Source organism: Vigna unguiculata, chromosome 3 (assembly GCF_004118075.2).
Source record: "Vigna unguiculata cultivar IT97K-499-35 chromosome 3, ASM411807v1, whole genome shotgun sequence".
In the NCBI taxonomy this organism is placed as follows: domain Eukaryota; kingdom Viridiplantae; phylum Streptophyta; class Magnoliopsida; order Fabales; family Fabaceae; genus Vigna; species Vigna unguiculata.
The window spans coordinates 7,589,622-7,725,933 of NC_040281.1; the positions used below are offsets into that span (position 1 = coordinate 7,589,622).

The 136,312-nt window shown below is 33.1% G+C and overlaps 14 protein-coding genes across 21 annotated transcripts; 9 read left to right on the forward strand and 5 right to left on the reverse strand.

Annotated features, from left to right (window-relative positions):
* Positions 1 to 214: 214 nt before the first annotated feature.
* On the forward strand, positions 215 to 7,326 carry LOC114177494 (putative leucine-rich repeat-containing protein DDB_G0290503). Its single transcript, XM_028062867.1, has 11 exons — positions 215 to 330; positions 1,527 to 1,692; positions 1,815 to 1,970; positions 2,484 to 2,630; positions 3,113 to 3,193; positions 3,285 to 3,538; positions 4,823 to 5,029; positions 5,114 to 5,206; positions 5,300 to 5,404; positions 5,492 to 5,914; positions 7,063 to 7,326. Exons 2-11 carry the CDS (start codon positions 1,545 to 1,547, stop codon positions 7,225 to 7,227), a joined length of 1,779 nt encoding a protein of 592 aa, XP_027918668.1. The 5' UTR covers positions 215 to 330; positions 1,527 to 1,544; the 3' UTR covers positions 7,228 to 7,326.
* A 5,506-nt stretch (positions 7,327 to 12,832) lies between these two features.
* LOC114178005 (disease resistance protein RFL1-like) lies at positions 12,833 to 16,644 on the forward strand. The gene is made up of 2 exons (XM_028063666.1): positions 12,833 to 13,005; positions 13,425 to 16,644. The coding sequence occupies exon 2, from the start codon at positions 13,437 to 13,439 to the stop codon at positions 16,413 to 16,415; it is 2,979 nt and encodes a 992-aa protein (XP_027919467.1). The 5' UTR covers positions 12,833 to 13,005; positions 13,425 to 13,436; the 3' UTR covers positions 16,416 to 16,644.
* Positions 16,645 to 23,853: 7,209 nt separating this feature from the next.
* On the forward strand, positions 23,854 to 37,132 carry LOC114178794. Its single transcript, XM_028064884.1, has 7 exons — positions 23,854 to 24,374; positions 24,571 to 27,640; positions 28,380 to 28,556; positions 31,016 to 31,143; positions 33,297 to 33,642; positions 34,459 to 34,995; positions 35,283 to 37,132. The coding sequence occupies exons 1-7, from the start codon at positions 23,866 to 23,868 to the stop codon at positions 36,096 to 36,098; spliced, it is 5,583 nt and encodes a 1,860-aa protein (XP_027920685.1). The 5' UTR covers positions 23,854 to 23,865; the 3' UTR covers positions 36,099 to 37,132.
* Positions 37,133 to 48,525: 11,393 nt separating this feature from the next.
* Positions 48,526 to 52,310, forward strand: LOC114177987 (disease resistance protein At4g27190-like). Of its 2 annotated transcripts, none has more exons than XM_028063625.1 (2): positions 48,526 to 48,723; positions 49,102 to 52,310. In XM_028063625.1, exon 2 carries the CDS (start codon positions 49,114 to 49,116, stop codon positions 52,081 to 52,083), a length of 2,970 nt encoding a protein of 989 aa, XP_027919426.1. In that variant the 5' UTR covers positions 48,526 to 48,723; positions 49,102 to 49,113; the 3' UTR covers positions 52,084 to 52,310. The 2 variants fall into 2 exon arrangements, with proteins under 2 accessions (XP_027919426.1, XP_027919427.1); XM_028063626.1 differs by having other exon boundaries at positions 48,555 to 48,723; positions 49,001 to 52,310.
* Positions 52,311 to 52,666: 356 nt separating this feature from the next.
* LOC114179529 (pterin-4-alpha-carbinolamine dehydratase 2, mitochondrial-like) lies at positions 52,667 to 55,541 on the reverse strand. 2 transcript variants are annotated; one of them, XM_028065899.1, is made up of 5 exons: positions 54,979 to 55,360; positions 54,487 to 54,572; positions 54,291 to 54,414; positions 54,138 to 54,206; positions 52,667 to 53,033 (listed from the first exon to the last, which is right to left on the reverse strand). In XM_028065899.1, the coding sequence occupies exons 1-5, from the start codon at positions 55,061 to 55,063 to the stop codon at positions 52,945 to 52,947; spliced, it is 453 nt and encodes a 150-aa protein (XP_027921700.1). In that variant the 5' UTR covers positions 55,064 to 55,360; the 3' UTR covers positions 52,667 to 52,944. The 2 variants fall into 2 exon arrangements, with proteins under 2 accessions (XP_027921700.1, XP_027921701.1); XM_028065900.1 differs by lacking the exon at positions 54,979 to 55,360 and adding an exon at positions 55,372 to 55,541 and having other exon boundaries at positions 52,674 to 53,033.
* Positions 55,542 to 60,796: 5,255 nt separating this feature from the next.
* Positions 60,797 to 69,578, forward strand: LOC114179244 (T-complex protein 1 subunit alpha). The gene is made up of 17 exons (XM_028065508.1): positions 60,797 to 60,971; positions 61,078 to 61,142; positions 61,221 to 61,310; positions 61,386 to 61,472; positions 61,564 to 61,623; positions 61,769 to 61,819; positions 62,310 to 62,405; positions 63,187 to 63,252; positions 63,370 to 63,587; positions 63,993 to 64,089; positions 65,049 to 65,135; positions 65,808 to 65,942; positions 67,339 to 67,443; positions 68,175 to 68,303; positions 68,587 to 68,690; positions 69,143 to 69,233; positions 69,322 to 69,578. The coding sequence occupies exons 1-17, from the start codon at positions 60,899 to 60,901 to the stop codon at positions 69,403 to 69,405; spliced, it is 1,638 nt and encodes a 545-aa protein (XP_027921309.1). The 5' UTR covers positions 60,797 to 60,898; the 3' UTR covers positions 69,406 to 69,578.
* Positions 69,579 to 70,787: 1,209 nt separating this feature from the next.
* LOC114179551 (probable inactive poly [ADP-ribose] polymerase SRO2) lies at positions 70,788 to 72,345 on the forward strand. Of its 5 annotated transcripts, none has more exons than XM_028065927.1 (5): positions 70,788 to 71,230; positions 71,323 to 71,561; positions 71,680 to 71,810; positions 71,915 to 72,010; positions 72,136 to 72,345. In XM_028065927.1, exons 1-5 carry the CDS (start codon positions 70,845 to 70,847, stop codon positions 72,136 to 72,138), a joined length of 855 nt encoding a protein of 284 aa, XP_027921728.1. In that variant the 5' UTR covers positions 70,788 to 70,844; the 3' UTR covers positions 72,139 to 72,345. The 5 variants fall into 5 exon arrangements, with proteins under 5 accessions (XP_027921728.1, XP_027921726.1, XP_027921727.1 ...); XM_028065925.1 differs by having other exon boundaries at positions 72,139 to 72,345; XM_028065926.1 differs by having other exon boundaries at positions 72,142 to 72,345.
* Positions 72,346 to 73,425: 1,080 nt separating this feature from the next.
* On the forward strand, positions 73,426 to 74,580 carry LOC114178650. Its single transcript, XM_028064670.1, has one exon. The coding sequence runs from the start codon at positions 73,426 to 73,428 to the stop codon at positions 74,578 to 74,580; it is 1,155 nt and encodes a 384-aa protein (XP_027920471.1).
* A 557-nt stretch (positions 74,581 to 75,137) lies between these two features.
* LOC114176560 lies at positions 75,138 to 77,106 on the reverse strand. The gene is made up of 2 exons (XM_028061635.1): positions 76,421 to 77,106; positions 75,138 to 75,626 (listed from the first exon to the last, which is right to left on the reverse strand). Exons 1-2 carry the CDS (start codon positions 76,882 to 76,884, stop codon positions 75,458 to 75,460), a joined length of 633 nt encoding a protein of 210 aa, XP_027917436.1. The 5' UTR covers positions 76,885 to 77,106; the 3' UTR covers positions 75,138 to 75,457.
* Positions 77,107 to 78,175: 1,069 nt separating this feature from the next.
* Positions 78,176 to 86,596, reverse strand: LOC114177080. Its single transcript, XM_028062313.1, has 10 exons — positions 86,199 to 86,596; positions 86,049 to 86,092; positions 85,782 to 85,914; positions 85,516 to 85,642; positions 84,197 to 84,786; positions 82,817 to 83,096; positions 82,449 to 82,728; positions 80,817 to 80,975; positions 79,309 to 79,773; positions 78,176 to 78,843 (listed from the first exon to the last, which is right to left on the reverse strand). Exons 1-10 carry the CDS (start codon positions 86,368 to 86,370, stop codon positions 78,550 to 78,552), a joined length of 2,544 nt encoding a protein of 847 aa, XP_027918114.1. The 5' UTR covers positions 86,371 to 86,596; the 3' UTR covers positions 78,176 to 78,549.
* Positions 86,597 to 89,543: 2,947 nt separating this feature from the next.
* Positions 89,544 to 95,511, reverse strand: LOC114176650 (protein tas-like). Of its 2 annotated transcripts, none has more exons than XM_028061760.1 (11): positions 95,444 to 95,511; positions 95,089 to 95,361; positions 94,510 to 94,598; positions 93,935 to 93,991; positions 93,680 to 93,788; positions 93,481 to 93,582; positions 93,281 to 93,345; positions 92,638 to 92,741; positions 92,427 to 92,491; positions 92,218 to 92,272; positions 89,544 to 89,916 (listed from the first exon to the last, which is right to left on the reverse strand). In XM_028061760.1, exons 2-11 carry the CDS (start codon positions 95,356 to 95,358, stop codon positions 89,756 to 89,758), a joined length of 1,077 nt encoding a protein of 358 aa, XP_027917561.1. In that variant the 5' UTR covers positions 95,359 to 95,361; positions 95,444 to 95,511; the 3' UTR covers positions 89,544 to 89,755. The 2 variants fall into 2 exon arrangements, with proteins under 2 accessions (XP_027917561.1, XP_027917560.1); XM_028061759.1 differs by having other exon boundaries at positions 95,083 to 95,361.
* A 7,829-nt stretch (positions 95,512 to 103,340) lies between these two features.
* LOC114178289 (carboxyl-terminal-processing peptidase 1, chloroplastic) lies at positions 103,341 to 112,943 on the forward strand. The gene is made up of 12 exons (XM_028064110.1): positions 103,341 to 103,836; positions 103,944 to 104,063; positions 105,143 to 105,280; positions 106,639 to 106,743; positions 106,851 to 107,019; positions 107,428 to 107,504; positions 108,226 to 108,270; positions 109,324 to 109,407; positions 111,617 to 111,655; positions 111,738 to 111,800; positions 112,153 to 112,282; positions 112,367 to 112,943. Exons 1-12 carry the CDS (start codon positions 103,513 to 103,515, stop codon positions 112,420 to 112,422), a joined length of 1,350 nt encoding a protein of 449 aa, XP_027919911.1. The 5' UTR covers positions 103,341 to 103,512; the 3' UTR covers positions 112,423 to 112,943.
* Positions 112,944 to 116,229: 3,286 nt separating this feature from the next.
* LOC114174999 (PLASMODESMATA CALLOSE-BINDING PROTEIN 2) lies at positions 116,230 to 119,494 on the forward strand. Its single transcript, XM_028059750.1, has 4 exons — positions 116,230 to 116,399; positions 116,845 to 117,378; positions 118,241 to 118,280; positions 118,373 to 119,494. Exons 1-4 carry the CDS (start codon positions 116,342 to 116,344, stop codon positions 118,599 to 118,601), a joined length of 861 nt encoding a protein of 286 aa, XP_027915551.1. The 5' UTR covers positions 116,230 to 116,341; the 3' UTR covers positions 118,602 to 119,494.
* LOC114175000 (cold-regulated 413 inner membrane protein 1, chloroplastic-like) lies at positions 119,344 to 122,091 on the reverse strand. Its single transcript, XM_028059751.1, has 7 exons — positions 122,052 to 122,091; positions 121,376 to 121,622; positions 121,160 to 121,300; positions 120,699 to 120,794; positions 120,470 to 120,534; positions 119,701 to 119,770; positions 119,344 to 119,604 (listed from the first exon to the last, which is right to left on the reverse strand). Exons 1-7 carry the CDS (start codon positions 122,074 to 122,076, stop codon positions 119,442 to 119,444), a joined length of 807 nt encoding a protein of 268 aa, XP_027915552.1. The 5' UTR covers positions 122,077 to 122,091; the 3' UTR covers positions 119,344 to 119,441.
* Positions 122,092 to 136,312: the final 14,221 nt, after the last annotated feature.

The window sequence follows — 136,312 nt, forward strand, 5'->3', positions numbered from 1 at the left end:
TATTTATATTTCATTAACTTTTGTCTATCACAAAAAAAAAATGTTTTAAAAATGAAAACGAGCTATTTTAACTTTTAAACTTTTTTCATTTGAAATTTAATTAGGATATACAAAAATAAAATAAAAACGTAAAATGTGCGAATAGAAAACAATTGATGATGCAACGTATTTTATTAAAGTCATTTTACTGAACTCATTGATTTTCGTTTTTACATTTTCTCTTTACGAGAGACTTCTGAGTTTCACCGTCTCTGTATAAATAACCCTTCCGGCATTCATAAACCGACGTCGTTGCCTATCGCCTTCTCCGACCGCCGCTGTCTCCGGCCGGTTAGCCTCTTCTGCACTTTCCGACCATTGCATGCTTCTCAATTATCGTCGACACGACGAAACCCACCACTGAAGTTTACGTAGGAACTACTATGAATACCATGCATTTGACAATACAACACAGAAAACCCCTCCAATTTTGTTGCTTTCTTTATCGTTGTCATTTAAAAATAATATGAAATCCCCTATTTTACTCTTCTTTTTAGTTTCATCCAGTGTATGGACTTCTGTTGTGGGTTTATGGAATATGTCACAGAAGTATTTTTTTTTTCTTTTATGAGAGTCATAGAAGAAGCTACTTTTCACTATTCATGGTTGCCTTCACATTTTGATGCTGATACTCTATGCGATATGATGTTGGAGGGGACTAAGTTTTATCAATTGGAGTGAAGAACTTTTTTCTTTTTTTTTTGGTTGATGCTATTGGTGTTATTTTGTTTAATGAGGATGAATATTCCATTATTTATTGTTATAAGATGTTGCGTTATATTTATATTATCTCTTTAAACATAGCTTAAACTTGTATTTTTTTTTTCTGTCCATCTTTTGCCTATTTGTTGAGACCAGATCATAAAGAGAAGAATTCTATGTTATTGTGGAACATGAGAACATGGAGTTAGAACCATTAGGTTATGATTAATGATTTAGATTGTGTGTTCAAGTATAAATTCAACCCGATTTTTTTTCCATTGTAGCAAAGAGATTAGGCAGAATTCGTAATTAGGTATGCAATCTGAAGCATTAAATTTAATGTATTGGTTGTAATTAAATGATCATTGCTCACAATAACCAATAGTTCTCACCTGACGTGTATACGTAATACTTGTGTTCGTTGTATTTGGCTTTTTTAATGGTCACTAATCTTCTATTATAGTATGCTTATATTTTGATAATGTATAATTATTTCAAGATAATATCTGTTTGCAGCCTGGATGCCTGAGTTTTGATGCGAGGGTGAATTAAATTTGTTGCAAAATGAAAACTTTTGGTGGTTGTAAGAGCAATTGTACGTCCAGTTATCCGTTTAGACTGTGGAGAATTCGAAACTGAATACAGTGCAGCTGTTGATAAATTGATTGTTCTAACCTGGTGAATTGAAAATTATCAGTGCCAAATGTCACTTTAAACAGCCTGACTAAGGTTTTGGTGTGAGAGAAAATGATACGCTGCTCTTGTTTCTGATTGTTCTGTTTCAGAATTCATTTCGAGGGGCCATGGCAAAGAGAAAAGGTAGAGGACGACCAAAAGGGTCCAGCGTTCAGAAGAAGGTTAAAGAGAGTGAAGATGGTGAATTGGTCATTCCAAATACTCCCTTGAATGTGGTGAAAGTTGAGCCTTACTTTATTGAGGAACATGAGGGAGGTACACATAGATTGACTTTATCATATTATATCCTTTTTACTTGTATACTTGTATTTTACTGTTTCTTTCATGTTGTGAGAAGAATATGCTTACTGTTGTTATATATTAACTTTGTGATTCAGGTACAAGTAGTATGCCTGCGAAAAGAGGACGGGAACGACCAAAAGGATCACAGGCTGAGAATTTTCAAGAGAGTGTCCACAGCATCTTGAATAGTCGCATGAATCCATCTAAGATCGTTGAAGTTGGTCTTGACAGTGAAGAACCACAAGATGCAGGTATGGTTACGATAATACCTGGCTCTGATTTCTCATTTTATTGTTTTATTCAGTTCATCTTTCCTCCACTTTACAAATATTCCTATTTTTTTAGAAATTTGATGGATTAGTATTGATATTAGGAGAGCCACATGGCATTATAGAACTTATTTGCGTACGACAAATATGATGTTTGATCATATCAAGACGCTTATCCGATGGGAAAAGTTTGTGATGATAGCTCTGATAGTGAGTGTTATTTTGTTTTTTTATAATATTTTTGGAAATGGTAGTAGGGAATATCAAAATATTTATTTCTTGATTTGATTGGTACGTTGATTAAGGTAATGCGACAGTTATTTTCTCAACAGAGTTATTAACTGGTGTCTCTCTTTCACTCTCCGCTTCTCCCTTCTTTGTTAGCTATGTTGAATGTAGCATATATTTTCTCAAACTGCTTGGGGTTGGTACATTGAAGAGGACATGTATACTGATCAATGTCTTATATTCAATATTTGTTGCATTTAAATACAGTTGTGCCCAACAAAAATGGACAAGAACGACCAAGTGGTTTGGGGCAGTACTGTCAAGAGAATGCTTGCGAGAACTTCTATGGCAATCCATCAAATATGATGGATGTGAGTCTTCGATGTAAGGAGGAGCAAGAAGCTGCTACCACTGGTTAGTATGTGTTCTATTGTCTTCTTTATTAGCTCTATACCCTTGTTTATCTAATTAAAGGCAATTTTAAGTTTGCCAGAGAAAAAGCTCTGGGCAATTTTAAGTTTGCCAGAGAAAAAGCTCTGGGCAATTTTAAGTATATGTTCTATATTCTTCTTTTCATTAAGATAGTTTTTCTCTCTGAAAAATATCATGTTCTATGCCCAAAAGCATAACATACTCATGTTTGGGCTGCCTTTCAAATTGCTGCAGCACACATTCTGAATCTTCTTCAATGCATACGGCATGGATTGCTTCGGCAAAATTAATTCTGAGGCACTTAAACATTTACTAAAGCATGTTGTTCATTTGTCTTAAAATTTTCAGTTGCAGTTTTTAACTTCTCTGGTTGTTCTATGTGTCATTATTAGCGTTGACTGCTAGGAACTATTTCAATAACAACTGATTTCTTTTCAACCCTTTTTCGTTTGTGTATGTTTAAGATGAAGTTGACGAGCCTAGGGAGAGGGGATTATGGCAACCAATAGAGTCAATAAATCAAGAGAACCATCAACAAAATGCAGGTGGAAAGTTGGACGTGTTCATTTAAGTGGTGGTCGTTTTTTCTGTGTTTAAGGCTTTATTTGACACTTCTCTTGTTTGATGTCGTGTCAGATACGGTTGTCAAGCCTAAAAGAAAGGGAAGAGGACAGACAAAAGGGTTGTCACTTCAAATGAAGCGTCAACAGAGTGCAGATGGAAAGTTGGATGTTCTCATTCATCCTACAAAGATGGTGGCAATAGGTCCAGGCCGCAATGATTTCATTACTGATCTTTCTCTTATTGTTCGCCAGAATGCACGTCTTAATGTGCGCCAGTGGAAGAAGGTTCCACAAAGTACCAGGGATACAATAGTGCAAAATATTCTGGTATGTTATGGCATTGATTGTGTTTGGTTTTAATCATGATTTGTAAATGATATTTGATTAAAGGATATATTTGTTTTTTGTTGGCTGGTACGTGGAGATGAGGCTTATTTTAACCAATATGACAAGAGAGATGTAAATTCACCTTTGAGCAAATGGTTTTAACGAAATTCAATTAAAAATATGCTACTAATCTATTACACTGTCATGCATGAGGAATCATCAGTTTGTGGAAGTGAAAAAAAAGGCATGGTAGTGTTTGTGGATGTGAGGGTGCCCCAGGTGTGGTGATAGATTTTTTGAAACTACTTAATTAGACAAAAGGTATACGTATCGCAGTTAAAGGTTTGATGAACAAGGGTAATGCAATGTTGATAAGTTGGCGCTATAGTAGTGCTATAGTGGTACTGCATTTCAGAATTCGGAATGTGGTCAGATATCCTTCCGCTTTTGCGACTGGCTGATATTGCAATCTGGATCGTCATATTTACTTTGTGATTATTTATCCAATTATTTTAGCCTATGCTATGGCATTCTTCTCTTTCTTTACTTACATAAACTCTCTGTTTTGTAATTTTGTCTGTTGTACCATTAATTATGTGACTATCTATGTATTAAAGCAAATATGTGTTTCGAGCCTTGTTAAAATTCATGCAGTGTAATATCTATTCATTTTAGGTACTCCACTGTATTTGTGTCCATGCACAGCCTTGCTGTCTCTAAGGGAGCTTCTCATTTATGTAGTATTCTAATGTTCTTACTCTAGCTTTCATTCTACTCTAGCATTGAGTCTATGTTAAATAAACCATTAGTTAATTAGTAGTTAGAAAGTTAAAATCAGTGAAAAGTATCACATATTTGAAAATGTAGTTTTTGTTTTCCAATCACCTTGGTAAACAGCACCAACGTTATCAAGGTCAAACTCTAATTTCAATTACAGAAGTCTACAAGCACCTAAAGAATAAAACTTGAGTTTGATCCTAAATATAATAAGAGAGAGGAAAGGAGAGGATCTTGTATATTTGTGTGAAAATTGGTGCCTTTGGGCTAGGGAGGTGCAGACCCTTTTCAATTCCCTTATTCTTTGTAACAATATCTCAGGTTCCTATTACTCTGGTTTTTTTCTATCGGTTATATGTATGTGTGCTATAAGAGAAAAATTACTTTGTTGTTTGTAAGGCTGTTCCATTTGGTCTGTTTTTTCCTTCATTTATTCTATTAATCAATTCAAATATGTGGGTGCTTGCGTGGATAAATTAACTTCTCTGGTTCAATTTTTGTTAACAGAACAATTGGAGACTTCCACATACAGATATGGTACGGAAGGCTATTCTGCATGAAGCAGGCCGTTTATATCAGAATTGGCGCAGCAGGCTTCATGAGTATTACTTAAAGTTTGAAACCAAGGACGAGGCCTTGAAGCATGTCCCTAATGATGTTAATGATTCTGATTGGCAATTCTTGGTTGATTATTTTAGCAGCTCTTATTTTGAGGTACAATAATTTATGCCCGTCTATACACCATTCTGCCCTGTGAATGTCAATAAATTTCATGACTTGCTCTGCGTCAATCTTCAGATAATGAGTGCAAAAAACAAGGCAAATAAGGCAAAACAGCGGGTAAAACATACTACTGGGTCAAAATCCTTTCTAGCAACCAGCTATGATGCAGTGAGATTTCTGCTTCACGTTTGTTCTTATGATTATCACGTCTAATTGTATGACGTTTTCTTTATAATGCTAATGAGCATATGATTTTAACAGCGTGACCCAGTGACCGGAACGGAGCCCGATATGCAGACTTTTTGGCAGTTGACACACAAAAGGGGAAATGGGGAATGGATTGACGAAGCGTCTAAGGAAATCAATGTAGTTGAATTTCATATTACTGCTATATTTTTCTATATAATTTGACTTGATGTTCACTGTCTTCCCTAAATGATCAATTGTTTGTAGGACAAAGCTGCTCAACAAATTAATGAGAAAAGATGCCAAATAGATTATTCTGAGGAAGGGGGAGAAACAAATGAAGAAGAAATTATTAGTACTGCCTTCCAAACATTGGTTGGGAAGAAATCATATATGCGTGGCTTTGGTCCTTTTGGAGCAGAACTAAGGTCATCACCATCATCAAGCTCCGGTAAAATTCAACAGCTGCAGGCTGAATTAGATGCCCAAAAGAGAGAGACAGAGAATGCTAGGAAAGAATGTGATGAAATAAGAGCTAGACTTGTTGAGGTTGAGTCCCATCTAGAGGATGAACGGCTGAAACGCATAGAGCTAGAGGCTCGTCTCTTGGATCGTCAAAATGAGATACAGGAGATCAGCTGTCAAGTTCAGAACACCATTCAGGCTGCATTGTCTCAGTATCTTCCTCCAGTAAGTATAAAAGATAAACATATTGATGCTCAATTTTATGCACATTGGTTTAAGCTGACTTTAATTTTGAAATAAAGTAATTTTTAATATGTGAGTGATATTCGAATTTTCATTAATAATGCTTTTGAGTCATAAGAAGCATTGGAATGATTTTCTAAACAGCAAAATATCTGACTTTTGATATCAGAAACGTTTGTTTTTCACGCTAATTTGCTAGATGTTTTAAATTCTTATGTATATCATAACAAGGGAAGAAAACTCTCGAACTCTCAAAAACTCACAAGGAGAATTGCATTCAATCTTCAAGGTATGTTTTACAAATGAAGGAGACTCCTTATTTACAATGGACGAGCTCAGCTTAAGGGAGAAGAGTGTACAAGAAAATGGAGTTAACTTTCTTAATCAAAACTTAACTCCATTAAACATGATTAGTACATCCTAACCTCTTGAAATTAGGGAAGTGTAATGATATATGTGAAAAGCAATGATGACTTCAGAGGGAAGCACATGCTTGGTGTCTGAGGGAGTTCCAATATACACAATAAGACTCTTGAAAGCTTGAAGGGTCAAGTGGAAGAGTCGAACTACCCATGTGCACATGAAAGTGACATTTCGTAGTTTAGAATTTCGTAGTTCTAACTATACTTAAGTTCGTCTAAAGACTTTGAAACTACTTATATAAAAACAGTACAAATAGGTTCCTATAAAATCAGTTAAGTTGTCCTGAATTTTATTACATAGTAGTATCATACTATCAATATTAAATTAGTATTTTTCGTAAACTTTGAAAGTAGTAATACTTGGCTGCTGAGCTGAGAATTTGTCTGCAGTTAAAGGAGAGAACTGTTGTGTTTTAACCATTTAAAGATTACTATACATTTTGGGTTTTGCCTTTGATCTTGTGGGATGAGAGTAATATTTAGCCGTTTCAGCTGTAGATTTCTTTCCTTTTCTTCATCTTGAATCTTGTCAAAAGTCTCCAAAATCTTTTTTTAGACAATAGAACAAGTTACTTGCTAATTAGATGTATACATTTTTAACTATGCGTCCACTTTGTGGGCGTTTCTTCTTTTCATTTTTCATATGAATGTTGCGTCTTTAAAATTTTCCTCTGATGTGTTCTTGTTTCAAAATATTGTTGTGGATAGAAAAGCGAAACCGAGACCTCAACGAAGAATAAAAGAAAGATCGCAGAGCTTGAAGCACAGCTTCATGGAGCAGAGGATGTGATAACAGATATTAGATCAGAATTAATTAAATATCGGAAGGATCAAGAAAGTAAGGATGAAAGGGTTCATTTGCTACAATCCTAAGACTAAATTTCTTTTGGACTATCCTTATTATGTTCCAATAGCTGCTACTGCTAATTGGTAAAGACTTATTTATATTATATGTCAATTTAGTGCACTGTATATGCTCGTTCAAAGTATTTACCAAACCTTTATTTGTTTAATTTTAGATAAGCTATATTAGAACTAGGCTTTTAAGCATTATACAATAATTCATCGCCATTGGATTGACTGGATCTACATGACCTTTTAAAATTTTATTAAACACTAAATATACTTTTAGTCATATGCTCAAAATATTTCATTTTTTAATCTTTTGATTTATTATGAAAATTTTATTAAGGGATATCATTATTTAAGTTTATTAGATTTTTGTTAAATTTAACTTTATATAGAACGACTATTTTGGTGGTCATACACAGATGAGCAACAATGGTATTATTAATATTGTATAACTTCAAAGACAAAAATTAGCATTTTGTAAATTTGGAGAATTGTAAAATGATGTTTTTTTTTTTTAATTTAGGGACTAAAAGAAATAGTGCATGCAATTTAAAAGACAAAAAGCATAGTTAAATCTTTAATAAAATTTGAAAAAATCATGTTTAATTAATAATTTATCCCTTATATTTAGTCATATGATTTTCTTTAGTTCTTAAATTTTATCAAAAATGATAAAATTGACTCTATTTAAAAAAATATTAAACTCAATTGAGTAAAATTAAATATAGAGATTACACGAATCATTTATTTCTTCCTACACCTCCCTTTTCTCTTCTTAACCCATAAACCTCAAATTAGCCTCATTTAAATTATAACAAAAAGGTAGAAGTTATCCCTTTTAAAATGAATTCAGGATTATGCAATCCCGAAAGTACTTTTAATCCAAAAACAAGTTTCGAATTATGCATTGAATAAATACACTTTGAATGTGCATTCCAAAATATATTTATGAATTTTTTCTCCTGTCATCGCACATACTATTTTTTGGTTTTATCATTTTTACATTACTTTTCATCCATCGTCATTGTGTTCTCATTTCTATTATTATCTAAACCAAAAAAAAATAAAAATACAAAATTGTTACGCACGATATTCTTATTAAAATTTGAGTTGAAAAGAGATTGATTCGTTAAGTGTTTAAGTAAGATTAGTTTATGCAATTAACAACTTTTACATTAAATTGATTTTCTTTATTGATACCTGATAAGTGCCAAAAATGAGTAATTTTCATATGAAATGAGGGCACTTATGTTCTTAATTTGGGTTTATATCATGATTGATTCTCTCTAAATCTAGAAAAGAATGAGCTTCCAAGTTTTTGTTGAAAAGAAGTCACTTGATCCCTGTTTTGTGTAAATTTCAGGTACAATAGAATAGAAAAAGGAAAGAACTTAAGAGGAGCAAAGGAGAAAGCAAGAAACAGAGAAAATAGGGAAGAAATGCTGTCAAAGTCGCTCAAAACCAAAGCATGCTCGCCTAAGCTAAAGCCATTGTCGTCATTCTCGCCTAAGCAACGCAGGACCTCGCTTAAGCGAGCGATCGTGCAGTGGAGAACCTCTCTTGCCGCCATTCTCGCCCAAGCGAGATCAGATGCTGCCAATCTCGCCTAAGCGAGATCCTTTCTTCAGCTTGAAGTACTCTTGCTCGCCTAAGCGAGATGTTGGCTTCAGCACGTCTCGCCCAAGCGAGAGGCTTTCTTTAGGATGAAGAATGTTGTCTCGCTCAAGCTACCTCAAGCGAGACTCAGGTAGCTTGAGCGAGACCTTTGTGGGTATAAATTCTCTGTGCATCAAGAAGTGAAGGCAGCTGAAGATTTTGGGAGAAAAACTACAAACTTGTTGGAGCTGTGACCACGAGCTACAGAGTTCACATTTTCTTCTTCTTCTTCTTTAGCTCTTAGGATTTTGATAGCTACCATGAGTGGCTAATCTCTTTCCTTGGGATTGAATGTAATCTACTCGAACTTGGATGTAATCTGGTGATATTTATATATAGCATTTCTGTTTTACTCAATATTGGTATTATTGTTTTGCTCTTAATGCTTACTTCTATCTGATCAATAGATGCTTTGATTTTGATTTTTAGATTTGACTGGAAAGTATTTTTGAAAATCTGATTTGAACAATGATACTTGATATACTGTGATGCTAGGAATAGATCTCAATATATCAATTGCTTTTAACACTCGATCCTAATGCTGGATAGTTTGTTGAATATGTGAGGAATCAATATTCAAGGAACTAATCTTATGAATTTTATACGCGAGGGATCGGTATAAATGATTTTTGAGTGTGCATCAATATTAGTATTTTCAGATGTTATATATTATATTCATCCAGAGTACAGACAAGGGAGGTAGACGAAATTCAATCCCAGTTTCTTTTACTGTATTTTTTTAAACTTTTCTACTTTTATTGCATTCATTTTATGCAATAATTAATGTCAAGTCAAATTAAAATCTTTGTACATATGCTGATTGAGATAATTATTAATTTTCACTGAATCTGTTCCTCGTGGGTTCGACACTCCTACTTTAAATCATTATACTACAGTTGACTTTTGGTACGCTTGCCAAGAGACCAACAATACCTAAACATGAAAATACTTTAGTTAGATTGAAATCAAGTGTTTGATGATCTTACGGAAAAAAAGATTCATATCAAGTCGATTTAGTTGCAAACAACAAGATACAATATTAATCAAGACTAAATCTTCGAGAAATATATTTTTTATTGTAAATTTGTTTATGAGTCAGAAGTCCTTAGGAGTACATTTTAATATGTTGTCAATACTGTTAATATGTACAATACATTAATAGGATTTTTGGTTTCAAAACTAATAAATCATGTGAAAATCCTCTAGCACTCTATAAGAAACTTGGGAATGAGATTGATATGACAATTTTTAGTGATGGGTGAAGTTATCCTCAAAATAGAACACTTAAGAATAGGATGACAAATAAATTTGTCATCGTGCTTGTCGTTCATGTTTACATTATTAAAATATCCATAATTATTTTAATCTTTAGCTTTATAACCCTTCTTAGTCTTTCACTACATATTTTTTTTCTTTTTTCTTCTGATTGTTTCACTTGCTCTATATCCACTAAATTCACATACATCTTCAAGGCATTTTCCCTCTTATCACAACTTTTGTTGTTAAAATTGTGTATTATCAATTATAATGTTAAATAGTTTTTATGTTCCACATTTGAATATTTGTACTACTTTTTAATATTTTTATTCAGTTATAGCTTAAGTAGTGTATTATAATTTTATTGTATAAAAGGATATTCATTAGAATTTAAGGAAATGAATTAAAGATACAATTAAAATATTTTAAAACTTTAAGATTTCTTTTCATTTTATAAATTTTTAATAATATTTATTTTATTTTATCCACTTTTTTTCATTAATGTTTGTAAAATAAATAAATGTTTTGGTTGTCATGAAATTTTATTTGGTACCATAATTTGAAATACATGCAATTTTTTTCTCTAAATATTTGACAATGAAGAAACGAGAATACATAATGAATATTTGATAATTTTATATTTTCTTTATCATGATTTTTTTTATGAAAATTATTTATTTGATATTAAAATAGTAAGAAAACAATGGTGGATATATCAGTTACTTGGTAGATAAAAATGTTATACCTATTAAATATGGGAGAGTGATAGATTAATGAAGTTTTTTCTTACAAACTTTTACAAACTACCAATTTGAATAAAAAAATATTATTTTATTATTTTATTTTAATTAAAAAATAAAAAATAATCTATTTTAATTCTATTTAGAGAAAGTTTGTCAATTTTGTCAAAAAATTTCATGTCAAAAGATAATTTTCCTAAATATGTATATGGTCATGGGAATAACCTTTTTATTTGAAAATGAAGATACATAATAAAATTCGTTCCCGCCCGTTATCATCCTATTGAAGAATTTCATGGCTATCATTAAGAAAAGTAGAAGTTGAAAGTTAAATACAAAATGAAATAACAAGAAAAATTCAAGGACAAGAAAATCTTTGTTCATGAGCATATATCAACATTTAAGATTTTTTTTTAAATAGCACTTGTTTTAAATGCTTTACTATATGAATCTTTAGGTATAGAAATATCATTGGTGTATTAAAAGTAATAAAATCAAAGTCATTAAATTGAGTGGAAAAGAACTGAGAAAAACTTAAATAACAACAAAAATAAATTGTTTGACAATATTACTTCTGTGAAAGTAACATTTGATGATCATCTTCAAGATTCATTGAGAATTAAATGTTTAACTTTCTCAGTAACTTTATACGTTTGACTATTTTTCATCCAAATAGCAGTTGGATCTAAAAATGACATAGGCAACATATTGTATAGCACGAATTTTTTTAGGTCAAAATTTGGTTTCTGGGAAGCCAAATTCTGAAGTGTACTATTTTTTACAAATAAATCTCTTCCTCTTTCTTTTAAATGAAAAAGAAAAAATTAATATTCAATTTAGAATCAAAATGTTATAGCACGATTATTAATTGTATTAATCTTATTTAAAATTAAATGTTTATTTACAAGATAAATATCTTTTAAACCATCATTTCCCGAAAATTTATGTCAACAATAAAAGACTCAAAATATAAAACTTTACTCAAACAGATAAATTTGTTTATTTTGAAAATAAAATTTTGAAGACATTTTTTCTCTTATAATCTGTATTAGAAAAAAAAAACTCATGAAATGATGATATAATTAGTTATGTTTTTCATAAAATATTCTTATTGACGAGTTGAAAACTTTATATATATATATATATATATATATATATATATATATATATATATATATATATATATATATATATATATATATATATATATATATATATATATATATAAAATTTATGTTAGCTATCATTTTGAAAGATAACATCACACTCTATATAATTTAAGACATAGATATTCTCAGTTTAATTTTTTCTAAAGATTGAAAATTTTCATTGTATGATGTTTGAAAATCTTATGTTTCACTACCTTTAATTTAAAAAATATCGTAGCATGAAAATTCTTTCTTTGTCATTTTGTTACTCTGTATTTAGAAGAAAAAATAAATACAAACATGGACGTACCTTTGTAATACTTTCTTTATACCACTATAATAACCATTAAAGGATTATTTAGAAAATAATGTGTTAAAAGATATAGCAAAAATGTATTAAGTTGTTTAGAAAGTTTAGATCAATCGAAGATGTTGAGAACCAACAATGAATGCTCTAACATTCTACAGGCATGTATTACAAAATAAAAGTTTACACAAAGTAATAGAAATTTTTAAGGTACTAATATTTAAAAAAAAAAGTTAAATATATTTTTATCCAAGTTTCATAGAAATTTAAAATTAGTCTTTCTTCAAAAAATTTATCCAATTTAATCTTTCATATTTAAAAAATGTGTGAATTTAATCATTTTAACCAAATTTTGTTAAATTAATAAAATATTTCAAACACATTTTATAATAATATTTAAATTATTTATACCGTTTAGTACATTTTCATTTCAATATTAACTCAATTATTATCATAAAATTTTGAAAAGAAATTAATTTTAAAATTTAATTAAGGTAAGAAAGGCATGAACACCACAGACTTCATGCGTTGACTCAAAAAACCTCATAAGGCAATTACGAAACACCTCATTCATCATTTTGAAAAAAATCAGGACAATCTATGAAAAAGAGTTGCTGGCAGAAGTAGACACCATGAATCTTTTTTCTTAAGTGTCGGCATGGATTCTAATTCTTAACTGTTAGCAAAGAAGGTACACATGAATCATTCTTAACTGTGTTTGCTCCTGTATGTTTCCCTCGTATAGATCCCAATTCTCATGATCACTCTTGTTTTATCTAATTTCATTTTGTATACTAGTTTCGTTTTAACTGGTGCTAATTCCACACTCACTGGTTTCACTTTATGTAAACAAATATCCGTAAAACCTGTAATAAAAACAAAAAAAAAAAAATTTGTGCTTCTTAATGATTACATGAGATTCAATCATTAGTTTTTACAGGTTGAATGTTTGGAGTGTTTCATATTCATATTGAATAAATTGATGTGTTTGATTATGCTTCAAAATTCTATACTGCTGATGACTAGGGTTCAAGTTGTGTATCATATATATTGAGAAAATAGGTAATGTGAAGTAGTTTTACACTTTCAAGCTTTTCTTTGTTATCTTAGGCTTTCAAAATAATGTCTGGGCTTGAAGTTGTTGGCCCTCTTGTTGGAGAGATGGGATCGATTGGGGTTGGAGAAATGCATACTACAATTACATCTAAAATTGCATTTTCCAAAAATCTGGATGACAATTACAACATTTTGGTCAAAGATACAGAGATGTTACATGCAATAAAGAAGGATAAAGAGATGAAAGCTCAAAGAAACAGCCACAAAGACACTACCAATGCCTACAAACTGTGGACAAACAGGGTATCAGAGACCACAGAAGAAGTACAGAAACTAAAGCTTAAATATGAAGAAAAGACCCTGCCCTGGTGGCGGATTCAAAAGCGTTCTCATCTGAGTGAAGAAATGGAGAAGAAGAGCAATTGTATTCGTCAACTTATGAATGATGAATGTTTAAAAGATTTTCTTGTTGATAAACCACCAGAGCCTGTTTTAAAGGAGTTAAATGTTCCTCAGATAAGTGGATATCCAACCCTTCAAGGCGCCTTGAACAGTATTCTGGTTTTGCTGAAAAATAGTAAGATCAAGATCATTGGAGTGTGTGGAACAAAAGGGGTGGGGAAAACAACTATAATGCGGAATCTAAACAACAATGAAGAGGTAGCTAAATTGTTTGAAATTGTCATTTTTGTAAAAGTCACCTCTAATGATAGTAACCTTCAAGAAAAAATTGCTCATCGGTTGATGTTGGAGAAAGGGACCAACAAAGAAGATAGTGACTATGTTGCAAGAAGAATACACAGAGAGCTAGAGAACAAAAAATACTTATTAATTTTGGATGAGGTTGAGGATGCCATCAATTTGGAGCTGTTGGGAATCCCAAGTGATAATAACAATGGCAGTAAGGTGGTGATTGTCACTCGATTCCCTCTTGTTTATAAGTTGAATAGGGTGCAGAGGGTCATCAAAGTCGCGGAGCTATCTCCCGATGAAGCATGGAAGATGTTTAGAGACACTGTCCATGCCTTCAATCCTAAGATCGATTCCCCTGACATTCAACCAACTGCAAAACTTGTATGCAAAAGATGCTCTCGTCTTCCACTTCTCATTTACAATATAGCAAACTCTTTTAAATTGAAAGAGTCTGCTTCTAGTTGGTGGGCAGGACTTGAAGATCTCAAACCATGGCCAGAACTTCAAAGCCAAGGTTTAGAAGAGTTGTACTCGTGTCTGAAGTTTTGTTACGATGAACTCAATGATAAAAGGAAGCAGAAATGCTTTCTATACACTTCACTGTATCCTGCAGAAAGCAAGGTTTACTCTGATTATTTAGTGGAGTGTTGGGCAGCACAAGGTTTGCTTGGTGATATAAATGATAAAAGATCATATCAAAGTGCACGCAATTGTGGTGTTGATATATTAGAACATCTTGCTAATGTCTCTCTACTGGAGAAAGGAGAAGCAATGATATATGTTAACATGAACCATTGCATGAGACAACTTGCATTGCACATATCCTCTAAAGATCCTGAGTGTAGCTTTTATCTCCAAGACGGTGAAGAATCTGAAAATCTCTCAAATTCAAGAGCTTGGCAGCAGGCTAGGTGGGTCTCTATGAGACAAGTACATGATTTACGAAGAAGTCAAGATTGCAGCACGATTTTGACATTATTGTTGAGAAAAAATCCCGAGCTAACTGCACTACCAGAGAGTTTTTTTGAGAACATGAACAATCTACTTCTGCTAGACTTGTATAGTAGCATGATTACACAACTGCCATCATCTCTAGCAAAATTGACTTGTCTACGGGGTTTATTCTTGAACAGGTGTGAGCTATTGGAATCACTGTCGTCTGAAATAGGATTACTTCAATTTCTAGAGGTCCTTGACATACGAGATACTAAAGTAACTTTCATACCTCTACAAATTGGACTTTTGACCAAGCTAAGATGCCTGCGAATCCCATTCACTGCAAGTGAAGATAATGGAGTTCAAAATGTTCATGCTATTTCAAAGCTTCATAGGTTGGAAGAATTAACTATTCAAGTCATATCCTATGAAGAGTGGTGCAACCATGCTGAAAATGTGCTGCAACATGTGGCTTCTTTGGAAAATGTAACTCATCTCAGATGTTGTTTTCCCTCCTCAATCATTCTTGGAGAATTTCTTTCAAGAAGCAAATCATGGCATAAGAAGCAGAGTTCATTTATATTCACTGTAGGATGCCAGAACTCAAGGCGACCTCAAATACTTGAATCCTTTGAATATAAAATTACTAATTATGTGAGGTACTACAATGGTGGACAGAAGGATGACCCAGCAATTATTGAGGTACTACCAAAAACTGATGCATTTGAATTAGTCTGCCATAAAGATATAAAAAAATTGTCCAATTTTGCTGGCATAGCTTGTTTGGAACGCATTCGCGGGCTTTTGATTAAAAGATGCAACCAAGTTTTGACAATTGTGTCAGGCGAAACAAGTAACAATGCCATGAATGGAATCCAAGTGGAAACAACAGTCATCTTACCAAATTTGGAGCAACTTTATTTGGAAAATTTGCTCAATTTAAAATGTGCTTTTAGAGGCCCCCTGCACAGTGGAACATTTTCCAGATTACAAACTCTGTCTTTGAAAAATTGTCCAAGACTGAGTCAAATTTTCAGCAATGGAGCAATTCAACATTTTTCAGAACTTCAGAAGCTGAAACTTGAAGATTGTTCAAAAATTGAAGAACTTATCGGAGAAGACATTGAAAGAGAAAGGGATGTTCTTCCAAAACTGGAAATACTTCTGCTAGTTAACTTGCCTAACTTAAAAAGTATATGCGCAACTCATACATTGGCTTGGTCCTCTTTGGAGCTGTTAAGGATACATAATTGTCCTAAGTTTAAAACTTTACCACTGGACAGTGCCAATGCAGTCAACTTAAAGTCCATCAAAGGACCGCAAGAATGGTGGGCTAACTTGGATTGGACAAACAATGAAGAGGTTCATCAGCGATTGCAACCCATGTTTGTTGCTTCCAATGAGTACTTTTCTTAAGTATTTTCTTTCATGCTGTTGAATATCAAAAATAAGATGTGCTTGCTTGTCCTTACTTTATTGGAAGAAACTAGAGAGAAAGGCAGCTTGTATTGTATTGTTTTATGGTTTATGGTGTGTTTGTGCCTAAAAAACTTTTAGACTTGGAACTAAGTCAATTAGAACCGGTAATGTTTTTTCATTCAAACTTATATTTCTTTTTATGTATATTATTTGTCTTTATAGTTAATGGGGTAATGAAGTGAGAACCTCTTTTATAAGTATTATTGGAGATCACTTCCACTAGAGATAAAGTCAAATTATATTATATTTCATCTAGTAGTTGGATGAGTGAAATTTGTGCATTTTTTGCCTAGTGAAAGGATGGTTTGCTGAGCGTGTGAATCAGAGTCTAAGTAGTTTTTATATGATCAATTGTTGAAATTTTGGGTTGTTGTAAATGATTCTTATGAAATGGTTGGTGTATGAGATTAAATTAAGAATAGTTGATACTAATTCAAGGATGATTAGTGGTGATGGGTAGTAGTGTATGCATTGAAGTAGGGGTTCAGTTAGAAGTTATTCCTGATGTTCTAATAACCACTCAATTCTCAAGTAGAGAGGAATGGGGTATGTGGTGAGAGGAGAAGGAGATCCTAGTTTAGGGGCTTTACCTTGACCAAAGACGCTAACGGTGGACTAACTTTGTGTGTGATAAGGTGAAACCCTTTAGTTATGGCTATGCAGAGTAGTAGCTGCCACCACAAGTGGACAACTTACCAAGGTCCAATATCAATGCATGTATCTGAAAAATTGAATCATGTTTAGGTCCTTGTATGAAATAGTATGATTTCAGTAATTGTAATCTCTAATGATTAAACATTTTTGTACATTAGCTTACCATTTTCTCTATGTCTTGTTTTGTCTTGTGTTTTATTCTTATTTGTAATGATCACCTGACTGGTTTGAGTAGACGAGAAAGTTGTAGCTGGACCGGTTCAAGGAGTGAATGATGCAGCTGTTTAGTTGATGTTTAGGACTCTTGTGTATATTCCTTTTTTTTTTCAAAACTATATGTTCTTAGTTGGTTATGTATAAACCTATACTTCAGTATATCATTTAGATGACTGTAATAGGTTGATTACATTTTAGTACTCATACTTACGATTACCGGTATGAAATATCTTGTTTAGTAGTGACGCTATTTACTTCAAACTTTTTTAAAAGGTGAAGATTATAAAAGCAAAATATTTTTACAAAATAATTTACAACATGTTTTCATGCACTCCAATTGGTAGGAAGATTGATGGTTCGATGAACAATAGTTCTACTCCATCACAATTCATTCTTAATAGACAAAACTATCATCATATTGAAAGTTTATTGTTAGAAGACAGATCAAACAGTGTTTGCACAATTGAATATATGATAAGAAAATGAAATCAATAACATAATAAAATATTTTATGTTAGTTAAAATATATTTTATGCTTTTTAAAATATATATTTTTGTTACAATTTGTTGACCTTTGTTTTATTAAATATTTTTTAGGTCGAATTCAAAAAAATCTATAATAGATAAATCATTGGTTAAAGATTTTAATCTATTCATAACGAATGTAACTCGAGTCAGCAAATATCCACAAAATTCGAGTCAGCAAATATCCACAAATATGATGACACGACGAACTCCACAACTTATATGAAGGCCTACCTAATCTAGGTCGGTATTCATACTTAAGAGAAAATAGTGCTTTGAAGATCACATCATGCACATGGGTCTTTCTTCCTGCACCTTCAAAATTTCTTCTGCACCTCCAAAATTTCTTTAAATTTCCAAAAAACTCTTTGACCATTTAAGGAAACTCGCGAACACCATACTTCCAAAATTATGTCGACTTTCGGAAGTCAAAATATATGACTTTCGAAAGTCAAAATATATCACCGGAAGTTGATTTCCGAAAGTCAAAATGTATTACCGGAAGTCGACTTCTGAAAGTCGAAATGTATCATCGGAAGTCAAAAATTATTACCGAAAGTCGACTTTCGAAAGTCAAAAAACATTACGGAAGTCGACTTCTGTAAGTCAATAAATTAATTTTATTTTAAATATTTTTAATTCTTTTTAAAATTTATGTTTTCTAACTTTTAATTATTTTTTTAGTTTATTATTTATTATTTTACTTCTTTTTCATGTTTTCATATTTCTTAATATATATTTTTAAAAAAATATTAATATCTATATATATAATTATTTTTATTTAATATACTGAAAAATAAATATAAATATAAATATAAGTAACATTAAAATAATATTAAACTTTAAATAAAAAGAACAAAAAAATAAAAAAAAATATTCTGCTTCATTTAATTTTATTTAATATTTAAATTAATTTTAAAATAATAAAACTTTAAATTAATATATATATATATATACAAATATATATATATATATATATATATTTTTTTTTTTAAATTTCAAATTTCATATTATATATATATATATACATATATTATTTTAAATATGATTTTGTTTAATTCTTTTTTATTTTTATTAAAGTTATCTTAAATTATATAAAAATAAATTTAAATTTAAAAAGATAAAAAGATATATAATTGAAAAAATTTAACAATTTGATTAAAATTAAATATTTAAATTTTAAATAAAATGAAAAATTCAAATAAAATATAAAATATTATACACATGAAATATATAAATATCATAATTATAATAATATTAGTAAAATAAATAAAAGTAAAAATAAAAGTAAAATAAAAAAATAGTTTAAATTAAAATAGTAAAACTTTAACTAAAAACAGAAAAAAAAAATATATATATATATATATATATATATATATTCATTTTTTCAAATTTAAAGTTTTATTATTTTAATTTAAATTATTTTTCAATTTTATTTTTTATTTTTATTTAGCATTTTTTTTACTTATTTTTTATTTTCTAAAATTTTCTTTTTAAAATTTATATATTTTATAATTTTTAATATTTTTAATACGTGTTTTAAAAAATAAAATAAAATAAAAGATAGAAAACATAAATTTTGAAAAAAATAAAAAATATTTAAAATAAAATTAATCCTTTGATTTTCGGAGGTCGACTTCTAGTAATGTTTTTTAATTTCCGGAAGTCGACTTCCGGTAATGATTTTTGACTTCCGGAAGTCGACTTTCGGGAATATATTTTGATTTTCAAAAGTCGACATCATGAAGTAACTTTTGGGGTGTGATGTCCGTGAGTTTTCTTAAATGGTTAAAGAATTTTTTGAGAATTTAAAGAAATTTTAGAAATGCAGAAAAGAATGAAAAAAATGCTTGAAAGTGTAGGAAGAAAGACCCCATGCACATAGAAGTGTGTAACTTGGAACTTATCCAACTTCTGGAAGCCCAACCACCTCACCCCGTATGACCCAACAAAAAAGTGTTCCTATTACCAAAGTATTGAAGGACATTGAAAATACTTTAATTTATTTTTTAGTTTAATTGATAATTGATTATTCTATTATGAAATCTCTCGTTAATAATTTAATTGATGAGATGACAACTTACTAAAATTACCAAGTAATACAACCCTGTTTCTCATATATTTAACTTTATAAAAAATTCTTTTAATTGATTATGCTGGATTAAAATCTTTTAGATATACCTTGTATTAAAAGATTCAATAACATAATAAAACCTCAAAACTCTTAGATACATCTTTTAACATCTTCATCATCTAAACATTCTCAATAAAAACTTTAGTGTCTAGAATTAAGTTGTCAAAAGAATTATTTTTTATGTGAAAGAAACAAACATATACATGTCAGATTTCCTTTTCCACATTATTTGTTTATGTAAGGATGGTGATATTAATGTTATTCTATTGCAAGAGGGACCAACAAATTGCACATATAATAACAATATCTCTTAAGATAATTATATTTTAGAAATATGAATAAAGCTTGTTCAATAAAAAAAGTTGGGTATGATAATAAGATACCGGTTTCCTCTCTCCTTCATTTAAGTTTTGTAAAACTTAGTTTTAAAAAAGGACATGTGTCAGAAAATATTAAAATTTATTTAGTATTTTGTTTTATCTTTACATGAGTCAATCCAACCACATGAGACATTGACACAATTTTTAACATAAATTTTTAAGACAATGAATTTATGAGTCTTTGTTCTTATGTGTTTTTATATGGTGTTCAACTTTCTCATTCTAAATCAATGTGGGACTTAGACTTACACTTAAATTCTTAAAAATTATATTGCGTTGGAAATCATTATTCTTAATAACTATCTTTTGAATCAATCCATTAATCCTATATGACCCTTAATTTGTTATCATCCTTATTATCTTTTCAATGGATGATAACTTAGAGGTAATCATAACACCACTAGTTTCTTAGAGATAAATATGCTTTCCATCATCAACTTAATAATGTTATTGTAAGACTGCTATTAGCAACTTAATAATTAACCCTTTCATTCCCCCTAACTTTGGATTAAAATATTTTCAATATGATAAAACAAACATAGCTATTTCATCAACTGATTTCATAAATATAGCTATGAGAATAAATAAGGATATTTCACCAACAATTTATATATTTTAAAACATTCAAATTATAACCACTAAAAAAAGATAAAATACTAAGTGTTTTTTGCATCATAATTCCCGAAAACATCAAATCTCCATATTCAAGGACATTCCTCAAGGCTTTTGAATCAACATAAAGTAATTTAAATCATGCAATTATATCGAGCATGATATAATTTAAATTGAGATTAGAAGAATGTTAACAGCACTCTCTCCAACACTCTACATATGATTGATTGAAATTTATTAGCTACGTTTAGTCTTACCATGAGAATTTTTAAAATTTAAGAAAATTTAAATTGTTTTTGTTTAAATTTTGTAATAAAAACTTTTATATAAAATTTTAGTTAATATTAAATATTTAATGTGAGAAAAAAAGTATGTTAATTTTTAAATATTTCTGTTTTATATAAAAATAATTTTTTTATCCTTTTAAGTAATTCAAATAATATTATATTTTTAAAATTTAATTTTATCTAAGTTTTTATTTAAATAATTTATTTTAGCATAAAATATTTTAATTATTTTATAAAACAAGTTAGGGTCGGAAATTTCAATTTAAAAAATTACTTCCCCTTTAATTACTCATTTTAATGACGTAGAACTAAGATCACCGATATTTCGTGTAAATTGAGATTATTCAAGTATTAAAAGAAAATAGAGGGAATAACCGATTTAATTTTTAAATGTGCGCATAACAAACAAATTATTTTAGTAGGTGAATATGTAAAAAGTGTACCGTTAAGTTTTATGAAATTAATTTGTTATTAAAATATATTTTTAGGAATACTTTAATAATAAATTAAGAATTATTTTATCATGATATTATTATATTAAATAGCAAATTGAATAAGATTTTAAACTGTTTAAAATATAAACTAGTGTTATGATAAAAAAAACTACTCTAGAAAAAAAAACTTGGTTAAAAATGATATTTTTTTACTTTTTTTCTACTTTTATTTTAAGGCTTAAATACTTTTTTGGTCCTCATTTGGGTAGTGTTGTTATAGATGATCCTGATTTTGACATAATGTTTAAAATGGTCATCATTTCTACATAATGTTTAAAATGATCCTCATCTTCGCAATTCATGTTTTATCTAGTCCTTTTCTGTGACGTTGTTCAAATAATTGTACAAGTGACACGGTTTGTATTAGGGTGTGTTACGTGCCACATGTACAATATTTTGTTAATGATTTAAACGGCGTAACACAAAAGGACCAAATAAAATAGGAATTGCGAAAATGATGACCATTCTAAACATTCGGTAAAAATGAGAACTATTATAAACATTCTGTCAAAAATGACGACCATCCACAACAAACACTAAAAAAACGAGGTACAAAAAGTTATTTAAACCTTATTTTAAATTGACAATAAAAAAAGCGAGTCAAGTTGCTTAACATATTATGCATTTTCAGGTTAATTAATAATGGGTAAGTATATATATATGAGAATCTATTTTTAACGTTGTTTTATGACTGAATTTTATTCATAATATATTAAAATATAATAACAAATTATAATATGATTTTTAAGCATTAAATTATGTCATTTATTTAATAATTTAATAATATAAAATAAATTAAAATGATGAATATAATACTAATTATAAAAATTATAACATTTTTTATTTGGTAGCTTTTTATCATAAAATATTTAATAATTTTTTAAAGTTATATTTTATAACTTTTTTTCTTTTTTTAATCACTTTATGATAATTAAAGGTTGAAGAAATCATCCAAGAATTAATAAATATTAGCTTAATTTTATAAAAATTAAAATTGAATTTTATCTAACTTTTATACCATGTTTGTTTGTGTGGATGAATAACTGCGAGCAATGGTTAGTATTGATTGATTGTGTTCTTTTGTGCGTATTTAGAGGAGAGTGAAAGCGCGAAACTGTGATAAAAGACCCTTTTTCCCATCTCGTGTTTCCATGAAGAGATTTGCAGGTAAATGATGAGATTTTACTGAACTATCCTCAAAAAAGACCATCATGATGGTGGCTGTATGGTGCAACCAACATGGATAAAACATGAAAGGTGGGGTGTGTGATGCAAAGAAGAAGAAAATGAAGATGCAGAACGTCAATGGTGCATGGAGGCAAATACGGAATCAGTTCCAAGGACTTTTGGAACCAAATCTAATAGTTTGGAAGTGTAGAATGGAACCGGTTTTGGTTATTTTGGAACATGTTCCACTTTCTATTATAACTTTAAATATATCATCTAAAAATAACCCATCTTATTCAAAAATTCCAACTTCATGCATCAAAATATTAAATTTTTTATATGAATTGTATTATAATTTTTATTTATTTCAATTAATAATTATTTTTAATAATTTTATTCATCATAAAAAAATAAAAAATATTTACAATTCATCTAAATATTATTTTATTATACCTTTTAACATCAACAACAAGTCATTCTACATTTTCATTTATTAAATTTAATTTTTTTAGTCACATCAATCAAATTTTTCACAAATTTTCACAAAAATTACTCTGAAATTCACTCTATTATCATCTCTAAATCTATAAAAAAGAATATGACACTGATATTTTTAACACCACATATTTTTAGTACCATTTAATACTGTCCCTTTATTACTATTCACTTTCTCTTTCTTTTAAAAATATAAAAATTAAATCTTATTAAAATTATTTTATCTTTATAAAAATTATTAAATAGTCGTCAAATAATATGGAAGAATTTTTTTCCAAAATAACATCATTAATGTCACTTCGTCCTCTCCCTATAATCATTATCCACAAAAACACACCTTAGTGCTTAAACTCTTTAATAAAAGTCGAATAATTATACTCAATAATTGAGACGACCGAAGAAGATTAAAATAAGTGTAATTGAATGAACCCTTCTCACTTTCGATTCTACCATAAGAAACGTCAAATCTACACTATTTCTACTTTTGCAATGGCAATAGCTTCTCCAGTGTTTGTGAGTTTCAACTATGAAGACACACGCCACGACATCACAGGTCTTGTTCTTGATCCTCTCAGAAGAAAAGGCATCCAAGTCTTGGTTAAAGGTGAATCCAGAACATTCGACCTGTTTCAAGCGATTGAGCACTCTCGCTTTTTCATCGTGGTCCTTTCCAAGAACTACGCGTCCTCGATTTGCTGTTTGCGTGAACTAGTGGCGATCATCAACGGCGTTGAATCTTCTCCAAGGTCCGTTCTGTCTATTTTTTATGGTGTCCATGAATCTGAGGTGCTATCTCAGGATGGATGTTATGGGAAAGCCTTTTCTAAACACGAAGAAAGATTCAGGGAACATAAGCAGAGGATGGAAGAAGTGCAGACATGGAGAAAAGCTCTCAAACGAGTATGTTCCCTGGGTTTGCATCTGGAAAATGCGTAAGTCATGTTTTACTTTATTTTGTATATGTTTTTCATCATTTCTTAGTCAATCATGTTTATAAATTTTTTGATGGAGTTACTATTTGAAAATTCAAAACTACTCTTTATTCTCTTCTACTGTACAACTACATTAGGGTTTGCTTCTCTTGGGTGATAATTTGGCATTCTGCATTTTTTTTTTTTATATTTTCAGGACAGGACATGGAGGTTTTGAATTTGTTCAACATGAAATAAATATTTTGTGTCCTGAATTTTCAACTCCTGAAAATGAAACAATATACAGTAGATATGGAAAATTTGAAGATATTGTTCAATATAAAGATGGAGATGAAGTTTCATACAAGGAGCTGCGAGGTTTGGTTCGATTAAGGGATTTTATCAGCCTCATGTTGACTTATCCAGTGATGTTAGAAGAGGACGGTGTATTAAGATCCTGGATTAGTGCATTTCCAGAATGGAAAGCTGAGTTATTTTCCACTGGTGGTTATTCTAAACCATGGAGTCTACTTACTGAGAAGGCACTGAGATGCATGGAAGGATTCGTGCCAGTGGAAATAAGGGCTGAAATAGAAAGCGGTGAGACATCCATCTTCAACCGCCATAATGATGTAATACCAGAAGGCCTACTCCCCCTAATTGTTGATCTCGCAGTTAATCAACTAATTCAAACTTTGTTTTCTGGAGATTACTATGCGCGCTATATCAGATTGTTGACCAGAAACTCGGCTGAAAAGGAATCTGTAGTGAACAAAATAGTGACAGCCTTGGAAGATAAACACAACATGTTTGGAATTGGCAAAGAATTTTTCAAGGCCGTATGGATCAATGCCTTGACACGTGAGACTGATTCGGAGGTTCAAGTTCAAGAAGAAATCAATAAGATCATGGTAAGTATTTCTATGGCAGAAGGTGATGACATGCTAACTACACTAGACACTGACGAAAAGGAGAGGAGCAATAGGCTGTTGGTGATTGTAGTGAATGCAGATAGCAACAGGGAGCTGGACCTCCAAAAAGTGCAATTTCCACCTGGGATAGTGGTGTTGATAACAACTGAGTCTTCAACACAAGAGGTGAAGGATGATGGCTTTGGAATTGCATGCACAATGGATTTGAATATTTGGACCCAGGATCATCTGTTGCCTTGGAAACTCTTCAATACCTATTCGGGAAGTTGTATCAGCTGTAACACTGTGGGTTCATCGATGACCATTCAGAAAATAGCAGTGGAAATTGTCAAGAAAAGCCATGGTCATCTTCTTGCCATTGTCCTTGTGGCAAGACATCTTAGGTATGTGAAAGATGATAAATACTGGGAGCTTGTACTTGACAAATTAAGCCGTCCGAATCCTTTCTATGATTATCAAGATTGTGACAGAATTGGCATCAGCAGAGTCATAGTCAATGCATTTGTAAATATTATTTGGGAAGACCTCGATGATGAACTAAAGTTTTACCTCCAACTCAGTTTACCTGTTCCCAACATTAAAATTGGGGTGAGAGATGATATCTTGGTTTCTTATTGGGCTAATGTATTACGATACGCAGAAGAGGTTGTTGAATACAAAAGACAGTTGCAATATTACATCGAGGAACTTCTAGACTGTTTTGTCTTGTTGAAATTTGAAAGTGGAGTCGTCTATTTGCCAATAGAAACCTACGATATAATTAAATCATTACGCAAATCAAAATCATTAGGATTGACGGAGCCACCTTACATTGGACAATGGCATAAACTTGTGCAGATTGAATTGATTGACGATAAAATATGTGAACTACCCCAATCACCAGACTGCCCTAAACTCAAAGTGCTCTTGTTGCCGGGCAATGCCGATTTATTGGATATCCCTGATTCATTTTTCGACCACATGCCTCTACTTCAACATTTGGACTTATCCTACACTAGTATAAGGGATTTGCCACCTTCTCTAACCAAATTGATACAACTTAAAAAATTATATCTTAAAGGTTGTGATCTCTTAATGGAAATATCCCCGCAAATTTTTCAGCTGAAGAATCTCGAAGAGCTTGATCTTGACGGGACTTTGATAACCCATTTGCCAAAAGACATTCGAGAATTGATCAACCTGCAACGCTTAGTCCTATGCTTTGATGCATACCATCGTGTACTTAGTCGTGGTAAAAAAGGCAAACAGATTTCTGACACAATGATAATTCCTCCTGGAGTGATATCAAATCTTACTCAGTTGAATTATCTAAGCCTTGACGTCGACCCTGAAGATGAGCAATGGAGCGAGAACGTCAATAGTGTCTTGGTGGAAATTTTGGGACTAGAGAAGTTGAAGACGGTGAGCATATATGTCCCAAAGGCTGATCTCTTGGAACTCATACCCGCCAAAAAATCTCTCGATTTCCGATTGGTTGTTGGTCATCACATGCGGCGTCTAATATCCCGTGTAACACCTGAACTAGAGACAAAATTCAAACATTTTGACTACAGCATGAAGTTTGTTAATGGTGTAAATATTCCCAATGGAGTAGACATGAATCTTGGACGCTTCAAAGCCTTGTACCTTGATCGACATATGACCATCAAGAGTCTCTCGGATTTCAATTTGAGCAACGTACGCGGGTTGAAAGTTTGCATATTGGCGGAATGTAATGAAATGGAAACAATTGTCGATGGAGGTAATTCACATGATGAACCTGTTTCTCTAATGTTGGAGTTCTTAATTGTATTTTATATGAAGAATTTGAGAAGCATTTGTCAAGATTGTACTCCCTTTTCGTACTTAAAGTATATAGTGTTACGTACTTGTCCCATGTTAACTACTATCTTCACCTTGCGTACTTTGATCAGCCTCCCCTTTTTGGAAGAGATTAGTGTTGAAGACTGTCAAAAAGTAACCACCCTAATAAGTCATGACTCACCAGAAGAACGTAGATCAGCGTTTTCCCTCCCTAAGTTGAGAGTGATATCGCTTCTTTATCTTCCCAACTTGGTCAACATTTTTAATGGCCTGCGTGTTGATCATGTTTTAGAAGAAATGATTTTCTATTGTTGCCCAAAACTCCAAAGTCTTTCGAGATCGGAGTTGCCATGGGAATATTTGAAGTTCATCAAAGGAGAAAGCATGTGGTGGGAAGCATTGGAATGGAGTGTCTCAGAGTGGGGTTATGGTGGTCGACCCAAAATCTTTGAGCAATTTTTTAAACCAATTAATGTCGAGGCTGACATGATGAACCTACTAGCTGCACATCAAGAGACTCAACTAAATGAATATCACGGTACAATATATCAGGTAATTTTTACTTATCCTCTTTCTTCAAATTTCATGATGTTGTAGATGTGTTGGAATCTTCCCAGACTCGGAACATCTTTATTGAAGCTCATACATAGAGTTATAAGATTAAAGTTTGGATCTTACAAAATCTTCCCGTTTGAGTTCATTCAAATAATTTCTTTTTTCATTCATTTTGTTCCTATCTTTTCTCTCTCTACCAAACGGAACATATACATAATTCATAATTTATTTAATATTTGAAATTAAATGATTTAGTTTGTAAAAATAAATATTTAATGTCACTTAGATAAATGCTTATACGAATTTCTCGCATCACCACATTTGTTAAAATTGGGTATATTAATAGCAAGACTATCTTTTAAATGAGCGGATCAAAATCAAGCCATTAAAGCCAGGAGGACCAAAATTACTCAATTTTCAAATGTACGGATAACACGGAGCAATTCAAACTATAGCAATCAAAATCATTCGCACACTAAACTGGAAAAACCAAAAGTGCAATTAAGTTAATTTTTTTTTTATGAATAAACAAAATTAACTTCACAGCCATCCTTCTTGGTGCTTGTTGAACTGTGGCAAATTTTTTGTTTGCTTGAACTTAATTATTCATATTTATCTTTCTATCCATCAAGCTACAATCTCGGGGTATAAATCTACCATAATTAATTTTACTACTGTGATCATACCCTCTGAACTTCATGTTTTGTATTTAATTACTTAAATATCTTCCTTTCAGGGAGTTTCAAGTTCTACCGAGTTGATGACGATGAATATACATTTGGAAAGACCTCTTTTGTCCCCTTCAACCTCAGTTTCATTATTGGGTAGTTCTGAAGGTGAAGCCCAAACGCAGAAAGCCGATATTGAGCCAACAATAGGACAACAACCGTTGTCAGAAAGGAAAATAAAGCAGGTTTGAGATTTCTTTCTTATGATTAGTGATTGATTTTGCTTTTTGTTTTCGTTCTTGTATGAATGAGTTGGTTTTCTCGTATAATAAAGGCATGTTTGATAAACCTGAGATTTTATGTTAGATCTTGTGCTGATAAGCTCATTGGCGAAAGGTGTGGAGCTGATTTGTTTTTTCGATTATTCTTTCTAGTAGCCTTTTAGTTTTAAACTAAGGCCAAGTAGATAGACTCAATGTTGAAAGGTGGACAGTTTCTTCCTGCACCCTCATAGATTTGATGAAATAACCGTCTTACTTTCTTCTTCAACTTTTGTACTAGCCCATGTTCCCCCACCTCCAGATCCACCCTGCACACCTCCACTCTCTTCGATGCTCACCTCAAGGCACTACAGAAAACTTATTTTTGTATAGTAAATATTTGTAAATATTTTTTATGTTTTATATTTAAATATTTTTACTCATTTTTAATATTTTTATTTTTTTTTCACATCAAAATGTTAATTATTAATTTAAGTGTTCAATAGCATAAATACTTAATTTATTGATAAATGTAAAAAAAATATCTTTTTTATTTTTTTTTCATTTGAAGAACTTTTTTGTTTTGATAAAACAATTTTGATTATCTTTCAATAGTTTGATTAATTTGATATCTGACAAGTTTTTTTTTTTTAAGGTATTTTTCATTTTTATCATAACCTTAATTGTACATTTGTTTTTCTTTGTGTGATTTTGTTGCTAAGACACTTATTTGATTACTTTTACTTCTTTTTAATATTTTTATTTATTGTTTACATTTATATGTTGAATATTGTTTTGATATTTTTTATATAATTATTTTTATTTTCTAATTCATTATCATACATGTAATTCTATCACTACAATTGTATTAAAAAATTTATTTACTATAATATAATATTGTCATGAATCTTGTTTATCATCATTCAATATATATTGAAGTTTAAAAAATGAAAAATATATGCTAAATTTCAATTATTATTAGTTTAATCTTTGTTTTTTGTGTGATTTCATTCAAGTGTGTATTATAATTTTTATTGGTGTTTAAAAACCGAGACTTCATTGGAATTTAAAGAATGAGAGTAAATAGACAATTTAAAATATTTTTAAATTTTAATATATGTTTCTTTTTTATAATTTTTAAAAATATTTTTAAATTTTATCAACTTTGTTTGATTAACGTTTGCAAATTTAACAAATGTTGTGGATATCATGAAATTTTACATGATACTCTAATTTTAAATGTATACAATTACAATTTCTTTCTAAATATTTAATATTAAAGAAATAAATATTTAATATTGAAGAAACAAGAAAGCATTATTTTAATATCGAATATTTGATAATATTATATTTTGGTTAAATTTTTTTTATTATTTTATAAAATTAATTAATTGATATTAAAACCATTTATTTAAATTTGAAAGGCAAATCCAATTTTTTTAAATGATTAACATTTTTAGTGAAATATTAACTCCTTTTGTCCATTCTTATTCCAATCCAATATCTTTAGTTTAAAAATAAATCAATGTTTTCAATATTATAGTACCAAGTAGGACTTGAAAGTCTTTCAACTTTAAACAATATTCTTTCCAGTCCAAAGTTATCGATTGTTCGATTAATTCAGTTTTCAAACTACTCATAATAACAAAAAAAAAAAAAGGTAATATATATATATATAATTTATAATAATAAAGTTTAGAACCCAGTAATACAAATTAAAATACTTTTTAAGAAAATCTAAATCTTTTTAGGCTTTAGATAATTTGATGTCTAAGGCAATTGCCAAAATGTCCTTGGAGTTGTTCTCACGAGTCATATTTAAAAGTGATTCTTATATGGATTTGAAGCTCCTAATAATACTCAAAAAAATTAGTTACTGTTTTCCTTTTTAAATTGTTTAAAGATGTGTTATTATTTTAGTTGGTCAACACTGTCAATTTGAATTAGAGAGAGGTATACAGGTTAATCCAAAAATTCAAATTAATTAAATTTGTTGGAACCTTTAGATCCAACAGATCAAACTAACTCAATTGGATGATGATTGTTTTAGTATTGATTTTCTGATTTGCAAATTTCTGAACTCAAAATACCCAATTATACAGATTTCTTTACTGTCATTTATTATGCATTGACTTTATGATATAATTAATCTAAACCAATGAAAATTTAATATTTCAGTTTTGATCCAAACCCATCCATGAATACCTCTACTTTGAATCAATCCAATTAAGGTTTAGGTTATGTACTAAAATACAGCTTATTCAACCCAAGACTATGTGATATTTACACACCTAGTTTGATTCATGTATAGACATCAAATATTGTTAAGTGAAGTTGTGTCCTGAACTGAAGACGTTTCGTAGTCTTGAAAATGAAATTTCATGAACATGGCATATTGAATAAAGGAGTATTCTGGTTTTTATTTTTGAAATGACAATTAACAGGGTCGTGAAGGAACAAGTCTTCACCCCGAAGCTGTGAAAATGATACGTACAAAGAGTGAACAGGTTTCAGATAGATTTTCCTCGATAAAATATGAGCAGAAGGACATTGTTGGAGCTAAGTATCAGAGGTTAGTTAAAAGCTCTGTATTCATTTGGCTTTCTCTTGTTATTAAACGCGTTTAATTAATATTTTTTGTAGGATAAACTTATATAATCTCCATTTGATTTGACTGTGACAAAAAGGTCCATCTAGAACATTAAAAGACTACAATGAAACTTGAAAGGAAGGATATCGTGCAGATAGCATGTACTGTTTCAAGGATTAATCATACAAAACTTCAAGCCGTTAGATGATGAATAATGAATAATGTTGAACATTAACTAGAAATATAATTAAATTATTATATATAAGAAATATAACTAAATTATAATATATAAATAAATGAATGATTATGAATTAGTGTTGTAAGTTTGATAGTATTTATTATAACAGTCATAACACAATGCGTAAACTTCCTTCTAAATGCATAAATTAAAACGGGTTTCTATTAATATATTTATTTGCTATTCTTACCGTACTAACCTTGGCAGTCTAATTTTTATACTTTTTTTTATCGGCACCAGTCTAATGTTTATACCCAAAGTATATAAAGAAGATATTTTCTAGTTTTACCGAAAAATAGTATTTTTACACTATCTAAAGTGATGGTAATAAGTATTCAACTTCGTTATAAAAAAAGATGGGAATTCATTTCAATATCAAATATGTTAAAATAGGTTATAAAACAATCGAATGTGTGAACACATGACATGTCAAGAAAATCTCCCTCAGTTATTTGTGGTATATGCTAATGTTGGCATGCTTATTTGTTGCCCTGCTAAACTCTAGTTCTTTGCTTGTTATGGATCTTCCACACCGTTTTCACTGTTCACTTTCTTTTAAATTTTGCAATTTTCATTCATCTTGAACTCAATTCTCCTCTTCTTTACACTTCTCATACCTCCTTTCAACTTTCTCACTCACACAACCACCTTACACTCAATTTTGTTTATTAGGTTTTGTTTTTTGTTTCAAAAGTCATAAACTTGGAACACACTTGAATTGAATATGTTAAGAAGTGGACTTTAAGCCTAACTCATGTCCAAGAAAATTTCTCTCAAACTTATTTGTGGTATATGTTAATGTTAACGTGCTGTTTTGTTGACTTGTTAAACTCTACTTCTTTGCTTGCAATGGATCTTCTACACAGTTTCCACTATTCACTTTCTTTTAAACCTCGCAATTTTCATTCATCTTGAACTAATTTCTCTTCTCTTTACACCTCTCATACCTCCTTTCAACTTTCTCACTCCAAAACCACCATGAACTTTACTCAATCGTATGTCACAACTTAACTCTTTGTTTATTGGGTTTTTATTTTTTGTTTCAAAAGTCATAAACTTGAAACACTTGAATTGAATATGTTAAGTAGTGGACTTTAAGCGTAACTCATGTATGAGAAAATCTCGCTCAGACTTATTTGTGGTATATGCTAATGTTAATGCGCTTCTTTGTTGACTTGCTAAACTCTACTTCGTTGCTTGCAATGGATCTTCCACACAGTTTTGGCTATTCAATTTCTTTTAAACTTCACAATTTTCATTCATCTTGAACTCAATTCTCCTCTTCTTGACGCCCCTCATACCTCCTTTCAACTTTCTCACTCACACAACCACCATGAACCTTACTCTATCGTATGTCACAACTTAACTCTTCTTACACTCAAATTTGTTTCTTGGGTTTTGTTTTTTGTTTCAAAAGTCATAAACTTGAAACACTTGAATTGAATTTGTTAAGTGGACTTTAATCCTAACTCAATCTTACAAACTGGCTTGTAAGGTGAGGTTTGCATCCTCTAATATACTATAAACTTACTTTATCTCTAGTTGATGTGAGATCTCGAACACATCCTTTCGTGCCGCTAAGAGATATATATCATGAACGTGAGACTAGACATGAATGACTGGTCTAATAGTGTCTGAATAATGAGTGGAACAATAGACCCAACAAGCATCAAATCTTGTTAGTATAGACACTAAACCTTGGCTATGATACTAGAAAAAAAACAAGAAACAAATAAATAAATAAAAAGTAAAAACTAAAAGAAAAAATATACCTCATACGAGCCTTTTTTTTTAAGGTTGAGTTAGGCTTAGAATTCACTGATTAGAGTCTCTCGTAACCAACATGTTTGTTTTTTTGTATCTGATTAACTGTGTTGTGAACTTCTTGTGATTGCAGATTTACAAGTGGAATTGTGCAAGCACACTTTGTGGCAAGCTCTGGTCTTCTTCTAAAAACATGGGATGCTATCTCCTCATGTGATGAAGATGTGGTTCCCCGTGTGGGGAACGGATTGTTCTGGAAAGTTTGTGAAAAATCGGATTGGACGGTTGTGGTGTTTGAGGTCAACAATGATTTTGATCTTCATCAGGAATTGGTTTCTTCTTCTGATCTCAAGGAGAAGAATAATTTCCACTGCTTTGAGTTTCTATGTACCAAGAAAATTCCAGAGTTCTCTGTTAATGAGTCTGCAGTTTCGCTATTCATTGACAATCTTGACGAGCTTGATGAGTTGAAGTCCAAGGTACATCTTTTCCTTCCCCTTTCATTATTTTTTTGGTTTCTATTTGAAAAATTGCAATCTGAAACCCAATAGATTGATTGAGATATTGAATTTCTTGTGTGGCCCGCATGACAAAATTTGTGCTACAAGTCTAGAGAGGCATTTTTGGTAAAGATCATGGATAACCTCCTCTGCCCGAGACAATTCTGTATGAGTCGGATAGGATCACTATAAGTAGAGATGAGTTTAATTTTACTTAATCATTTACTAATACAACGACATTTTGAAGTAATTATTACAAAATTTGACAATTTTCAATTATATTACAATTCATGGTTGTAACATAGTTCAAGTGACGTGTGGAGTTTAAGGGTTGGATTGATTTTCATCTTACCTTTGGTTTTTTTAAGATATCATTAATATCTTATTTTCTATTTCTACTGTTATTAGTCTTCATATGTATTTTGGGCTTAGCCCATATTTTCTTTATTATAAATACAATGTATTTTCTGCACAAGAATCTCAAACCTTATTTTGTCTATATTCAACTGTTAAAAACAGAAATGTATCAAGTTTTGAAATTTGTTTCCGGGACAAGTGTTTTAAAAACAGAAAAACTGAAGGGGAAGTGTATCCTCTTCTTCTGATTTATAGTCCCAGCTCAAGAGTGAGTCATTAGGGGTGAGTCATGGACTTTTTGTTCTGTCATCTTTACTTTTTTTGAAAACTAAAAATAATTTTTGAAAGTTGAAATCAGACGCACTTTGTTTCTTTAATTTCCTTAGAATTTATTTTCTTCCTGTCTGAGCCCTTGTAACAATGGTATTACTGTTGCAGATTAATAGCTCCCATCCATTGATTGTTACTGGACATGGTATTGGAGGAGCAATTGCTTCTCTCTTTACTATGTTGCTTTTAGAGAGCATTGATTCAGGAAAGAAACGTCCTCTCTGCATCACCTTTGGTTCTCCCCTTATTGGTGACAAAAAGTTGCAGGAAGCCATATCACGAAGTTCTACATGGAGTTCTTGCTTTCTACATGTTGTCTCTTACAAAGACTCACTTCTAAGGAATTTTAATCCCCACCCAGTTGATTACGTGCCTTTTGGGACATTTCTCTTCTGTTCTGGTTCAGGTTCTACTTGTTTGGAGAACCCCGAATCTGTTTTTGAACTACTTCTTGTGAGCTCTATCAATGATCAAAGTCAAGGTTTTGAAGTAGTAGATTATGGAAAACTTGTGGAAAATCTCAATCGTAAAGCAATTTGCAAGGACTTTACCCCACGGGGCCTGAACTTGACAAATTCTACTTCACTGAATGCAAGTATCTATTTGTTGTTGTGTGCAGCACTAGAATTGACATCAGATCTGCAGGTAGCTGAATATCTTTTAAGTTCTAAGCCGCTTGCATTTAAAGTAAGAACAGAACTTATAAGCGATACTATGAGTGCCGTTTTCTTATTAAATTAAGAGTTTCAACTTGATAATATATGATGAATGAAATATTTCATTACAGACTTGAAATTCCAAATTTGATTAGAGAACAATGTCTATGATTCTGCATATGTATGCTCACTAAATCTTGTAGTCTTGTGTGTAACTTGACCAGAATTTGGTGAGTAAATTTTTTCATAATACCTTATCTGAATTTGATTTTACAGGAGCTACAACACCAGAACATTGATATAAATGCTTTGGCAACAAAGTTGGAAAGACTGGAGAATAAATTCATGTTCCAAAAGAAGGTGAAATTTGATCCATCCAAGAAATTGAATTGGATGAAGATACACATGGCAAAACTTGAATGGTACAAGAAGCATTGTAAAAGTCTAGGTATTGGTTACTATGACTGCTTCAAAAATGCTGTCTCAACAATTGACATAGATGCTGTTCAGTGGCAGAAAAGCCTCAGCAACTACTGGAGGGACATTGTTGAAGAGGCAGAGCTGAAACCTCAGACAGAAGCTGCAGCTTTTAGTACTCCCTGGCTTTTTGCTGGAACTAACTACAGGAGAATGGTTGAGCCCCTAGCCATTGCTGAATACTATGCAATTGGTCTTAAGGACTATGAGGCTGAAGGAAGGTCTAGACATTATGCAGTGTTGGAGAAGTGGCTGAAAGAAGATAAGAAAGAAAAAGGTGATTCATATGGCAAAACTAGAAGGAATGTGGAATGGATTTTAACATCTGATTCTTGCTTTTGGGCAAAGCTTGAAGAGGCTCTCCTTTTGTGTGGACAGTGGGAGAATTTGAAAGAGAATGAAAAGGCAAAAGGGAAGTTGCTTGAATTTGAGAACTATGTTTATGAATCACTCAAAAAGTACGAAGTATCACCAGAAATTTTCCTGAAGAAAAGCAGTTACATGACTTGGTGGAATAAGTATAAAGGGTTTGCAGATAATCATAGACTAGCAAGCTTCATGAGCAATCCTCAACATTTTGATCAGTATACTAAGGGAGCCTATTTTTTCCCCTGAAGTACAGTGAATGCAATGTGTGGTTGGTTGTACAATAAATTATGATTTAATCATTCTACGTTTCCTTTGTTTATTTTGGTAGGGATCTTGGTTGTGCTATCCCTTCTGGTGTCTTATTTAACTCTTGCAGTTGTCTTTCCCTTGTAAACTTCCACTCTCATTGTTCTGGAAAATTTGAGTGTAATGGAAGCATTGTAACGCCCCAACCTACTTTTGAGTTACTTCACTAATCACTAGCATGATAATTGATGAGTCTCGGTTTTGTAGAGTTTTTCTAGGCTAATTTTGTCTCCTTGAGATTTAGTTTGCTTTTATTTCCTGGTTTTAGTTCAGATTTTCTTGAATAAATTGCTAATTTTCTGAAAATGTGTAAAATAGAGTGGAATTAAGTAGATTTAGAAATGTAATTTTGCAGTGTTTAGTCTTTCTGAAAAATAAAAATTGAGTTTGAATTCAGTTTTGAAAGTGAAGAGTGAACATATGAGCTTGAAATTTCAGTGCAGTGTGAATTTTAAGTTTCTTGTGCAGTGTAGGGTTGCTGTTTGGAGAGCTCATTTTCAGTGCTGTGATGAAGTATGCAATGCAAAGTTCGGTCCAGTTGAGGAAATTATTACTCAGTACATGATTAGCTTGGAGCAATCATTACTTCAAGTATGAATGCAACTTCCTACTAGCAGTTTTGAAGGTTGAAGAAGCTAAATCAGTGAGCAAAGTAACCTGCACCTGTCAGTGAAGATGACTAACCTGCATTTGCCTTTGAAGAAGCACTGAGCAACCTAAATCAATTGTAATTCGAGACCTGAAACCTGCTGAACCAGGGAGCATCACTTGCTGCTGCCGGTAGGGAGTGGAATGGATAAAATAGCTCAGTTAAGAGATAACCATTCACTGCAGCTAAAGCCTTGAAAGCTGGAATGGTCACTTGACTTGGAAACATGCTACCTGAGTAGCTGGTCTAGTTAGTTAGTATAGTTAATCTGAACTTAGAGTAATCATTGTAATGCTGACTTGTTGCAACAAGTTTTTAGTTTCAACTTCAGATTTGGTCCTATATAATACTTGCTTCAGAACTCATAGATGCACGGTTCCAGTTAACACAGTTTTAGTTTTCAGTTTCTTAGATAATTGTAGAATTCTCTCTGCACAGTTCAAGTTCTTGATGGTTTAGTTTCTAGATTTCAGAGTTCTTGTAGTTGCTGTTTCAGACTTTGCTTCAATACAAGTTAGATTGTGTTTCAATACTACTTATTCTTCCATTGTTTACGACGACCCAACAACAATTGAGGTAAATTACAGAGGAACTCATACGTGCACCCAAAAATAGGATTTGATAGCTGAAAGTGAGGTTGATGCAAAATTTGAAGAATAGAAAAATTCTAGTGTAGAAGATGATATAGTGTAGAAAATGATATAGATTTGGAAGGGTTGAGTCAAATTTTGACACATGATAATTTGAGATGATGTTACTTCAATTTAACAAAAACATTGAGCTTTAAGAAAAAAGAATAATGTTTTTATTGAGATTCGAAGCGTGAATCTTTGGATAGGTGACAAGATCTTAGTGTTAACTTGAATGCTCTTATGATTAGAATTGAATCCCTCATTATCTAAAAGGGGAAGATCCATATTTAAAAAATTATCCCCTCAAGATTGTAAAAGAGTTTTAAGAATTATGAGTATAGTAGTGAGTAAGAAAATGTCATTGTCTTCCTTGAGAAAATACCAGGTATATTAATAGGGATTTTGGACCTTATGAAATCTATTATAAAATAAATGATAATAAAAATTTATCATATTTATGATATACCAACATGATAATCAGAGTAATATATTACTTAATTAAATTAACAATATATTATGTTATGATAATTACAGTAATTACTTAATTAGATTAACAATATATTATGTTGATTTATGATATAAAAGAATATTTATGATCTAATCAAACTGTCGGAATTGACAATATATCATGTTAATAGTAAACCTAATAGTCAATGTTATCCTCAAGAATGTACACCTGCACGGCTACATCCACAAGCTCATCGCCCCACCAATACCAAGAGTTATGTTTGCGGACATCATGGAGCATCCAGTCATAACCTGTACTATATGTTCCATCGGTCTACCGGTCAGGGCCAGTCCTCAGGTCCATCGGACAAGGCTGGGAAAGCTCGTCTATAAAACATAACCATCGGTCGAACAGTCTAACGAATGAACTGTATAGGACCATCGGTCAATCGGTTCTACAAATAAATCACATTGCATCATAAGAAACCATCGGTCGATCGGTCTCGCAATCAAACCATGTTCAGGGCCACCGGTCAATCGGTAACACAAACGAGTGACATTCTGAGACGAACCAGTCGATCGGCCTGCATATTCATCACGATCTAGTCCGCAATGGAATATCGGTCGATCGACCCCACACAAACAGCACCTTAACCTAATAAAGGACAATCATTTGGCCAACCATCGGGTCGATCGGTCGATCAGTCTCTTAAGATTCGCGTAGCGCTTTATATGCGTCCATCGGTCGATCAGCCATACACGAATTATTCACTTGTTAAAATCAGGATATAACCAGCCCAGTCAAGCGACCATCAGTCGCACGGTCAAACAACACCAGCCAATCGGATTAATTAACGTTAAACGAGTCAGTAATCTTGATTAGAGGGTCATTGGGCCGTGATTAAGGAACTCTAATCACAGGCCCACACCGAAAACTATAAATAGGGCTCAAAGGTTGGTGAGGATCTTTAATTCGCATTTATTACGGCAGTTACACTGATACACCGATCGGTCTTTTCGCTGACTTAAGCCATCGGAGCCTTTTAGACAGGTACCCCGATCGTCAGCCCAGCCGATCAAGCAAAAGAGTAGATTTCTTGGAGAAGAAGTTATTGCAGTAGTGAGGAGAGGAGATTTGGAGAGAAGGAGTGAGATCGAAGAGGCTTTTAGTAGACTCTTGATCCCTACACCCAAAACATAACCCATAATCTCTTGCAAGTTCGGCTCATCTCCTTTGTCGACGCATCAATTTTGACCCCACTGATCGCACTCTACGCAGAACCCTTCGACGTCTTTTCCTTATTGCCAACATTATTCACATTTGTGGTGTTGGTGTTAACGGATGGCACAGTCCATTCGGTTGACCCTTTGACTCCCTGAAGACGACCCAAGCAGTGATGACTACGATGCAACATCAACATAACCCCGACCAGAGGACTCTTTCGGACTAGAAACACCGACTATAGACATTATTACCTTAAAATAGAAGTTAATCAGTATGTGCAGAGCTCCGTTAAAAGAAAGATGAAAATGACATGCCAATGCCACCTATCTATAAGCAACGAAGGTCAATCGTCACACCTCTTGGATTGTTAGATTGAGGCGCATCCAACGACTGAAGATACCCGACCGGGGTAACACAAACCGATCGGGTCAGATCCAGGTTTAGTATATTGAAGGTAATTAAGTCGGTGATGAATAAAATTCCATTACAAATTGTATAAATAAAAGGTCTGCGTGAAGTAGCTGTGAAGATTGATCACTGCATTTAATACTTCAGTGCAGGACCCTTTCAAACTTAAGCCAGGAACCAAGACTTTTTGGAGTTGTTGACACTCTAATGGGTCCTGTAGAAGTTTTATTCATTGACAGAATAAAGTGAAGTTTTATCGGAAGGTGTTGAGTTTGGAGGTTAATGCATCAATAACCATGATAATAGAATTAATGTGTTTGGATAAAGTATTTTAATAAAATAATTTATTTTTTTAAAAAAATTAAATTTTTATATAATAAAATATTTTGTTTGGATAGAAAAACTAAAAAATATTTTGAATGCAAGTATTTTTTTAAAGGATTTCAATTAGTTAAATTAGTAGAAATTCAAATATCTTCGGTAAAATCCATGAAAATTAAATAATTAAATAAATAATTAATTAATAAATACGGATAGTGAGAGTCTTTAAGGCATTAACTATTGATTTATATAACGGAAGAGTACTAATTTAAAATGGTTGAGAGTACTTGGTTGTGTGAAAGGACTTGGGTTCAAGTTTAAGTCTTATATGTATGTTAATTGTGTGTTATTTAATTTATTATTATTTTTAATAATATGCTTGATCATGTTGAGTGATAATATAATCATAGAATTATATTAAATATCAAAAAACATGAATTGGCTTGATGGTTTATCATTGGCATGGTTGTGGGTTTAAGTTTTGGAGAACTCAAATTAAACTTTATTTTTGCCAAACTTAGTTTTGGCTTGAATGTGAAGAGTTGAAGGAAAACCTAGATGCATGGGTAGCAAAGGTTGGCTGAAAAAGGGACCATAAAGGAGTAATGAATGATAATAAACATTACCATTAAAAACTTAAAATTTTTTGTTTTTGGTAATTACCTATTGGTAAGGCACCTTTGAAAGGCAAGAAATTAGGTTAGGAGAAGGATTTTGCAAAGCTAAAATTGCACTCAGAAAATAGGACACGAATTTTGTTAGAGTGGCGAGGTTTGAAAGATTGCAATTTTCAAATTTGGCAAAGCAATTCAGGTTATGGGAGCTTCTACGCGCTTATTTTAATTGATTCACATGCTAAAAAGAGTAACCATACGGTACCTTTAATTTAAATTGGAATGACATGCTAAATAGGATAATTTCATGCGTCAATTAATTTAATTCTGATTGGTATGAACATGATTGATATTTTATTCCTTTTATTTTATTTATTGTTCTGGAAATTTCCAGAAATTGTCTGGTCGGCGATGAACTGCCGCCAGACGATTCTTTCCTCTTTTAAGCAATTTAGGGTTACTATAGAAGAACCACCTGCCAGATATAATGAAAAAAATAATCTATTTGATTGCCCCTATCCAGAGTTGATTAGTTGACCAGTGCTAACTCGTTAACTGTCAATGAGAGGCTGCCACGTGTCAAACAGTCTCTCTCCCAAATCAGATTTCCTTTCCGTAATTAGGGTTTGGTGGTGGTTCCGTGAGTGGTCGTGGCTGCTGCAGGTTCCGCGAGTGCCGCTGCAACGGTGGTTCCGACCACGGAGCTTTGAGTTAGACACTGCAGATCTCGCGAGCAGACCTGGTGCAGCAATGGTGGGTCTGAACGTGTGCGAGAATGGTGCAGGCCTGATGATGCCGGCGTGATACGAAGACGGAGGGACTGTGTTTTCCGGCGGTGGAGCGACGGTGGTGGTTTCGGGATGAAGGAGAGGAAGAGGCGCGAGTGCAGGTGTGACGGTGGGGTTTCGCGTGATGGACGACGTCGAGTATGGCGGCTCACGCGCGAGGATGGAGAAGTGTTGGTGCGGGGTTTGCCGGAGATGCTGGACTGTTCCGGCGAGCTCGAATGGTGCGACCATGGGGGATTCCGGCAGCGGGACGAGTGGAGAAGAAGGAGGCGCGACGGAGGCGCGATGAAGGAGATGCGGTGGCTGGTTCACTGTGGCGCGGGAGGTTCAGGTCCGAGCGTGGTGCGTGATGGTGGCCGCGGGACGCGCGGAAAAGACGAAGATGTCGCGGTCCACTGGTGCAGCAGCGGTGACGGGGTTTCCGACGAGGGCGCGACAGGCGACGGCTTTCCGGCAGGGCCAGTGGTGGTCGGACGTGGTCGTGGCGGCTGCGGAGTGTGGCGGTTGCGGTGGGTTGGTGCGGAAGAGAGAGAAGAAGGAGATTGATTAGGGTTAGGGTTTTGATTGTGTGAAGGAGAGAGAGAGTAATGAGGTGGCAAGTTTTGATTGGTGATTTGAATTAGTGGAGGATTGATGATGACAAATTGTGAAGGGTTATTTTATTAAGTTGCCACGTGGCGAAATATGATATATTAGATCTTAAGTGACATTAGGGGTGCAGCTTAACAAAAAGGAGGGGTACAGAGTAGAAATTTAAAATTAAATTACAGAAGGGGGTGTAAACCTGAAAACAGGGGTGCAGATAGCTCTAGAACTGTTTTTTTTTAGAAATAGATATTCCAATTGGAAAAAGGGGTGTAAACATGAGAATTGGGGATGCATTCAGTACCTAAACTATTTCTCTCCAAAATTCCTATTTTGGGACTTAATTTATGAATTAAAATATTCATTATTTACACTTAAGGACCTAAATTAGATTATTGTTACAATAGTAAACTCAATAATATTCAATAATATAGTATGCAACTAAATACATTTTTTAAGCACGAAAATAATATTAAATTCCCAAAATTTAAGTATTGAATGTGAGCAAAGGTTCGACTCATCATACCTTCCAAGCGATTTGGAAGCAGGCAGCGCTTGGCGGTACGTGTTCCCCGCCAAGCGATTTTACTGTAGCAGTATTGGTGTGATTGTGTGATATATATATATATATATATATATATATATATATATATAACTATGCAATATTTATATATGTGTGTAATATGTTAGCTCACCTTATCTGCTTGTGTTTGGCGATGATCGTGTACGCGGTACACGGAAGCAAATGTTATTGCAGGTGGATCTGGTGAGGCCTAGAGACGGAGCGGGGCTAGTTTTGGGAGAAGTTTTTATCAGAACTTTTATGAAGTTTTTTATGTTTTCAAATAAATTGTAATTATGAATATTTTGGACTTTTGGATAATTACAATCTTATTTATACTTATGAATTTTGGTTTATTATGAAAGTAATAAAAGTTTTTAATTTTCCCGCGTTTTGGGAATATTAGTTGTAATAAATGAAGTTTTATTATTTACTTCTTTATTTTATTATTTAAATCCGTAATATCCGGTCGGGATGTTACACCCTCAAAATAGGTGGAATTTGAATTTCTTCTCACTCAACCTCACATTTTAGACTCTCTGGTAGAGTTATCAATTTGACATAGTTTATAGGCGGACTCGACGAGTCAGGCTGACGACTCACCAACCTATACGAACTGGATTGGCCCAACAACACAAACGGGTCAGGCTAGGCAGGCCCTATGACCCACACAGACCAGGCGGGTCCGACAACTTAGACGGATCAGGCTGGCCCAACGACATAAACGGGTCGAGCAGGTGTGACAACACAAATAGGTTAGGCAGGCCCGACGACCCACACGGACCACGCAGGCCCAACTACTCAAATGTGTCAAGTGGGTCCAACGACCCAAACGTACCAGTTAGCCCAACGGCACAAATGGGTCGGGTTGGCCTGACGACCCAAACGGGTATGACGATCCAGACGGATCGGACAGGCTCGACGACCAAGACGGGTCAGGCGAGCCTGATGACCCAACCAAGCAGGGCGTGTTTGACAATCCACACGGGTCGGACGACCTAGAGGTGTCGGGCAGGCTCGAAGACCCAGATGTGTCGAGCAAGCTCGATGACCCAAAATGAGCACGACCAACTCGACAACCCATGGGCCCGATTGACCTAACAAGCCTGATTGGCCCGACATCCTAGATTGGCCCAACCGGTCTAAAAACCTAGACAGACTTGACGACCAAGACAAGCCCGACTGGCCCGACGACAAAGGTATGCCCGACCGATCCAACGACCTAGTCAGGTCGAGCCAACCCAACGACACAAACTGGTAGGGAAAGCCTAATGACACAAATGGTCTAAACAATCCAAATGGGCTGAGATGCTTGACAACCTAGTAGGGCCAAGTCGGGCCAATGACCCAGACGGGCTGGATCGGGCCAGGTTGACGAACTTGACGGGCACGACCGACCGGTATGGGTCGTCAGACCTGTCTGGATCATCGAGCTGACCTAGCCTATTCCAGTGTCCTAGTCAGCTCGACCCCGGTTGGTCGTCAGGTCGAACCAATCCAGTTAGATAGTTAGGTTAGCCCAACCCATCTGGGTCACCAAACCCGTTTCCAAATTTATATGAACTCAAAACATAATTAAACCTAAAATAAATATTGTTAAAATTAAAATTTATCTCACAAGAAATTCAATTGTTTTTTCCAAACAAGAAATTGAAATTTAAGGTATTTTAATTTCTTTATCGAAACAAGCCATTTAAAAAATGAAAGGAATTTAATTGCAAGCAATTCAAATACAAGACATTTCAATTTCTAAACATTGTTGAAATGCTTCATCCAAACACAAGATAAAGGTTGCAATGTTTGTGTTTCAAGTATGACCAGAAATGGTAGGGCAGAAAAATAATTAATAAGTGTGTTGTAGTGGGCAGAGGAGAGTAGTGAGTGCGAGAGGACTTCTTATTCTTCATCACCAAGTTTGTTGTTATTGGCTTCTCTATATTGCTTTATGCTTAGACCCTAAATTAATTTTCATTCTTTTCATTTCTTTTTTTCCTGTTTAGGAAAAAACGATAGATCACATTAAATAAATTCAATATATATTATGTCTATTGAGATTGTCTAATGACTATTCTAATATGTAATGAGATGTGTATCGTATGGGTGTATTCGCCTATAAAGAGTCGATCAGCACCCAAAGAATTTTGGTGTAGCTTCGATGGCTCGGGTCAACATCCACTCCTCTAGACGTGGCGATCAATGAAGAAATCATAGAATTATATGGCAACGAACTGCTACCCACAAATGATATTGCACAAGCGACACACAGAGCGTCATGGCTCCCATTATTGATAATATGAAATTGTGTCAATAAACAACTTCCACTGGACGTGGCGGTCACTCCGAAAATTATGTAAGTATGTATCAATGAACGACTAGACGCCCTAGCGGCCCAACCAAATAAGCGGTACACCGAGCGTTAGAGCTATACTTGTTGATCATATGAAGACATATCTGCTAATGATTTGCCAACCTTTAAAGTTCGAAGTCTGGAAATATGAAGATATATGTGTCAGTGATTTGCCAGCTATAAATGAGTCTGGAAATATAAAGATATGTGCATGAACGATATCGGGCAGTCAATCGCCTAAGTAGTATCGCCCGGTAGGCAACGGCGAATGGTGACAAAGAGAAATAGGTACTTCTGTAATTAGGATAAACAAGTCGATAATTAGGTTTAAAAAGCAATTAGGTCTCAATTAAGTCAACCTTAATCAAAGGCCCATGTAGGAATATAAATAAGACCCAGAGGTAAATTGGTGAGGACTTTTCTCTCGAATTTATTGCAACATTAATTATTTTCACTTATTGAATCCTTACTAACTTAACCATTGAAATCTTTTTAGTTGGTATCCCGATCGGCTGAAAGACCGACGACAATGCTTAAGTGAGGATCTAGATAAATTGTTTAAGTAGATGTTAGATCCCTACACTCGAAATAATATGCATTCGTTATTCGTTATTCATGTGTCTTCATGTTAGTCTAGAAATATTTTTTATGTGTTGATTGTATCGGTATTTGCATTACCTTTAGCTTTACTAGAAGTTAATTGAGAGAGGCGAATGTTTAAGTTCTATTATGAGAGAGTTTGCTGAGAGAGAAATTACTAAGTTGAAGATACTTTTAGTGTAAACTTTTGCATGCTATCAAGATGAAATACTAATTTTAATTGAAGAAAAGTACAAATAGGTTCCTATAAAATCATATAAGTTGTCCTAGATTTTATTACATAGTGGTATCATACTATCAAATATTAAATTAGTATTTTCCGTAAACTCTTAAAGTAGTCATGCTTGGCTATTGAGGTGAGGATTTGTGTGTAGAGTTAAAGGAGAGAACTGTTGAGTTTTAACCATTTAAAGATTACTATACATTTAGGGTTTTGTCTTTGATCTTGTGTGATGAGAGTAATATTTAGCTGTTTCAGCTGTAGATTTCTGTTCCTTCTTCCTCATCTTGAATCTCGTCAAATTCTCCAAATTCTTAATTTAGAAACAGAATAAGTTATTTACTTGCTAATTAGATGTATACAGTATTAAGTTAGGCCTCCACTTTGTGTCCGTTTCTTTTCATTTTTCATATGAATGTTTCATCTTCAAAATTTTCCTCTGACGTGTTCTTGTTTCAAAATAATCTAGTGGATAGAAAAGCGAAGCAGAGACCTCAACATAGAATAAAAGAAAGATCGCAGAGGATGTGATAACAGATATCATCAAATCAGAATACCGTTTTACGCTATGCACACTTTACCATTTCTTAACTCTACCAAGTCCCCAGAATAAAACTTAATAAATGAATATTAGAAGTAGTTAGAAAACAAATTGCATCGTTGCTCATTTTTCTTCCTTCAACTTTTCCTTTCTCAAGCCCTCCATCCTCTTCATTCTGCTCTCAATTTCATCCTCTATTTTTATCTATTTCAAAAATTAAATAGCACCATGTGAAAATTCAAGTTTCAATAAGCATTTTATATCAATAAGTTTCTTCTTTTCAGTAAGTTCTACTTGTCCCATTTTTTTTTCTTTGAATCAATTTGTTTTCCACTTTGCATATAGCCTTTTTCGGTTATATTCTATTTTCTAGATTTTAGATTGTATTCTATCCAATTGCAATCTTAGAAATGACGCCCTGATCTTTGTTTGGACCATATTGTGTGAAGAAAGAGCAAATCAAGGAGGGAAATTGTGTATTTCACATTCCAATTTTTGTTTCTAAACACTTTTACTATCCCCTCTTCCATATAATATATGATTATCGTAAGTGGAAACACAACCAAGTGAGTGAAAAAACATAAATCATAATTTTCATCTCATTATAAGTTCAAAAATATGTTTGAATAGAAATCATAAACTCAAATAACATATCATACAAATACACGTCGTTCTTATCAGAGACTTGAGATGAGCCCTTAAATAAGTGATAAGATCCTGACGGTTTTGATGATTCCTGACGAACGCTCTTAATTTAATGACTAGAACCTAGAACAATCAGATCTACTAATAGAAAACTCTCCAACGCTCAAGAGTGATGATCTTTTAGCAAATATAAGAATGTAATTTTCAGAGAATGTGAGAGAATTAAGAGTGGGTATTTTTTTTTTTGAGTAAAATATTGTGTGTATTTATTGGATTTCTAGACCCTTATGATTTATGTGATAAAAACATATTATATCAAAATAATAATAACAACATACTAAACGATATGATAAAGTAACAATATATTATAGAGATATACGACATTAAACATATTATATCAAAATAATAATAACAACATACTAAACAAATATGATATGATAAAGTAACAATATATTTTGGAGATATATGGCATTAAACAATATCATAATGTAATCAAAATATTGAGATTTAGTTTATTACATGAAAATTGCACCAACTAATATCTTTTAGAATATTATTTATCCATTTCAAGTTAATAATGTTTAATGGACCTTGTTGATCATTTACATAAGTCTCCCACGTTGAAAGTTTGATTAACATAGTAAAATATTGGTTGTGACTATAATTGACCCTTTGACCAAGTTGTAGTTGGTTTGATGTTTTGGAGGATCTATCCTATGTATTTTTACTTTTGTATTTTTACAAAAATCTATTATTTACAATTTTACATATGTTTGACTTTCTAAATTATGTATAATTTTTCACATATTCAAAATTTAATTATAAACTTAAAAGTATTATTATTATTTTTTTAAAAATATTTTTTAATATAATATATATTTAAATATCTTTTAATATAATATAGAAACATTAATTCGTGCATGCGTCATATTTAAAATTAGTTACTTATAAAAACTTTAAATCAATTTTAAATTTTTTAAATTAGTGACTAAAATAATTTTAAGTAAAAGTATATATTTCATACAGTTTATACGAATATTAAATGTTTATATATATATAATATAAAATAGAAGATCAATTAAGTTTATATTCTTTTTACCTTTTTTTTTCTTTTAGGATTTTATAGTCTTTTTAGACAAAATTTTTGTTTTTGTTTTATGTAACATTTGAACTTTAGTTTCATTTTCCTTTGACCAACTATCTTCTTTTATGAGATAAAGTTTCTCTTTTTCAAAGGATTTCAAAAGATATTCAACGTCTTTGTTTTTTCACAAAAATATCGAGGAAGTATTATAATTATTTATTTATATATATATTTCCTTTGTCTCTTTCTTAAATCAAACTTAAATCAAACTTGTATGTTTGTTATATGAAATGCAAGTTCATCAACTAATCTTTACAACTTATTTAGGTCTCTTAATTGTTCTTACTCTTTATTACCCAACATTAAGTTCAAATCAAATAATAATGACTTACCATTTATAATTCAATAATTTCTAAATATTTATTTTAAAATATTTAATTATTTATTACAAATAACATACCAATATTTTTTCACACATGTAATTTATTTTGTTCAATAGCTAGGTTTAATATCTAAACTTATTCCACACAAATATTTAATCATAATTCATTTTAATATTTTAATATATATATATATATATATATATATATATATAATCTTATGAACAAAGACCGCCGAAGTATTTTAACTTATATAAAATAAAAGTTTACATAAAGTAATAGAATTTTTTTGAAAAAAATGTAAAGGTGCAACCATTGTTTTAAAATAAGATAAGAAAAGGCGTGGCAAGCCAAATTCATGCGTTGACTCCAAAAGCTGAAAGAGCAATTGCGAAACACATTATTCATCATTTTGAAAGATCAGGACGATCTGCGCACAGCAGTTGCTGGCAGAAGTAGACATGAATCTTTTTTCCTAGCTGTCACGGATTCCCATACGTAACCGTTGGCCAAGAAGGTACACATGAATCATTCTTAACTGTTGCTCCTCTATGTTTTTCCTCAGATAGATCTCAATTCTCGATCACTCTTGTCTTACCTAATTTCATTTTATACTAGCTAGTTTCATTTAATCGGAGCTAATTCCATACTCACTGGTTTAACTTTATTATCTAAAAGGATATCCGTAAAACCTGTAATACAAAAAAAAAAAAATTGTGCTTCTTAATTATTACATGCAAGTTAGTAAAATGGTGATTAACAAAGGTTCAATCATAAATTTTTTCATGTTGAAGTTTTGGACTGATGCCTGGTGTTCAAAGTTATGCTGGATATATATTGAGAAAATAGGTAATGTGAAGTAGTTTACACTTTCGGCTTTTCTTTGTTAACTTAGGTTTTCAACCTAATGTCTGGGCTTGAACCTTTTGTCTCTCCTCTTGTTGGAGCGGTGGGAACAATTGGGATTGGAGAAGTACGCAATACCCTTGCATCTAAATTTGCATTTTCAAAAAATCTGGATGACAATTACCACATTTTGGTCAAAGATACAGAGATGCTACAAGCAATAATGAAGGATAAAGAGATCGAAGCTCAAAGAAACCACCACAGAGATACTTCCAATGCTTACAAACTATGGACAAACAAGGTATCAAATGTCACAGAAGAAGTGCAGGAGCTGAAGCTTAAATATGAAATAAAGACTCTACCCCGGTGGCGGATTCAAAAACGCTCCCGTATGAGTGAAGAAATGGAGAAGAAGAGTAATTGGATTCGTCAACTTATCAATGATGGATGTCTAAAAAATTTTCTTGTTGATAAACCACCAGAACCTGTTTTAAAGGAGTTAAATGTTCCTCAGATAAGTGGATATCCAACCCTTCAAGGCACCTTGGATAATATTCTGGATTTGCTGAAAAATAATAAAATCAAAATCATTGGAGTGTGTGGGACAAAAGGGGTGGGAAAAACAACAATAATGCGGAATCTAAACAACAATGAAGAGATAGCTAAACTGTTTGAAATTGTCATTTTTGTAAAAGTCACATCTAATGATCATAAGCTTCAAGAGAAAATTGCTCATCGATTGATGTTGTACAAAGGGACCACTAACAATGAGGATAGTGATGATGTTGCAAGAAGAATATACAGAGAGCTGGACAACAAAAGATATTTATTAATTTTGGATGAGGTTGAGGATGCCATCAATTTGGAGCTGTTGGGAATCCCAAGTAATGGCAGCAAGGTGGTGATTGTCACTCGATTCCCTCGTGTTTATAAGTTGAATAGGGTGCAGAGGGTAATCAACGTCGAGAAGCTATCTCTTGATGAAGCATGGAAGATGTTTAGAGATACTGTTCATGCCTTCAATCCTAAGATTGATTCCCCTGACATTCAACTACCTGCAAAACTTGTATGTAAAAGATGCTGCTGTGGTCTTCCACTTCTCATTTACAATATAGCAAACTCTTTTCGATTGAAAGAGTCCGCTTCTAGTTGGTGGGCGGGACTTGAAGACCTTAAACCATGGCCAGAACTTCAAAGCCAAGGTTTAGAAGAGTTGTACTCGTGTCTGAAGTTCTGTTATGATGAACTCAATGATAAAAGGAAGCAGAAATGCTTTCTATACACTTCAATGTATCCTGCAGATAGCAAGGTTTACTCTGATTATTTAGTGGAGTGTTGGGCAGCACAAGGTTTACTCGGTGATATAAATGATGAAAGATCATATCAAAGTGCACGCAATCGTGGTATTGACATATTAGAACATCTTGCTAATGTATCTCTACTAGAGAAAGGGGAAGCAATGATATATGTTAACATGAACCATTGCATGAGACAACTTGCATTGCACATATCCTCTAAAGATCCTGAGTGTAGCTTTTATCTTCAAGACGGTGAAGAATCTGAAAATCTCTCAAATTCAAGAGCTTGGCAGCAGGCTAGGTGGGTCTCTATGGGACAAGTACATGATTTACGAACAAGCCAGGATTGCAGCACGATTTTGACATTGTTGCTGAGAAAAATTCCTGAGCTACCAGAAAGTTTTTTTGAGAACATGAGCAGTCTACTTCTGTTAGACTTGTATAGTAGCATGATTACACAACTGCCGTCATCTCTATCAAAATTGACTGGTCTTCGGGGTTTATTCTTGAACAGGTGTGAGCTATTGGAATCACTATCATCTGAAATAGGATTACTTCAATTTCTAGAGGTCCTTGACATACGAGATACTAAAGTAACTTTCATACCTCTACAAATTGGATTTTTGACTAAGCTAAGATGTCTGCGAATCCCATTCATTGCAAGTGAAGATAATCAAGTTCAAAATGTTCATGCTATTTCAAAGCTTCATAGGTTGGAAGAATTAACTATTCAAGTCATATCCTATGAACAGTGGTGCAACCATGCTGAAAATGTGTTGCAACATGTGGCTTCTTTGGAAAATGTAACCCATCTCAGATGTTGTTTTCCCTCCTCAACCATTCTTGGAGAATTTCTTTCAAGAAGCAAATCATGGCATAAGAAGCAGAGTTCGTTTAGATTCACTGTAGGATGCCAGAACTCAAGGCGACCTCAAATTCTCGAATCCTTTGAATATAAAATCACTAATTATTTGAGGTACTGCAATGGTGGACAGAAGGATGACCCGGCAATTATTGAGGTACTACCAAAAACTGATGCATTTGAATTAGTCTGCCATAAAGATATGAAAAAAATTTCCAATTTTGCTGGCATAGCTTGTTTGGAACGCATTCGTGGTCTTTTGATTAAAAGATGCAACCAAGTTTTGACAATTGTGTCAGGCGAAACAAGTAGCAATGCCATGAACGGAATCCAAATAGAAACAACAGTCATCTTACCAAATTTGGAGCAACTTTATTTGGAAAATTTGCTCAATTTAAAATGTGCTTTTAGAGGCCCCCTGCACAGTGGAACATTTTCCAGATTACAAGCTCTGTCATTGAAAAATTGTCCAAGACTGAGTCAAATTTTCAGTAATGGAGCAATTCAACATTTTTCAGAACTTCAGAAGCTGAAACTAGAAGATTGTTCAAAAATTGAAGAACTTATCGGAGAAGACATTGAAAGAGAAAGGGATGTGCTTCCAAAACTGGAAATACTTCTGCTAGTTAACTTGCCTAACTTAAAAAACATATGCGCAACTCATACATTGGCTTGGTCCTCTTTGGAGCTGTTAAGGATACATAACTGTCCTATGTTTAAAACTTTACCACTGGACAGTACCAATGCAGTCAACTTAAAGTCCATTAAAGGACAGCAAGAATGGTGGACTAACTTGGATTGGACAAACAATGACAAGGTGCATAAGCGATTTCAACCCATATTTGTTGCTTCCAATGAGTATTTTTCTTAAATATTTTCTTTCACGCCGTTGAATGTAAAAAATAAGGTGTGCTTGCTTGTCCTTCCTTACTTTATTGGAAGAAACTAGAGAGAAAGGCAGCTTGTATTGTATTGTTTTATGGTTTATTGTGTGTTTGTGCCTAAAATACTTTTAGACTTGGAACTAAGTCGATTAGAATGTTTAATATGTGATTGAGTTGAAAGAGAACCGGTAATGTTTTTTCATTCAAACTTAAATTACTTTTTATGTATATTATTTGTCTTCATAATTAATGAGATAATGAAGTGAGAACCTCTTTTAGAATTGTTATCCGAGATATCACCTCAACCAGATATAAGATCAAATTATAATTTATAGATGAATTGCAAATCTAACTTACAAATCGGGTTTTGTTGAGGTTGATTTAGGCATGAATTCACTTGTTAAGATAGTATCACAGTCTATCAAAAGTCTATTCTTGCAAAATTCGTTGGAGCTATTATGCCACAACCATCTCATACTTAAGCAATAATTTTATAAGTAGTTCTATCATTACAGAGATCTAAATTGTTACTCAAATTTTAGTAATTGTTGAATTAACAAAATAGATTCCTTACAAAAACAATTGTAAAAAATATTTTTTTATCATTATCTAGCACATATACAAGCCTATATACTGAGGTCTTATTAAAAAGAATGTCATCATTTTATATCTCAAATAAGTAAATTGTGATCACTAGCGTGAACATGCTTTTGATTGAAAAAAGATCATTCCAAAGACTTTCTACGAAGCTTTAAGCAATCAAGTAGATGAAAATACTAGCCTGAAAACAGAACATTACTGCCAATAGACAAGTAATAGTTCTGCTAATACTGCTTAGCATTGTTGACTCAGTCAGAAGGCTTCCGTCTAATTAAGTCAAGCACATCAAGCTTATCGATCTTAGCAGCAAGTATGAAGTCATTTTCTGTCAACCCTCCTGCAAAAACATGAATATAGGTAAATGCTCGTTTATGGTATTCTATGTATTAGATAGTAAATTTAAGAAAAATAAATGCTTAAAATAACCAAGGAAGCAAGTTTATTGAGCCTCCAAATCTCTGCTAATCTTAAAATAGAGCATGGTTAAGCTATGACGTTACTGAAACCATCTACTACAGATACAAATGAGTTTAATATGTAGCTATAACCAAGGGCTTAAGAGACAAACAAAAAATCATTATCAAAGATCTAAGAAGTATATCATAATATCATTTACTACCATTTGTGCCATAAGAATGAAATTTTCTACTAAAGGTATAAATTAGGGTGCAGCTTTACAAATTTAGTAAGAAAATGGAAAGAAGACAGAAAGGGACGGAAAACCGGTAAAGCATAATTAACAAGACTATGGAAAGGAGTATTTAAGAAAAAAAGTTGCACAATTTCTGTGAATATGGATAACATGAAGAAAAATTAGTACAGGATTCAACTAACTTACCTATTTACTTTAGTGATCTGTACGTCGAAAATACATAACATTGATCAAAATGTTTATTTGATTCAACTCTTTTCCGTCATTGTCTAAATGAGGAAGATGAACGTAATATTCAAAAAGTAGGGTTTACTCTGAGAAAATAAAAAACAATTTTCATCTCTCTTGTTTTTTATTTTTAATTACAAACTGTTACTTTTTATTTTATTTTATTTTTGAAAAGATTTTACTTTTACTATTACCTATAGGAATATTTGAAAATAGAAAACAAAATAAAAACTAAGCATATCCTAAATTTTTCTCATATAGCACATTTTTCATATGCTGTGTTCACTGTTAGCCATTCCACGGGTTCATTAATTTTACTTCCAAAGTACCGTATGCTCTCAAACGGGGTTTTCTAGATTGTCTTCATTTCATGTTTTTCTCACGACACACACTTTCTGCAAAAGATGAAATAGAAACTGAAGCTTATTTTTTTGTAATAGGAGCTTCTAGGGGAACTCGGGTAATCAAAAAAGGGTAAGTTTCATAGATCCACTGAGTATGCTATGTTTCTCTCTCTCCAAAGAGGGAGGAACTCATTGCTTTCCAGAGAATAATTCATACCAATAGCATGTGTCCAAATCTCTATAGTAACATTATTCCAGCCCACAAGGTGAAGATCGGGATGATGACCTGCATTATAAACCTCTCTTGGTCACATGTTGTATTTTCCCTTCAAAATGAGATCAGTAACAAAATGAAAACAGAACACGATACCTTCACTTTCAGCAAGAACAGATACTATCCTAAGAAAATCCAGTCCCTTGGAGAAGGTCCTTGCTGTCCATGATCGCTTCAGTTTCATGACACCACCATCGTTTACCAAATTCCACTCAGCAACCTAACCACTCAATATCAATAGCCAAGACCATGAGTTATGAGACTTATTAACCTTGAATTGACAGATACAAACCTGTGGCATTAGAGTCTGTGCTGAATCCTCACTCATGGGCCGTAATTCCTTCAGATTGCATGGCACACATTTCTTATCTGTCAGACCTAAGGGAGAACAAAAGAAAATTCATTTATAAAAATCTAGAAGCTCTTTCATAATTTTCATATCCCAAATTGAAGTATAGTATAAAATCAAGATTTTACTGTAAATATAATGAATAGAAAAAACTTGAAAGACGAATGATTTATTATTTACTACAAGTACATGAGGTACGCTAGATCAGAATACACTTCAACTTCAAATAGCCAGTCTTGTTATCCCAATATAAAACTATGGAATATACAGTGTCATACACTTGTTCCTTAATTAAAGAGCCATCATCAAAGTATGCAAATCAGGTCCAGGTAAAGAACATGCAGAAGAGAAGTATATACATATTGTATATACAATGAAAAAATTCCTAAACAACACTGTCAATCAACAAAATTCCCTGGGGACAAAACATCTTACCACTAGAATAGCACAAAAGATCAACCCCACATGAGAAAAGGGCCAACTTAAATTTGTGTACCACATGCAACAGATTCTGCAACATCAACTAGAGTAACATTTCACAACCACAAGGCACAGACACGAGCAGCATGTCCAGTTTCAATAAATTCATATCCCATTCAACAGTATCTGTCTTGATCGTCACATACTACACATTTTTTCTAGTCTTGGTGATGCAAATGTTGTAAATCTAAAGAGAGATCCAATTTGATGAAACTAAAAACATGACCTTTATACATATGATCGGCATGACGAGTACCAAAAAAAAAATCAATCAGCAATGAATACACATTTATATAGACACGAGGAAAGCATGAGCATATGAGGAAGCTATTTAATGCAGCAACGCACGTGTAAGCGATGTGTGAGAAGCAGCCATGTCTGGAGCAAGAAAAGGTAATGGTAGATTAGGTTGGAGAGAAGCACAAGGGAATAGGAATCGAAATTGGAATAAATGTACACAGAAAATGGATGAAACAATGCAGAGGGTGTCACTCTTCTTTGTCTGATCCGAAAATGGGGCACCGCCACGCGGGACCTTAAATTAAATTATGTAATTGTTTTAGCTATTTACAAAGAAAAAATATAATTAATACGTTAAGTTAATTATTTTTTCGTAAATAATTTTTTATATTAAATGTTTTTGAAACAATTTTTCATTTTTGTTTTATTAAATGTTTATAAATTTCTATAATTAAATCTTATATTTAATTAGTATTTTTCTAAATTTTAAAGTTTTCAATGTAAATTGTCAGTTAGTAATGTCTTGGTAAAAATGTATTCTCGTGTGATCTTTTAACCATCAAAATAATACGTACTTAATAGAAAAGCAATTAAAGTGTATCAAGTGATATTTGCTTAAAAAATAGGTATTATAAAATATTATGTTCATATATAATTTGGATCTAGGTTGAATATCATTTTTAAGTTATTAAACATGTAGAACGACTCCTCGCATTTGTAGTTTTATTTAAACGGAAATTATTTTTTATTTTATTTTTAGTTTTAGTTCATTTCCTTTTATGAATAATATATATGGATGAAGTGGATAAAACGTTGAAATATTCCTGAAAAACCAATGACATCTATTATCAACAGATATATCCTTCCCTGATAAATATTTAGTTAAAGTTATAAATTTTATAAATCAATAAATGTCCTTGATGAAAAAAAAAAGAAGAAAGAAGAGACAACAACATAAAGAAGATAGAAAGAAATTGTTTGAACAAAATTATTTAATTCTTAATATATATATATATATATATATATATATATATATATATAATGAAACATGCTATGTCAACAATATTAATAACATTAATGCTAATTTTATGTATTGAAATAACTAACATAAATTACAAATTATTGTTATTATGGATTGATTTTGAAATCTAACTTGATTATAAATCATCAAATATATGCAAAATTAAACATAATAATATAACTTTTAACTACACGAGTGTGTTTATTTGTTCCTTAATGGACTTGTCAATATAACATAATACATTTTGAAACTGGACGTATATCAAAAAAATAAATTATTGCTTTTTGCACTTCCATAATAATTATTGTACCCAACGTAGAAAAAAATGTTTCACGACACCGTCACAACTTTCACTACAGCCAGCCAGTCTGCGGCATCAATAGTGTGGATGAAGGAAGCAAAAAGAGGAGAGAGAAAGCGGGAGGGGTGAAGAGAAGAGAAAATGTAAAAAATAACCTATTTCTAAAACATATCTTATGTGGAAAATTATTTCTAAAATATATCTCAGAAAACTCATTCAAGAAACATTTTATGAGTTTCACAAAAGCTTTTTTTAAAATTTAATTCCAAATAAATTATTTCCAAACATATTTCATACAATTTGAAAAATTCTATTCGGAAATCAATTTTTTTCCAAAATCCTATTTTAGAAATTTCAGACAAATTACAAGTTTAATCATTTAGGGAAAAATGTCATTTTTGTAATTATAATTACAGAAAAAAATATTAGTGCCTTTTAACTTTCAAAAAAGACCGTTTTCAATATCACTATGCTTTGCAATGACAATTAATAAGAGTCAAGGCCAAACGCTTTCGAAGATTAAACTTTTATCTTCCACTTTCAATATTCACACATAAACAACTATAAGTTACTATTTTTAGTGTTAAAAACAAAAAAAGTTTAAAAATACTTATTCTAAAAGAAAATGAGAATGTGACCAACACAACAAAACATTGTGTACAAACAAATTTTTAAAACTCTTTAAAAAAATAAGATATGTGTATTTCACTCTGTATTTATAATTCTTTGTGAAAGTTTTTGAACTCTTTATCTTATTTTTTGAACAACTTATTTGCTTTTGATTTTTGTACGTGATTTGGTTATATCCAATACATCAAACAATAACTTTGTGCCTTATAAATTACATAGTTTGGTGCCTTGACTAATAAATATTATAGAAACCAAAAAGGCATGATACTTCCGATATATATGTCTTTATATGTACACCATTTAGTGGTATTTTTGTAATTTAGTATTATTGTCACTATAAAAATATTAGAATAACTGACGAAATTCTTTTGACAGATATATTTTTGTCGGTGAATTTGAATTACTAACGAAACATTCGATGTAATTAAAATTTTAATTATTGACTTAAAAATTCGTCAGTAAAATTTGTTGTTAACATAGATTTCAATTATCGACAGAAACGTTAATCGATAAAATTCGTCAATACTTACATAATTTAATAACTGTCATTAAAATTTGTCGATAATTTTTTTTACCAATGGATCAATGTGTCGATAAAAGAAGCGGGAAATTTCCTACCTAAAACTCACCTTAATAGGTTGCATCATAAATATAAAACAAGAAAAAAAAAGAAAAAGAAAGAGGAAGAGGAAAAGAAGGAGGGTGAGGATGAGATGTCGCGAAGGCACAACAGTGACAAGGCAGTGGCATCATACAGTGCTTGTGCAATGGTGGTGCAACGGTGACGCGGTGGTGACATAATATGGGTGGTTAAGGAGAAAGAAAAAGGAAGAAAGAAAGTATAGTGAGAAAAGTGGGGAAGGATAAGGAAGAGGAGGAACAGACGACAACAGTGACAATGGTCGTGGCAACGATGGATCTACTGAGGTGCAGTGGAAGAGATTCTATGCCAAGAAAAAGTTGGAACATATACCCTAAAGGAAAAAAGAAGAAAAAAGGAGAAGGGAGAATATGAACCAATGTGCGCTATTTATTGACGGATTTTTCGATCGATAAATTTTACTGATAGATTTTTCTGTAAGTAATTACCAAAGGATTTTATCAAAAGATTTTTTTGATCGGTAATTATCGATGAAACAAAAGTTTCGTCAGTAAAATTTATCGATAAATTTTGACCGTCGATAATCCATTGGTGATTTTGGATTGACGGACCAACAACAGGATTGTGACATCCAATTTAATAGGAATTTTGTAACAAATAAAACATCACATAATATAGTATAATAGAACAAACTAATATTAATATACTATAATAATTAGTATAGTCATCCAAAATATATTAGATAAACATAAGGATCAAGGGCGCAAAACAACCCAATAAGCAAATTACGAAATAACAAATTTGCAAAAGATTGCTCAATAGAGCATAAAAGACACAAGACAAGTTCTTCAAACAGTGTTAAAAAACATATATCTAAAACGTCTACTCTAGACAGCAGTGCATCTACCATCTTGATGATGAACAAGTGTCTCCTCATTTGCTCACACCGACATTGGTGGTCATTGCAAAAAGAAAACAACAATACAAAAAAAAGGGTACAGTAGAGAAAATAAGTTAACAGATAAATAAACAAGTTAGAAACATAAGCAACATGTGATAGCAAGCAATAGAAGACTCTCTAACTCAATCACATAGATACATGTAATGAAATCAAATTCATTAGAAACTTGCACTTATAGTGACCTCTACTACTATGCAGAGCCATTGCCAATGAATTTCACCCTACCACACACAAGGTTAGTCCATGATCATTTAAGGCCATTATCCTACTAGAGATAGAACCTCATGCTACTCTCACCACGTGAACCAATATGCTCTATGTGAGTGTGACTGATCCATTAGAGTGTCAAGATGTAACCTTATTTGAATCCATAAGTCATTACATACACTATTTTATGACCAAAATAATTTTTCCATTAAATGCTTACATACTCCACATGTTATCTTAGAATAATTATCATCTCATCCCATGCTACACACATCAAGTACAATTTTAAAAAGATCCTATAATATATGCATAGTCACATACTTCATGCTTTTGAAGGTATTTCGGTCAGCCACAAACTCAATAAGAGAATTATAACAAATCTGCATCATTCTCACTTAGGCTATAAAGTCTCGCTCAAGCGACAACTCGCTCAAAAAATCAAACAGAAAGTACAATAAAAATCTATGAATTTTCGTTTAAGCTAGACTTTCTCGCTTAGACAAAATTTATTACTTTTATTAACATAATTTAAAATTAAAAGAATCATTAAAAATATTTAACTTGGAATAGAAAGACATTTCTGAAAAGAAAAAAAGGAATTGAAATTTAAAATTGAAAAATAATGTGTACCATTTATATTATACAAATTACATGGTAACGAATAAAAAAAAGTTAATATATATATATATATATATATATATATATATATATATTTTTTTTTTTTTCTTTTGATTGTTACGTAAAATTAGAGAGTGGATATAATTATTATCTTAAGCAAATGAGATATAACCCAGTATCTTAACATATTAAAATCAAAATGAATATTACGTGTAAAAAAAAATATGAGTAGGTCATTGACTTAAAGTTTAAGAACAGTAGTTAAGGAATTCAAAATATCCAAGTTTTTATTATAAATTGCATTAAATATAGACCGGAAATTACATTAAAATTGTGTGAATGATATTTTTTAATGAAAACTTCGATTTAAATTCTTTACCTGTTTCTATCAGCATTTTCCACACTAATAAAGAAAAAAGAGTAAAATTGTCTCATACAAACTTATTTCAAACCATATCTTTCGTAATTTTGCTTTCGATCTTTACAATTTCGAATAGTTTTTTTTTCAAAATTTATATTTTAAATCCATGTAATTTTAAAATATTAAGTTTAATTTATTTGTGTAAAATACTATTAAAGGTTGCCAAAGAATTGGAAGTATCATATAATAACTTATTTTAAGAATTAATTACTCCTTTAATCTTTATCTTTATAGTTATCCAAATTTTTCTTTTTAATTTATACAGTAAATATTATCTATTATAGTACTTACATATATTATTTTATCTTTGATAGTTTTATAGACTTTTCTATTTTGTTTTAATTTTTAAACTCAGAGAGACTAAAATATATTAAAATAATATATATAGACACTAAATTATGCTTTTTTAATATGATAAAAATAATCACTGTTTAACCGTAAAAAGTAAATAAATAATAAAACTCTACTCTAATTTTACATTATGACTATCATACACTTTGCAACATGTTTATTTTTTAAAATATTAATTTTAATGTCAATAAGATATATCGCATTTGAGTAGAGAGACTATAATTTTTTTTTCTAAATAACATAATTAAAAAACAATTCAAAGAGTAAAATATAAAAGCAAAATGAACACACATCTAAACCAATATTTTTAAAACAAGCTTAATTTTTTTTTTTTCTAAAATAACTAGTTAACCATAAGAAAATGCGAAGGTTAAGACCCAGGCATGAAAAAAAAAATAATGCATAGCATAAAAAGAGAAGAAAAGGTTAAAGAAGGAAGAAGTTGAAAAAAACCAAAACCCTTTGTACCTACGAAGAGTGTGTTAGCGAGTGAAGCCCTAGACTGCACACACATACTCCCTCCAATGGCGGTTGTTGCACAAACCCCTGACATCGCCGGCGAGCGGCAGTCCGGCCAGGACGTTCGCACACAAAACGGTACCGTTTCTGTCTCTATCTTTATCTGGTTATATTCTTCGTCTTCCACAACGAATAACGAAGCAACCATTTTTAACATCGTTCCTTCATTTCTCGGTTAACTCAGTGGTGGCGTGCCAAGCCGTTGCCAACATCGTCAAAAGTTCGTTAGGTCCCGTTGGTCTCGACAAGGTACTCTCTCTCTCTCTGTAGTTAGATCTTAGATGAAGTTGGCAATGTTTGAATCGATTCGCTGCGCGCTTTTTTCAGATGCTCGTCGACGACATTGGTGACGTCACAATCACCAACGACGGTGCTACGATTCTCAAGATGTTGGAAGTGGAGCATCCTGCTGCCAAGGTGAACGAGAAAACTATTTTTCTTTGCATTTTTATTTCTCGTTTCTTCGCTGTTACTCACGTGCGTGGTTTTTAGGTCTTGGTGGAGCTTGCCGAGCTTCAAGACAGGGAAGTAGGAGATGGTACTACCTCTGTCGTCATTGTAGCCGCTGAACTTCTCAAAGTAACTGCGACGATCTCTTTTTGCTACTCTGTTTGCGTTGTGTTTGTCTCGGACGCAACGGATGTAACTAACGAGTGTTATTTTTCTGCAGAGGGCAAATGATCTTGTCAGGAACAAGATTCATCCTACCTCGATCATCAGTGGATATAGAGTAAGTGTCTTTTTATTTCTTGAACTTAATTTATTGTCGATTGCTTTTTCGAACTTTGTAGCTAGTTATGAAGTTTTGATGTTCTTCTATAAGAACGGGGAGCTTGCATTGTTTAACTCCTTTTTGTGTTTATTATTCTGGATAGCTTGCTATGCGGGAGGCCTGTAAATATGTAGAAGAAAAACTGTCTGTCAAGGTAAGATGTTCCTAACCTTTTTAATTTTGTGTGTTTGAAGATGTTAATCACAATTTGTATGTTCCAAGATGCCGTTATAATCTCTTTCTTTTAAGATCGTTGATAGGTGTTATTGTTAGTTTAACTGAAAACCAATAATGTTAGTTCCATAATGGTTTCTCTTATAACCGTTTTAAGTCATGGATTTGTAGAGAATTCTGAGTTGCATTCCACTCATTAGGTGTTCTTATGATTTGTTTTCCTTAACTAATCCATTGCCCATAAATCACACGTGTAAAAAATTTATCGTTATGCTTCCTGTATTCGATTTTGCATCAGCATAAAAAGTTTAGGCTGTGAGGATGATATTTAGCATCTGTTCGCTATTGATTCCCAGTGTTATTTTTTTCATAAGCTTACTTTCATAGCCATTTTCTGTACCAATATCAATGCATTTGCAAATTGTTGTGTATAATGTGTTACTCAGTCAGATTGTTCTCTTTACCTGTAGGTTGAAAAGCTTGGAAAGGATTCACTAATTAATTGTGCCAAGACCAGTATGTCCTCAAAGTTGATTGCTGGTGATAGTGACTTCTTTGCTAATTTGGTATGTTTGTGATTGCAATGATCTTAATGAATGCTGGGTGTTTATTTCGCATGATTAAATGCACACCATGTTCTGCTTCTTATGCAAAATCTAGTTCATATCCAATTGTGTAAAGCTCATATGCATTTTTCTGCTTCATGAATCATTTTGTAGTTGGAATAGTAGTTGAACTTGATATTGGTAAAGCTATATTCTTTCAATCCTCATCTCATTTTAAAATCTGTTATTTATAGTAAAACATCCTAGTTTTTTTACTAAATTTTACACTTCATTCCTGCTTGAGAGGAAAGGAGGTGAAATATTTTCTTGATTTCATGTGTAAACTTGTTTGTTGTTGACTATATTTGGCTTGGAAATATTAAGTATTTTCACATGAAACTGAAATAAAAGATTTATTATTGATACCATGAGAGTTATAGAATCAATCAAAATGATTGCAATGTTAACCAGAAAGTAATTTGTTCAAACTGTGGGTGTCATGGAAGTTTTGTAGTTAAATAAATTAATTTTTAAGCAGTATTCTTTGGGGTGGGGGTTATTGGAATATGTGATCTCATGTGTTGAATTCAACCCTAATGCAGTTTGAATTTTGGGGTTATGGGTCCCTGTGGATTTTGAAAGAGGTTACGTTAATCATATGTAGGCTTATTGTTCTGAAGTTATTGTTTAGTTATGGAAACAGTGCTAACTACTATTTTAGGACAGGGTTTTCTTCTGATGACTGTAGGTATTAGTAATTATTTTATGTTTTGAAATTGACTTGTATGTGCAACTTACACAGGTTGTAGATGCAGTGCAATCTGTTAAGATGACCAATGCTCGAGGTGAAGTTAAATACCCAATCAAGGTTGGTAGTAGAATTTCTCTTTTTCAGTTATTTTCCTTGAGGAAAGATGCCAGTTTTTAGTGGTATGTTGGATTTGAATTGATTTAATTCCTGTTTCTTTTGTGACTCATGTTCCAGGGAATCAATATCTTGAAAGCCCATGGAAAAAGTGCTAGAGACAGCTTTCTGATGAATGGTTATGCTCTAAATACTGGCCGTGCTGCTCAAGGAATGCCTCTCAGGGTTGCCCCTGCAAAAATAGCATGTCTTGATTTCAATCTACAGAAAACAAAAATGCAATTGGGTGTTCAAGTTTTAGTCACTGATCCTAGGGAGCTAGAGAAAATTCGTCAAAGGTACTGTCAGTAGGATCATATGGCTTCTAACACTATGATACCAACCTTACTGAATTCATTTTCTTTCGATATGAGAGTAAAATTATTATCTTACTATGAGAATAAACGTATTATCTTACTGAAAGTAATAAAATAGACAAATAGAATTTTGGATGACAGGCATGAAGTCAATCCAAAGCCTCTCAAGTGTTTAGCTAAATAACATAAATATTATGGTTATCTTTTAGTTTGTTGTAGTTCTTTTGATAAATATTGATCTAATTGTGCAATCCACCTTATTATGTTATGTTTCAATATAGGAATTCACTTTTGCCTGGCTCGGGACAATTCTTTATCCATATCATCTTGTAAGATTAAATAACATCTATAGTACATTTTAACAAATTGCCATTTTTGTAACTGCAGAGAGGCTGATATGACTAAGGAACGGATTGAAAAGCTATTGAAAGCAGGAGCTAATGTTGTTCTGACTACTAAAGGAATTGATGACATGGCACTTAAGGTATGCTTCTTTGTCGTACTCTTTTAATGATATTTTTCTTCAAGCAAGATGATTCATTTCAAATCTTACATTTAGGCTTTCAGAGAATATGTTTGACTTCATCTATCTGTATTATATCTTTTGACAGCTTAAAATATCATTGTTTTTACCCTTGTATGTATTATGCTTCCTGATATCCAATCTGATAAAAATATCATTGTTTTTACCCTTGTATGTATTATGCTTCCTGATATCCAATCTGATAGACGATGCAAACTAATAGTCCAGCACTATGGTCTGATTTAAGTGCATCCAAATTAGAACATGTTTTATTATTCTTGAGTTTTATTTCTTGATTATCGTCATCATCATTATGGGGTCTGGTTATGTTGCTAGTAAACTAAAAATAGCCTCTTTCTGAGCGGTGAAGACTGACATTTGTAGAGCATGCTGGTGTGTGCACACATTTTCGGATTAATGTTGAATTGAGCAGCTACTCCTTGTACTGTCAATCGATAAATGAAAGTACACAACATTTGCTTTCTTTTTCACATCTTGGAGGTGGGAAAATGCTCGTGTCTTTATCCCTTCTCTCATACTCTGTTTTGTAGAATATTAGAGGGAGGAACATACCCCCTTCCATATGTTTCCCTTTACTGTCTATATATGTCCCATCTAAATATATTAATGCGTGAATACAGTAACTATGGCCTGTTTTTAAGGAAGTAAATGTCTTACCTTATTAGTTTTACTATAGAATGATGAAATTATGAAATAATATTTAGTAGAGCCCTAATGATGAAGTTACACCAAACTTGTGTGTACCTCTATGCCTATGGATCTTTAAACTTGGCTTAGTGACTTCTGATTTTCTTCTGTTTTAATTCGTGTTTGTTTTTAAATTACATGTTCTTCTGATGAATGACATAAAAAGTCATGAATTTATCTATTTCTTTCTGACTATTTAATTTTCGTCTCAGTACTTTGTTGAGGCCGGGGCAATTGCTGTAAGACGTGTGAGGAAAGAGGATATGCGTCACGTTGCCAAAGCTACTGGTGCTACATTGGTAGGCTTTTGTTTATTTTAAATTTCTTGATTTAATTGCAATTTAAGTTTGTAAAGCTGAATATTTTATACTATAGACTGTTGATGTTATAGTTCTCCATTCTTTCCTTTTCATACCCCCTTTTTTCCAGATGATAAAATTGTTGCTATTTATATGGGTTCGAGAGAATGCAACGAATGTCTGATTCAAATCATTGAATTGATCATTCTGAATTCTACCAGCCTAGAGTCTTTAGGCTTTTTAAAAGCCTGTCATCCCAAGAAGCCCCTTTTTCTTTCTGAAATATGAAGTGTTTTCAGCTTATTAACGTGAGGTTTAAGTTGAACGAAAGTAACCTTATTTTGTTACCATGGTGTCTCTGTTTTGTTGGAGGGAGTGAGCTGTATTCTGTGATTTCGGCTGTAGGCTGGCTTCTAATTCATTGCATGACTTCCCTGAGACATTTTATCTGGGTCTCTTGTATACACCTGATTATGTCTTAATTAGCAATCAACAGGGATGAATTTGTAGTAAATAAAATGCCGCAAGATTCAAGTAATCAGGATCCTTGATTCTATCTGTTTCAATTTGTATTTATACACCTTCCTCAATAGTTATTGACTGTCTTTGATAGAAGTTTACAGTACCAGTTCCTTTATCTATTGTCTGACTTAATTTTTACTTTTGACACAGGTCTCAACATTTGCTGATATGGAAGGAGAGGAAACTTTTGAACCATCTTTTCTTGGATCTGCTGATGAGGTTGTTGAGGAGCGAATATCTGATGATGCTGTAGTTATGATCAAAGGGACCAAAACTACAAGTGCAGTAAGTAATTTGATTGACTCCACCTTTTTTTCCTTTCTCAACAAAAAAAAAGTAAATTCATGACAGAAAAGCACAAGGAATTTAAAGATTCAAGAATCCTTGATGGCCCAAAAAGGGAAACTGCTTAAAAGAACACCATAAAGCATGAAATGAATTAAAATTGGACAATGCCTATACTTACCTCTTAAGGTGTTCTTTTTAAGAATCCATGTTCAACATCAAATAGAAGCTAATTGCCTAATCCTATAATGGCTTAATTTGTGCGGAATTGGTATGCAAGCCCATACAGGTTGTACTGGGTAATTGCATTTAAACATTGAATACTGAAAATAAAACGAATAACTACAAAATTCGATAAAATTTATTAACCTCTGAAGTAGGCTTTCATATTTGATCTCTGAAGTATCATGAAAATGTGGACCTGCTTGTGCTCTGGTTATAATTCCTTCATTGCAATGGCCATTAAGTTGCTTCAATGCATTATTGATAGAAAAGGTCATCTTAATGGAGTTGTTTATGAGAAAAAAAGGAATAAAGTCAATCAGATCCAAAAGCGAATCTAGTTAACAAAATTGTCTATCGTATGGAATTTGAACATTGTAGGAAGTGTGGATATGAGGAAAACGGATGTTTATTTCTGGAATTAAGTGGTGATCATGGGGTCATGAGAATCGTATACTAGTATTATATTATAAAAAAATGTCTTTCTGGCCGTACCGTTTCTCCTCTCTATGAAGATAATTATATATTATTTAGATTCATAATTTTAATTTATTGAAAAATATGTTTTTTTTTTATTATTATCTGCATATGATACAATTCATTAAATTAATTTACCATTATTTACATAAATTGTGTTTGCTTAGATCAATCTACTATTTATATTCAATGGTATATAAACCCCACAATTTTATTTTATTTATTTAAATTAGAAACACATCAGAGAATTATTCCTTTATCAAAATAGACAAATACAATTAAAATTTATATATCAAACCCTCATACAAATTCTTAATAAATATATTTTTATCCTACGTATAATTAATTAAATTTTGATCTCATTATCGAGACACTTAATTACGAATTATGTTTAAAAATTTAAAGAAAGTGCATCATGGGTTATTATTTTGAAATTTAATTTTAAAATTCAAGAAGTGTGTTTTTCCTCATTTTAGGTATTTTTTCTCGTGATTCTAAATCATCGGATTCTCTCAAACCAATTGGTGTTCTCACTTTCTTTTTCATGAAAAAATGACATTTTTTGGTGATAATTAATTTCTTATCTGTCAAATACCTGTCTTTCAGAATATTATTGTTATTATTATTATTAAAATGTATTAATAGTCATATTCATGTGTTTACAATATCACCTGATTCTGTTATTCTTCTATTAAAGGTATCTTTGATTTTAAGAGGTGCAAATGACCATATGCTTGATGAGATGGATAGAGCTCTGCATGATGCGTTGTCAATTGTCAAGAGAACTCTTGAATCAAACACGGTATCCTGCTTTCTTTCGCTTTTAACCTACTTTGGTTAAAGTAATTATGTTACATTAGATTCATTTTTTCAAATGATATTTGAATTGGTTTCTTCCAGTGAAGTTGACCTCACGATAAGCCTTCGTTACTGTTGTAATATAATTTGCCTTGTTATGGTTCTGTACCGCACATCCAGCATGAAAGCTATTATAACTTTAACAATGCACTTGAAAAGATACAAGATTCTAATTATCAAGAGTCAGAATTTAGGTTGTGTGCCTGCTTGTTATATATTCTCTTGAAAAAAAATCACTTTTTTAATTGAAGAATTGGCTTTAAAAGTTTGTCATATGAAATCAGATGGTAAAAGCAAATTTTTAAAATAATCAGAAGCACTTACGAATAGCTTGTCATAAAATTAGTTGTTTTTAAAAGAAATTTTATTATTGTAAGCAAACATAAATTAGTTTTCTCACTTCTCTAAATTCTTAAAAAATATCACTAATTTTATTCAGATCAGAATCTTTTTTCGAATTTATAAGAAACTACTCCTATTTGGTCACTGTCAGTGGCAGCGAGGATTTGCAATTAGGGGTTTGATGGTAAAAAGGTTACTCCATAAAATTTTCATTGATGATTGTGAACTTTCTCGTGTATATGTAGCCTACATTTTTGTAGATACATTTATTTGTTTTTTCAAATTTCCTATTTTGTTTGCCTTGTGCTTGATTTTTCGAAATATAAAATTCAGGTGGTAGCTGGTGGAGGTGCAGTTGAAGCAGCTTTGTCAGTTTATTTGGAGTACCTTGCTACAACTTTAGGGTCTCGGGAGCAATTGGCTATAGCAGAATTTGCTGAGTCTCTGTTAATCATTCCAAAGGTAATTACAAATCTCTAGGGTGTATTTCTTACTTCCAAAGGTTTGGTCTTCATCCAACGTTCAATAAATAGATTTGACTGTATAGTTATATGATTCTACACTAGGTATTCTGTAATTTTAGTGCAGTTGAGCTTTCAAGTTTGTTGGACATGTTAACAATTTATTAGTTGACTTGATATTTAACTTCAATTGCTTTGATTTTTGTGTGAATCAATTTTGATAGATTGGTTCTTGTTGCCAACCATTTTCAAATGTATATATTGATGTCACTTCACTGGCACAGGTGCTTTCGGTTAATGCTGCTAAGGATGCTACTGAGCTGGTTGCAAAATTACGGGCCTACCACCATTCAGCGCAAACTAAAGCTGATAAGAAACATTTATCAAGGTATTTGCTTACTAATAATAGTTTCCTTTGTATTTGGAGGGTTTTTGTTGAATTTAGCTTTGCTGTGACATTATATTTCTCATCGTTAGTATTTTCTTGCAACATGTGTTGGGTAATGGTAATTCCGCTAGTAGGTTTTCTTAACCATTCATTTGACGTGAATCTATTGACATGATTTTGCATTGTCATGTGCATTTATTTGGTATTTGGGCGTTGCGGGTCAATAATATATAAAAAAACAAGATTTAAATTTTATCGTCGGATTTGGACAGGTAAAATAAGTTTGTGCATTTATATATAATATAGAGCTTCAAGTAACAAAGGAATGTTTTAACAACGGAAATAGAAAAAAGTAACAATTGAGAATACAGATGAAATGGTGCTCGATAAGCTTTGGCTTATTTTCTATTCCATTAAAATACCGATACTGTTTTGCTCTTTCTTTCCCCCAGCATGGGTCTGGACCTTTCTGAAGGGAAAATCAGAAACAACTTGGAGGCTGGAGTCATTGAGCCTGCAATGAGCAAAGTCAAAATTATTCAGGTATGTGCTTAGAATATCAGTAATTGTTGACTTCAAGAAATAGCTCCATCTTAATGTCTGAGCAAACTTTTTTGGTTATTTATTTCAGTTTGCCACAGAAGCTGCTATTACCATCCTACGAATTGATGACATGATCAAGCTTATCAAGGAAGAAAGTCAAAATGAAGATTAGTGTGATTGAATTTAGAAAGCGTCTTACTTCCTGGTTCTTACAGAAAGGGAAGGTTTTGCAGGTTGTGCTGGTGTGCATTTGAAGAGGGTATCTGCATTTTATCTTCAATGCCCTTGTTCTTGAAGAGAAAATGTTATAATTGATTTTATTAAAGTAGCGTTTATTAATATTTATAACTAGTATTTTATCTTCCTACAAATTTTAGGCACACATTTTTGGTCATGCATTGGCTGGTTGCATGTTTGTACATCTGAGGCAGTGTTTGGTTTCTGGAATTTTGGTGTTTTATTTGTAGTAATTAGTTTTTAATGTATGAACTAAATCCGTGTGCAAAATTGGATTACGATGCCATTTAATCTTTTCATATCAAGAGGATTCATACACATAATTTGGCTGTGATGGATATCATTGAATATAGGCGAACCATGTATTTAATAAAATTAGGGACGGTTTTTATGCAAATGTTCATTGATTATTAAATATTTAATTTCCCATCGATTGCATTGAGGAAAAATTTGTTATATGTTGGATAATACATTTTTAATACAATTGGCAAAATTTTCATGCACCGTATATTTCAAAATTTAGATTTAGTTTTAAGTATTATTTTAACCAAATTGTAAAAGTAATATAATTATTATTTAAATAAAAAAAATCATTGAAGATGTGTAATTAGATACTCTATTATGACGAAGAATAAGATTTTGTTTTAACAAAACAAATTATATTTTTTAATTGAAGAAAAGGCGGTGGAGATTTTTAGTAATCTATTTGTAGAGTAAGAAATGTGTACATAAATAGATTCTTTGAAGAAAGCTTTTAACAACATAGAGTTTACATGACAATGACAAGGAATCACACAATTTTCATTTTTATATTATACATTAAATGCTTTAATATTTTAAATTTAAATTCCCATTTTAAACTTTAATGTTTTCTAATAAATTCCAGAGGTATGTGTTTTTTTTTATCAAAAAATTCTCACTTAATTTATTTATTTTTTCATGTTACAATATTAAATTCTCAAATATTAACTTTATGTAATTTAAATTATTCGGTATTAATTTTTTAAAAATTTTCTTTTTTTCTCCTAAACAAAAACTACCTCAGTTTACTTTAATATTAGTCCAACTAAAAAGCTGCTTTGTTCTACATATTAATCATAGAATGTTTTAGAAGGTATTTCCTTGTTTTTCAAGAAAATTAACTGTCTCTTGTGAACACAAAACCCACGCCGTCCGTAGATACAGTCATCAATTTCAGCACGGGAACATCTTACCTTGATCCGCAAGGTTCATGCCTACGCCCACACTTCATATATAATATTCTTCATTTGCTTTCACCCATTGCTAATGACACATTGAACTTATAAGAGGGAAAAAACAAATTAAGAAAAGCTCAATTACGTATAAAACCATCTTATTCTAGAGGAAGAAAAAATGCAGCGAATAGAGAATTGGGTTGGGAAGGGATTAACGAAAGTAGAAAATGAAAGTGAAGAATACGAATCCATTAAGAACGGTTTCTTGAAGGGTATGGGATTCATGGGACATGCCACAACTATCATGGCCATTCACAAGAACGATGTTTCCTCTAGTTTGGCAAGGCAAGCTCGTTGGGATTCCTTCAAGATTTTCTCTAAGGCTGTGGCAATCAAATCTGGTGGAGATGCTAATGTACGGTACGCTTGGTACGGTGCTTCATTGGATGATCTTCTAGAAATTGTATCTGAGGGATTCAATGGATGCAAAAACCACGATGATGATGATGATGAGTCTCATGGTGTTGGGATTCCCTTATTTTCTGTCGATTTCTCCATCGATAGGTGCGTGCGTATGAACCAGTTCAATTTTCCATTCCAATGCTATGTGTATGAGAAAATAAATAGATCTAAGAATTTGTTTACTTCATTCACAGTGCTATGTGTACAGTTGCAGATGAGCATGGTTTGAGACATGTGTTACTATGCAGAGTGATTTTAGGGAAGGTGGAAGCTGTTGCTTGTGGTTCAAAGCAGAGCCAACCTAGTTCTAAGCAATATGACTCTGGTGTGGATGATATTTTAGCACCTACAAAGCATATTATCTGGACTGCTTTTATGAATTCACACATTCATCCTAGTTATGTTCTTAGTTTCAAATACAATTACACAAAGGGTAATTAATTAATTGGTGTTACCTTTTGATTTCTTCCCACAATTCTCAAGTTTCAGCAGCATTTAATTCGTATTTGTTTGCAAGTGCTTGAATCAAGGGTTAATCATTTCTTGTGCAGATTCAGTGATACATGGGGCACTAAAACCGCAATCACCGTATGTGTTGTTTCCCAATTTAGTAGCAAGAGTTTCAAATAATTTGAAACCAGCTCAAATGACTATGTTACTCAGAAGCTACCGAATTTACCAAGTAATCATCAATATTAAATAATTGTCTTTTCAGGTTCTTACTACCCACTGCTTTATTTGTAACGTAAACTAGCACTGAATGAGTTTAACACTGTTTGGTATCAGCAACGGAAGATTTCACGACAAGTATGGATAAAGAAAGTGAGATTGATTGTGGGAGACACGCTGCTGCATTCAGTGATCACGAACTCCAACTACGATGTGCACATTCTTTAGTCTCTCTTGAGATTCTTTAGTTTTAAAACAAATTTCTGGAATGGGTTTTTCAAACACTTATCTGTTCTTCTTCTTTCTTTGCAACATTCTCTCTTCTTTTTCCATTGTAGTAGCAGTTATGACGAAAGCGACAGAGGTAACTATGGTGACAGTGATGACAGCAGCAATAGCGATGTGATATAGTGGTGAAGGAGTAGTTAGTAATTGTAGGGGTGCTGAAGGCAATAGCCATTGGGTTTACATTGTTACTAACATTTTATACAATACAATCGAATACAACAAATTCACATGAGTAGTACAAGTAATAAAAAATTGTATTATGTTGCTTTTTTTCCTATCTTTGCTTCTTCAAACTATACAGTTTTCTTTAAATGGTCCTTTTTGTCTAAGCAATTCACTTTTAGTGTAAATTATGTTGGAAATGAATATTTATTTTCCAAGATTCAGTTTATCCATTGTCTTGTTAATTTTAAATACGTTTTTTTTTATCTTTATATTTATTGTTTGATTAAATTCTAAATTTCACAAATTATTTTATCAAAATTTAAAACTAGTCAACATTACCACAAATAATAGATGTGAAATTATAAGAAAGAATAAATATAGGGCTAGATTGTATATGTGCAATTTATTTGATTTGTACTGGGCTAGGTATGCCTAAGTGAAAGACCATCCATTTTTGTGTTTCGTTCTAGTGTTTTTCTTCATATATCCCATAACTACTATCTGCACCACCAAGTTAATTGTGATTATCTATTCCAGAAACATTCTGAAACATCATATTTTTTCATAACAGAAATTTTGAACAAAACAAGATTTCTGAAATAAGATTTTAAGAATAAGTTTTCAAGCACATTTGAGGATATGTAGATAGTAATATGGAGGTGTAGGAAGCAAGAACCGTCGTTTTGTTTTATATATTTTTTTCCTTACGTTATTTTATATTTCTGTTTGTGTGGAAAGATAAAAAAAACAAGAAGGTTTAAAGGAAAAGAGAAATTGTTTGTTTAGTAAGGAAGGAGAAAGTTTGAATTTAAAGTATGGATGGAAATAATCATTCAGATAACTATTTCCTTCAATTGATCAAAAAAACTGTTCCACTTCCATCAAGCATCACCATTCTTCATAATTTTTTTAAAGTAAAATCCATCCATTCATACACATTCCAAGGAAGGAAATTTCAATTTGCCTCTTCCATTTTCCTACATATTCCACCCCTTCGATTTCAATGCTCATTTATAGTATTTCAACTCAAAAGCCTCTTCTTTCTCTAGATACATAACACTGTCAAATCAAATGTTCTTTCTTAATTTTTGCACCCAATTGTTCTAAATGGCAAGAAATTTTCTTCTTAGTTCATAATAAACAAAGCAATCAAAAACATTCTCAGAAGTACATCAATGAAGTCCTTATTGACCCGTGTCAAATCCTTCTTCTCAAACCAATTTCTTCGCTTCACCAGTAGAAACACTCTTCTTATCCTTGATCGCTTTCACTGGAATGGAGAAACCTACGATCATGACCTCTTTCTGCTAAATGTCAAAGAAAAAAAGCTCAAACCACTCAATGTTCCAAAGGTCACAGATTCTGAAATGGGTTTCAAGATGGTGGGTTCATGCAACGGTTTACTCTGTGCCATTCACTATTCTTTGGATCCTAACTCTACCATCATTCTTTGGAACCCTACCACAGGACAAACCAAGCGAATCATTGAACCACAAACCGCTTTGCTTCCTTACATGGTGCCACCACACTGTCTTGTAGGCTTTTACTTCAACAAAAGTGACAGTGATTATCAAGTGCTTAGGGTTCACTCTTTTGAGGACACAAACGAAGAAGTGTGTTTGGGTGATTCTCTTACAAAAACTTGCGCTGTTCGAGTAGAAAAGTACTCTCTGCGTGAAGGGTTGTGGAGTGAAATCCAATATTGTGACAATCAATGTGTGAGTGTGAATGGGTGTTTGTTTTGGACTGAGAACAGTGTGACAGTGAGGGAAACTTTGTTTTGGATGGCTATGGAGATAAGTGAAAAGGTTAGTAATGAAATGATCATTTCTTTCAATGCATGTAGTTATGTTCTTAGCAAGATTGGGTTGCCCCCTTTGGTTGCTGGTGATGCTGAAGTTCATAAGAAACTTACAGTGTATAAGGATTCGGTTGCAGTGATTATTTGCTTGGAAACTGAAAATGTGGCACAGTGTTTAGATTTGTGGGTTTTCTATGATAAGTACGAAGGTGTGGAGTGTTGGTGTAGAATGCACACAATAGAAATGTTATTAAGGTTAGAGCGTCCAGTGGGTATTTTGAAAGATGAGATTCTTATGTCAACAGATAAAGTGATACGTAGTGTTAGTGGAACCATAGCTTTTCTTCCTGAAGATGATGTTGGAGCTGAATTTTCCTACAACGTCTTCAATTATGTTGAGAACTTTTTATTTGATGGAAATGTGGTTGTGGAAGAAGATGATTCACTTGAAAATGATGGGCTCTCGTTGCTTAATTCGTTCATCAGCAACATTGGCAAATTAAGCATTGAAGATTGTGTGTGCTATTGAATAGCCTTTTTTCTTTTCCTTTAGGTTTTATGCATAAAACTTGTTAAGGTGATTGTGTAGTTAAAGGTTCCATTTGTTTGATGTTTGTTTTTCTGATTTTGTGGGATGCTATGCATGATTACACACGGTAAAACATGACATTAGAACCAAAAGTTTGTTTGAGTAAATATTTACATATCCTTATTATGATTAATGGACTTTTATTTACATCCTTGATATATGTTGTATCTGAAAAACATATGCATTAACTTTGCTGTTTATATGACATTGTTTCGTGTGTGCCCCCGAAGAGTGTATGATAGGAACATTTTCGGACAAACCAAAAGGGAAAAGCAAATTAACATTTATATCAATGTCTTCCCACTAAAAGGGTGAAATCTATACATTCTCCTGACAAACATTGAGATGTGAGAAGCAGAAAAGTTCGTCTTTAAGATAGTAGATTGAGTTGTTAGGTAATATTAAAAAATCTTTTACACTTTCAAGATAGAAGTCCCTATGCATCTAAGCACCAGAATGACATACATGGGTTTCTCAGCATTTGCAAAACAACCAAGTTACAGGGAACTCTTACCAATTTCACAAAATCTAGAATAATTTTCACATAGACATTATTTATCACCAGCACTCAAATCAATATTTGACAAATAAGTTTAAGGTTGTTGTCATAAAAATACAACAATCATAAAAAAGGTTTTTGCAAAAGCCAGTAATGATTTGAGTGCCTAATGTATAATGTAATAATATATGTGCCCATATAAAAGTATGTCCTAATTCTATCCACAGCGAAATTGATAGGTTCATGCTGTCCTAGAGAACAATGTCGACCATGGATGGCCATGGCCAAGGTATGATCCATGTATGTATGTGAAGCCAATCAGGCCAAGAGCCAGAAATTTCTGTGGGTTTTTGAATTGAGAACATAACCTCCATTTTGGCCTTTTCTCTGTACACTAACACAGGTGCAGGAGCAGTTTTGAATCAAATACTCTGCTGTGTCTATGGGTTTCATCACTTTCATAGTTCCTCCTGGTTGTCGCTTATATCTGTTTCCAAGCAACATAAATCATCAGCAACAGGGTTATAACTTCACCATCACATACATAAACATTGAATAGTAGCATAAATAATGTTTAGACCGGTAATAAATCAGAGCTACATTCTACTAAAAGTATTCAAATAAAAAGTATTTTACTCATACAAGGCTCATTTAACTCAGGTAAAATTCCGATCACCTAGAGCATACACAAATGTTATCTCCTTTTTTCCTGTCTCTAAAGGATTTTTTTATCATTCTTGTCTCGCCTCTCCATTTCCCCCTCTTTAATGTCTTTCATTTATTGATTGAACCTCTAAATTTCCCTTCAGATCTCCTAAATTATGATCATTAAAATAGTCGATTTCCATTATTCAAATAGGTTATATTCTACCCAATCAACATTAGACCTAACACCACACACTCTTTCTAAAGAGTAAGGCTATCAGGATATACGAAGATCTTGATCCTTTAGGCATATTGACCCAGACTAACACCACAAACAAAAGTGTCTCACACGCAAACATCAATATCATGCAAAGTTAGATAGACAAACAAGAACATATTCCATTTGGAAATAAATAACACATAACCATATCTAGATAACATGTATTTATAGTTTTCAATTACAAAACAAAATTAATAACGCTTAGATGTCACCTAAAATATTTTCAGCAAGACCTGGAATGAGATGTCACAGATATTGTTTTTTCAATGAAAATTGAAGGTTGATCTGATTAAAATTTGATGGTGAGATAAAATGATAGGTAATATGAATGAGAAAAGGAAGTTTGTTATACGAACCCTAACAATGCAGAAGAAATACTGCGTTTCTGGCCTATAACTATGACATCCACCCCATGGGTTTTGGTGAGGGAGAGAATGGTGGCGGCCCTGTCTCTTCCATCCATCTCAACCCTCATTACACGCACTTTAATCTTTGGCTGAGATGCCTTGCAAATTTGCTTCATCTCCTCCAGAAAATCAACCCCTTCTCCCTCGGCCGCAGCGGCGCCGCCGCTTCCGCCAATTTCAAGGGACACGGTGTTGGAGTTTCCCAAGGAAGGCATCTTGAGGAAGGTGGAAATAGTGTTGCGCCAGGAGCTAGGGTTCTCAACGTGCAGGAGAATCAACTCGTCTTGTTCGATGACGGCATGCGAGAGCGCGTACTGCAACGCGCCCGCAGACTCGCGCGTGGGGTCCGCGACTACCATGACCTTCCTTGCCTCGGCGCTGGAGTTCCGGTTACTAGCCATGCCTTGCGCCATGCCTAAGGTCGCCGACGACGCCGCCAGCCGAAACTCCTAGAGGGGTAAAGAGAAGAAAAACTAAGGTCGAAATGAGTTGTGATGAAAATATTGATGGTGATAATATGAGAGGTTCATTATTTTTTGTGATGCTACCGACTACAATGGAACAGCTATCATCCATCGTCCTTCTTCTCATCTTTCTTCTCACTTCCTCTATTTTTAGCATCTCTTCTCTCTCCCTCTGACTCGCTCAATTCCTTTTCTTTTCTAATTTTTTCTTTTTATTACTCTATGTTTTTTCTTTCTCCTAATTTTATTATTTTATCAACTATATCTCATTTTAACTTTACTTTCTTTTAAAATGGAGATTATAATAACTGAATTTTACAAAAATAGACGAAAATGTTTTTTATACTCAACATATTCTTTCATGATTTTGAAACCAGTTCTTCTATCAACTTCTTTTGGTTAAGTTGCTCCAAATAACTTATCAAAATCAATTATTTTTAAAATCTTTAACTTGGTCAACTGCGACAAAGAAACATCCTTTTGATATTAGATAAGTTTGGTCGTATGTTTTTAAAAAAATATTATGTTGGTATCATTTACTTATTTTAAAAACAAATAATTTTATATTTTTCAATAAGTAAATCGTAAATATTTTAAATAACATGTAATTTTAAGTTAGTTATTTTAAGTTTAACTAAACTGGGTCATTAGCTAACTTCAAAATTAATTAGGGAGGTATCATTGACGGCAATGTACGTTGATCATGATGTTCTGTCGACTTTTTACTCTTGAATTCATGATTTATTTGTCAGAACGATGGCATGTCTATTATTTTAACACGGTGAGGTGTCATCGAAGTAAGGAGTGGCACAAAATGAAAATCTAAAAACTGCGTTACCAAGTTGGGTATATCCTTGAATTGGAAAATTCATAGATTTAATCACAGAAGAAATTCACAGGGTTTCAAAACGATAGTGGCAACCACCAATAATCATTGAGGCAATTGAAATAGGTATTTGCTTCTGGAGATAAGAAAAGACTGATCAAATGTGACTGCGCAGTGAATGAGGAAATCGTTCGAGGTCTGTTAATCAGAAGACCATTGCAACAGTTGTTTTAAGGCGTTAAAAGAGGAAAGGAGAAGAAATTAGTAAACAAAACATGTTTTATTATTCGATAATTTTAAAAATACGCATATCCTTTAATGTCAAATAACAAGTCCCAAACTTATAAAACAGTATTAATTACTTCCTTTACTTGAATTGTGAAAATTGAAGAGAAAAGTAGATAACAAACGATCGATAAGAAGATAATTATAATTATACTTTATAATTTGTGTTCCCCTTAACCTTTGAAGATTTGAAAAGGTTGGATAAATGGATACGAAGGAGGAAACTAACTTTCCACTATAGGGAGATGCGATGCGAAGAATGTTGAGAAAAAGGGTAATGTACGTTGTACACCAAATTAGCACACTTAATTAAAACCTAAGTTAAAGATGAGGAGCATAATTTATATTATATAGAATACAACTTCGCACAGGGTGGCGGCCATATACGGTGTCTTCTCTTGGCTTGGGACCAAACAATGCTACATTTAAAGCCTGTGACCGGTGACTTTCAAACTCACATCAAGACCCTTAATAAAAACCGGGAGGTGAATAGGAAGGAGGGATTAGTAGCTGTTTTGCCATATTTGTTGGGTCTGTTTTGGTGGTTGGCTTTGAGAACCACCAAGGCTTGCTTCCCTAGGATTCTGCTGAGGGTGTTCCAGAGATACACCACTCTGAGAGTGATAGAAATTAGGGTAACCAAGGGATCCAAAATGCTGAGAAGCCTGTTGTTGACTTTGCCGAAATCCCCCACCTTGTTGATTCTGTCCCTGCTGGAAGCTGTAATACGTGCTGGGAGGAACTGCAGACATTGTTCGAGAGCTAGGTCCATGAACCCACATCGGAGAATTCTCATTCTGACACAACCAAACACAAAATCAGCACGTCCTTCTTTAATAACCAACCAATAGGGACACATCTTAAAAATTGTATTTATATGCCCTTAAATACTACCTCCCTTCCACAATAACTGTATTTTAAGGTTATTCCAAGAACAACAATAAATATACTACTTTTTGAAACAATTTCACTGAAATAGCCTTACTCTTCACATAAATACGTTACTCTAAATAAGAAAAAAAAAAGTTATTGGTTTGAGGGAATATTAGGAAGAAAAATAAATTAATGCTTCATTAGAATGTGAGAACATCAATCATTATTTTTATATGACTAAAACTGCAGTTATTTTGGAACAGAGGTACAATAAAAATTAACAAATAACTCCAGTTTGTAAAGGTGGAAATGTTAGCGTTGAATAGGCTCAAACCGTAAGGCATTGCACATGAAAAAATTAAAAAAGCAGTTAACTGAAGACCTTTTACCTGCTGCAGTGAGATCATATGATTAGTGTCCTTGTACTGAGAGTTTATAACATCATCATATCCGATAGTTGTACTAGTAGGCGCAGCAGGTGGATTCAATGGATAGTTTCCTCCAGGAATGCTGGTGGAACTTCCGAAACCATATCCAGATGCAACAGCAGCAGACTGAGGTAAGCTACTGACAGAAATGCTATTTTTATATTGAGGAAGCATGGCAGCCAAAGATTGGTGGTATGTGTTATTGCCAGCAAAAGCCTGCTGAAATGCTGATGGCATGTAGGTATAACTCTGAGGCAAGAATGGATAGCTAATCATATTAGCAAAATGTCCCAGGGGAAGGGTGGGCTGGGAATAGGGATGCAGAGCAAGGTGTTGTTGGGGAACTGCAGGCCCAGTGGCAACATTGGCACCAGGTAGAGCTTGTGGATTAGGTTGAGGCGTTGAAATGTTATTAGCCCTCAGAGCCTACAAGTTGACAAATAATATTAGTGACAATGAGTACCATGTTCTTCTCCCTCGTAATAAACATAATTATGAAATCATAATACAAATACGGATACGAATGATAAACTACAAATGCAACTGTTGGCAATGCCAATATAAAATGCACCCATGACCTGGGATTATTTTAGATTCAATATGATAAATCCCATGTTCGCTTTCACAAATGTAAGGCACAGATACTTGTACGAAATCTCCACATTCATTATAAATACTAATACAATTACACCCCATATCTGGTCTTATATTATACTCTGTTTTCTAATATCCAGTAACCACAAAGTACTGGCCAACCTCGAGTATTACACTTCACACGGACTGGGCAATGGAAAAAACCGTCAACTTGGATTGGAATAGGATAAGCAACACATTGATAAATATAATTATATATTTTTACATAATATACATATATATAAGCATATTTTATTTAATATATAATATCTCACCAGGATCTTCATTTTTAAAAAATCATAGTATTCCAGTGCCTTTGCACAATATATATACACATAACAATGTCATCCCTAAATTATCCACTCCCATTTTTATGGGAATACCAAACTGATTAGTAACACAATGGACATAGAATCACTCAAGGTTTATCACAGGTAGATTGCAGAGCAAAGTGCAGAAATACTCAAGATTAAATCAAACAAAATGCAGACACAGGATACCATCCTTGCAGGAACGTAGGCATAAAATCCAAAATGCCTCTTCTCACCTAATATATCCTTTTAAGTTGCTAATTAAGTAATTAATACAAACTTCGTAGGTGTAAACAGTTATTGGACAAATATTGGCTCATGTGAAGACTCTATTAACCATCAATACTCACTCAAGTAGCTCAAATCAACACTTCCCTAGTGCTATTATGTACCAGAATAGAATATAACTGCAGTCCACAAATATAATGAACATGCAAACACCAGTAGACATTTTCTTTGACTAAGAATAATTAAGCTGTCTCAAATGCTAAAGAAAAACTAAGATAAGCAGGAGCAGAAGTTCACCTCTGACATGGTTATAGTGGGACCACCAATTGAAGAAGCAATGTTGCTATATTTCGCAGGCATTGATTGTGTTGCAGGGAAGGGTGAGTATGGGATATCCTCCCTTGCTGTTTGAACAGTTGAAGCCAACAGAGCACTGGGCAAAGAATTGGTATAAGCCTGCAAAGAAAAAACACTATAAGTTTGGTCCAAGTAGCAAAATAGCTAGATAACATTGAAACGAAATGAAAGAAACTACAGTGATACAAGTTATTACTACATATGACAGTAAAACAATAAATGGCCCTGTACAATATTTTAAGTCACTAGTGATAACTTGTTACCCAAATTTGTGTAGTAAGTTCACTCAGCATAAATAAGTGTGATAGAAAAATCATAAATCATGCCAGTAATACGGATGACATATCAAATGGGGGAATTTCTATCCTCAATTTCATCACAAAAATTGATAAAAATTGCCCATTCAAAGTGCGCTTTTTACTTTGAAATAGAGGTGATGTTTCGCCATAGTCCCTGTTGTCTTTCATGTTATCATAGCAGCAATTGCTTTGCAGAGAAGTTTTATGCTCACTTTCTCTGGTGACATGCAAGTTGTTTGTGTCCTGGTCACAGCAGAAGCCGGAGAGCCTAGCTATAACCAATGGACATTCTCAGAAGTGGATGTCAGATAGTTCAGTGTGCTCTAGGCTTTCTATGCAGGAGTCAGGTTATTTATTGTCTCATAAAGCATGGCCATTTTGATGCCGCCAAGACAATCCAAGTTTAAAATGGTCCTCATTATCACTGCCTACAAAAGCTTTGAACTCTGATTTTGTTATGTATATAGTGCAGAGGTCGTTTAATCAATTTTCTGAAAGTTATAACAAAGGGGCACAATCCTTCCTGGAAGTAGAGCATGAGATAGTTCAGTGGCAATCTATGCCTCCTATGCAAGGTGGTTTCTGTCTCATAAAGTATGGCAATTTTGATGTCTCTAAGACAATCCAAGTTATGGTCCTCGTGATCACTGTCTATGAAAGCTTCCGGTTAGCAACACCTATGTAAACTGTAGAAGTTGTATAAATATTTTTTTGCAAATACTTTACTCGACACTGTTGCCTTTAAGGACCGACATCCAGGTTGTAGTTCAAGAAGAGGCACAAACGTCAAATCTTCAGTCAATAGCTCAGAAAGATGGATTTGTACCAGATGTCAGTTTCCTTATCTCGAGCCTTGGGGACAAGGCTGTTCATTTAGTGGCAGGTAGGGTTATAACAATGAATTTGGGCCTATGCTCCCCAACAGCTACTTATTAGGAGTTAAAGAGTAGCTGATGTGGCAGTTAGTTAGGATATGTGACTGGTTATGTGGAAGGGGCATGCATGTAATCATCATCCCGTACTTTTGAGGTAGTCCTTAGGGACTGGGCAGAGAGAGTTATCTCTTCTCTCAGGTGCATTTGCTCTGAGATTACAGGGATCTTTCCCGTGTTATTTCTTGTTTTTCTAATCAAGAATATTGTTGTGAGGTTCTACTGAATCTAGTTCCAACAATAACAAAATCATTTCAGAACTAACTCTATATAACTAACAGATTCAGAAACGAAAATGTTGCATAATGGAATTCAAAAGATTTAAGAATTCTATGCATTACCATTACACTAGAGAAGGGAGACAGGTTCTGTATCTGTGAGCTTGTCTGTGAATGGGGGAATGTAACATCTGGTTGTTGGGCATTTTCGTAAGCAAACTCGTGCTGAGAAGAAGGAAATGAATATTGATTTTCCTGAGCAGTTTCAGGGGGTTCAGATTTTAAAGCCTCTGATTGTGAAATGGTGGAATGCTCAAAAGTCCCAGCATCTACGCCAGATAAGTGAGCTAAATTTGCATCCGAGGTTGAAGTCAGATGCTCATCCCCATAATAGTCAGGATTTCTGCAAGAACAAAAAAACACATAAGTAAGATGAACATCCCCAAAATCCAGAATATTGCAGAAAGTATACTGATATTCTAAGCACTTGCCTGACATCAGAGGATCCAATTGTTGAAACGTCAGTTGTTCCAGATGTATCCTCCAAGTTACTTTTCAAGGGCCTAGAAGGATATGGTCCAGGTCCAGAAAGGGCGGCATCATTAGCAGATCCAAAACTTCCAAAGCTCAGATTCAAGCATTCAGGGGTATGCAGTTGTAAGTGATTTGGAATTAAAACAGAAGAACTTTCCTCCTCTTGTTCTGTCCCTTGATCATTTGAGTGTAAATTTAGATGCTCTAAATTTGCAGCAACTGATGAAACGCCTTCAACTGAAAGGAAGAAGTTACAAAATTAGGACCTAAATGAAGGCACTAGCTTGATATGATCATGAACTTCAAACGATATTATAATAACAATCTAAACCAGTACAGATCATACATAGGCAGGTCTGTGAACATACTAGAAATACAATAACTCTTTTTAAACCAATCATGAGTACAAAGGATGACAAAGAAAAAATAATAACAACAATAATCAACCCATTGGATTGACAAGTCAATAAGACATTACAATTATATCAATTGTGGGTTGTGGAAAATGGCAGAAAGCCAATAATCCACCATACCATTTAGCAGATACTTTCAAGGAAAAAAGCAGAAGTTGCATAATAGTTTTCAAAACCGATAAAAATCAATGAAATATAAATAAAAAGTCATGCTGTGTGCCAAACAAAATGAACAAAGGTTAGATAATATGTCAAAAGTCCAATCACTCATGAGAAATGACAAGATATGGGACACATGACACAACCAAGACACCCATGAGCAGACGGAATTGCAATTGCAGATCTAAGAAATTCCCCACTACAATAGTTCTATAGCAGATATTTAACACCACTGATTAAAGTAATATTTCAGTGTGCTATGTCTGTGACTTAGATGATTCCAGACAATTCTAGCAACAGCAAGTGTAATTTTAAGAAAATCACCAAATACAGAAACAAAAGGCATATAAACATGAAAAATAAGCAATAACAAAGCAGCTTTATACGAAAATACTTGTACCATCATTCCAATTACATGATAACTACGACTCATTCTGTAGAAACTTATCAAAAAGCACTAATAGAAGAAGATAAAAAATAAAATAAATCAGACTTCTTCCACAAATTAAAATAACTTCTGCACCTCATCTTGTTTAGAAGCTCTTTGGTATAATTCACCTTTCCAAACACTAAGGTGCACAATTTAATTCTTAAGCGAGAAGTTTGATTATTCTACCACCTAAAATCTTCTACAAGTGTTAATCATGAAGCCTATCTATAATGGTTAAAAGAAATATATATATATATATATATATGAAAAAGTAGATGTTCAATATAAATAGAGATAGAGATACAAGACAAGCAACAAATAAGCATCGTAGTCACCTTCATTATTTTCAAAAGGGTGCAGATGAGGTTGGTAGGGATTCATGTCATTGTACAAGCTACCATCAAAAGCAGATGTACTTTCAGGGTTCTCTTCAGATGTACTTTTAACAGATCCAGCGTTGTCTGGATTCTCAACAGGATCATCTTCAGCTACAAGTTCATTTACATGGGTCTTCAGCTGCTGGTTAGCTTCAGCAGAGTTAGAAGAGTTTGTATGGTACTCAGATGTTGGCTGATCATCTACAACTGAGGATACACAAACAGCTGAGTGGTGCTCAATAGATGGCCATTCATCATTTTGTTCAACATTTGAGTTAAAACCAAAGCCTTGATCATTGTTTGTCTCCGACACCTTAGAAGCATGACCTTGCAATGAATGCAAATTGTGTTGTGAAGATGCTGGGGGTGCAAAAACATGCTGATGGTTACCACTGTGGAGAGAAGAGTTGGGAATGGATGCCTTTGCCTGTGGCCTACCCATCCTGACGATATCAGCCATTGATACTTGACCTGGATTCGCTGCCCATGCAGATTGCAATCCACCGTGTTGAGATGAAGATAGCCCATCACAGACACGGACAGAATCACTGCAACAGTTTTGAACATTTATGAAACACTCCTAGCTTACATTCTAAAAATGTGATTAGTACCCAATCACTTACAGCAAAAATTGTTTTATAACATAAAAGAGAAGACAAATGAGTAAAGTGAACACCAACTTTGGCCACCTCAACCTATATGAAACATCATATTGGTCCTTTAATGATATCTAATGCCATAAAATTCATTCTCCAAAAGCCAATTTGATTACAAACATGTCAATTTGAAAGATAATTTGATGTTACATATTCCATTGGAGGAAAAATTTAAATTTAAAATAATTATATAGTTATGAAAAGAGGAGATTTTTATAAATAGAGTAGCAGATTGTAATCAGTTTGGTGTCTTGTATATCTTTAGAAGACAAAAATAGACACTAATTTGCTTTGTTATAAAGTTCACACCGTGAGATAAAGTAATCAAGAGAAAAAAGGCACATAATGCATCGACTGTTTGTGGAAAGAATAAAATTGAATCTACAGTGCTTGCAAAAGTTGCATGCTTTAAAAGCCAACTTGCTTTTTAGAAGAAACAGGAGGAACCATAACAAACACCTCCTAGTACATGAATAGAATTAAAATCCAAGTTAACACAAGTCGGCAGAATTTTCTTTTTCCTTGCATAATAACCAGACCAAACTCGCAAAGAGATCATAACCAAAAGAATATCATTAGTTCTACTCCAATAATGAACAAAATTGTTGAAGGAAAATATACCTGTAGGATGGTAGTTGCCTGCTTGCACTATTATCCAATGCGCTAGGCGCAGAATAAGTAGAAACTCCATAACCAGGCGTTCCATTTTCCTTTTTCAATACAGGTTTTCCCTGCAGAAGACCAGAATCTGACCTCCAAACAAAGGTGATGATGATTACAACCACAACAACAAAAAATCAACAACAGATATTAAAGAAAACTTTGTCACGTACAAAGCAACATAAGACAAAGCGTTATTAAAAAAATAGCAACCAGCATCCGCTTACCACCACTACTACTGAATTGAGTAGCACCTCCACGCCCAACGTAGCGGTCTGCACTAACCCTAGCGCCGCCACCGCTGCCACGACTAGACGTATTGCTTATCCCTCGAGGCCTTGAATCCGTCGTGTCCTTAGTCTGGAAATAATATACAGTTAAATTCTCATCGTGAGCATCAGAAGCAAATACATAAACAAAGGTACCAACTAACTCCGCATAAGACACATCTACAATAAAAAACGAAAACGAACTGAACGTAGCTACAAACACACCTCCTTTTTCTTCTCTCGCTTGCTCTTGACCTCATGAAAAGGATCTACGCAAAGAGCAACGAAGTTACATAAGATTGGACACGTTCGAAGAAAGCGAAAAACGAAAGCAGTGATTGAATTGAAAAACCCTAGTGCAGTGTAGTGTTATACCTTGGGAAAGGAGTCGACTAACGGCTTCGTTAGGGTCCATGTTACAGTCTTTGAGGGTGGCGTAGATCTCATGTTCGGGGATGTTGCTCACTATCTCCTTCAGACTCTGAACCATCTTCCGACTCGCCGGAGGAATCCCTGCCTTGTGGCCCCCACCGCCTTTGCCGCTCATCCTCCTCGTTCGCTCTCCGATCTGCCACCGCCCCCGCCGCTCTCCTCACTAGGGTTCCGCCGCGATGAAAATATCTCTGCTCGCTGTTTCTCTCTCTCTCTCTCTCGATGATTTGCACCCGAACGGAAAGAGAACAATACCGAACTAAACCCTCCTTTTCACTCTTCTGAGTTTTCCCTTTTTCCCCCCTTTTTCGGCAAATTACCATTAATCCATTCTGAAAAACTTCGTGTTAAGTAAATCAGGGATTTGTTTTGGCTTTTAAAGATGATTAATATTATTTTTTTTGGAAAATAATCGGTATTTATTCGGAATATAATATCTCTATGTTCAATCGGATTACAGTGTATAGAGTCTATAGTAAAAATATTAATATCAATAATTGATATACCAAAGGGATAGTCGTCTTTATTTTACACTGTTTTTTATTTCTTCCATCTAAAAATTACCACATTTTTTCATAAAATATCGAACTTTAATTTCTATTCTTTAAAATAAATTCCGTGTATATTTGTAGCAAGTAAAAGTAATGCATTTTTAATATGAAAATAAAGTAATTTTAATATTATTTACGAGTAACGACGTATTAATTAACTATGGGGTTCCTTAGAGACCCTGTTAGCATCATAATTTTTAACCACTGCATAGAAACCATAACTCAATATTTAGACAAAATAAATTAGGTTCAATCATCCAAAAAATTAGAAGCAAACAAAACAAAAAATAAAAAAGCTTAATTTATTAGAAAAAAAAACGAAAATAAATGCTTAATCACCAAAAAAGCAGAAGCAACAAAAATTAACCGTCAAGGGTAGAAGTTGAACGTGGTGATTAGCCACTTAAAGATAGAAGCAACAATCCAACATGAACAAACAATCACTAAAATGAATCTATCTTTAGAAATAAAACTAAAATTTGAAAAATTGCATCTTTATTATCTGTTAATCATAAATATTACTTATTAATTTTTCAAGTGTGACATTTTAAATTTTTTCAGTTATTAATGTTTTATTATTTTCTACTCTTTTATAGTTATTAATGTATTCATTTGTGTCATGAATATTTAGAAAAGTAACCTTAATTGTGGAGAAACTGGTTTATTGTTGAATTCTTATATATTAAGATTCATTGGAATTTGGTAATACGGTTCATGGTTAATAAGAGGATTATTATGTTATAATTCATTAAATTTAAACAATAAAATTATATTTTTAATCCATTGTATTTAATTTATTGTATTTTATATATTTTAGTTCATTTAGTAGGGATTTGGTCTGATGAGCAATTGAAAAAAAGTCTAAATTCGATGATAATGATGTAAATTAGTAAAAAAATTAATGACAAATCATGTAACTTGTTAGTGAAAAACGTTTACAAATATAATAAGTGTATCCCATAGGACAAATATTCGATATACATATATGTTTATTTTAAAAATAATAAGATATAGTATGTAATATACGCATATAGATAATTTTTAAAAATATGATAAATATATAATTTATATTGTGTGAATCCAAATTAAAATCATTTATATTAAACGTTATTAACATAAACTATTATAAGTTATTAGCATAATAAAAGTACTACTATTTTATAAATTAGATATTTTCTTAATAAATATCGATAAAATATCTTAAAATAAGTATCTGCCACACAAATACGTAATTCAAATTAAAAAATCATGTTGGTAAATGTTGCAAGGATATGATTGTTTGGAAGACTAAATTCATGTGAAATATTTATTTTCTGAATGATAAAAACTTTCAATCTTTCTATACATTAACTGATTTTGATTATAGTAATTTTATAAATTAAATGACATGGAATTTTAAAAATATAATAAAACGAATTCATACTTATAAAAATGAAAGATGTACTTTTACTTTTATAGTGTTTACGTTCTAATTAGACGTCTAATGAAGAGTTCAAACCTCATTCTATTAATTAGAGTATATTTATTAAGAGGATGCATGGTACATTATTCATGCTTCTTCGATCGTAAAAGAAGAAGAAGAAGAAAAGAAGTTAATTATGTACCTTTTAGTACATAATTATAAAGTGCCACAATCAATAATCGTCACTAAAACTTGAAACCTACCTTTGTGTGAGGTGTCCCCTAGAATTCCCCCAAAAATTGAAACCATGTAATGTACATATATTAATAATGTGGGGAATAAATGCACGGTACCATAGAAACACTTTTATTTTTCTCTTATGTTAAAGGTTAAATGCATGGAGACATAGTAGCGTTCAAATGCATGTAGCGTAAGCTATATTCTGGAATATTAAAAATATTTAACAATGTAGGAAAACATGGTTGATAAAGCACATGAAGATAGATAGGTATGACACCATGTTCAATGAAATTGAAATAATAATAATAATAATAATAATGGGAAGTGAGCTTTAACTTTGAAATATTAGGTACAGGAGTAAAAGTGGGACCCAGAAGAGAATTTTGTTTTTGGTACAGGAGAAAAGAGTCTCGAGTATTGATCCACCAAGACAACACCAACAATGATTAACACTAATATTTATTATGTTTATTGCGTACACACACTTCCCACTTCGCTGAAACCGTATCTTCTGTACTTTTGGATCACTAGTTGAGTCTTGTATTATATGAGTTTGTGACTATGGCTGAATAGGATTTTTATTTCAGAGTCAACTTACTTCCCTCACCAGATCAATTTGGCATTTCTAATTGAACTCAAGTATCCAACTTGTAACAACAAATTTTATATCAACTTCTATATACAGTAATGTGATAGCTTCGTACACATCCATTCTTTAAAACACAAATACTCATCCAACGGTCGTTAAACATTATTTTTCTACAGTAATTTTTCTTTTATTAAATATTAAATAATAAAATAATATATTATAAATCAATTCATCATTAAGCATTTTCAAATGTTTAAGTGTTTTTCTTTATATTATTACTCTATATCTTTTAAACTTCACGATTTCATCTGTTTAAAGTTTGACTGTATTGGGTTCACTGTATTTTTTCATCTCAAAATAATTAATCTAATTATTTTACACAAATTAAGAACAACAATAAATGTTATTTAATGAAATGATTTCACTGTTTTTTTTTTTACTTAATACATTTTTTTTTGTCTCTGAAGGGGAACATTAGTTTAATTTATTTAAGAACAAATTGAAACTAAAATGAAAAACTAACGTTGAATTGAAAATTTATAATTTAACACTTACAGATTAAAATTACAATCATTTAGGACTAATGAAGCATTGACTAACAAACTGCAAACCTAACACCATTGACAATAGACAGATTCACCTTATAAGCCAAAAAAGAATAACTAATACTCGTTGAAAATTACCAATTCTGAAAAATGGGGAAATGATCATGCATTCATTATGGGCATGGATTTGGAAACCTGGAATGTATCTTGTTAATTTCATCAATTACTTCAGATGTGAGCTCGATCTTGCATGCATCTAGAACCTCCTGGAGTTGCCATGATTTGGTAGCCCCAAAAACAACACTGGCAACAAGTGGGTGTCGCAAAACAAAGGCTGCTCAAAACAAAAGAAGCGAGGATAAATAGAAAAGAAAATCTGACACGCAACAAGCAAATAAACTAATGCCCCAGAAGTCCATAACCTCTAACGGATAAGCTCAAGGACCACAATCAATAGCATAGACAATGAGCGTTAAAAAAAGAAAATGAAAAAGCATTAGTTAATTGCAAATGATGGATAAAACTTCATTATTCGTGGGCATGAACAATAACAACATCAAGCAATTCTAATATACTACTAAATTAACCATTTTTTTGCATCCTTTTAAAGTAATAAGATAAAAGAAAACCCATTACATTCTTGTTTATTCAGAAGAAGCCAATGTATGGCATCCAACAATATCACGAGGCGAGAACGCCCACTTCGAAGGCATAGCTTATCCCCATTTACCAAACCTCTATCAGTATTCACATTCGACTGAGGGCCCATAACTAAATTCTACATAAGCACTGATCTTAATTACCTACAAATTTACTTAAAACATAGGCATGGGAGATAAAAGAAAGAACGGATAAAATATGTTCTTGTAGCTCTAAAATATATAAAGTTTAATTTTATCTTTCTAAAAAAAATTGTTCAGTTTTAATACTGTAATTCTTAGAGCTTGAAGGACTAAAGTAATATAATTTAGAAAGACCAAAAGTGGATTTTTTTTTTTAAAAAAATTGAACTTTACTACAGAGATAAAAAATATTTTTTTTCCCAAAAAGTAACTTCGGCACAAACACAACTAACAACCTACTATGAGCATTAGTAATCCATCCTACTAAATTTTAAACGGTATCAACAAGTACGGTCGACCCACCATAAAATTTAATACAATGGTCGTTTGGAGTCATGCAAACTACTGAGATACCCCACCCCAAATCACTCCATATAAAGGAAAGATTGGGAGGGGGGGCTTGCATTTGCAAATGAAGATCTAGGAAAAGATTATTAAACCTATAACCAGAGATACATGATGAAGACCATATAATAGAAGAGAGAAAATTTTGGTGCCTAACACCTTGAATATTTCTTATTGTTTTTGATATGTCATTGTATCACATAAACGTTACATATATTTATAATAATTAAAGTTTCTAAAAATATTATAACTCAATATACTTTTACGGTAAACAAATATAGTAAAAAAATAAGACAAAAATTAGCGTTCTTCATTAAATGAAGGAAAGTAGGAGAAATAATCATCATTGTTCTTAACATACCAAGGTGTCTTCTAAACTCTTCAAATTTTGAACTGCCCAGACTTTTGGTAAATACATATGCAAATTGACCTTCAGTGTTGATATACTTCTTTTTTATTTCACCTCATAACACTTTTTGTCTAATGAAATGATAATGCACCTCAGCATGCTTGGTTTTAGCATGAAAGATAGGGTTCTCTATCAAACAAAATGTAGATTGATTATAACAATATAATTTGATTGACTGCATAACGAATCGGTTGATGTAAAAGAAACTGCATCAACCACACACATTCTTAAGCAGTCATAGCCGTTGTTCTAGACTCTGCCTCTGAACTAGATCAATAAATTGTTGGTTGTCTCTTGCTACACCAAGATACAAATCCTGATCCTAGTGAAAATATATAACCAATCGTCGACTAGTGTCATCATCGGCATCGCAATATCTTATCACTTCACTACTCACTTCTCTTGAATAATATTCCATGATACCTTTCACATATCTCAAAAATCGACACATAACTTCCAAATGCCAACTTCCGACTGATTATGCAATCAACTTATATCATGATAATCAATCTACAATTCGTTTGGCAGAGAACCCTATCTTTCATGCTAGAACGAAGGTGAAATCAAAATGAAATATATCAACACGGAAGGTTAGGTTGCAGATGTATTTACCAAAGGTCTATGCAGTTCAAAATTTGAAGAGTTTAGAAGACAACTTAGTATGACAAGGCCTATATTGAAGAGAAAATAATCATTGAAGGGGGGCGTTAAGAATAGCAATAATGATTTCTCCTATTTATCTTCACTTATCGAGAAACACTGATTTTGTCTTGATTATGTTTTTACTATATTTATTTACGATAAAAGTATATGTAGTTATAATATTTTTAAAAAGTTTAATTATTATAAATACATGTCACGTTTATGTAATACAATCACATATAAAATACAAGAAGAAGTATTTAAGGTGCAGGGCACCAAAATTCTCTCTTTTCCATTATTTGATATTCAACACCCCACCCCAAATCACTAAATATAAATGGAAGGGAAGATTCGGAGGGGGGCTTGCACATGAAGATCTAGGACAAGATTATCAAACCTATAGCCAAAGTCACAGGATGGAGACCATATGTTTTTGCAATATTAAGGTATTCCTGTATAAGGGGAAACATGAATTTGGAAATTAAAATTAGTATGCAGAAGAAATATGTACGAAATTGAAAGAATTTTAAAAACTAGGGGGACATTCAGATTCAAAAGTAAGTTAAAGTATTAGAATTGTAACAACGTTGAGGATAATCCACTTACCATGGTAGCTGCCTCTATAATTTTACTGGACAAATTGTATCTAGATTCACCTTCTGAATACTTCCCTATGAATAATAACAATAGTATTAGTTGAATAAACTCATGCATACCATGTCACTTCTTTTCACTTTCCTTTCTTCATGTTGGGAAGGAGGGTACGAGATGAAAATGCTTGATAAAAAAAAACGTGTCCCAAAAGATGTCAACTAACCTTTAAAAAGATTTAAACGAGCATCTGTTGGACCACCGCCTGGTGAAAAATATTTCCCTGAGAGTATACCCATGGCCAGGGGACTGTAGGCCAACAAGCTAATACTGAAAAGAGAAATCAATTATTCAACAATGAGGCTTTCACTAAAAACGCAGGAAAGCGACTTAGGCCGACAAATGTAGCAAAAGTTATAAAATTTCAAGCATTAAGCTTTCATTGTTCCATTCATCTGAATGAAATGGAATTTTAACACCGTGCTTCTATTAAAGTTGATTTATATAATATAAATCTTCTAGTTATTCTTCTAGTTAATGTTTAACTCACAACATTATATATCTTAGATACGCTTCTTTAAGGGAGCCCAAACATGAAGTAAGCTGGAACTTTTATTTTAATAATTGTTATGAACCAACCATCATATAAATTAAAGTTGTTGGGTGAAGAAACACAAATTATTTGTATGAAACATGTCCCCTTCTGCAACCTTAACCTTAACCTTTGAACTTAAAGGGTGGACAATGTACTAGTTCACCTTGTAATGAAATTTTACTTTTATCTAAAACAATAGGGTCAAATATCAAACTCTAGACCACTTAGTCATAGAAAGCTATATGTTTTCATATAAAACGATAATATAAAATACCTCTCCTGATGGCAGCATTCAGCCATTGCGGAATCAAAAGTTCTACAAAGAAGGCTATATGAATTCTGTCACTAAACAGAAGAAAATTAGTGTCAGGAATACATTTTGCTCCTACGGATTGTAGTATTGAGGGTGAGACTTCCATGACGAAAATAAAAAAAACAATACAGCAGGAGTTGAACGATAGTAAGTAACCAAACCTGCAGAGATACTATCTTGAGGTGTGAAGCATATTTTTCAGCAACCTGAATAAACTTCATCAAGCCATAAGGTGTTTCATTACTGAGACCAATGTATCTGATCTGCAAAAGTGCACTCATTTTCATACTCACGAACAATGATTCAGGAATCACAATAGTGACAAGTTGAGAATTGAAACTATTTAACAATACCACTTGCCTTCCCAGCTTTCACAGCTGTGCTGAGAGCTTCAAGTTGTTCATCTATACCAACTGAAGCATATTGTCGGACTGGGTCATACTCGGTTTCTCCAAACATTGGAACATAGCTACAAGAATTGGTGTAACATTTCAAGTGTTAAGATGCATGTATGTATGTTCATTAGGCAGAAAATGAGAAAACCGACCAACAGGAAATGCTCAAAAACAATGTAAACAAACGCCTAAATACTTAAACTAACAAAAACATACAAACCGATCAGGCCAATGAATTTGATAAAGATCAATATAATCCATCCTCATCCGCAACAAACTGCACAAATCCAATTGCGTAAGCTATCAGCGTTTATTACTAGACATAGAATCAAAAAGATGCAAAACTTAATTTTATCTTATATATCTTCAGAACAGCACCCCTACTCCCCACTTCCACCCGGACCCGCATATTTCTCAGGAGTGTATATTATGAGCCACCGCAATCTAAATCTCCACTATTGTTCTAATCATTTTTTTTTTCTTATTTGACAGTCGAGGTGAAACTCAACAAGTTAAATGAATAAGCTTCTACAAAAGTTAAGTGCATGAGTTAATTTTAACCTATTAAATAAAATCAATTCATTTTAGCTTTGTTAATTTTTAACTTGTGTTTATGGAACAAAAAAGACCTAAAAGAGTTTCTACTGGTATTATTTATCCACCATCTACTTATAAACAAGAGACAGTCATTAGGATCGTGACTGTAACCACTATTAGTTTGACTCTGCATATACGATACAAAAATGACTCCGCACGTAGGACATGAATTGAGAAAGACTTAAGAGAGCAACTAACCTACAATCAATAGCTTCAATAATATTAGCGGCATCCAAACATTTAGGACCACCTCTAATCCAAGTCATCTGCCCCGATGGTCCAGCAACCTGTTCTTGCGTCAACAAACATTAATTAATATGCCACATAACAACTTGAGCAAAACAAATTGTAAAACACCGAGTTTAGTTCCAGGAATTGCAAGGCAGTGTCACATTAGTCCGTCAATCAATCAAAGTAAAAAAATAAGTCCTTAAAAGTTTAAATAAACAAAAGTTAATCCGAAATTAAAAAACGTAACTTTTATATAACTAGGCACGAAAATAACAGTAAGTTTTAGGGCATTATTAGTAGTGATTTTCAGAGTTTTATATATACTTTATTATACATTTTATTACAAATTTCACCGTCCTAGATCCGATTTTCAAAATGTATAATGGAGTCAAATATATTGTGCAAAAAGAAAGTTAAAGAAATTACACAGCATCAATTTGAATACTAATCTAATCGCGCATTCAATTTTAGAAACTACGATGACTTTTAATAGCGAACAAAAGAGACAGCGCAACATGCATAGCGAAGGAGAGAGAAGACCGGAACCTTAGTGGCAATAACGACGCTATCCCTGGGGATATTCCGGTGAGCAATCCAACGGCCGAGATACTCCTCGCTCCTGCCGCACGTGCGACGGCGCTGAGGCACGGGATACATTTCGGCGGAGTCGAAGAAATTGATGCCGGCATGGAAGGCTTGGTCGAGAAGGCGAAAGGACTCGCCCGGCGTGTTCTGCTCCCCAAAAGTCATGGTTCCTAAGCAGAGCCGGGAAACGGTGAGATTGGGAGCGAGGTTGAAGAGAGGAACACCACACATTGCCTTCGATTACAGAATCAAACGGTTAACGGAATTTACCGTGAACGGTTGAGGAAGAAGATGAAGAGTGAGATGATTGAGTTACCTGTGTAAGCGGAGGTAGCACAAACGAAAGTGCAGACAAAATCGATGGATGGATAATGTGATAGCGATTAAAACATTTCAAGCGCAATTCAAAATGAAGGATTAAATATATTAATAATTCATTAATTTAACTCGTATTTAATTTTTATTTTAATGTTATTTAATCTATCCTAAACATTAGATCATTCTGGACATTAAACTAGGGATATTATTAATTTGGAAAAAGTGCGCAATAAGATGAAGCAAATATAGCATGGAGCTTTTATTAAAAGAAATACAGTGATATTTATTAAAGTAAAAATAAATAAATACATATTATTTTCCAAAACTAAATTTAATATCTTCAAAACTTAAACATATTTATAAATTTAAAATAAAATTAACTAAATATACAATATTATATCATTCACAGTAGACTAAATTATGCCACGTTTCACTTGTGGAAAACGAAATTATACAACATAACATTATATATTTGTGTACTTGTCTAAATGTTGAAATTATGAGAAAAAAACACATTATTCATCGGTATTACACGAAAATTTATTAAGAAAATAAAATTAAAAAAAATATACAAACATAGAAAATACTACATTAAATTTATAATAAAAATCATACTTCACGAAATATAAATGAACTAAATTTATTATAAATTTTCTGAAACATTGACAACTATATTTATTATATAAGAAAAATTTAAATAAATATATTAAACCACTTATATGATTAATTATAAATAAAAGTTAAATTAATTATTTTATTATTATAATTTTTTTTTCACAAAAAACATAAAAAAAATTTGAATTTTTTATGCTTAAAAAATGTCACCCCTTCTAGAACTCTAAAAAACCATATATTGATAAAAGAAATTATAAGAAAAGAAACACCCTCCAATTAAAGTTTTCAAAGCATAAATAACACTTTCAAACTAAAGTCTTATGATCTTATAAACTCAATATAAATAAAAGTCTAACCAATACCCTAAAAAGCTAAAAAATTATTCATATATTTATCTTGATTTTCTTTAAAAATACCATTATCTCGACTTCCTTTAAAAATACCATCATCTCAACTTCTTAAAAATATCAGTACATAAAGTTAAATTAGGATAACCCCGGTATCACAATGAGTATTCACCTTAAGCCAATTAGCCTATAGACTATGTCATATTATGTTCATAAATGAAACAATCATACTCTTCTTTGGTTTAAATATTAAAACATTTTTAGATTTAATTCAAAAAATATGCACCAACTCCTTATTTTGAAAAATAGCACAAGGAAAAGCATTGAATTATGAAATTTTCTGTGATTTATCATCTTCCAAATTATTTAAATAATCATAGCAATGATTACATTAAGTAAAGGATTACACATATATTTCATAAAGTGAACAACCAAATCCAAAGAGAAAAACTACAATTCCTAAAGAATTTTCTCAATCAATTCAATAACTGTAAGTAATGGAAAATGAAAGAACAAATGAAAGAAATATTCAACTTTTCACACAAAGAATGCATAAAACATAAAACCATTTTTAAACCCCAAATCAACAAGTACACAACCATAGAACAATTTTTAAAAAACCAAAATTTTAACTAGTAGCACAACATTCAACCAAAGAACAATTTTTAAAAAACCAAAATTTTAACTAGTAGCACAACATTCAACCAAATCAAGTTCCCGATCCACACATTGCACACCATAAGAGTATAAATTTGAACATTTTTTGAAAAAAAACATATAAGTATCATTCATAATTCAATTAAGCACATCTTATTCTCATTAATCATTAAAGAAGAAAATCATATAAACTATCAGCAACAAACATAACTGTTGGGTATTGGGCTCCCTTCCTATGTGGAGAAAAGGCCCAAAATTTGAGAAGCCCATGTCTCACTTAAACCTAGTGGAGAGGAGGCTATAAAATAAAGAGAGAGGCAGAACAATAGAGTCAGAATACACTGAAAGCCCTAACACATAGAGGGAGAGGTAGAGGGAAAATTCTGTTCACGTTTTTCATAGAGCTGTCGCAGTAAATTCGGCGTTGCGGATTCGTTCACCGTTGGATCGGGCTGAAATTTTTACAGCAGGTTCGGAACTCATTGCTCTTCATTCTGACCGGTCGGATCTTTGATACGAGGTCTGAGTTGGGAGATATTAATTTCGCACTGCAGCAGTGATTTGCAGAGGTTTTCCTCTCTTGTTCTTCTCTATTTGAAAGCTTTGTTGCTTTGTTATTTGGTTGGGTGTTGGCACTAATTTGTGCTATTGATTAAGACTCTTTTGTACTCTTGTTGATCATAGTGAAGCTATTTCTTTGGTCTGGACGACTCGTGGTTTTTACCCTTGATTTGAGGGGTTTTCCACGTTAAAAATCTTGGTGCCTTTATTTGTGCTTTTGGTGGTTTATTATTGCTGCTCTTTGATTATTGCTCCTCATAGATTCTTGCAAGTTAGGGGAAATTATATCCGCTGCATTCTCTGGTATATTGTTTGTTATTGTTTTCCCCATCAGAGTGGCATCAGAGCTCTTGGTTGGGCTATATTTACTTGCTTGAATGATGGAGGCAAATGCAAAGATGGTTGCTTTGAATGGTACAAATTATCATTTGTGGAAGGGCAAGATGAAAGATTTATTATTTGTCAAGAAATTGCATCTTCCGGTCTTTGCTACACAGAAGCCAGATTCTATGTCTGAAGAAGAATGGGACTTTGAGCACCAACAGGTATGTGGTTTTATTCGGCAATATGTTGAAGATAATGTTTATAATCATATTGCTAATGAGACACATGCCAGAGCTTTGTGGGAGAAGATTGAGTCTTTGTATGCTTCTAAGTCGGGCAATAATAAATTGTATTTGTTAAATTGCTTGATGAATTTGAGGTACAGGGAGAATTCTTCTATTTCTGATCACTTAAATGAGTTTCAAGGGCTCCTAGATCAATTGTCAGGAATGAGCATAAAGTTTGATGACGAAGTTATGGGATTATGGTTGCTTAATACTCTACCAGAGTCTTGGGAGGTATTTCGGGTTTCAATTACGAACTCTGCCTCGAATGGTGTTGTTTCTTTTCAGATGGCAAAGAGCGGTGCTCTTAATGAAGAGATGAGAAGGAAGGCACATGGTTCTTCATCTCAGTCTGAGATGCTTGTTACAGAAGCTAGGGGGAGAAGTCAGAAAAAGGAACATAAAGGTGGTAGAGAGAAGAGTAGGAGCAAGTCCAAGTCAAGATACAAGAATTTAGAGTGCCATTTTTGTCATAAAACTGGACACATTCAGAAATACTGTTTTAAGTGGAAAAAGGAGAACAAAGACAAGAAGGGCAAACAGAGAGAGAATGATCATGATGATGATGATCGTGTCACTACTGCTACAGATGGTGATCTTGTTCTTCTTCGTGACTTTGAGTCCGTTAATCTTGTATCTGATGAGAGCATGTGGATTATTGATAGTGGTGCTACACTGCATGTTACACCTAGGAAGGAGTTCTTCACATCTTACACTTCTGGTGATTTTGGAGTGTTGAAGATGGGTAATGATGGTGAGTCTAAAGTGATTGGTGTTGGTGATGTTTGCCTGCAAACCAACATGGGAGTGCAGTTGTTGCTTAAAGGAGTCAAACATGCTCCAGATGTTCGTTTTAATTTAATCTCTGTGCAGTTGCTTGATGATTGTGGTTATGACAATCACTTTGGTTCTAGTAAATGGAAGCTCACTAAAGGTAACTTGGTTATGGCCAGAGGGGAGAGACAATCTAAATTGTATTGGACTAAAGCTTTGGTTGCTAAAGACAGTGTGAATGCTATGTATATGGAGGCATCTTTGTGGCACCGGAGGCTTGGTCATATAAGTGAGAAAGGGCTTAACTGCTTAGCTAAAAAGGATGTGCTTATGGGATTGAGAAATGCAGAATTGGAGAAATGTTCTCATTGCATGGCTGGTAAACAAACCAGAGTATCTTTTAAGAAGCATCCACCCTCAAGGAAGTCAGAATTACTTGAATTGGTGCATTCTGACGTTTGTGGCCCATTAAAGGTAAAGTCATTTAGTGGTGCAGTTTACTTTGTTACTTTTATTGATGATTGTTCCAGGAAGCTATGGGTCTATGCTCTTCAGCGGAAAGGTCAAGTACTTGAAAAGTTCAAGGAATTTCATGCTATGGTTGAGAGGCAATCAGGTAAGAAGCTGAAATGCATCCGTAGTGATAATGGTGGTGAGTACCGTGGACCTTTTGATGTTTATTGCAGGCAGCATGGTATTAGACACGAGAAGACTCCTCCTAAAACTCCTCAGTTGAATGGTCTAGCGGAGAGGATGAACAGGACCTTGGTTGAAAGGGTTACATGTATGCTTTCAGAAGCAAAGTTGCCTAAGCACTTTTGGGGAGAGGCATTGCTTGCAGCTGTGCATGTTATTAATCTCAGTCCCGCAGTTGCTTTGAATATTGAGGTGCCAGACAAAATTTGGTTTGGTAAGAATGTTAGATATGATCATTTGCGTGTCTTTGGTTGCAGGGCATTTGTTCATGTTCCTAAGGATGAAAGATCCAAGTTAGATAAAAAGACAAGGCAATGTATCTTTATTGGCTATGGTGAGGATGAATTTGGCTACAGGTTTTATGATCCTGTTGAGAAGAAGCTTGTTAGAAGCCGTGATGTACAATTCATGGAAGATCAGACCATTGAAGACATTGATAAGGTGAAGAAGACCACACCCGAGAAAGACAGTAATCTCACTGATGGTAATCCGATGAGGTTGCCCACTCACAATTTGGAGAATGTTGAAACGGAAGCTCAAGACAATGAGCAACATGGTGATGTTGATGATCAACAGTTTGGAAGTGGAGTAGAGGTTCCAATTGATGATGCTCAAGAGGAACATGATGATGATGACGATCTTGGTGATATACCTGAATCACCTCAAGTCCAACTCAGGAGGTCTAATAGACAAAAACAACCTTCTACAAGGTATTCCTGTGATGAGTACATAACCTTGACTGACGGTGGAGAACCTGAGTGTTTTGAAGAGGCTTTGGATAGTGAAGAGAAGAAACAGTGGCTGGATGCAATGCAAGATGAGATGAAATCTTTGCATGATAATCACACTTACGACTTGGTGAAATTGCCTAAGGGCAAAAGGGCATTGGAAACTAGGTGGATTTTCAGGGTGAAACAAGATTCAAATTCTACACTTCCAAGGTACAAGGCCAGATTAGTGGTGAAAGGTTTCAGACAGAAAAAGGGTGTTGATTTCAATGAGATTTTCTCACCTGTGGTGAAAATGTCATCCATCAGAACTGTGCTAAGTTTAGCTGCTACTCTTGATTTGGAGGTTGAGCAGATGGATGTGAAGACAGCTTTCCTTCATGGTAATTTGGAGGAAGAGATATACATGAAGCAACCTGATGGTTTTCTTGTTAAAGGCAAGGAAGAATATGTGTGTAGACTAAGGAAGAGTCTATACGGTTTGAAGCAGGCTCCAAGGCAGTGGTATAAGAAGTTTGAGTCTTTTATGTGTGAGCAGGGTTACATGAAGACTACTTCTGATCATTGTGTCTTTGTTAAAAGTTTTTCTAATGATGACTTTATTATCCTGTTATTATATGTTGATGACATGCTTATTGTTGGAAAAGATATTTCCAAAATTGACAGGTTAAAGAAGACACTTGGCGAGTCTTTTGCCATGAAAGACTTGGGAGCTGCTAAAAGGATTCTTGGCATACATATCTCACGTGATAGGAGAGAAAAGAAGATTTATCTATCACAAGAGCAATACATTAGGAAGGTGTTGCAGAGACTCCAGATGGAAAATGCTAAAGCTGTGAGTACTCCTCTTGCTACTCATTTTAAACTGAGTGTTAAACAGAGTCCTTCAAATGAAGTTGAGAAGACCAATATGAGTAGAGTTCCTTATGCATCTGCGGTGGGCAGTTTGATGTATGCGATGGTGTGTACAAGACCAGATATTGCACATGCTGTTGGTACAGTTAGTCGATTTTTGTCAAACCCAGGTAGAGAGCATTGGAATGCTGTGAAATGGATTTTGAGGTATCTTCATGGTACAGTTGATATGAAGCTTTGTTTTGGAGGTGATAAACCTACTTTGATGGGTTACTCAGACTCAGATTTGGCTGGGGATATTGATTCCAGAAAGTCCACTTCGGGCTATTTGATAAAGTTTGCAGGGGGAGCTGTGGCTTGGCAATCAAGACTACAAAGGTGTGTAGCGTTGTCTACTACAGAAGCAGAGTTCATTGCTATTACTGAAGCATGCAAGGAGGTGTTATGGTTGAAGAAATTCTTGCAGGAGCTTGGTTTTAGGCAAGATAACTATTCATTGTTTGTTGATAGCCAAAGTGCTATCCATCTTGGTAAGAATCCAACTTTTCATTCTAGATCCAAACATATTGATGTGAGGTATCATTGGATACGTGATGCTTTGGATGCTAAGTTGTTGGAGTTGAAAAAGGTTCATACAGATGATAATGGTGCTGATATGATGACTAAAGCATTGCCAAGAGGAAAGTTTGAAGTTTGTTGTGAGATCGCCGGTTTGGCGGTTATCTCCACATAGTTGTGAGGGGGAGATTTGTTGGGTATTGGGCTCCCTTCCTATGTGGAGAAAAGGCCCAAAATTTGAGAAGCCCATGTCTCACTTAAACCTAGTGGAGAGGAGGCTATAAAATAAAGAGAGAGGCAGAACAATAGAGTCAGAATACACTGAAAGCCCTAACACATAGAGGGAGAGGTAGAGGGAAAATTCTGTTCACGTTTTTCATAGAGCTGTCGCAGTAAATTCGGCGTTGCGGATTCGTTCACCGTTGGATCGGGCTGAAATTTTTACAGCAGGTTCGGAACTCATTGCTCTTCATTCTGACCGGTCGGATCTTTGATACGAGGTCTGAGTTGGGAGATATTAATTTCGCACTGCAGCAGTGATTTGCAGAGGTTTTCCTCTCTTGTTCTTCTCTATTTGAAAGCTTTGTTGCTTTGTTATTTGGTTGGGTGTTGGCACTAATTTGTGCTATTGATTAAGACTCTTTTGTACTCTTGTTGATCATAGTGAAGCTATTTCTTTGGTCTGGACGACTCGTGGTTTTTACCCTTGATTTGAGGGGTTTTCCACGTTAAAAATCTTGGTGCCTTTATTTGTGCTTTTGGTGGTTTATTATTGCTGCTCTTTGATTATTGCTCCTCATAGATTCTTGCAAGTTAGGGGAAATTATATCCGCTGCATTCTCTGGTATATTGTTTGTTATTGTTTTCCCCATCAATAACATTTAAATTAATATTTATCCAAATAGAACTAACAATATAATATAACATTTATCTATGTGAAAAAATTATAACCATTTTAGATATACAAATATCCGAAAAACGATCATTTAAAAAATTAATACAATCACTCTTACTCGGTATAAAAATGCATTTTCAATAATATCAATATATTCACTTTTAATATCATACAAAGTTGACAATGATTTAAAAAAATACTTATACTTTTAAAGAATTAAATACACATTAATTATTATTATTTTTGATTCTTAACCTTTTTCGCTGTAAAAAGTTTGAATTTAATTTAGGTGAGTTTCGGTGTATGATCCAATAAGTTATTATAATTATTGAATTGTTGCGTACGTGTGATGATGAGTTTATTGAAGAATAATTTTTCTATCAAAATATTTATATGTTAAATGATTATAGTACTAGTCAAATTAGCACTGAATGGACAAAATTCTACATTCATACAAAAATTAACATATTTCATATCCTAAGAGAAAAAAAAGTAGGGTGAAATGTTTTTGAAAATGAAATTAAATAAATCCAGAGAAAGTAACACAAATACATTAAATAATCCACAAAATTAGGAAGAGGGTTTGCATTGCATTTTGCGGTGTTTGGTTTGGTTGTGTTTTGGGGTGTTGGTTAGGTAGGAGATGAGAGTGGGATCCACCTATGGATCACGTAACGGGTGACTCTACATGCATTCTTTTCTAAACAAGTAATGAGCTAATTAAAGAGAAGAGAACAACGCCAACACATTTCACTAAGAGAATGTGAGTGAAGATGAGTGGCTATCTCTGTCTCAAACTCTCGCCGCCGCCGCCGCCATCGCAACCACCGCCTTCAACTCTCTCCAAACATCATCTTCCCCTCCGCAACACTCTCCTCGGCGCCGCCCTCTCCTTTGGCCTCCTCTTCTCCTTCCCCTCCGTCTCCGCACTGCAACTCCCTTCCCAACCGTGTCCTCACCACCAGCCTCCGCAAGAGACGCTCCAAACCGCTCCCGAGGTTGTCACTAACCAGGGCCTCGTCGAGGAAGCGTGGCAGATTGTCAACGACACCTTCCTCGACACCGGTCGCCACCGCTGGTCTCAGGATACGTGGCAGGTAACAGACTTCAACTACTCATACTGATAATACTCTCGCACGCAGTGTCTGTTACTACTGCGTTATGGTTTGTTGATGCTGATACAGCGCTTCTTTGTCGGTTCCAGCTGAAGAGAGAAGCTATTTTGAGCAATTCCATTCAGACGAGGTCGAAGGCGCACCAAATCATCAAACGAATGCTCTCCGGTTTGGGCGATCCTTATACGCGCTTTCTCTCCCCTGATGAGGTAATTTGTTCGTCAATTTTGCATGGGTCATTTGTTGGACGGTAGTATTAGTGTTGTCGGATTCAGTTATTGGAGTGCTGTTGCTTATATACTTTATAGGTAACTTCACTCAAGGTCATTTTGCTTTGATATGCAATCTAACTTGATGACACATCGCTTACACCCTTCTCCATGTTCTGCCATCACCTGTCCGATACGTAGAGGGGCTTTTTAGAATGAGTATGGGCACAATTCAATACCAAAAGCTAAAGTTAGCTAACAAGTTCACAGTTGCCTCCTATTGTTCACGGTCATATAACAAGTTAATGTGAAATGAGCACTTCGGGCATTATAATAGCAAGCCTGGACATTTGCATGTAGTTGGCTGGAAATGACTGAGTTGAGCTAAACCAAACTCGATTTAATAAGAATGTATTTAAGTGAAAAACTCAACTCGAGAACCTCTTTTAGCAAGTAGTTGATTCGATTCAAACTCATGAGCGACTCGGTTAAAATAGTCTCACACTAATTTTGAATTGCTTTGGTTTATTATTGGTCTTAGGTGACACAATGAGCCCGACAACAACTAGATATTGATACTATCATAAAATTTGGGTTTGAGCCTGATATATCTGAAAAACTATTCTTACAAGATGAGGATTGTACTCACTTATAAGTTATATGTACGATTTTGTCATATCATTAGTTATTTTGTCATATCATTAGTTAGTACGGGTTTTGGAGCAATAGGTGAAAGTGCCACATGATTTGCCTCAATTCTTGGATGCAATTTCTATAGATGTTGGACAACTTCACGTAATGCAATTAGTTTTAGGATGAAAGCTAGTATATTGTTTAAAAGAAAAACTAATAGCACACAAATCACATACACATCTTCCAAAACATGTAATCCTCAAAAATATTGCTTCCCTTGCATATTATTGGAGAGAATAAGAAACTAGTGATGTGTTTTTTGTATTATCTTATTCTTCACTGTTCTTTGTTTTAATTATGTATGATTATATAGACTGGTGATTTCTACTGCCGTGCTTCTCATGTTTCTTATTGAATTGCATGCGAACTTTTCCCACTGTTGAAAGTTCTCCAAGATGGCGAGGTATGACATGACTGGAGTTGGAATAAACCTCAAGGAAGTTCCTGATGAAAATGGAAACTTCAGACTGGAAGTACTGGGAATTATACTGGACGGTCCTGCTCATTCTGCTGGTGTTAGACAGGTAGACAGAGTTGATGGACATTCTTCAAAATTTGTGAATCTTCAAATCATCATTTGCACATTCAAAAATCTGCACCGACAGCGCTTGTCTTTGCTTTTGTGCTTTTTTGTCAATGAGATAAATATGTTACATTAAGCATTCTATGCATTTATAATTGCTACATAAGCAATCTATCATATTCATTACTTCTACAAACAGAGTATAATATATTTCTTTTTATTTGCAAGAGTATTTGTAGTCAGTATACTACTAGGTAGAAATAGGTGAACAAATTTTTTTGGTTCTTTTGACCATTCAAAACAATTTCCCTTCCCCGCCTTTACCATTTATAAGCATAAACTCTGCCCTTCACTATCTCCTATTGCAAATGGGGTAGGCACACAGAACTATTTTGGGTTTATGTTAGAAATATAGGTTAACATCTTTTGTTATTTGTTATATTTCTGATACTCTGCTTTGACGCTGAAGCGTACTAAACTTTAATTTGTTACAAGAAAGTAATCACTTTCCCATAAATTGTAAATAAAAAACATAAAAATTGAGATCCACCCCAAACAATAGTTGAAAAAACTACTTGAGATGTTGGAGAAGTTGGTGATAAAAATAGCTTTGCCAAATAGCTGACATGATCTGCGGCAATTCATGGCAAGCAAAACAGGTCTGCCCTTCTCAAAATCACATTTAAAAGCTTCAAACTAGTATTGTTAGAGACCTAAAATGTTTAGACTTGAAAAATGAATTTTTGGAATAGAGACAATGCCAATGCATTCTATAAGATCTAGTGCATGTGGGACAAAGCCGGGACTAGGGCATTTGGCAAAAGTCGGGATCAATGCTTCTGGAGGGCGGAGCATCTAGAAAAAGCTGGGATCATTGAAGGGTGGCGGGCATTGGGTGTGTCAATAGAAATGTCTGACCATGGTGAACAACTGCTGGTGGCAAACCAAATTAGGTCATGATGCAATGGTGGCGGTCATACTAGAAATACGAGTAACATTGAAAAAAGTGACTAATTTTTTATCAGAGTATTTTTGTTGTTGTGAGGAACTTAAAAGCGGAATGGTGACAGAACAGGTTGGGAGGATGGTACCATTTTGATGCCATGTTGAATTTGCTGAAAACTGTTAGAATTTATTCTTATTTTATATTCTGATTTATTTCCTTATTTAATTAGGATCATTATAGGAATATCTAATTAGATTAAGATTTATTAGAATATTATTTATAGACATATCATATCATGTATACAGGAATAAAATATCCTATAATTATTTATAGAGCTTATACAAAATGGATTTTGTTGTGTAGTCCAGACACAAATTCCTACAGCTTCCTTCATCTTTTTTCTTCTTCGCCAGGGGGATGAAATTTTGGCTGTCAATAACATGGAGGTAAAGGGAAAATCAGCATTTGAAGTATCATCCCTTTTGCAAGGTCCTAGTGGAACATCTGTGACTATTCAGGTTTTGGATTCTAATTCCAAGTTAGTTTGGTACCTGCTCTAGCCTTTGTTCTTTTGAAATTAATAATGTTTGATGTTCTAATTTAATATTTGGATTACTACTGTCAGGTCAAGCATGGCTACTGTGGACCTGTCGAATCAATAGAAGTTCAGCGGCAACTTGTTGCTCGTACACCAGTCTTTTATCGGTTGGAACAATTGGACAATGGTGTTACTCCTGTTGGGTACATACGCCTCAAAGAGTTCAATGCATTGGCCAGAAAAGATTTAGTCATTGGTCAGTTTTTCTTAGCTTCATGTCTGTTTCTTTTTCAAACTAAAATAATGATACTATCTCAATAAGAAACATTTTTTTGCTTATGCTTATGTATTTTTATTTCAATAGCAGTGGAAAAATAATTAGCAGTCCTCTGTCACTAAATAGCAACTTTTGCATAACTAACTTGACATTGATCTGCGGAGGGGGTTTTATTTGCCCTATTTTGTCAGTAGTTTAAAAATTTATCTGGGCTATGTAGCTCATGTAAGAATGAATACCATATATTGTTAAAAGAAAGTTAAACAATGAAAGCTACCACTTTTCTGGATCCTTATATTCATGGGTATGGTACTGTTACCCGTGGACTTTCCTTAGTTATTTCCAGTTTCTTATACATGACACCAGAACAAATAATGTATTTTGCAGCAATGAAGCGACTTCAAGACATGGGTGCTTCATATTTCATATTGGATCTTAGAGACAATCTTGGTGGGCTAGTACAGGTTGTTTTTCCATATATCCCTATTTACCTTTCCTACATACATGATATTTACAGGCTGAGTGCTGGCAACTTGTAATCCTCTAGATATTTTTGTCAATGAAACACAGAAATCAGTGTTCAGTTTTCAGAAAATTTATTTGCAAATCTCTGTCATTGTGCGAGTGATTCCATCATTATAATGAAGTATATGGCTTGGACATATCCCATCATTATAACTTTCAAAAAATTCACATAACATGATAATCTGGTTAATGTCTATACTAAAATATTTTACTGCATACCTAATAATCAGTAAGAAGCACAAATAATGGATCAAGTAGCCCATCATTAAATAATTTCTGTCGGGAGATGGACTCCATTTTTTTAGCAGGGCCCAACATATAGCTTGAACATAAATCTGCATATATTTTGAATTTGAGATGTTTAAGTATGTTTACCATAGCAGAATTTAAGAACTGATTTAGAGCTTTGAAGCTCTTTACTTTTGAGTCTCTTATTGTGAACAAATTGAATTTGTGTCTTTTCACTTGTTTGTACATATTTGTCTGTTTGCCTATGTAAACACATGCGTTTTGCAAGATATTGTGGCACCGTAAAAGAATTTCTGTTCTCTTGTTTTTTTAAATTTAAGATGACAAGATCAATGATGCCTGCATTCTGTTAATTATAGTTTTTATTTGCCTTTAAATTGCCTAATTTGTTGCAACTTTTAACTTATTCAGGCTGGAATTGAAATTGCAAAGCTTTTCTTAAATGAAGGAGATACGGTATGTCAGTTTTGTGCCCCTTACTGATTGTAACAGTTTTGATCAAGAGTAAATTGTTGCTAACCTCCTTGAACTTATGCGTACTCGATGATTATACCTTAGGGTTTGAAAAGTTGCAAACAAGCTCCTTTCCTTCACATTTTATGGGGAAAACACTCTACCATAAGAGGCAACATCTAATATTTAATAGAATTATCATTTGACGCCCAAAACAATGATTTGAAGTTACAAATCAATGAGGTGTATTATGTCAGGTATCCACTTAAATGTTGTTTTTCCCCAAAACGATATAATGAGGTTAAAACATGTTTTTATCCTTAAGTTTTTTATTTTTTTTATTTTATGATCTGTGTTTTTTCCTGTAATAATTTTGGTGTCATGTGAAAGTCACATGATAATTTTTTCTTAGATATTTATTGGTTTACAAGTGGGGTCCCATGCCCCACCCCTTTTCTTGCATAATGAGGAGATCACATTTGGGGATTACTTATTTATTTTCAAATTCTAACATCTCATCCGAACATACGTCAAGTTTGAAGCGTGTATACTCCAATTTAGCCTATTATTATTGTTGTAGTTGTTATTATTTCCAGCTTGTCCAAGGCTTGATATTTGCTTTTGAATTCTGAATAAAACATGAACCATAATTGAATTGTGTATGCTTTGATTTGCTCTTTTATTTATTCATTTATTATTGTCATTCTTATAATTATAATTATTATTTTTATTATTATTACTACTATTGTTAATAATTATATAGTTCATCTAGCAGAGCAAAGGACTTGATTATTCTTGGTGTGATTGTATAATGGTAAAAGGCTTTTTCTAGGCACTTCAATTGCTTTGGCATCCTGTTCTGATTACTTTGTTTTCAATATTTATTTTCTATCGCATGAACTCAGTTCAGCGTTAGAAATTGTGTATATAGCTGTTACTTTATTTTATTATACTGTAGGAAACCTTGATCATAAAAAGGTCTGCTACGTTGTGATACTTATTCAACTGTTCTTTTGAACATCTTAGCTTTTTTTTTTTCTAATGCCTTCATGACAGGTGATCTACACTGTTGGAAGAGATCCTCAGTTGCAGAAGACTATCGTTTCAGATACTTCACCATTGATTCAGGCTCCTGTTGTTGTAAACACATTTCTATATCTTACTTTCTATCATTGAATTGACCTTGAATTAAATTATTCTACTTCTCAATTTCTTTTTTGGTTTATCATCGGGACAGGAAGAGTTCAAGGACATTTCTTTGACGATATTATTTATAATTTGACTGATAAATGGTGACTCTAGATGCCAATTTGATGAACTTTGGTAACATGAACCTTAGAAATTACAAATGACACCTTCCAAAATACAAAAGACAGCAAAACACCTACAATTCATTTATTTATTGTGGATTTTTCTCTTTTAAATACAGGAGAAGATAAAAACTTGAGATTTGTTCAACAGGAAAAATAACGCATGTTTTATATTAACCTATTAAGATAAGGCCAGATTGCCCAATATTGTTATTGTTTGTTGGGGGAAAATAGATTGAACTAACTCAGGGGTCTAGTACTCTAGTTTTGTGGACTTAAACGTATGAAGCTATATGGTAGATATGCTATGTATGATATTGATAGGTAATGATTTGAGTGCAAACACATTGAGGGTTATCGGAATTTACTGTTATTGAAAACAATGATGGATATGTTATCTATGATGGGTCATTGATTTGTTTGAACCGTTTGAGTAAATATCTTTCACCTTACTATTGAAGGTTCATAATTGGTACTTTCAGAGACAGTGCTCAGTTTATGCTTTTTTGTAGATTTTGGGAAATAAGCTTTTGAATTCAAGTGTTTTTATTAAGAATACAGAGTTAATTTTAAAACGTGGACGCCAAGGCTGCAGCACTGGAAATTAGGTCGAGGCATTAAGAATACCTTACTTTGCAAACTCGTGATAAGGAGAAGTACAAGAAGTTGATTGAGATGTTGTCTATAGTCATTGGAACCTTGAGTGGCATTGCTTCTGCTAGGTAGCCAACAATGACGCTCTTGGATTTAGCGTTGGGTAAGTTCTGTCAATCAATGAAGAAGGTCTAGTTGCTGATGCTCGACAAAAATCCTATAGGTTGGTGTCTGTTGAAGTTTATTTCTATACTTAGGGAACTACCCTGACATGAAGGTGAGTTTGTGTTGAACTTTGAAAGGCTATGATCCATTTGAATTGGGCCAAGCTTTTGGGATACAGGTTTGACAAACGCAAATCAGGACCGGAGAGTAGAGGTGTACAGTGAGAATAAGTTGCTATCTATCATTGATGGATTGAAGGGAAATCCATCTAAACTTGGTTCCTCTAATCAAGAGAGGTACTCTTTTGTATGAGGGTGTATTTGTGTTGTCTTCAATTTTCTTACGGAGGATTCTGGAGATGATAAAGGAATTTCATGAGATACCACAAGGGGCCCACTCAAGATATACCAGTGTGGAGGAGACGCTACCCTCAGAGTTGGATAGTGACAATGTTTTGCCACTTGAACTTGAAATAGTCTGGCTAGGAGGTGCATCATAGAAGGTGGAGAATCTGTTATTCAATTGCTCATCCAATTGAATGGGTAAAGCATGGAAGATGCAACTTGGGAAGAGGGATTCAGCATTAAAAGTCAATTTCCCCAGCCGAGACTTGAGAACAAGTCTAATATTGTTGGATTGGTTGTGTGTGCTTGGAAATAGGAGAGTGGCTCAATGTGGACTGTTCTAGGAGAAACAAGGGTATGAAGAGAAGGGTTCATAACTGTTTTACCAAGAATGTGAGAGGGGAACTAGGGTAGATACGGGAATTGTGATGAGAGTGGGGTACCAGAATAATATAATTTTGTTGTGGACAGAGGGCATTAGCCTCTCTGATAGGAGCTCAGCTCTCAGTGGGATCATCTCCTGTAATTTCTTTTTGTCAGTGATTAATACTAACGTTCCCTCGATTACTATTCCATCTTTATTTTTGTTTGTTTGGACCCCTAAGAAAAATACTTGGGAAACTGTTCGAAAGGGATTTATTGAAAAAATGGATTTTAATTGGATCCAATACTTCAATGACATCATTTGGTCAAAACATCTTGCTCAGTGATGGCTTGATAGTTAAAATGTTCCACAATTCATTGTAAATAAATAAGTTAAAGAACGTCTCAGATTTGAGATTATGCTCTAGTTTTATGGACATTTTCATTACCCCTTGCACTTGACTAGCTAAAAGTTTGAAATAAGTTGAGATCTTATATGTTTGAGTGTATAATTACATGTTTTCCCGTCATGATGGCAATGCTTATAATCCTTTTTGGTTTGAACCCTTGCAGGTTTTAGTAAATGACAAAACTGCCAGCGCAAGTGAAATAGTACGAAGCTCAGTTTCTTAATATATTTGTTTGATTTTTCACTCTTCTTATGATGACACAATTGGTGTTGTGCTTATTTCAGGTTGCTTCTGCACTTCATGATAATTGTAGAGCTGTTCTCGTTGGAAAACGGACATATGGCAAGGTTCATAAATCTATGATGTTTTTTTTTTCCACCGGTGCTGTATGGTTCAAACCATGTAGACTTTATCTGCATGCTTTTGTTCTGAAATTCCCGTGCATTTGAATGCATTTTCTATTAAACACACGTTAGCTTTCTTTTAAGGTGTATATATTTTTTGAAGGAGCACCACGATGACAGTGCAACATTTTATCTGCTTCTATAAACGGGTTTCTTTTCTCGTCTGCTTCTCTTACTAAAGGGAAGATAATAGAGGAAAATCGTATAAATATCTATAACTGACTTGTTATATTTGCAATGGTTTTTCTCTCACACAAACTCTTCTTGACACTTTAATGTGCAATGCTTCAAACAGGGTCTAATCCAATCTGTATTTGAGCTTGACGATGGGTCTGGTGTGGTTATCACTGTCGGGAAGTATGTAACACCACATCACAAGGATATAAATGGCAATGGAATAGAGCCTGACTTCCAGAAACTTCCTGGTACAATTTTTTTCCCGTCTTTTCTTTTTCACCTGCGTGGTCAAAAGTTGTAATATGGAACGTGATCTGAGCCCCATTTTGCAGCATTGGATGATATCAGCCAACATCTTAAAAAATGCAGTATGCCTCAACAGGGATAAAGCAGTTTCTTTGGTATTCCAATGCATTCTTTTGCTTTGGATTTATCATTTAATTTGAAACTTTTGAAGAATCTGCTTCTGGAAGTTGCCATATATATCTCAAGAGTTTCAGATTAATATATATGCATGAAAGGTGTACCTAGCCAACAAGGACATTTAATTTAACATACATTGGCTTAACACCCAAGATTGGCTTGGAAGATTTGAAGTGTTCCGTGGAAGATAAAGTGTATAGTGGATTTGACATGAGAAGAAATGACCTATGAAGCATGCAAGAGTTTGCATTCAAGCAGCCAGTGCAGCACTGAAGTGAGTTGGGTTTAATACATACTAACAAAGAGAAACTTTGTTATACATTTCTATATGAATCTTTTGATACCATGTTTCTATTTTTGCCTTACCTCTCAATATTAAATTGTATCAGAACCAATTAGTTGATTGTTTAAGCACATTGAAAATGCCACTTCATGGATAAAGAACTCGTACATATTGACAATGATGAAAATAGAAATTGCAAATAACTTATGCTTCTTCTTTCACTATTTTGTATGTCATTTCTTCAGTTTTCTGATGTGAACAAGAGAAGTCCCTTGCATCAGCGTTGAAACGTGGCGTTAATTTAATTTTCGTGCCTTAGTTATCATATATGATTTTGTTCATTTCTTACATCGAGATAGCTTTTTATACAATTCAAAACCGTATTTTGAAAATTGTATCGAAAGGCCTGTCAGACTCAAAAACCTATGAATAAGTAAAGTGATTGATTCACATAACTTACAAAATCTACTTGGACAAAAATGGTTAAAAAACTGGAAAACCAATAAAAGTTATTTTGTAACAGTTCAATGGAAAATATTTAATATAACATTATTTTAATTTTAAATAAACGAAAATAAACATTAAATATTTGTTATTCTCTTTTTTATTCTAAATATGAGCTCTCCATTTATATATATATATATATATATATATATATATATATATATATATATATATATATATATATATAACTTTAATTCAACTAAACAAGTCTCCAAAAATTAAGATTATTAAATAAGGATCTTTAAAATGAAAGAAAATAAGTCTAACTAATGGGGTTCCTCTATGGTGTGATCTGAGTTTCTTTCCCGACGAAAAATCTTTCAAAGAAATAATTATAACCAATCATCTTTTAAAGTGTGGTTATGATTTTTTAAAACAAAGAATCATTACAAGAACAAGATATTAGTATAAATCTTAAAAAGCAACAATTAAACTTATTATAAATAATAAATTATTACAAAATGAACCTTTTTTTTAAAGGACTCTTTTTCTCAATTATTTTTTTTAGTTAATTTTTTCGAAAATGTTGAATGTGATTTGGAAAGAAAATTGTTATAAACAGTACAATCCATCATTATAAGATTATTAAGTATGAATTGAATTATCTATAAAATTACACTATTATCATAAATTCTGAAGTAATTAATCCAAAACCTATTTTATATTCCAAATTAAAATAAACATTTTTTAAGAATAATTTCGTTTAGTGATTCTCAACTCAAAATAAGCCTTATTTATTTAAAATCCAAAATAAACACACCCGAATTCAATGGTTATAAAATAATAAAACTTACATAACATCAAAAGTATTTTTGAGTCTCAAAAACCTTATTTGTGTTTGGTTTAAACATTAATTTTTAGATTTACCAAATAGTATGTGAATGAAATTATGTTTTGATATATAATTAGCATTGAAAAAGTCAAAGTCGCGTGACAAGAAGCCACTCATCACTCATCAAACCTTTCATTTGAAAAGGATAGTTAATAACATAAGATATTTGTTATTATGTTTTCAGTTTACATGGATGAGACTTGTATATTTAAAAATATTAAATGATAAAATATTTATTTTAATTTTAAAAAATAATTAATTTAAATTTATAGTTATTAAAAAATAAAAATAATACAGTAATTATTTTAATTTAAAAAATATTACTTAAAAAGATGAAATGAAAAAAGAAATTGTAGGAGAATCTCTTATGGTATAAATGAAGTTACATGCCATTTCACATCAAATCTTAGAAGTGCCACGTCTATGTGACAAAAACAGATATCATATTGTCTCCATTGATGATTCAATTCAATTGAAAATTGATAACCCATAAGTGATAAAACACTCAAAGTTAAATAATTGGATACTTGAAATTAAATTTTCGATTTTTTGAAGTTAATTAAGAACAATTTGAAAGTGTATTAGTCATAAATTTGTCATTTAATTATAGTAATAATGATTTCAGAGTCTGAGCATATAAATCACATGTTCGTGTAAAAATGAGAACACAACACTACCAAGGTTCGAGTAAAACAACTTCAGTGTCTCCTCTGCTCTGCGTTTGTAGTAATTTTCTTCCTATTCTGACTCAAAACAAGTTTGTTAGCTTTTACTTTTAAAGAAATTCTCTGTTTTATTCTTAAGATATCTTTACAAATTTATATTTATTTTTCTGCATTTGTAAATATATGTTTTAAAAAATCCTTCTTCTAAAGTCTAAGTATATAGCATTTTTGTATTCATCGAGAAAAAAAAGAAGACGATGGTAGTATTTAGTAGACACGTTAATAAAACACAACTACTCTATTTGTTTATTATGAATAGTAACTTATTCCTTTTCTTTATTTATTGTTAATAAAACATATTCCAAAATCAATCTCCTATTTCTGTTCTGTTTGCATGCTTATAATTGACATTTTGTTATTGACTTTCTATTTACAAAATGCATACCCTCTTCAAAATGAATTCTTTGCTGCAATACTTATATTGTAGTCTTTATGAAATTTCCCTTGTGATTTTTTGCAAATTCCTAACACAAATCTTCCCTTCCATGTTTATTATTACGTGGACAACAAGAAAAATGCTAAAGATGAGAAAGACATTTTACGAAATCTTACACGATTCTACGTGTAAATTTTTAATAAACCATTTCTGATAAAACCGTTGGTTACATTTTTGGTAGCCCTTATAGTTGATAAAAGTATAATGTAATTCATTCTATTCTTTCACTGTATCTAGTTAAACTTGATAGCGTTACAGCCATACTTCTCTCTAATTCTAGACTATTGCAAGTGAGTTGTTAATATTGTTACATTTGGGAATTTGATATACTTGTCTTTTTTATTTATTTAATTGCATGATATTATTTATAGCAGAAGTAATAGAAGTTATGCAATAGAGAACTTATTTGGGTTAGAATAGGCAACATAGTTGAGACAAGGAAGCTTACGCATGACAAGACTATCCTGAGTTCTTGTTGAACAAGGCAGCAGAAGCAGCAGCATAATAACTTGAGTTTCTTAGGAAAGGAATCGTACTTGGAAAACAAAATAGAGAAACTAGTTATTCAGAGAATAGAAAATGAGTTTTTGTGTTGAGCGGTGGAGGAAAAAAAACAATAGAAGGGAGACAACTTTCTTCATTACAAACCTGAAAGGCAAAACCACTTGCTCAGGCTTTACTTTTGGGTTCAGTCCCATGAAACAGTAGAAAAGAGTGGCATAAAAGAGAAAGGACGTTGCAGAGATGTCACCGTCACATAAGTTATATAAATATTGCACCTCTTAAGCATCAGATCACTCTTTCACCTTTTTCCTTAGCCATGCACCTTTTCCCCCCTCAGTTTGCACCTTCTCTTGCTTGCTTATTTCAACTATCCCATGTCTCCTTTCTCAAGTTTGCTTATATTCTTCCTTCTCTCTTTGATCCAAGAAAGCTATGATTCTTCGACATTTTCTCATATATAAAATATAAAAACATGTAATGAAATTCCTCTTCACAGGAACGGACAAGGTGCTGGCCTAGTTTAATAAATCTTACCGCGTAAACATTTCCCCAGAACAAGAAGGAAACACCCGCAATCTAAGCACAAGCCAACCTGCAGTAATGGGTACTAGAAGCTGCCACCTCCTGTTATTCTCCTTGTGTCTTTTCTATGGTTCAGGTAACATTAATAAGGAAGATTTTTTTACTTAGCTTTTTTTCTACATGCATAAACCAACTTTCATTATTAAGAGCCGTTTGATTTTGAGGATAGAATTTATCAATCGAAAACATGATCGAAGTTTATCTTCAGGCACAAATGATGACAGTTTCCAAACCTAAGAGATGTTAGTCATGCATGCACTCTTATTAGGCACTACTGTAATGAACTTGACTAGGCGCAATTTGCAAATTGGCAGTAGCTTTAGAAAGGGTATATACCTAGCTCATGTGCATCACATAATTATTGAATGAACGTGAGTCCAAGAATCACATATACCCGTCACCTTCAGTGGCAAATATAGAGAAAAAAAATGGGGTTATCTGATATCAATTGACCAGTTCAGTTTCAGCATGGTTATTCTCATTTGTCCTACTGAAGCATTAAGTTACCGTTCCTTTTTCAGGTTTAGGAACAGCCAAAATATTAACGATTAACGAAAACCAAGAAATATTCTCATCTTCGGAATTGGGCACTCAATTGGATGATGTTCCAATCGTCAATCCCACAGATCCAGACACAGGAAATCCGTATATGGGAAACCCTACAAACCCTCAACCACCTGACATGTCAGGACAAAACCCCACAACCCCAAACACAAATCCAACCACTCCAAACACAAACCCAAACCCAAACCCAAACCCAACCACCCCAACCACAACCCCCACAACACCAACCCCGACTACTCCTACATCATCAGGTGGTCAATGGTGTGTCGCTAACCAAGGAGCTTCAGACACTGCTCTACAGGTTGCTCTTGACTATGCTTGTGGATATGGAGGTGCAGACTGCTCACAAATACAACCAGGAGCAAGCTGTTATAACCCCAACACTGTCCGTGATCATGCTTCCTATGCATTCAACGACTACTACCAGAAGAATCCAGCACCTACTAGTTGTGTATTCGGAGGGACGGCGTCGCTTACAAGCAATGATCCAAGTAAGAATTTCTTCCAACTTAAAACCACAATTATCCTCTTGTCATCATTTTCTTGCTTGTGGTCATGATATGTAAAACATTTTACGTGTCCTAAAATCGACATATAAAATTTGCATAAAAAATTGAGTCTGCACAGCAAGGGTAACATGTAGTCTCCGGTACATATCAAGTATCCATCCAATGAATATCATCAGGCAACCAATATCTCAGATCCGTTGGGAATTTCGGGTACAGCTTTTGGATAGCTGAAATCACTATTTTTTCATATAAAATGTGGATTCTTATGGAACTTTCTAGAACACGAGAGCCAGTTTAAGGACTTCAACAAGCACCTATAACCCACTAGTTGGATTACCCCATCTCCAGCTCTAGTTTTTTAAAAAATTTAACTAAACATCTTGACATGCCTATAATAAGATTTTCTAAATTACGGTATCTCCGTACGCATAACTTACCGGTCCAGGAACTTATACTTTCATCTGTGGAGCAATCTGCAACGCATCAACTGACTTCATTTCACAAAACTTTAGGTTTTATTTATTAGAAGTAATGAATACCCTTCCAAGTAACCAACTAGAGTAATAATGACTCTTCTTTCAGTTACTGCTGAAGGTCCAGCCACTGTTGAACCCCTTTCTCAGTAAGGGATAAATCATGAATGTCTTCAGAATTTGATCCGTGTGCTTAGCTTATTGTTTTCGCATTAATTTGTGACTCCAAGGATTGCGGGCTTCATTTGTTTTGTTGTTTTTTTAAGGGGATTAGATTAGACTTCGTCTGTATACAATTTCTACTTTATTTTATGTCTGTTACTTTTGCTTCTCCAAATAAATATAGAAAATAACATCTAATTCCATCACAGGTAGTGGGAGTTGCAAATTCGCATCACCCAAGGCAACAAGGTGAGAATATTTGCAGCACCTATATCTCTTCTTTCACCACATAATGAAGGTGAAATCCTAATGCATCCTAATATATTATCTTATAAATGCAGCGTAAGTCCACCACCACCAATATTTGTCAGTCCACCAAGTCCACCAACTCCAATGACTCCTACGCAACCAGGCTTGACAGTTCCTGGTGTTCCTAGTGGTGACGGATCAACTGTCTTTGGTTCAGAACCAACAGGAAGCCCCAACGCTGCCACATCTGCCTTTTATTCCCTGCCGCTGTTGCTCACATGTGGCTTGCTGGCTTCCCTTCAAATAGCAAATTACATCTAGATGATGAACAAGGTCCAGTCATTCTTTATGTGATGTGTTGGAATTCAATCCGTCTTCCAGCAGTTTTTGCAAAGTTTCAAGGAGTCAGAGTCCACAAGTCTTGCAATTAAAATTACCTCTACCTTTCATCTATGTATGGCTGTTAGTTGATCAAGCCAAAAGGATTTATAGGTAGTAGACAGTTTTTCTACAGTATTAGCTACTCTTCCATAGAAAATCCTTGTAATTAATATCAGCCAGCATGCCATTTTATTTACTAAACAGAATAAAATACATTAAAGAACTTGAAATCATCGCCTTTGGACTAAAACAGGTTATTGGTGAGATTTGATAACACGACGCTCAGATCCTTTGGAAAAATCTACTTCACAATAGATATTCGAGCAGGGTATGTGATCACACAACACAAACTGGCTTCATGGTTTTAGTTGCAGTTTTTATCAAACGACTTTGATTTTAAATAAGACATAACAAATTCAACATATTTACACTTAAATGTGCTCATTCAATTCAATATAAGTGAATGCTTAACTTGCCACAGTTCGAAGGCAATATTCATTTTATTACACATTTTAAAGACTGATTAGTCTTTAGTATTTTATGGTTCAACGGGATAAACTGATTAGTCTAATTTGGTTCTGATAAATATGATAATAAACATGTTCTAAAAACAATTTCTATGACAAATACCAAATACTGATTCCAACTTCATTATTTGAATTACCAAGTGAAAAGTAAAAGATGGAGGATCAAACATAATCCATACATTTTTTATATCAACATTCTAACAAGGATTGTTCTTATTTACAACATATTAGGGCGTATCATTTAAAATCCAACTCAGACCAGAAGTAACAAAGATACAACAGTGATAGAAATGACAGCTAAGGTGGCAACAATTGAACCTTGGTCAAACGATTGCTGTAAGCTTGTTCTTGAGAAGTGCTGGAAAGCCAAATACACCGCAATCAACAATGAAACCACAGCACCTTCTTTTGTGTGCCTGACAAAGAAAGATGTAGAAAAATTTTATTTTACCTTTTTGCAAAATGTAGAAGAGGCAACAGCCCAAAGTCCTAAAAAAGATGGACTTGCTTACCTTAATTTCGTAACCTCATAAGGAGCTATCATAACCAAGAGTAATGCCAGAAACGGCAACTCAAGCTCACCTAAAAATAAAAAAGACCCAGAAGATAATTTTTCCTTCTTTAAATCAATATTCAATAAGTATGAAACACGAAATGCACAACTTATTTGTACTATTTATTACACTCCACAATCAGGATTTTATTTCTCGTGTTTCATAATTTATACAAAGAGAAGATATAAAGTCGATCCTGAGGTTACTGAAACAATGCATACATTTATAATAACTTCAACAAGCGCTATACATCTTGACACTTCAGGTACGTAATATCCACTGTCTCCTGTGATGCTCAGATGCATCAATTTGAGTCACATCAATTTGAGTCATACTCATCGATAAAGTATGTAATCTATAAAACACTAATTTATAACTTAACTCACTATATGATACTTTAGTGATACTTTTAAGATTACAATGCTTTATAGTTTATTTTGAAAATGTCTAAAAATGTGATTTAATTTAATTGGGATTCTACACACACACACACACCCATATATATATATATATATATATATATATATATATATATATATATATATATATATTATGTTATAACAATTTTTAGACATTATATGTTATGTAACATATCCTGTTATTTTTTAGAATAAGTATAGCTTTATCAGATACACATTATACCTAATACACGGATGGTATCCCTGCATCATAAATCATCTCTCTTTCAACATTTCCTTTATCACGCAAGATGAATAAGAGAACATACCAGGAATATAGAAGAATAGACGAATCAGAAGTGCCAAGAATGCCGTCCACACACCATATCTACCTCTGTATGTCCAATTGGCAATTGGTGTACGAAAGTAGACCCATTTAAAAAAGCGTTGATAAGAAGAATAATACGCAACAAAGTTTGGTTGAACGAATTAAAGAATGTCGAATATTCCACCATATAAACTCTCTAAGAAAACACAACAAGAGAACGAGCGACATACTTGATCCAGGCAACGACACCAGCAGGTGCTTGCAACGCAAACAACGGAACAATATACGATTTCGGCACCGCAGTGCCTTTTGCCAGTATCAAAACCCTACAAACAATGTCCCGAACAGCCATCAGTCACATATAAATATTTTAGCATAATTTCGCATAGAAAGAAAGCACATCAATCGAATCACAGCTTTATACACACACGAAAAATTACCGCCAGCGAGAACAAACAATTCCGTTTGGAAAATCAATCGAAGATCAGAAAGAAAGAAAGAAATAAAGAATTGTCCGATAATACGTTTCTTTCAGTCGTTAGAAAGCGAAAAGGGAAAAATCACAAGAATTAATATAATACTATTTAAAAATGCTAATATTATATACATAACTCCATGAAACTCAATTTCCGAAAATATAATAAACGATAAATAAATAAGGCGATTGAATAAGTAAAGGAAGTGCACGAACAGTGACGAAACGGTAGAGATCCATCGGAGATTGGGAGGAGGGAGAGGAGCGGGAGCGTAACAATGGATGCGAAACGCGGCGTTTCGGTTACCGGTACTGGATTTGGCAAAGCTAGCGATTCCGTGGTGACCGATGAAGGACCTTAAATCGGAAAAGCTAAGTGAGAAACGAGAAAAGTGTGAGAGAGATTGAGATGAGAATGAAGGTAGGGTATACCTGAGGGGGTTGAAGGTGTGAGAGAGCGATGGCGGTGAAGAGCGAGAGAGAGAAGGTAGATGAATGCATGAAATTGAAGATTGGTGCTGGCGGTTGAGGAGAGAGAGTGCAGTTAGCGGTGAAGCTGAAGCTGGAGAAGACACAAGCATTGCCATCGCCATTGCTGACGTTTCTTCTTTCTCTTGTTCGTTTCTATGGTTAGTTCCAAATTTTGGACCGGTTCGGTTCACCGATTTCGTCTTCAAATCTGTAGACCGGAGTAAAGTTCACCTCTTTTAATTTATTTATAAATAAATAGTTATAAGTTATTGTCTGGTTGACTCGTAATTAGATTTTGGTATTCAGAAGAAAAAAAAAAGTATCTCTGTTATCTGACTAATCTATAATTTGCATAAGTATGGATGTGTATTTATTAATGTTGATTGTATTAATTTTGGATTAATTTGTATAATCCATGGATTTTAGGGACAATGAAGTTTTTAAAACCTAAAATCTATTTAAATGCATGCTATACGAGCTAATATTTGTACTATAGATTTATAAAGTAACCGAACCTATTTGTTTATGTACGCAACTAGTATATTATTAATTAGCCTTTTGCTTCTGCACCCTATCTTTATTAAATGCACTCACACTAATTTAAAAAAAAAATTAAAATAATCTCTTTTTGTTGTACCTGATTTTTTTGCTATTAGTATCATTGTTGTCACCGCAGACGAAGAACAGATGAAGAACATTACAGAAGAGAGGTAACGTATCGTAAAAAAAGAGCGAAAACAGATAGAAGAGTCAGGAACAAGTAAGAAAGCATTTATTTTCTATTATATTTAAGTATTTTGATTGATTACAAAAGGGAACAAAAGCCTATATCTTAAATAGGTTTGATAGACAAAACAGAAAATTCTAGAAAATTAATTGAATCAGTTATTGTATAATTGTAGGAGAAAAATAGAAATCCTAAACTAAAGGTTTCCATACTCTCCCCTGAAGTTGATGATGGTGAATACTCAACATCACTATCTTGCAAATATTCATCTTGAAATTGGTAAGATGAAAGGTTTTCGTGAAAAAATCGGCGAATTGGTCATTGAAATAGATCGGAAGAAGGTAGTGATAACATCCATAGAATCTCCGGCTAATATTACATCATCTACATATACGAGTAAAACAGTGAAAGTGCTAACAGTTTTATGAACAAAGAGAGAATAATCAGATTAAGATCGGACAAAACCAAAATTTAGAAAAAGAGAGAATAGTCTTGCAAACCACTGTTAAATTGCCTGTTTAAGTCCACATAAAGACTTGGTCAGGCGAAAAACTTGTCCTTGCTTAGGAACATTCAGCCTAAGTGGAGATGTCATATAGACTTCTTTTACTCTCCATGTAGAAAGACGTTGTTCACATCAAAGGTGATGTAAGTGCCAATTTTTGTTGGTTTTAGATATGTTATAAAAGGATATATCCTTCTTGATGTTTAAACCAGATAAATTTTTATAAGTAGAAATGTTGTGTTTTATGAAAATATTTTTTCCTACAATTCTTTTGAAAGTGACACTGAAAATATTGAACAAATGGTCCAAGATCTTAGTTTTTTGAAGAATTCCCAATGTCATGGATAATTACATCATTTCTAAAGATTTTACAGGGAGAAACAATGATGATGAGGATATCATTACTACTCCTGAAGATATCAGGATAAAAGACAATGCTAGAAGCCTTGAACAAATTGATGACCAGTCTAAATAAAAGTAGAATAATCAACAAGTTGTTGATTTTGTTGAGCAAGAACAAAATGATGATAACGCCCAAGGACTAAGACAATCCAAAAGAGATAAGAAGATTTTGAACTACTTGAAAGATTACTAGATTAATGGTTCCTTTACTATTGATAATTCTTATAGTTCCATGAATATCGGTTAACATAAGCTCACTTATAAATATGCTTACCCTATCATTTTGTTATGACTTATGATAGTCTAATAGGGATGATCATGGATTGAATTTTTAATGATCCAATCCACATTCATTTTGGATCCAAATAATTGGATTAGATTTTCGATCCAAACCCATTTTTCTAAAAAAAGTAGATTGGATTTTTTAAAAATCCAGATCCAAATATTTAGATCAAGTTTAAATCCAGATCTAAATATTTGGATCAAGTTCAAATTCCAAAATCCATTTTTCATAAAATAAATTCAAATTAAATTTTTTAAAACTTGTGTCAACAGGGCTGACACCATAGAATTTGGTAGATTTTTTGTCGGGGCCAACGATGCCAAATTTCAGCATGGGATGAACTTGGATGACTTTCGAACGAATTTCTGTCGGAGACGACATGACCAAATTTGGGCCAAGGTCGACTTGACAAAATTTCAGTCGAGATCGACTTGACTGGATTCGACTGAATTTGACTGGATTCAACTGAATTTCGGCCAGGGCCGATTTTACCTAATACGACAAAATTTTGGCCAGAGCCGACTTGGCCAAATATGACCACATTTGGGTCAGGGCCTGATCAGTCAAATTTTGGTCAGGGTTGACTCCACTAAATTCGTCGGCGGGGGGCGACTTGACTGAACAAAGCCAATTTTCGATCACAGTCGACTAAGTTGAATATAGTCAAATTTCGTTCGGGACTTAGTCGACCGAATACGGCTAAATTTGGGCTAGTGCCGACTCGACCAAATTTTGGTCATGACCAACTCGACTGAATTTGGTCAAATTTAGGTCAGACTGACTTGCCTAAATATGACCAAATTTTGATCGCGATCGATTCTGCCGAATACGACCAAATCCAGGTCAGGACCAACTTAGTCAAATTTTGGTTGAGGCCAACACGATCGAATTTTGACCAGAGCTGACTCGACTGAATCCGGCCGAATTTCGGTCGTGGCCAACTCAGTTGAATACGGCCAAATTTTGATCGTGACCGACTCATTTGAATACGGCCAAATTTCATCCTAGGTCGTCTCAGCCGAATACGACCAAATTTGGGGTAGAGCCGACTCGGCCAAATCTCAATCGGGGCCAACTCGATTGAATTCGACCGAATTTTGACTAGAGCCAACTAGGCTAAATACAGCCAAATTTTGGTTGCGATTGTCTCGGCCGAATACAATCAAATTTTGTCTAGATCGACTCAGGCCAATGTAGTCAAATTTGGGTCGGGGTGAACTCAACCAAATTTTGTCCAGGACCAACCGGGCCAAATTTCGATCAGGACCGACTTGACAGAATTTGGCCTAATTTACCCAAATTTTTGTATAGGGTCACGTTAATTCAATCAAATACGACTAAATTTGGGCTAGTCCGTCTCAACCTTTAGTCGAACCTAACCAAAAATATAAACTGAAAATTTGGATTGAATATTTTGATTATCCATTTTGAAAATCTAGATTTAGAGTATGGATATACAATGCATAAAATATATAAAATGTAGATCAGATTGATATCCAAATCCAATAAAATGGATTGAATTTTTAATAAAATGAATATTAAACGGATTGGATCATAGCAAAAATGGATTAGATAATGAATATTAGATTTTTTGTCCATCCTTAGTTTAACTTTTCAGATCATCATCTGCTTCCTTCCGCTCATTTAAGAGTTCAATAAATATAAATTATTGTTGTTATACTCATAATTTTTATTTTTATGTGTTAAATACACATTAATTATTACTTTTACCCTCATATTTTTATTCTTTCAATTTTATATGTATTTAATCTCTTTTTATTAATACATTTTTTACAAGAGTATAATTTAAATTTGTTAGTACAAATTTATGGATACATTAACAATTCTTTTATTAAACTTCTAAAATTTTCAATTAAATTGTAAGTTTTAAAGTTTATGAATATAAATTTAAAGGTTTAGTGTTTACGGACGTCTCTAATCTCACATCGCACGTCTCACATCTCACATCGCACATCGCACGTCGCACGTCGCATGTCTCACGTCGCACGTCTCTCACGTCCCACGTCCCACGTTTCATGTCTCTCACGTGTCACACGTCTCACGTCTCACGTCTCTCTCGTCCCACGTCTCACGTCTCACGTCCCACGTCGCACGTCGCATGTCGCACGTCGCACGTCGCATGTCTCACGTCGCACGTCTCTCACGTCTCACGTCTCTCACGTCGCACGTCTCTCACGTCTCACGTCTTTCACGCCTCACGTCTCTCACGTCCCACGTCACACGTTTCACGTCCCACGTCCCACGTCCCACCTCCCACGTCTCCCACGTCTCACGTCCCACATCCCTCGTCCCACGTTTCACGTCTCACGTCCCACGTCTCACGTTCCACGTCTTACGTCTTACGTCCCACATCTCACGTCCCACGTCTCACGTCCCACGTCTCAAGTTTCATGTCTTACGTCTCACGTCTCACGTCTCACGTTCCACGTCACACTTTTCACGTCCTACGTCACACTTTTCACGTCCCACGTTCCACGTCTCACGTCTCACGTTTTATGTTCCACGTCTCGCGTCTCACGTCTCACCTCCCACGTTCCACGTCTAATGTCTCACGTTTCATGTCCCACGTCACATGTCCTACTCACGTCACACGTCCCACTCACGTCTCACGTCGCACGTCGCACGTCCCACGTCTCACGTCCCATGTTCCACGTCTCACGTCCCATGTTCCACGTCTCATGTCTCACGTCTCACGTTCCACGTCTCACGTCTCACTTTCCATGTCACACGTCTAACGTCTCACGTCTCACGTCTCATGTCTCACGTTCCACGTCCTATGTCTCACGTCCCACGTCCTACGTCTCACGTCGCACGTCTCATGTCCACGACTCACGTCTCATGTCTCGCGTCTCATGTTCCACGTCTCACGTCTCATGTCTGACGTCTCACGTCTTACGTCTTACGTTTCACCTTTCACGTCCCACGTCCCACGTTCCACGTCCCACGTCCCACGTCTCACATCTCACGTCCCACTCACGTCTTACGTCGCACGTCGCACGTCGCACGTCGCACGTCTCACATCTCATGTCTCCAGCTCACGTCCCACGTCTCACGTTTCACGTCTCACGTCTCACGTCTCACGTCCCACGTCTCACGTCCCACGTCTCACATCTCACGTCTCACCTCCCACCTCTAATGTTTTACGTCTTACGTCTCATGTCTCACGTTCCACGTCCAACGTCCTACGTCTCACGTCGCACGTCTCATGTCTCATGTCTCACATCTCATGTCCCACGTCTCTCGTCTCACGTTCCACGTCTCACGTCTCATGTCTTACGTCTCACGTCTTACGTCTTACGTCTCACGTCTTACGTCTTACGTCTCACGTTTCACCTCTCACATCCCACGTCGTCTCACGTCTCACGTCCCACATCTCACGTTCCACGTTCTACGTCTCACGTCTTACGTCTTACGTTTCACCTTTCACGTCCCACGTCCCACGTTCCACGTCCCACGTCCCACGTCCCACGTCTCACATCTCACGTCCCACTCACGTCTTACGTCGCACGTCGCACGTCGCACGTCTCACATCTCATGTCTCCAGCTCACGTCCCACGTCTCACGTTTCACGTCTCACGTCTCACGTCTCACGTCCCACGTCTCACGTCCCACGTCTCACATCTCACGTCTCACCTCCCACCTCTAATGTTTTACGTCTTACGTCTCATGTCTCACGTTCCACGTCCAACGTCCTACGTCTCACGTCGCACGTCTCATGTCTCATGTCTCACATCTCATGTCCCACGTCTCTCGTCTCACGTTCCACGTCTCACGTCTCATGTCTTACGTCTCACGTCTTACGTCTTACGTCTCACGTCTTACGTCTTACGTCTCACGTTTCACCTCTCACATCCCACGTCGTCTCACGTCTCACGTCCCACATCTCACGTTCCACGTTCTACGTCTCACGTCTCACGTCCCACGTCCTACATCTCACGTCTCACGTCGCACATCCCACGTCCCACATATCACGCTCATATCTCACCTTCCACGTCCCACGTAGCACATCTCACGTCTCACGTCGCACATCCCACGTCCCACATATCACGCTTATGTCTCACCTTCCACGCCCCACGTAGCACATCTCACGTCCTACGTCCCACGTCTCACGTTATTGCTTTGGTTTATTGCTTGCAGTATAGCTAAGGTTCTTCTTTGCTTTTTATCCTTCTTCAGATAATAACTTCTTATTGATCGAAAGAAGGAATAGAAAGGACATTATTTTACCGGAAATAGGAAAGCTAACCTTATGCAACAACAATAATTTGAAGCTTTTGCAAATGTCTGCTATCATTACATGGATGATTTTAGAAAAGTGTTTAGATGTTGACAAAAAATATTTTTTTATTGGTTTTCTGTTCTGACATTCAACATGCGAAGAGATGTGTCACAAAATTCTAATCAAAGGTGGGCAAAAAATCCATTTTTTATAATCCAATATATTTTTTCTATGATCTAATCCATTTAATATCTATTTTATTAAAAATCCAATCCATTTAAAATCTTTTTTATTGGATATGGATATCAATCTGATATATATTTTATATATTTTATGAATTAGATATCCATTCTTTAAATCTAGATTTTCAAAATGGATAATCTAAAATATTCAATCCAAATTTTCAGTTTATATTTTTGGTTAGGTTAGGCTAAAAGTTGAGACCGACTAGTCCAAATTTTGTCTTATTTGATTGAGTTGGCGTGACCCTATACAAAATTTGGCCGAATTCTGTCAAGTCGATCTCGATGGAAATTTGGCTCAGCTGGTCCTTGACAAAATTTGGAAGTATTCGGTTGAGTTCACCCCGATCCAAATTTGACTGCATTGGCCTGAGTCGACCTAGACAAAATTTGACCGTATTCGGCCGAGACAATCGCGACCAATATTTGGTTGTATTAAACATAATTGGCTCCAATCAAAATTTGGTCAAATTCAATCGCGTTGGCCCCGATTGAGATTTGGTCGAGTCGGCCCCGATTGAGATTTGGTCGAGTCGGCCCTGACCCAAATTTGGTCGTATTTGGCTGAGATGATCTAGGGTGAAATTTGGCCGTATTCAAATGAGTCGATCACGATCAAAATTTGGCCGTATTCAACTGAGTCGGCCACGATCGAAATTCGACCGAATTCAGTCGAGTCGACTTCGGTCAAAATTCGGTCGTGTTGGCCTCAACCAAAATTTGACCGAGTTGGTCCTGGCCTAAATTTGGTCGTATTCGGCAGAGTCGATCGCGACCAAAATTTGGTCATATTTAGGCGAGTCGGTCCTAACCTAAATTTGGCCAAATTCAGTTGAGTTGGTCATGACCAAAATTTGGTCAAGTTGGCACTTGCCCAAATTTAGCCGTATTTGGTCGACTAAGTCCCAAACGAAATTTGACTATATTCAACTTAGTAGGCTGTGATCGAAAATTGGCCATATTCAATCAAGTCGGTCCCGACCGACGATTTAGTGGAGTCAACCATGACCGAAATTTGACTGATCAGGTCCTGACCCAAATGTGACCATATTTGGCCAAGTCGGCTCTGGCCAAAATTTAGTCATAATAGGCAAAATCGTTCCTGACCGAAATTCAGTCGAATCCAGTCAAGTTGATCTCAACTGAAATTTTGTCGAATCGACCTTAGCTCAAATTTGGTCACGTCGTCTCCGACCGAAATTTGTTCGAAAGTCATCCAAGTTCATCCCATGTTGAAATTTGGCCTCGTTGGCCTCGACAAAAAATTTGCCAAATTTTGTGGTGTCAGCCCTATCAAAAATCTAATCTACATCCATTTTGGATCCAAATAATGGATGTGGATCCAAATTTGTGTCCATAGGGCTGACACCAAAAAATTTTACAGATTTGGCTGAATACTTCCAAATTTTGTCCAGGACCAACTGGATCAAATCTCGATCGGGACCGACTTGACAAAATTTGGCCTAATTCGGCCAAATTTTGTACAGGGTCACGCCAACTCTATCAAATACGACTAAATTTTGGCTAGTCCGTCTCAACCTTTAGCCTAACCTAACAAAAATTATAAAGTGAAAATTTGGATTGGATATTTTGGATTATCCATTTTGAAAATTTAGATTTCGAGAATGGATATTCAATCCATAAAATATATAAAATATAGATTAGATTGATATACAGATCCAATAAAATGGATTTTAAATGCATTGAATTTTTAATAGAATGAATATTAAATGAATTGGATCATAAAATAAATAGATTGGACCATAAAAATTGAATTTTTTGTCCACCCTTATAGTCTAAGGAGCATCTGAACTACACATTTGCTATTTCTATCAATCATGAACACCAATCTCTTATGTTGAAGCCAACAAAAATAGTGAGTGGATTACTACTATAAATAGAGAAATACAAGCTTTAGAAAGTAACAAAACTTGATATCTCACTTTTCTCTACAGGATGCAAATGAGTTTTTAAAATCAAATATAATGTTGATGGTACCATAAAGACATAAGGTTAGGCTAATTGCTAAATATACTCTCTATTTGAAGGAATAGACTATTTTAATACTTTTTTCATGTGGCTAAACTTAGTACAGTGATGGATTTTGATAACTTCTGAGCTAAAGTAGAGATGGAAGCGATTCCATTCAAGTTTGTTTATATTTATGTTGGGAACCGATTCCCTTCGTTATGGATCCCATTCCATACATGTAATTTTTTTTACTTCTTTTGTGATTGAGAATGGAATGATATTAATTATCGATGAAAAGAAAAGTGGTAACAACTTATCCTCTCAAACGTATTCTGGTTTTTCTAATTTTTTAACAGTGTGACACCTAGCTCAAAAGATTAAATGTAGTTTAATGAGTGCATTAAAGTTATGCAACTAGATTCTTCCTTGTGATCTTCACTATAGATAGAGTTCTCTTCCGTTGTGTTAAGTTTCTTTTCTATATTTGTTTTTGCTTTCTTATTAAAATTTTATTGCCTTTTTATCATGTTCAGTTTTTTTTGTTGATTTTTTTTACTGTACTTTGTTAAATATTAAAAACATACTATTTTAATATTTTAAAAATAGTTTTAATATATTTTAAAATAATGATTCATCCGTGTATTTTGAGGACAGATAAGAAAAACAACATAAAAACACCGGTTCAGAATCCAAACTCCTTTTTATTCTTATTCTTTTGATGACTTTCTTTTTTCAGATAATCTCTCTTACCACCATCCACCTATTTTTACACGCATCTCTCATTTCCCTTTTCCTAAACACTTTTGTTTTTCTAATATACTATCACTTCAATATATATATATATATATATATATATATATATATTAATTACTTTTCTTGTAAATATTCATCAAAGTTATATATTGAAAAAAGTAAAAAAAACTTGTAAAAGTGAGAAAATATAAATATACTTAACATCACCACAACTCAATAAATTTTTTAACTGTGTGTAGAGAACTTGAGTACTTGTATAAGATAAAATTGTTATCCTTATAAAAGTTGTTAGAAAGTTTACCTTCTTTTTTATAAAAATTGTATGAGAGAATTGTAATTTTCTACTTAAAAAAATTATATATTGAATAACAAAATATTTTTATTCAGTTTTAAGATTTGAGGTGAAAATCAGATTAAATTTCACTGTGGTTATATCTGGATACTTCCGCTTGGTAAGATACAAATTATGCTAATTCCTCCTCTCTTTATTGATAATCGGTATAAATAAGCGAAAAGTAAAATATTATCTATACGATTAGTTGTAAATAATAAAAATTATTTTAATTTTCATTGTGTATTTGAATTGTAGCATTTGAAAGTCGTTTTCCTTTGAATTATAGAAAATAAATAGAGTCTTCTCTCTTCTACTTTTAGTTCTGCAATTGTGAAGTTTCATCTTAATCACTTCATTCATCTTCATCAACTTTGCTGATATATTGTCGTACATATACATCTAGGGTATATTTCTTTGATCGTTAAAAAATATTTATTTTTGACTAATTTTCATAAAAATAATAATTGATGTGTTTGTTTATGGAAAAAGCAGTCAATTATAGATAGTATGATAAAACATTATATATAAAATTTTGAGGATAATTTTGTCTAATAAAAAATTTCTAAATATATTGTTTTTTTTTTCTTTAAACTAATCTCTCTATTGTGTTTTCCTTTTTAGATAAGTTCATATAAATATATTGAAAATCATAATAAGTCTACAGCTTAAATTCGTTGACATCATGTTTAAGTCTTTAAATATAACTAAATTTCGAATGATACTTGTAATATGGTTGATATCATAATTATAAATAAAGTTACATAACTAGTAAAAATACAGGCGTATCTGCATTTTTTAACTTTTAAAATAATTTGAGTTAAAATCAATAATATTTAATTTCAAATATATATATATAATAAATTTAAAAATAGTTGTTAAATAAAATATTTGTTAAATTTTTTTTTTTAGAATAATGGTCAAAATAAAAGAGATTTAAAAAAGTAGTTAAAAATAAATTAATTATAAAATAATTAATTTTTAAAATAATCATTAAGGATAAAAATGAAAAATAAAAAGTGGATATAAAAGAAAAAAACATTTTTATATCTTTATATATTGTTATAGATTTAACTATCTATCATTACGTAAATTTGACAATTTACCTTTATATTGATTAAACCTTAAGCTTATATGAATTATATATATATATATATATATATATATATATATATATATATATATATATATATATATATATATATATATATATATATATATATATATATATATATATATTATAATTAATTTATACAAATTTAAATATAATTTATGCATAAATTTTAATTAATATATAAGTTACTTTTAATTTATGAAAAATATATTTATTATTATATTTATAATTATTTATTGAAAAATATGCAAAGATATATATGTTGTCTGCATTTACTTAAACAAATACATGTTCTCATATTAAAAGAAACAAAATTTGATTAGTTCACGTTTTAATTATTATTTTTGATATACAATTTTTAGTATCTTTTGATTAAATACGTTACTTCAAAACTCACTTTTATATTAAAAGTTGCATTACATATACATGTGATGAGATCACATAATTACCTCCATAAGTGGAGGCACATCCTTTTATCAATTTTACATTTTCTAGAGTGACTTAAAGCATAAGTTAAAACCAGAAAATATGTTTTTCTTTTGAAATTAAGAATATAATTTACATCTCTTATTAAGCATTATAAAAGTACGTACACATGAAGGGTGCTTTAAGTATTTGAAAATTAAACTTATTTCCGACAATTTCTTGGTTTGAAGTTGAAGATTTTAAATTTGTCTTGAGGTAGTAATCAGTAGAGTTGTCAAAATGGATAATCTGACCCGACCTGACTCGACCTACAATGGATTGATCACTTAGTGAGCCAATCCAACCCGACTCACTTATTAGCGAGCTAAAAAAATTTCAACCCGATCCGGCTACCGTGGGTTGGTGGGTTAAATGGGTTGGCTCACGGACTCACTTAATTAAAAAAATACATTTTTTTTATTTTATTTAGTCAAAAGTAGATTATAATTCTAATTAAAATCTAAATAAACTTTAATACAATTCAAATACAAACCAAAATAAAAAAAATACAAATTATCTATGTGTTGGCTAAAAAACACAACCTAACATGACTCAAATACAAAGTCCAACTTAACAAAAAATACTTGTGTGACTCTTTATTTGCGGGTTAGTGAGTCAACCCGACTCACCACGTATTCAATCCGGGTAAGGCGGGTCCTAGGTGAGTCGGGTCAAAAGTCAACCCGTATTGAAATTTGTAAAAAAAATTTCAATCCAATCCGACCCAAACCTATGATGAGTCAGGTTGACTAAAAGGTTTCAACCCATTTTGATAGCTCTAGTATTTAGTTACATTGTTTACTTAATTTGGTAGTTAACATGTACACCTTTTGGACCTACACATTTTGTTGTTTCATGTATTATTGTAGACAGTGTTCACATATGCTTGTGTCATTCAGAGTGCGACACAATTGTCCATATTCGTTTTTCACAAGTTAAAAATATGACAAGAAGAGAAAGAGCATCTTAAGCACTAAGGAAAGAAAAAAGAAAATGAGGCGAAAAAAAAAATTACAAAAAGTTTAAATGATGTAGTAACATTTTCGGTAGAAAAGGATGTGTTCATATAAAAAAAAATATTATTTCGATAAACGTAGAAAAGGGTGTACTTATATTAAAAAAAATATTATTTACATTTATATGACACGGTTTTTAAAATAAAATTGTGATAAACTTCAAGTTCCAAGTAGATAGTACTTTACATATGTGGTATAATTGATTTTATAATAATTTAGACTTAATATGTTAAAAGTTCCAAGGACATAAAAAAGTAAATTTAAAGACATAATATACTTCAGAATCCACCTCATAATTTAAATACACCTTCATCATAATTTTTTTTTTCAAAAATTACGAAGTGTTAAGTTTTAATGTAGATAATATTTGATAATTCATCGACTTGAGATCAAAAGAATGAAAGAATTTTCTTTTAGAGGATTAGATTATATATAAAAGATAATTTTCCCTCTATAAATGAATAAAAGATAAAATATTTGGTTGGTCCTCTTATTTGAAATTCTCAAATATATTTTTAAGTTTTAATCGGTCTCCATTGAAGTTTTATTTCTTAAAATGTGACGCAATTTTGTCACTACAGTACCAAATATCATATGTCCATTCTGATTTTATTCTTTCTTAAATTTTTTATTTAAAAAATAAAAAATTGTTATATGCCAAGAGAGCGTCGTGCCACGCTGTAAAGTAATATAATGTGATAATGATAATATTATGTGTCAGTACTGTGTCAAATGTTATGTGAAAAATCTCAATTTACTCCATATATTTGTTATTTTTATTCACTTTAGTCTTAATTATTTTTTAAAATAGAGCAATTTTGTCCTTCTCCTCGTTGGAACCAAACTTATATACAAATGTTATATCGATCCTTCTATTAAAATTGTTATTTTTATTAAATATTTTTAACAAAGCTAATTTTATTTAAATATATTCTACATTAAATTTTGTTTTTAAATTTTAAATGTATTTGTATTGATATTTTATTACATCATACTTTAATTAGTTTTTTTCTTATTTCAGTTTATATTTAAATTATTATATAAACTTATAAATCTATACAAATATTTGTATTTAAATTTATAAATCTATATAATCTTAAAATTCATTTTAACAAAGAAACACTTATACTCCACCATATTTTATTTTTGTTTATATTCATACTTATATTAAAATTATATATATATATATATATATATATATATATATATATAACAATATACAAAGATGATTATTTCTTTTGTGTCTATCTTTCATTTTTTCAGTTTTACTCTTAATTATTATTTTATATATAATTTATCTTTAACCGTTATTCTAAAAACCTCTTTTATTTTCAATAATTATTTTATTTAACAATTATTTTATATATCCTAAAAGTAAACATTATTGATCTTAACTCAAATTTTTATGAAAATAAAAAAAATATGAACACACAAATGCGGTAACACTGTGTTTTTGCTATTATATATTCATATTAGTATTAGAAATTTAAATATAAATTTATAAATCAATATAATAGAAATTAAATTTATACAAATATTTAAAATATAAAGTTATAAACCAATATAATAGAAATTAAATTTGATATCGATTTGAAAAGATATGAAATTGTTCAATTAAGAAAATGGAATTGAATTGAATCAAAATAGAGAATTTATTGTTTTTGCCACATCACACTACTTCTACCATGTGGCAGGATGTTCTTTTGACACATGACTGCTGGTTTTAAATAACTGTCATATCAAAATTGCCACAATTTACATCATTTTTTGTAGTGAATATTAATTAAAATGACCAAAGTATTTCATATTTTAAAAAATATAAACTTAATTAAAATTAACCAAACTATGTGAACCTACTTAAATTTTTTGAAGAAATAGGAAGCCCGACCAAATATTTTAACTATCAATAAACCAAGTGAGATTTTTTTATACATGATATAGAAATGCTAAATAAATAATATATTAGAGGTGAAATTTAACATTAATGAGATGTATGATCCATATCCACGTTACAACGCGTTTCTCACAGAGCAAGAAAGTGACAATATTTGACTGAAACCACAAAAAAAAAAAAAAGTGAGATGGATGAAGGCTGGTGCACATTAGGGTGGCCATGCATGCAGCTTAACGAGGAAGTTAGTCAAAAAACAGAAAACGAATTGAAAATAGTAATATAGTAATGAAAAACTTAAACAACAAAACTGGTGGAGTATTAGGTACATATTTGTGGGTAACATCTACTTACATAAAAACAAAATACATGTAAAAAATATGTTTTTAATTATTATTTGATTTGAGACCACATGTAGGTTAAATATTAATTATATATATGAGTCGCTGCCCTATTAATAAAAATTCCTTTTTATGAATGTTTATGCTGAATTAGCTGTTCAATATTTATTATTAATTAACGTATCAACATCAATATATATAATATATATAATTATACTCTTTTTTTTTTGTGTGCGCACGTTTTTTTTACTTCTCTTGTTATTTTTAAAGTTTTAAAACTCACAAGTTCATATATTTTTCTAATTTTTAATTTTGTTCTGTCTAAATATTTCGTATGCATTTTTTAAATAAATATTATTTCATAATTGAAAATTTTGAAAAATAATTAAAGGAATATTCTACGTATTTAAAATATGCACATATGGTATTTTTCTTTAATTCTAACTGTAAAAAATGACCATTTTTTTAGTGAACGCTAGACTGAATTGGTTATCAAAGTAATTTTTGCAATGCTTTTGTTACTTGTGTTCCAGAAACGGCTTATATTTTTTTCATGTCATATTTTTTATTAAAACATGTTCCAACAGTATGATAATCGAATGAATTTGTGACAAGAA

Excerpts from the sequence above, each read along its gene's own strand:
- LOC114177494 (XM_028062867.1), top strand. The coding sequence starts at position 1,545 with ATGGCAAAGAGAAAAGGTAGAGGACGACCAAAAGGGTCCAGCGTTCAG. Across the intron at positions 1,971-2,483 it reads TGAAGAACCACAAGATGCAG|TTGTGCCCAACAAAAATGGA; the intron begins GTATGGTTACGA and ends ATTTAAATACAG. Across the intron at positions 5,207-5,299 it reads TAGCAACCAGCTATGATGCA|CGTGACCCAGTGACCGGAAC; the intron begins GTGAGATTTCTG and ends TGATTTTAACAG.
- LOC114178005 (XM_028063666.1), top strand. The coding sequence starts at position 13,437 with ATGTCTGGGCTTGAAGTTGTTGGCCCTCTTGTTGGAGAGATGGGATCG.
- LOC114178794 (XM_028064884.1), top strand. The coding sequence starts at position 23,866 with ATGAACCCTTCTCACTTTCGATTCTACCATAAGAAACGTCAAATCTAC. Across the intron at positions 28,557-31,015 it reads CAGAAAGGAAAATAAAGCAG|GGTCGTGAAGGAACAAGTCT; the intron begins GTTTGAGATTTC and ends GACAATTAACAG. Across the intron at positions 31,144-33,296 it reads GTTGGAGCTAAGTATCAGAG|ATTTACAAGTGGAATTGTGC; the intron begins GTTAGTTAAAAG and ends TTGTGATTGCAG.
- LOC114177987 (XM_028063625.1), top strand. The coding sequence starts at position 49,114 with ATGTCTGGGCTTGAACCTTTTGTCTCTCCTCTTGTTGGAGCGGTGGGA.
- LOC114179529 (XM_028065899.1), bottom strand. The coding sequence starts at position 55,063 with ATGTTGCAGAATCTGTTGCATGTGGTACACAAATTTAAGTTGGCCCTT. Across the intron at positions 54,573-54,978 it reads TCTTTTGTGCTATTCTAGTG|GTCTGACAGATAAGAAATGT; the intron begins GTAAGATGTTTT and ends GTTCTCCCTTAG. Across the intron at positions 54,207-54,290 it reads TGTTCTTGCTGAAAGTGAAG|GTCATCATCCCGATCTTCAC; the intron begins GTATCGTGTTCT and ends TTTATAATGCAG.
- LOC114179244 (XM_028065508.1), top strand. The coding sequence starts at position 60,899 with ATGGCGGTTGTTGCACAAACCCCTGACATCGCCGGCGAGCGGCAGTCC. Across the intron at positions 61,311-61,385 it reads TGGAGCATCCTGCTGCCAAG|GTCTTGGTGGAGCTTGCCGA; the intron begins GTGAACGAGAAA and ends CGTGGTTTTTAG. Across the intron at positions 61,624-61,768 it reads CGATCATCAGTGGATATAGA|CTTGCTATGCGGGAGGCCTG; the intron begins GTAAGTGTCTTT and ends TATTCTGGATAG.
- LOC114179551 (XM_028065924.1), top strand. The coding sequence starts at position 70,845 with ATGCAGCGAATAGAGAATTGGGTTGGGAAGGGATTAACGAAAGTAGAA. Across the intron at positions 71,231-71,322 it reads GTCGATTTCTCCATCGATAG|TGCTATGTGTACAGTTGCAG; the intron begins GTGCGTGCGTAT and ends CTTCATTCACAG. Across the intron at positions 71,562-71,679 it reads CAAATACAATTACACAAAGG|ATTCAGTGATACATGGGGCA; the intron begins GTAATTAATTAA and ends TTTCTTGTGCAG.
- LOC114178650 (XM_028064670.1), top strand. The coding sequence starts at position 73,426 with ATGAAGTCCTTATTGACCCGTGTCAAATCCTTCTTCTCAAACCAATTT.
- LOC114176560 (XM_028061635.1), bottom strand. The coding sequence starts at position 76,884 with ATGGCGCAAGGCATGGCTAGTAACCGGAACTCCAGCGCCGAGGCAAGG. Across the intron at positions 75,627-76,420 it reads ATTTCTTCTGCATTGTTAGG|ATATAAGCGACAACCAGGAG; the intron begins GTTCGTATAACA and ends GCTTGGAAACAG.
- LOC114177080 (XM_028062313.1), bottom strand. The coding sequence starts at position 86,370 with ATGAGCGGCAAAGGCGGTGGGGGCCACAAGGCAGGGATTCCTCCGGCG. Across the intron at positions 85,643-85,781 it reads TCAATTCAGTAGTAGTGGTG|ATTCTGGTCTTCTGCAGGGA; the intron begins GTAAGCGGATGC and ends TTTGGAGGTCAG. Across the intron at positions 83,097-84,196 it reads CCCTTTTGAAAATAATGAAG|TTGAAGGCGTTTCATCAGTT; the intron begins GTGACTACGATG and ends TCTTCCTTTCAG.
- LOC114176650 (XM_028061759.1), bottom strand. The coding sequence starts at position 95,358 with ATGTGTGGTGTTCCTCTCTTCAACCTCGCTCCCAATCTCACCGTTTCC. Across the intron at positions 94,599-95,082 it reads TTATTGCCACTAAGGTTCCG|GTTGCTGGACCATCGGGGCA; the intron begins GTCTTCTCTCTC and ends ACGCAAGAACAG. Across the intron at positions 93,583-93,679 it reads CAGCTGTGAAAGCTGGGAAG|ATCAGATACATTGGTCTCAG; the intron begins GCAAGTGGTATT and ends GCACTTTTGCAG.
- LOC114178289 (XM_028064110.1), top strand. The coding sequence starts at position 103,513 with ATGAGTGGCTATCTCTGTCTCAAACTCTCGCCGCCGCCGCCGCCATCG. Across the intron at positions 105,281-106,638 it reads ATTCTGCTGGTGTTAGACAG|GGGGATGAAATTTTGGCTGT; the intron begins GTAGACAGAGTT and ends CTTCTTCGCCAG. Across the intron at positions 106,744-106,850 it reads GAACATCTGTGACTATTCAG|GTCAAGCATGGCTACTGTGG; the intron begins GTTTTGGATTCT and ends TACTACTGTCAG.
- LOC114174999 (XM_028059750.1), top strand. The coding sequence starts at position 116,342 with ATGGGTACTAGAAGCTGCCACCTCCTGTTATTCTCCTTGTGTCTTTTC. Across the intron at positions 116,400-116,844 it reads GTGTCTTTTCTATGGTTCAG|GTTTAGGAACAGCCAAAATA; the intron begins GTAACATTAATA and ends TTCCTTTTTCAG. Across the intron at positions 118,281-118,372 it reads GCATCACCCAAGGCAACAAG|CGTAAGTCCACCACCACCAA; the intron begins GTGAGAATATTT and ends TTATAAATGCAG.
- LOC114175000 (XM_028059751.1), bottom strand. The coding sequence starts at position 122,076 with ATGATACTAATAGCAAAAAAATCAG. Across the intron at positions 120,535-120,698 it reads GGTGTCGTTGCCTGGATCAA|AGGTAGATATGGTGTGTGGA; the intron begins GTATGTCGCTCG and ends TTGGACATACAG. Across the intron at positions 119,605-119,700 it reads TATGAGGTTACGAAATTAAG|GCACACAAAAGAAGGTGCTG; the intron begins GTAAGCAAGTCC and ends TTTCTTTGTCAG.